Below are 121,896 nucleotides of genomic sequence, written 5' to 3' on the forward strand. Positions count from 1 at the left end.
TGACCTCCTTCCGCAGTTGTTGTACCTGTTCTTTGCATAATGCCACCTACCAAGGCTTTTCACATGCTGCTCAGATACTGTTGGGATAGGGTCATGAACTTGGTGTCACTGAGCTCTCCCTTGACAATAGAGATGCTACATGATTTTTAGGTTTTATCTTCATTCAAGCCCATTCTTCTAGTATATGGCACAGTGGTGGTCAGAGTAGTAATGTCATCCATATAGGCTCTGAGGGGAGGGAGGCGCAAGTCTGAGTTAAGCAGCACCCAACTCCCATCTTAAGGAGGCATTTCTCAAGTCAAGTCAAAATGTATTTCTATAACACATTTAGAACAACAGAGTTGTGCTAAAGTACAGTACAACACAGCACAGTATATAAAAAGCATAAGAGGAAAAATAAACACATTAAAATAGATTTAGCGCAAACTTAAACTGACATTAATCAAAAGGAAACAAATAAGATTTGAGAACAGATTTAAAACTGGCTAGTGAAGAAGCAATAATTTTTCTGCATAAAAATGTTTTGTGCCATATACATACTGCCCTGACTGTGAAAATAAATTATCTCATACATCATGTGTTAAAATGTAAATACTTAAATTACATTGAAACGTACACTGTTCAAAAGTTTTGAATCAAGATTATTATAATTTTTTAGATAAATGAATACCTTAATTCAGCAAATTGATTAAAAGTAAAAGTCGAGACATATAAAAAAAAAAAAAAAAAAAAAAGGTGTTCTTGTGATCCTTCGACACTGGAGAATCCTAAAGAAAAAAATCCACAAAAATATTAAGCATATTTTTAAATGTTTTCAGTATTGATAATAATAGGAAAAGTTTCTCCAGCACAAAATCAGCATATTAGAATGATTTCTGAAGGATCATGTGACAGTGAAGACTAGAGTAATGATGCTGAAAATTTTGCTTTGCCATGACAGGAATACATTGCTTTGGTTAGAAATAATATTTTTTTTTTTTCAAAAACGTTAAAATAAAAAAATCTTACCGTTTTCAAAGTTATGAACGGTAGTATATATATCTGTCCCATTATTGCTAATTTCGAAAGAGTAGTTTGACTATATTTTACCTACTTTAAAGTACTGGTATGTAGCTCAGGGAGATACAGTTTCAAAGTGCTGTAGTTTCCCAAACACTGTCTCTCTGCATGACACAGAACTCAACCCCTGTGGCACAACCGTCACAGAGGAATTTCACACACACATCAAATATCCATAACTCTCTCTGTGTGTGTGTGTGTGTGTGTGTGTGTGTGTGTGTGTGTGTGTGTGTGTGTGTGTGTGTGTGTGTGTGTGTGTGTGTGTGTGCCATAATTTTCACCAGTTTTCCCAGTCCTTTTATAAACTTTCAAGAAGAAATTCAGATGACTTGAGGTCTGGTTTCCTGACCTGACAGCACCTAAACCCTAGAGACAGAGAAAAAAAGAAATATAAACTCTATTTCTTTCAACCTTTCCATTTATGTACTGTCAGGTCCATATATATTTGGACACTGGTAAAATGTAAAATGTTAGCCGGCCAAAACATTCAAATTACAGTTATATATACACATTATGAGCTTTAATTTGAAGGTATTCTCATTACATTTGGAGGAAAGGTTAAGGAATTAAATCTCTTTAACATGTATCTGCCATCTTTTTTAGGGGACCGCAAGTAATTGGACAGTCAACTCAAAAGCCTTTTCATGGACAAATGTGGGCTGTTCCTTCGTTATTTCTACATCATTAAATCAGGTATAAGATCTGGATTTGATTCTTGTGTATAAAAATGGTTGTAATTCCTAAACATTTTATATTATATTTTAGTTCAACACCTTGAATTAAATCTTAAAGTGTTTTTTTTTTTTTTCAAATCCATTGTAGAGGTGAACTGTATAAAGACAAAAAGCACAAAATCTCATTCAGTGTCGGAATACTTCCAGATCTGACTGTATTTCTTCTTTCTATCCTGTACTGTGTCATTTCTGTTCCCTTTCAGTTGGTCACTCTTGACGTCACATCGGTGACCGACGAATTGGGAAATCAAATTCAAAGGCCAATCTACCTCGAGTGTAAACTGAACTAAGCTTCTGTTGCATGTCACCACTTGCCCACCACCTCCTCCTACAGAGTCAGAAGGTTCTAAGGTCACTTCATGCTATCCAGATCCTGGGCCTGCTCAACTATATGGCCAACGATCTGTCTCGAGCTACATTACCAGGAGACTTGCGACTCCATCCCTGTATGGTCCAGCAGACATTTCAGAGCCGCTCTCCAGAGACGTCTCACTGCCAGCTGTTCTACTCCCTGACTGAGGGAACACTCGGCACAGATGCACTAGCACACAGCTGGCCTCAGGTCCTGAACAAGTATGCATTTCCCCCAGTGAGCCATCTTGCACAGACTCTGTGCAAGGTCAGGGAGGATGAGGACCAGGTCTTGCTTGTGGTGCCACATTGGCCCACTTGGACCTGGTGCTCCCCATGACATTCCCTCCCTGGCAGATTCCTCTGAGGAAGGATCTACTGACTCAGAGACAGGGCACCCTGTGGCACCCACGTCCACATCTCTGTAAACTTCAAGTCTGGTCCCTGGACAGGACGTGGAGGTTCTTGGTGACCTACCCCAAGAGGTAGTGAACACCATCACTTCGGCTAGAGAACCGTCTATGAGACACGCTTATGCCTTGAAGTGGAATATCTTCGTTGAGGGGTGTTCTTCTTGCGAGATGCCCCGGAGATGCCCGATCAGGGTCGTACTTTCCTTTTTGCAGCAAGGGCCGGAGCAAAGGCTGTTTCCCACCACCCTCAAAGTCCAGGTTGCTGCAATTGCTCGTACCATGACCTAGAAGGGAAGTCGGTGGGTAAGCCCAAGGTTTGCACTACTTCCTTTCAGGGATCAGAGCTTTGCTCTGTCCCGTCCGAGCCCTGAGATGCTATGTAGACCGGACACAAACCTTTAGGACCTCAGACCAGCTCTTTGGCTGTTATGGAGGCTGGCAGAAGGGGGAAGGCCATCTCTAAGCAGAGGATTGCTCACAGGATTGTGGATGCCATCACCCTGGCTTATCAGGCACAGGGTGTGCCCTGACCTTTCAGATTGTGAGCTCACTCAACTAGAAGTGTTGCATCCTCCTGGGCACTGCCCTAGGGTGCCTCGCTGACAGATATTTGTAGAGCTGCAGGCTGGGCGACCCTTTACACGTTCACTAGATTTTATAGCCTTCGTGTGGAGCCGGTATACACCTGTGTTCTCACTTCAAAAGCGGCCCCAGTTAGTGTCGGCTTGCTAAAACCACTCCATAGAGTCCATCTCGTAGACCAGGGATAGGCAACTCCGGTCCTGGAGGGCCACTATCCTGCAGAATTTAGCTTTAACCCTCATAAAAACTCACTTGCCTGTATCTATCTAGTAATCCCGAAAACACTGATTGCCTTCAGGTGTGTTTAATTAGGGTTGGAGCTAAACTCTGCAGGACAGTGGCCCTCCAGGACCGAAGTTGCCTATCCCTGTAGTAGACCCTGTAGAGTTCCTCTGTCCCTCTCAACAGCCAGATGTGGCGGAGCATCTGGTCCCAGGTCTTCACTCACTGAATCCATAAGAACCGGTAGAAGGCTGGGATCCATATGAGAGATCTAAGTAGATCCCATATGTTTAAAGTCCACAGTATAACCTTGAAGTTTTTTTCCTAGAGCTATTTGCTCCTGAGACCTCCTTCAGTAAGGATGGAGCTTCAGCAACATCCCTGTTCCAAGTGGAATGGGTACGTTTTCCTAGTGTTATCCAACTCACTGAGTTGGAGGTGCTTCAACACGTCCCATCGCCACAGCTGTTGTACCACCACTGAGAGGCTGAGTCACCTGCTCGACTTCTCAGTGAAAACCTGGTATGTATTGCACCTGCTGTTTTCTTATACTCACGCTGTGATCAGCTGCAGCTAGATTGGCTAATTTAGTTTACACATGAAGTAGATTGGTCTATCATAGGGATATTCCAATTTGTGACATTTCCGTTCCCTCCTTCAGGGAATGAATGTTACCATACATAACCGAGACATTATTTCATCATATTTTATCATTTATATATACACATTCATGAAATGTATGCACAGTTTAATGTTAAAGTACATTTTAAGTCTTTCTTTTAATATTCCTTTGTAAAAAAACTTACAAGGAACATGTAAAGTACTTGATTATAATTTTACTTTTGTTGTGTTATTCACTATTACATTTTAAAATATTATATTTTATAATGTACTGTATGATAAAGAGGTCCCATATCAACAAGGAGACATGCTAAAGTTCAGCTGATTGAAATTGATATAAATGTAAAATAATTATTTTATTTCATTGCAATTAACATACAATTGTATTATATATATATAATTTTAATTTTTTTTTTTTTTTTTTTTACAATTAAGTTTTTGAAAACACTGCATCCAGTTTGCACTTATAGTCCAAGTCCAAGAAACTTAAAAATGGCATTATAACCTTTCCAACATCTTTTTTCTGCAGTTATGGTGTTTCCATTAATTGTGACATTATTTAGAAGTTTTGAATTGAGCAGCTGGATATAAAGCTTCCATGTACAGTATGCCCAGTTTAAACTCAACTCAACATTCCCTTTTTTTGAATGTTTTACAATTTGTGAATAGAAAAGTAATTGGGATTTACCCAGCATCTTCTCAATAGTCTCTTAATTTATTTTTAAACCAATTTAATTTACTAGCCAAACCAGGCACCCAGAGCTAAATAACAGTTGAGTCCACAGCCTTTTCTGAGACACAAGAGGCCAGTATGGTCTCTAGGGCACAACATACTTCAGTTGCAGCGATTAGACTTTACTTTTCAGTACTAGGCACTGGTCCATGACCTACCTGACACCATTCTTTGTTATAGCATCTCTATTCATCCTCCCAGTTTGAGTGGGATTAGCTCTAATGAAGGTCCTCTGCCATTGGCCCTGGTCAAAGCAGCAGCCTGTTGTCCTACAGCCTGCACACAACTTAAAAAAAAAAGTATAATGTCTCTTTGTCATGTTTAACTTTCATTATAGGTATAATTAATAAAAAGATACGTCAAAGGATGATTACTTGAAATGAGATTCAAGGGTAGGCCTATATTGAGCATACAGTTTATAAATATTCAATGAGCTAATTCAACAAACTCACAAACTATAATTGCAATGAAATTTTAGATTTTAAAAGGTAAACCCTTTACAAATAAAGGTCTCATTAGAGTTAATGAATTTACGAACATAGTGAACAATATGTTTTTACTGCATTTTCAACCTTAGATATTTAAAATGTTAATGTTAGTTCATAGTGCATTAACTAATGTCAACAGATACAACTTTTGATTTTAATAATCTATTAATAAATGTTCAACATATATTAACTAAAAATAATACAGTAAATGCTGTATAAGTACTGTTCATGTTCACTAATCTAGTAAACTAGTTTTAAAAAATGAAACCTTACCTTATAGTGTTACCCAATACAAAATTTCTTAATTTACTAATCCTTGTTTTACTAAACAATTTCCAATGACTTTCTTCTTAAAAACACAAACATTCTGAAGAATTCTGAAGCTTTTTTTCTTAAGCAGTAACAATGGGTTTAAGTCATAAACTAAACCCATTGTGTGTGTGTGTGTGTGTGTGTGTGTGTGTGTGTGTGTGTGTGTGTGTATATATATATATATATATATATATATATATATATACAATAAAACTTGAAATCTTCATTACTTGTCCACTGAAACTGCAAGGAAAAGAGTCACAATTTCACAATTTCTTCTTTTGCATTTCACAAAAGACAAAAGTCATACCGTTTTGGACTGAGATTGACTAAATGCAGACAGAATTCTTTATTTAGGGTGAATAAATACTTAAAATTAAAATCATTGTTTAAGTTGAACAATGTTGATTAAGATGTAATGTCTTAAAAGAATTGCTGCATCACTGCAGACAAAACTGCAAAAACTGTGGGGAAAACCAGTGAAATGTTATTGTTCCTCCCCTTGCCAGAATAAACCTCTTCATATGCTATCTAGTTTTATATTTATCTTAAGGGCAGCATATCTTGAATCAGGCTGGGTCTGAGTAGGAGGCATGTTCATTTTGTTCATTACTGCATCAGAATGGCTCTCCATGCCCTCCAGATACAAACACACAGACACTACTGAGGCTGACTCACTGTGTGCTGTGAGCCAATCTGATAAGAAGGCTTTCTTTGGGGGTTTTCTTCAATGTGGGTCCCACATACTCCTTACACATTGTGTCAAGACTCAGTGTGATTATTTTCATTTCAGAAATGTGATGCACAGACGGTGTGTCTACGGGTGTGTGCTTAACAATTAAGCGACTGTGTAAGTGAGAGAGTCTATTCAATAACAGAGCAGTCGTCAATTATCTACAGGGAAAACAGAGATAGTCTAGACAGATAAAGATGAATTCATACCACAAATCATAACACAACAGTTTTTATACACAAAAAAAATTATTATATGATGTATTACTGTACACAAATGTCATAATTTCAACACCATTTAGCATTACTTTGGAAGTTAACTATTGTTCTATGCTTGCACCTCTGCTCTTGCATTATACTTTCATGACTGCGTCTCAACAAACTTTAGCACACTTTTAAAAAGTGCACGTTTGTTCTGACATTCTTTTGTTGTGCTTTAAAGAAGTTTACTTATTTAAATGTGTTGACTAACATAAAGTACATGTAAATACTTAATTGTACTTATTGAAGAAGAAAAGTTTTGTTTATGTGTTATAAATTATATCTCAAAAGTCAGAATCTAGAGATAAAGATTTTTTTGGTTGTCCACGCCATAGTTTTGTCTCTCTTCATGTTTTTATTTTTTTCTTGCCCAAATTTTAAAAGCATATCCCGTGGAAGCAGAACAATGTGTGAGCACTGATGCTATCTGAGTAACAGAAGGATGCGGCTCTAGGCAGATGAAAGGCAGTATTGTGCATGTTGTCCACAGGTCTGCTGCAGTGAAAAGCAGCTCTCAGAGGCTGAGAAAGTGAGCAGGCACTCGAGGCTGCCAAAGCCACCATGTTTCCAGCACTGCAAGCTCTGCCTTTCAACACTCAAGTTTCTCATGGAGGTAAAGTTGAAAAAAAAGAAGAAGAAATTTCAAAACATCAAGGCCGTTAGGTCAAGTGCAGAAATCTATGAGAGCTGTAGACTACCTGTATTATGTTGATAAAACATCCTAAGAAAATTGTGTAGGCTGTGTAATAGATCTTGTACATGCATACATCCTCCTTAAAAAAACATCCAAAAAATTTAATTTCATTGAACTTGTTCTTTGAATTTGAGCTTTTTGCATGCAAATGCAAACATAGAGGCAGCTTTGTGCATCCCTCCCATGAGAGCATGTCCAAAAGGCCTTGACAATTTTCTAAGAGAATTCAGCCATCTAAAGCACTGAATAGAGTTTACTGAATGTCCAGCTTGACTCTGTGGACATCTGCTAAAGGATGAGGCGTGGACGACAGACAACGTCTCCCCTTACACATGTCAGACATTAACACTTGACCCTCAATCTGCTACAGATGGATCTGGTTTCACTCACTCTGGTGTTTGTGTGTGCAACACAACCTACTGTGAGTGTACAGAGGAATACAGGCCTCAGATAACTACTACCTGAGCAGATTAACTTACCCTCCATTCACTGTGACACCGGATAGTGTTCACACATACAAAGTATGTGGCTGCATGCAGTTTGCATGAAAATTATGCTATTGGTGTTAGAGCAATGCAAGGAGTGTAATATATGTGCCAACATTGATTACATCTTTAAAGTAGTTCTGCTCAATAAATAGTTTAAACATTTCAAAAATTTAGTTCTAGTTTAATCAAAGGTCACCTAATACAACAGATGAATTAAAAGGTTCAAATCATTTCAATTTTTTTTTTTTTTTTTGAAATACGTTTAATTAACTAGACAGGTGGAGCTGGGGGAGGTGGAGGGTCTCAGAGGAACTCTAAATAATAAACAAGGCTATTCAAATGTTGAGAAAGCAATATTTAGGCCGCAGAGGCCAATCATTTTAATATATCCTGTTGTCAGAAATCCTGATTCTTCAAAAAATAAATGTATCACTAGAGACACTGACAAATGTAGTAATATTAAAGCTTCTCTGTGGAGGGCTTTTATATTCAGTTAAACCAAGTCAATATAATCTGCACTGTAGGGTACACTTTAATTTTGTCTAATATGACTGGAAAGAGAGATTTGAGCATATGGACAACAGTCTTTTGATAAACTTTATTTATAGGGCCTTAGCCTGACTAAATATGAATATATAAGTGATAGTGCACTAGTGAAATACAAGGTCATTATCTGCTGCGAATATGGCATCTGAATTTAACAAACTTTTCCACTTCAAATCCCTATGAACTCCCTGACCTGACTGCATACAAAAAGTTTCTGCTTAATCCCAGCTATCATCTTTGCTGACCCAGTATGGCTATATTTATTAGTTTTATATCCTGGTTGCCTTTAGAACATCAGTGAAGAAAGAGATTCCCTCAGCGTGCGGGTGTTGGAAGAGAGATATGACCACTTTAGCTCGCAGGTTTGTAATTTAATCCCATGTTTTAAAAAGGTAACCCATTTAGCCATCATATTTCTGAGTGCTATTTCTCTGAAGCACTGCCAGAATTCCCATTCTTAGTCACTGTAGTATTTCGTATCCACAGAAGTACGCTTCAAGGTGACAATCATGGGCATTCCATCCAAAACAACCTGAAGGAAGTTATAAATTATTTACACAGTGTTATGAAAACCCACGAAACTCTGTGCTGCTGTAAGATGAACTAATTCAGAAACAATAAGAGCTCATACAGCAAATGGTTCAAATGAAATGATATATCAACAAGAACATGGTTAATAGTAATTTTGCATGGCTATACTTTCAGGAAAAGTGATACATTTGGCAACCTACCATTTATTCACGCTAATTTAAAAATGGCCTTTTGCATAATATAGCAATTTTATATTAGTAAAAAAATCTACTACTACTACTATTTATTATTACTATTATTATTATTATTATTAAATGAAATGGGATATGTGTATACATATATATATATATATATATATATATATATATATATATATATATATATATATATATATATATATATATATATATATATATATATATATATATATATATATATATATATATATATGATTGCTTATATAATTTGACATTTTAATCAAAACCTATGGGTCTTGTTATTGAGATTTAGTCCTTTTGACAACTTTCCCATGTGGCACGTAACCACAAGCTCTGCTCCTTAAACCAAGAGCTGAAATTATATGTCTCTAGAGAACTAAACAAATTACATAAAACCCACAGCTTTACACATGACATGCTGTAATCCTGCAGAGACAGGTACACATTAAATAAACATGATTCAGGGTTTACTACTGGTGTACTCGGTGACAGAGATAAGTACTGCTACAGTTTCACTCAGGTTTTCCAACACAGGAAACTAACAAGTTAATGAATGATGCATAACATTGCATTTGCAAAGGTAAACATTTAGTTTGTGGTCTGATCCCAAAACTGGAACCCAACATGAACATCTGCAGTAGAAAATGCAGATACAATCTAAGAGCGTTTGTGAGGGTGAAGACCACTAACTTTGTTAGAGGCCCATCCCTCAGGAAGTAAATAGATGCCTAATAGGAACTAAAAAGTACTTATGTTAGCGTTTGGTTCAATGAAGCATGACTGACATGCTTGGTTGTACAGCCTTTGTTCTAAATCAGTTTAAGGTGGCTCAGTGGCTTTCAGCCTGGGGGGCGACCAAATTAGCTGACTGAGACACATTAGCAGTCCACAGCATGCTTGTAAATCTCTTTTCAGAAGAGGCCATGTTTGAGATTTCATCAAATTAAGTGAAAGAAGAATCAAGTTAGAAAATGCAGCATCAATTATTAAACTAGTTTTAGTTACATTTTCTGAAATTAATTTTGAATGGTGCTCGTCTGTGCGCAATGCACCACTATGATGCTGAATTGGATGGTTGCTGCGGTATTTGCATAAGGCTAAGCAGTTGCTTTGGTGTTCTTGGTATTAGCCTGGGTGTTGCTAGGGTGTTTAAGGGGTGTTATTTACTGGTTCAAATAGTGATAGAATGGCCCCTGACTATGGCTCAGGTTGTACTTAGAAAAGAATAGCATTCATAGATAGATACTTCCTAACAAAAATATGTTCTAAGACATGTTTAGCTAACATTCCACTTAAATTATGAAAATGTTATTTCTGAATGTTCTCTGAGTAGCATCAATTTGGCTGCACAGGTAATCTCAACTTTTTTTATTGAGAATTTTATATAACCTAAAATGGGATTCTAAAAATGACGTTCATGGGAAAATGTTGAGAGAACCTTTCCAAAACAGTGAAAGTTCTAAGAATGTTCCCATGATTATGCACAAGATATGATCTATCATCATGTCCAGAGTAGGATTGGTCATGACAAGTGACACGCCAAAGTTTAATACTAAGAGTGAGGAGTGTTGCGGGATGAGAAATTACAGTGGGTATGGCGTCAGACCTGGGAGAGGCTTTTAAACAGATTAAATGTAAAACAAGCATCAATTGTGAAAAAAAAGTGGGGATGAAAGTGTACAGAAGAACAAGGTATCTGATGTCCTTGTAATTATAAGAAATAGTGAAGGCAAGGAGTGTCAAAGGGATTCAGGCCAAGCATAAGGGACAAGGTCCTGGCAGCCACAAAAGCTTCAGTCCGGGGTCCATGGGGTAGTGTCGTCTTTGTAGTGGTTGTGCTTCTCTCGGATGGTCAATTCCAGCCCAAAGGTGGATGCAGCACAGGATCATAGGTCTGGCAACTTGTGATTGTCTCCTCCTGGATCTACGAGGACATCAGCATTCATGAACGGGGGAAAGAGGCACATTCTGCATTTACCAGCAGGGGTGAGGCATTCTAACTCCCACAACAGGCCAGAACAGGGACAGAGAAACACGGTTTCAGTTTACAGCCTCAACAAAATCACAGGATAACTGAAAATATAAGATAATCACCCCCCCCCCCCCCCCATTGTGGTTCAGAGACCATTTCCAGTGATTCTCCATCCAGATCTTTACGGATATCCAGGCGGAAACATCCTACGAACTTTCACAAAATTAGTAACGTGACATTCAGCCAAGTATGGTGACCCATACTCAGAATTTGTGCTCTGCATTTAACCCATCCAAAGTGCACACACACAGGAGTGAACTCAAAGCAATGAGCAATGACAGAGACAGTGGGTGTGGCATCAGGTCTCAGAGAGGCTTTTAATTTAACATAAAAAACCCAATGTGAAGTTGCAAAAATAGGTTTGGGAGTAGCCTAATCATTTGGTCCTGTTAATCATCATTATGAGGCTATATAAGCATCAGTCATTGCGCTGTCCCAGCAACAGTTCTTCTGGCATTCCTCCACCTCCCCATCTCCTCCTCTATTTCTCCCTCTATGTAGTACTGCAATGTGGGTGCTGACCTCGGAGCTCAAATCCGAGCCTTGGGTTCAAGCCTCCATTGAAAACAGCAAGCAAAATACATTTTCCATTAACCATCAAGACTGGATGGGCAGGCGAACTAGTGACATGTCCAAATAAGGTAAATTAAGTGTTTATGGGAATAAAAGTGTCCAAATAAACATGGTACCTCTGGTGTCCTAGATGTGACAGGAAATCATGAAGGCAGCGAGACACTTGCTTCCCTCTTCAGACCAGGGTGCAAGGGATGGAGGCTTCTTTGTAGCAGCTCTGCTTCCCTGGAACTGCTGCCTTTGAAAGGCACACTGATGGTGATGACATGTGCTTCCTGCACTGGGCTATAGGTCCAGTGACATAGGGTAGGGTAATAGGGTAATCCTAAGACATAGGGTAATCCTTCCCTGCTCCCCTCTTGGACCTACAAAGATACCACCATGCATGCATAAGGGAAAAGAGACCAGTCTCTCAAGGAGAGGCATGCTCAGGATTTAATGGTGACTGTGACAAGGTTTTATTCACTTCAGGTGTGCCTCATCACACCCCTCCCTCACACATGCTCCCATTAGGAGCCTGGCAAAGGGGCAATCTAAGGAACAGGGTGGCCCTGATAATACAGGCACGGGTTCACAGGAGTTGTTCTAACCCTAAGTACAGAATGAGAAATATAGCAACAGTGATGCTTGCCTTAGCAAACACCACCAATGAGGGTGCTGTGGGCCAGAGTAAAATTTAATGAGATGATAAAGCACAGCCACATAAATTAATCTCAAGGAGATGAGTGTTGATGAATAAGAAATTTCTCATTTCACTTCAGCTTCATCATGAGATTCTCATTTCTTGACAAGACAGAACTTGTCGTTTAGCTCAGCATCAGTGGAGAGACTGCATACTGCACAATGGGAGTGGAACCTAATTTGCAAACATTCTTATCTCTGCCTCACTGACCAGGAAAATAAAAGTCTGGCATTTTCATTTGAGCAGCATACCATCTCAACAATTATAGTCATCCATTATGATTTGTTTATCTAATGTGCTTAGAGATCTCACCGAATGGAACCAGGTATGCAGCAGGCTCACATTTAGTGAGTTTGTGTGCATGTGTGTGTTTGTAACCCACCCTGTGTAGTGACCACAGCTGGCTCTCACTCTCCTCTTCCGCTCCACTTCCTCCACTTCATCCATACAATACGGCCCACCTCAAATACCCTCCCGCACACACACACACACACACACACACACACACACACACACACACACACACACACACACACTCCTACCACAGCTGCCCTGCAGAGAGAAGGCCACAAGGCACAATGAATGACAGCTTGACCTGCTGTCTCCTCTGCATGCTCTCCTTGAAGCACCTTTACAGCCTGACCCATGAAATTTCATTTGAATGCTTCTCTCCCCCTCACGGCTCAGCATTAATAACAATCCAAATGGAAGAAGGCTGGGTAACTGTGCGAGAGTGTTTGCATATGACAATTTTACTAATAACAGAAGTAAAAGATTCATCAATTCATTAGTGCCTGCATATCAGTGTTTCCCGAACTGCTATTCACCACCACTGCTGTGGTGACACCTAAAGAAATTATCTTACTCATGTTTTTCAGATGTGATAAGAAAAAAAAAGAGCTGAAGTCTAAATTGAATGTGAAGGTAAGGAAATAAATTATCTTTGCTGGCACAGACAGCATGACCACTGTGTCTGATTTGCAAACTAATGGCTCTTTGCAAGCCTTTATGTTCTTTAAATGAAACTCATGAGTCAACAGACTGAATCAGTCAAGCAAATCCCGCACTGAATGAATCATTGAATCTCTCTGGCTGCTTGCTGAATTAACACCTGACTCATTTGAACATGAAGTGAAAGTGTTGTCATTTCGGTTATGTCTTCTTCAGAATGTATTTTGTCTCATTGTTCATATAAGAATGTGCAGTTGTAAGAAACACAATGTTTTAAGATTAATCAATGCAAGGTGAAATTAAAAGAAAATATAAACCCAAAAATGAATCACTCAAATATTAAAATATTTTTGTATTTCCTTAATAGTAATATTTCATTAATTCATTCATATTTCATATAATCTAACTGAATATGAATTTTGTGGGAAAAACACTAAGCTGTCGGTAAGGGCGGTAACCTTAAAAAAGATACTATGATGTGTACTAATATGTACCTTTAAAATACTAAAAGGCACTGTTTAGAGGTAAGTAAGGTACAACAATGTACATCCTAAAAAAATACTGTCCTAATGACAGTTTTAGTGAATAGTTTGTAACTTCTTTTCTCAGAGTGCATGTAAGTATTGCTCAATGTGTCAAACTTTGCAAACTTTTTAGCTGGCACAAACACTATATGCAATTATGTAAACTGTAATCAAGTAATTAAAGTGAACTTTGAAAATAAAACGTACTTTAAACATGGGAAACTGAACATTGAGCATTTACACCATTCTCCAGGCAAAAAAAAAAAAAAAGAGTGAAAAAAATTTCACCGAAAATGAAAATTCTACCATCCTTTACTCATGTCATTCCAAACCTGTATGATTTTCTTTCTCATAAAAAAGAGAAACAGTATTTCGAGAAATACCTTAGAAGCCAAAACTGTCTGGTTACCAGCATTCGTCAAAAAAACATTTGTATTCTGCAGAAGAAAGAAAGCCATACAAGTATGGAATTACACGAGGATAGAATTCTCACTTTATGGTGAACTATCCCTACACATTTTATTCAAACCATTTCTGTCTCTCACTATATTCATATTTACATAATAGCCATACTTCCGCAGCACAGACAATTACCTTTGAAAAACAGCTGAGGTGAACACTTCGGTTATGTCACCAAGCAAATTTACTACAATCTAATCGTATTGCATAAAGGTGAAGCACAAAGGCCTCCAACATCACAGAGTGAATGCATGTGCCCTCAGGCTTATGTTTCAGGGAGAAAACCACAGGCACTTGAAGCTGTGGGAACACACAACTGGTTGAACGGTGTGTGCTCAAGTGCATGCTGGCGCACAGGTGTTTGTACACAACTCATCACACGTCTCTACCCTCACGCACCATGGGACAGATCAACAATATGTTTCGCAATTGTCCTCAACAAATACAAAGGTACCTAGCCAGATGAGGCCTGTGTGCCAGTTCCTCTGCGACATGAGGGCTTGATGGTTTTATCTTTAACTGCACTTGCTTGATTGGTTGAGATGGATGGATACATCTAATTCAACATTAATACGTATTTTTGTGAAACCCTTTTTGGAAACCCTTGTGAAAAAAAAAAAAGGAAGTACACCATAGCATGCTTTTAAAAAGAGGAGGTTTGGAAGTAATATACTTTAAAAGATTATGCATAAGTGCAAAATAAGACACTTAAATGCATGTTATTTACAATTCAAGGAAAATGTATTATAATTTGAATTTACAGTAAATGCATTTATACAAAATGATTTTTTTTTCCATCTTTATATATAATTTCTGTTGTTATTGACATTATTGATTTAAAATGCACTTTAAAGTAGTTTATCTGACTCTGACCCTGCCTAAAACTGAACCCTGTGGGTCCTGCCTGTTTCTGGGGTCTTTCGTGTCCTGGGATGCCTGAGATGTGAGCACGTGAGAGGAGGTTATCTGGGTGTGTTATGTAAATGTCCTGCTTTCACAATGTCTGGCGCTCTTTGAAAACCTGTGTAAAATATGTAGCTCACCTCCCCGACTGTGCGCTGCCTGCTTCTCCTCTGGGACGGAGGATTGCGTAATGATTTATGCCACAAGCAACTCGCCTCCCCAGTTCACACAACACTCACAATTATTTAACAACGCACGTTTCTTTTCTTTACATTTTAGTCTGAACAATATTTCAAGTTTTGTAATTATACAAGCAGCGAAACATCTGTTTTTCTGCAACACAGATGTGTTTCTAAAAAAAAGAGTTAGATTTACATGATGTGTCAGGTGCAGATGTAATTGTTTTATAACAACTAATCCTCCTATTAAAATCCACCCTAAGCTCATAAACACAGATCTGACATTTCTCACTAAACACAAACAACTAATGAGCAGTATTTTCTTTCTACAACTGCTGGGAAAGTTGTGATTTATAGTGGAATGTTGCCATTTGTGTTGTATGCATATATGTTGTTAACACTCACAAATCAATAATAATAACAAAAAGTAGGACCGTTATTATTATGACAATTAAGCCCATTTCTCTCAACATTAGAGTAAAAACAATTATAAGTGTTATTTAAATCAGCATATAATAAAAACTCCATTAAAACTGCATTAAAACAGCATTATACTATATATTGTATTATAGTATTGTTCATGAATTGCTCAGTGTTTTGTGAGTTGATGTGTTTCAAAATCAATAAATGAAGCATTCTTTAGTATTTCAGTTTATAAGACAACACTGTGCTATGACAGATTCTCATGTTACACAAATTTTACATTTGTACATTTCTAAATACATGGATTCTCTATTTAAAGAAAAATTATAATAATAGTTTTTCCACATACATAATTATACTGCACCTTTCTTGAGCTCAAGCAATGCCATAATGCAACTTAAAGCTGAAGTGTGTTTCTTTTATGTTAAAACACTTTCTCTTTTAAGGAAGTATATAATACAGAAATTAATATTCCTAATCATATCAAAAAGACTATTGTTTGGCTTGCCACCATTTATCCAGAAGTGCATAATTTAATATCAATTCTGCCATCAGCAGAGTCGTAAACAGCATGTGACAAAGCACTCTGTAGCTCCATGAAAATATCAGAACAGTGCAGACAGGGAAATTTTATTTTATGTTTATTTCATGCTTTTGCACTGCCAAAACATCTATTAAAATATCATTAAATATTTGCAACACTGAAATCAGTGTGAAAACCTTTCGATTATTTAAAAGAATTCTGTTTGGTGATGCACAGAAATCACACACCAGCTTTAAATAGCTCATCGTAATGCATAAACCATACTGTAATGTAAAACCGATTTGCAAAGCACTTCATAATGTTGGAAATGATGCCAACCCCCTAGATTTAGATCCTGAATATTTTTCTCAAAAGAACATTGCTGTGATCACAAATACATGTATGAAGTTAACACTGATTATTGGAAGCTTATTTCTGCAACAGAACAAAATATTAAAAGGATGACAGTGAGTTTTTATCTCACAATTTTTACTTTTTCTCACAATCTCTGCAATTCTGACTTTGTCTTCAGAATTTTTTTTTTTTCAGAATAAAGTTTACATCAAGAAATTCAGATTTTTTTTAATATATGATTTTGAATTTGAGAAATGTTGGCATTTGACTCTTCTGAGAATTCTTATAACTTAGTTTTTTTTTTCAGCTTCCATACATTTTTATTTTTTTTTATTCAGTGGCAGAAAAAAGCTACCATATATTCTTATAGACATCTACATGAAAAAAAAAAAAAACTAAGACTCAGAACGGTTGGTACGTGCATAGTTATGTTCTTAATGTGTTTTGATCATGTCATTTCATTTTGATTTGCAGTAAAGGTCTTTTTTTTTTTTTACTTTGCAAGCACTCATGTTTGCCTCCGCTTTACGTTTGTTTACTGTATGCAAATGTTAAATGTGTTAAATTAAGACATGCATTGTTCATTTGAACTATCCAGCAAGGGATAATATGAAAGTAGGTTGTTGTTGCTGTTTGGTGTTTTTTTTACACCAAAGATTCGCAGATGGGTGTGATATCTGAGTCTTGACTGTGCATTGAGCTGAGTCCTGTATCTGAGTCGTCATCATTCACGTCACATGCTTTTGAAAGCCCTCTTGCCTGCTCCACCCACACACTGTCCCCCTGGAGCGGCATCAATCTGTCTGTTTCTATTGTGTTTTCCTCTTTCAGCTCCTCCTCAAAATCCAAAGAGTTGACTTTCTCCATTAAATCCTTCAGTTCTTTCTCTTTCGCCCCCCATATCTCCTGGGTCAAGTCCAAATCATTCCTTATGGCCTCCAAATCGGTGTTTAGCCGCAGACCGATGTACAAACTGGCGTCAAGCTGGGTTCTGATCCTCTCTTCTTCCAGAAGCAAGTCGTTGTCAGAAGACACATCCCCCGCTGAAGGTCCATCGTCTTTTTCTCGAGTTGTGACTCTTATAGACGTCTCTCCAGAAGTGGTTTCAGACTCTTTATTCGCGAGTTCCTCGTGTCTTCTTTTCATCCACCTCTGGTTGAGTTCCTCTTGAATCTCAGTCGTAATGCTCTCCATGAGGGCCTCGTGGTTCGCCAGCTCTTCCTCCAGTTTGATGACCTCCTCGCGTCTCTGAGCATATTCCTCAAACTGGGCGAGAGCTGCCTCTGGGCTCGTTTTTTCCCCCTCGCTAACTTTATCTGGGTTGGTGTCCACTAAATACGTATCCTGGACGTAGTTGATCCCATGCATCTTCATTCTATCAAAATGCACTTTGGCCTCATACCTTTCAATGTCCCTGTCCAGCTCTTTTATCCTCTCAATCTGCTGGCGGATGGTGTGATCTTGAGAAACGACCAGGTGCACAAGGGTCTCCATCTTCTCCGTGGATGAGGAGTCTTTAGACGCAGCCTGCGCCCGCTTCTTGTTGATTTTATCCAACTTTCTGAACGCTTTCCTGACTATCCGTCTCTGTTTGTCCTGTGACAGAGCCATGGTCACTCTGGCGGTCCCCTTGTAGACGCACGGGCTCTCCTTGCTGAGAACGACGCGCGCCTCTGCGCTCCGAGGCCCGTTGCTGGGTAAAGACGCCTCGTTTTTCACCAACACGAACTGGACGTTTTCTTGTTCCTCTCCCCACGCGCTCCACAGTCGCAGTATTTTGGTTTTGTTCGGTAAAATCCGTTCAAATCCTCTCCATTTCTCCACGATGCAGTAGGACTGAGGAGAGCCCGAGAGGGACACGCGCTTCTCCAGGTTCTGCTCGTCCAGTAAGACCCGGATCACATCCGCGCAGCTCGTGCGCTTGGACAAACCCGACACGAGCTTCTCTTCGCGACAAACCCACACTGAAATTTTATTCTCCTCTGCCTCCATCTTTCAGACTGATCCCAGGAAGTCTATAAAAGTTTCTTGTTGCAGGGAATTATTCAGGTGACTTGACAAATATGATTTAAAAAAAAGGTCAAAATGTTATGGGTTAATCCTCAGTAATAAAGAAAAATCAGAATCGGCCCGTTTGGGAATTGAAGAGTTCGTCATTGTCCAGTGTTGGCAGGTTTGGTGTGTGTGCCTCGGTGTGTGTGAGTGTGTGAATGAGCGCTGACGGGACAGCGCTGCTGCTGTGAGAACGCTACACTCGTCACGTGACTCACAGCGCTTATGTGATACCTGTTGTGTGCACTTCTATTTAGAAATAATTATTGCATTTAATTTTCAAATAAAATCTATTTAAAGTGTTAAGTTTAAACAGAAAAACATTTTTAATGTTGTTTTGTTTGTCTGCTAAAGAAAGAAAGAAAGAAAGAATTTATATTTAAAATATTTAATAATGATAGTCATCATCATCCATCCAGGAAAAACAAGAAGGAGGACCTGGTAAGGTTTTGGTTGCCTACACACACACACAAAAAATATATATAATAATATAAAATAAAAAAAATAAAAAATTACGATGATAATGATAATTAAAGTCACTGAATTTATGATTCAGAAAATCATATTAATTTATTACATACATAAATGTTATTAAATGTTATTATCTTTTTGTGTGTGTGTAGGCAACCAAAACCTTACCAGGTCCTCCTTCTTGTTTTTCCTGGATGGATGGCCTTTAAGGGTTTAATTTAGTGCTGTCAAACGATTAAGCGCGATTAATCGCATCCGAAATAAAAGTTTTTGTTTACACAATATATGTGTGTGAGCCTTGTATATTTATTATGTATATGTAAAGACACACACATACAGTATATATTTAGAAAATATAATACATCAATTAAATTTTTTATATTTATAGGCTAATCATATATATTTTTTTATATATAAATAAATTTAAAATATAACACATTTTTCTTAAATAAATATATGCATGTGTATGTTTATATATGTGTATGTTATATATGTTATATATATATGTTTAATATATATCTATAGCCTACACAGTACACACACATATATTGTATTGTATTTATTTCTTTATTTATTATCTTTTTCAAATAAACAAATGCAATAAGCTTTTACACAAACTTTCTTATGACATATTTTGTTTGTTTGTTTATTTATAATGCTTAAAAAAAGTAAAAAAAAAAAAAAAAAAAAAAAAAAAGTAAATATACAGTTAAATCAATAATGACAAATCCTCTTCCTCTGGTTGAGCACACACACACACACATATATGTATATATATATGTATGTATGTATTTTGCCAAGTAAGACATGTTTCTGGATCAACATTATTGTCCAAAAATATAGACTATAGATATAGATCGCACCTATATATATATATATATATATATATATATATATATATATATATATATATATATATATATATGTATATGTATATGTATATGTATATGTATGTATGTATGTAGAAAGGAAAGGAAAACAAATTAATGAATAAAATAGAAGTAATTAGATAAATAAAAATACTTTATTATCCGGATATAATTCTAGATTTTTATATTTATGTTGCAATTACCACTATTGTCTTGAAATAAACCCCGTGGATGTAACATTTCACAAAAGAAAAACTTCTCAGGCTAACTATGATATTGTAGCGATGTGCTTTGTACAGTCAGACACCATTCAGTTATTTTGTCAGCAAAAGTGGAAAACCGGATGCTTACAGAGACTAAATCAGTAGTATTTGTTGCTCATATGATATCAGTATGTCAGCCCCCATGGGGCACCCCTCCATGTACAATAAATCATCTTTTATCAGGCAACTGATATGACTAGAATCATCTCACATGAGAGGATATGATTTAAAGCATGTTTTCAAAAGCACTATTCACCTTTAACCTGAGCGCATATTTAACCTGGTGTTTCCAAGACTATAGGAAAGTAGCCTCTCCCAACCCTGCCCTCTGAACAGAGTCCACTGCTTGACACACCTTGTGATGGACACAGTGTGACTGAAGGAACTTTTAATAATAGTGTTTGGTGTTGTTTTAGTTTTTAAAGACCAAATAAGGTAGATTTACTTCTTCAAGCTTAGGGTAGTTTAAAGTTGCTTCATGGGAGTATTGCATGTTATTAAGAAATTGTGCATCACAAATCAAACACTTATGCTTATCTGCACTAATTATTAATCTAGAGTTTATGTGCTATTTTATGGTAAAATACATTTTAATTGCATGGTTAAAACAGATCCGATTTAGGTTTCAATCAAGTCACTAAATATGCAAAGGAATATGCAATTATATAGTCCATCTCTCTCTATTAAAGTGATTATATTTTCTGTTTTGCTCTTTAACTTAATAAAAATAATAAAAATGTATTGAATAATAAAAAGCTTTAATTTAGAAATTCATGGTTCGCCACTTTTTTGAGAATAATCCTGCAGTGACCCCTGCTGTTCACCTTCATTAATGGAATATTCACAAATAATAGTGGAACAATACCGCCCCTAGTGTTCAGTACTAGTACTGTACGAGAGGTTAGAGCTTGCAAATAAACTATAAATAGAATAGTCCGCCTGTAAATTCAACAGTGGTGCCCACCCTGTTCCTGGAGATGTACAGTACCTACCTGCAGAGTTCAGTTCCAACCCTGCTTCAGCACACCTACCTGCCTGCAATTATCAAGTGCTCCTGAAAATCTTAAGCTGGTTAAAGCTTTAGCTGGTTACACAATGTTTGATCAGTGTTGGAGCTGAACTTTGAAGCAAGGTAGACCTCCCGGAACAGGGTTCGGCACTACTGCTCTACAGTGAATGGGTGCCGTCAAAATGAGAATTCAAAATCTAACAATAGAACAGTTTTGGTGCTTCTAAACTGTGCTTAACATGTGCAAATTTCTCATCAGTTTTGGATGAGACAATCTTTTCACTGAAGAACGCAATATTGTTGATAGAGGACTCATATTTAGTCATAAGCAACAGTTTGAAATGTAAAAATGTCTTAATGATGATTTTTTTTATTACAAACATGCAGCTTTTCACTTCATAAGACATTAATTGATGGACTGGAGTGGTGTGGATTACTTGTGGATTATTGTGATGTCTTTATCAGCTGTTTGAACTCTCATTCTGATGGCACCCATTCACTGCAGAGGATCCACTGGTGAGCCAGTGATGTAAAACATGTTATGTACGTTTTTTTTTCCAAATCTTTCCTAATGAAGAAATACTAATTTACATCTTTAATGGATGTAAGGAGAGAAAACAATTTTAAACTTGTGACGAAAGTATGCATTAAATGGTACAGTATGCTAGGTATTGCATACGTAATGTACAGTTCAGAATTAAACAGCTGTACTAGATAAAGTGGTAATTGTGTTACCTCCAATAAACTTGCACTAAAATGTGTGCCATAAATGCTTAATAATAAATAATAAAACAACAAAAAAAATTTATTTTCAAAGTCTTTTCCTATAAGTGTCTACAGATGGCGCTGGAGGCTTGAAGATTTGTATTATTTTTTTCCATCTTTTTGGTGCTCTCAAGAAGAAAGTCAGTCAGGGTCATACAAGTTTGAAATAAATGAACTTTCCTTTTCAATGAAGCATGAAGAAAACAATACATGACCAGACAAGCTGTTTTAATTACTTATTTTATTCAATATTGTATACATACAAAGTATCTAGAAAGCTACAAAATATCTACCACTTTATCAAGAAGGCATCAAAATGTTACGGAGCAAAGACAAGACCAAATGCGATAAAGAACACACACATAATAGTTTTTTTCTTTTCTCTCAGCCTTGCTCCAATGTTTTTTTTTTTTTTTTCATCATCAGGGATATTAAAAGATATCACACCTTTGTACCAAGAAAAGCCAGAATATATGATTTTATACAAAGCACCTTTTTACAAAAAAAAAAAAAAAATCTCTGCACACAAACCCAATATCTTTTTTATGATACTATCTGAACTAGAGAAAAGTTCACTTTAAAGCCAACATCTTAAATGGTAATGAACATATGAGGTACCAGTACCTACACATAGACAAAATACAAACATATATATATATATATAAAAACAAAAACAAAAAAACAACAGAAGCTAAACTGCTGACATACTGTATTCTGGATTCCGCTCAAATCCTTGCTTAGTGTCCGTTACTAACAAAACCATGTCTGTTTCATCATATTAACATTCATCATATTGAAGGCATTAGTTCTCAGATCCCTAGGGAAGTAAAGGGGACTGTTAAGGAGGAACTGATGTAGCAGATGCACCAGCAGCGCAGCAATAACAGCACCACCAACCAAACGGGCTCCGAATATACTGACATCGTCACAAAACCATCGCGCACATGTAGAACAATACGGGAAGATCTCCATATGAAACGTGAACACCAAACAATCAACATCGTCTGCCATTTGGATATGGCGCGTACTTAACTCCACAGTTCACTTGAAGCGCTACAACACACACAGCTGGAAATCTAACTTCATCTCTCACGCTTTGAGGGCTCGATCCACTTTAATGAACAGCATGAATAAATTACGCAGTGGAGATGATATGGTTTGGTGAAGCTTTGTCCGTGAAGGACTTAACGTGTGACTCTGCGGTTAATATCACCGACTACATTTAAGGTCTGAGGAGCAACACAACATGGCGTCACTTGATATAGTTTCTATTTTCAGAATAAGACATTGAAATGGCTTGATAAAAAGGAAAAGCAAACACCATTCAGCAATCAATCTCCACAGTGCTGTGAGGTTTTACGATTCGATTAGCCAATGCACTAGAAAAGTAGCTAAAGCTCTGTCGAATAAATCTCTCACAGAATGGAACCGAAGTTCATAGAAAAAAAAAAATATTTATATGACAGCTTGCCACATCCACCAAATAAATCAAATGCTGATAGAAGTTTGTTTTTAATATTACATAACTATTTCAGAACATATCCACTCACTAGCCCATGTTGATTTTTCTATAAAATTCTTATGAAGGCAATGTGGTGAATATTTGACCTACATCCACTTTTTGTTCTTCTTTTTTGGTTTTTGATCATTTTAAGAACGCAAAAAAACATCAGTCTTTTCTAAGCTGGAAAAACCGTAACCAAAGGCACTTTCATGCTACAGTGCAGGAAATAAAGAGGAGCTCGATGCGTCTCCTTCAACTTTTTGGTCTTTTCGGATAAGAAAGGCAAGATCTGTATGTGTAAATATGTCTTCCGTCTCAGAGTGAAAGGTCAACCGAATGGCCAGTGCTCTTTTATAAAGATGACTCGTGGGATCTTAAGGTGCGGTCACATTTGCGAAACTGTGGCAAAATTTAGTGGGCTAAAAGTCCACTGGTTATTATCAACAATATAGCTATGTGTAAGCACAGCTCACACAGAGGTCACTTTCAAACCAAGCATCTCTCAGCTGGTCAGTGCCACCAACTCACTTTAAACAACTTAAAAATGAGTAAAAGTTCTGCCTTTATGCAAAACTCCCAATCACACAAATTCCTATTGGAATGACTGGTTTCATCTGCACTGATTTCTCCACCTAGCATCAGTAAATATGACCACACCTTTAGCGTTAGGTTATTTTTTTCCCGAAAAACGACTGCGCTCATCCACGCTCGCTTCATACACTAAGGCACTGTGCTTGTATATTGTTACACTTTGGAAGGTTAGTACTGTATAATTCCTACAACGTGACAATAACAAGCAAGTCTTCCAGCTTAGAAAAGAAGTCACAGCTTTAGTGGCATCTTTTGGAGTTCACACAACCGTTATTAAGGCTTGCAGTCGTAGAAATCGATTAGGCCACAGAGACGAGGGCTGTGTGGGGAGGTCAAAGGCAGCAAGGAACTCTGGGACAGATTTTTACAGAGGATGAAGGAGTGCTCTGTGACGTACAGGTGTACAGCACATTCAGGGATGGGCTTCGTGAAAAGTGGGTCTTTCCAAGCGGCAAACACACGCTAAGTCTTGTCCGACAAGTGGATCCAAATGCTTGGGTCAATCTGATAGATAATCCATCAAGCCCTGGTAGTTAATGCAGTGCTTCTTGTTTCTAGATTTATCTTTTACACAAGCAGGAGGAGTTTAGCTGTACAGTCAACAGTAAGGGGTCGATTCTCTGCGTTTTCTTATTGCAGGCGATGACACATGACAACAGACACAGGTTGGTATAAACTTCTCGTATCACAGTGCAGTAATTCCTCAACGAAAAAGAAAAAAGTAGTGTACAAAGTAATTCTTTTCAAGGGCTGGGCTTTAGAATTCCCTGAATTCTCGGAATGTTCAGAATGCAGGAACGCTTTGTTTTCCGATGGCCACAAAAATCTTTTTAAAAACACCTACAGTAGCTTTCATTTTAATAAATCTATGTTACAGAATGAAATTTCTCAAATACTTTTTCTTTCTGAAAAATACCTACGCATGTGAGAATGTATATACATCTGTACACCTACATCATACTCACACACAAATCTGTTGGCTGGACCACAAAACAAGTCATAAGTGTCAATTTTATATTAAACTGAAAAGAGTTATACATAATCTGATATCTGAATAGATAAGGTTTCCATTGATGTATGGTTTGACTGGATAGAACAGGAGATACAGCTATTTGAAAATGTGAAAAAATTTGTGAGAAAATTGCCTTTAAAATTGTCCAAATAAAGTTCTTAGCAATGCATATTACTAATAAAAATTAAGTTTTGATATATTTACAGTAGGAAATTTACAAAATATCTTCTTGGAAAATGATCTTTACTTAACATCCTAATGATTTTTGGCATAAAAGAAAAATCTATAATTTTGACCGATACACTGTATTGTTGGGTATTGCTACAAATATACCTGTGCTACTTATGACCAGATTTGTGCTCCAGGGTCACATTTATGGCGGCACCCATTCGCCCATTTACTTTCAGATGTTTACACTTTCGAGTTAAAAAAATCAGAATGAGGTCGTTTTCAGATAGATTCTAACTCAACCTAACCTTTAAGTTGAATGATACTGTCACTTTATATGTGTAGTCTATGAATTAATGTTAATTCGGGATTCTTTGACATTCTTTCCCGTATTAAAACATAATACAACTGTACCATGATTCACAGCTGCAGTTAAATGTCAAGCACATATTAATAACGAAGAAAAAAAATATATATATATATTTATATAATAATTATACGCATCACCCAAATGTGATGTGAGTGAGTGCTGAGCTAGAGGCACTGCCACTGTACTGAGGTCCAGAGTCTGTGTGAAAGAGCTGCTTCATTCCTTCACTAGTCTGTAGATGTGATGCTGGGCTCCATGCTCACTGTTTGACACTTCAAACACACAGGCCATGCACAGCAGGGTCTCCTGTGTGTCTCTGTTTGTTACCACCTGAAACACACACACAGACAGAGAGAGAGATCATATCCAGGATCCAGGTCATATTTTCACTAAACGTTTAGAAAAATTAAGTCTACAATCCCTCAATTACTATATAATGCAAAAAAACATCATAACATCATAGTGATACCACACTACAGCTCAACAGATTTATTTATTTTTGTGTTTATTTATAATCTTACAAAATATCTTTTGTAACATTAGTTTTATATATATATATATATATATATATATATATATATATATATATATATATATATATATATATAAAATAATTAAATCGTTACTGTACTGTAATACTGTACTTAACTGTAAAAAAAGAAAGAAGAAAAAACGTATATAACCATGGTTACGTATATAACCATGGTTACCCGAAGGGAACAAGACGCTGCATCCAAAAACGTTATGGTAAAGCCCTTCAAGCGTTACCAGCTCTGAATAATATGTGAAATCAGTCTCATGAATGGACGTGACGTCATAGGTGGAACGAGCGTCAGCTTCTAGGAATGAAGCGAACTCTGGCAGGGATGCTGGAAGTATGGCCTTGAGACGCAGCTTCTCGTTCCCTTCGGGGAACCATGGTTACATACGTAACCTGGGACGTTCCCCTTCTGGAACTCGAGCTGCGTCAGAAAACGCTATGGGAATGAGAATGTCCACGCCGCCAGACTTGCAAGTCCCTGCCTAGCGTGTATACAAGGAGCACAGCTAAGGCAAGAGAAAGAAGAGCCGTGAGTGGCTCGCAGATCTAAACCATAAAATCTGATGAAAATATAAGGGACGTGGACCATCCAGCTGCATTGCAGATGTCCTGTATAGACACACCTGACAAGAAGGCCTTGGAGGCTGCCATACTTCAGTTCGAGTGAGCCTTGACTCCCAATGGTGAGGGAAGATCAGAGGACTCAAGGTTTTAGGATGGCGTCCTGATCAACCACTTAGCGTAAGCTTCTTCTACCTCTTCTTAGCCTCAGTGCACTGCAGAGTAAACATGTAACCAGAGGGTGTCTGCCCACTGAATGGCCACCAAGAGGGGCGCGGTAAGCTGTAAAGGCCGCCACGTAGACCCTCAGGGTGGAGTGGGTCAACCCTGCAGAGAGAAGGGACTGCAGTAACTCCAGAACTGTCCCAACTGGGCAAATAACCGGGTCGAGTTGGCAGTATTCGCACCAAGAGGTGAAAGGTTTCCACTTCAAGGCATACAGTTTCCTCATTGAGGGAGTTCTGGATTGGAGGATGATCTCAGCAACCTCGGTTGAGAGACCAGAAGCTACGAGATGCTGCCCCCACAAGGGGCCACTCCCATAACTTCCATAGCTCCAGGCGGGGATGGAATATCGTGTCCTCCACCTGTGAGAGGAGACCCCTCCTGATGGTAATCTCCCATGGAGCACCTTTGAGGAGAGAAATCAGATCTAAGAAATGTACTTGGCCCGCCCAGAACATGGCTACTAATAGAAGACAGACCCCATCCCGGTGTACTCTCAGCAGAACTCCTGGGAGCAGAGCGATCAGGGGAAAAGTGCACAGACAAAGCCTCGACCAAGTCTGCACCATGGGATCCAGCCCCAGTGGAGCCGAATGAGTCGGACAAAATCAAAGGGGACAGTTCGATGTCATCTGAGTCGCAAAACAGATCCACCTGACTAAATATTATCCATATCTGCTTCACAAACCTTGGGCCTCGGCCCCTGCCTCTCAACAGGATGTTTGCTCCCATATTTAGATGCCCAGGAATGTAAACTGCTCTCAGCAAGAGGAGTTTGCCCTGGGACCACACAAAGATATGGTACGCTAGTTTGTACAAACTGCGTGAGCACAGACCCCTTGGTGGTTGATATAAGAGACCACCAATGTGTTGTCGGTGCACACCAACACATTGTGACCACTTAGGGCTGGGAGAAAGTAGTGCTCGAAGCACGGCCAGCATCTTCAGGCAGTTGATATGCTATACCAGATGGCGGACACTCCACAGACTGTGGGTAGGGTGGCCACTCATAACCGCACCAGAGCCAGTGAGGGACGCATCCGTCGCTAGCATTATGTGTTGACAAGGAGCTTCACGCACCGGGCCTGAGAACAAAGATCTCCTCCACATGTCTAAGGCACTTAGGACTTCCGCGTGACCTTGAGCATGCAAACTGGGTTTCCCCTCAGGGAGAACCTCTTGGTCTTGAGCCACCACTGTAGGGGTCTCATGTACAGCAGGCCAAGAGGTATCATGTTGGACGCAGCTGCCATCAGACCCAGCAGTCTTGAACTGTTTGACAGTGAGTGACTGGCCTTCTCTTACTCTCATGACTGCGGTGAGGATTGACTCGATCCGAACAGGAGACATCTGTGGCTGCACCGTGGTCGAATTCCACACCATGCTCAGATAAGTGGTTCTCTGTACTGGAGAAAGCACACCTTTCTTGGCATTAAGTCTTATCCCCAGGTCTTGCGTGTGTGCGAGAACGACATCTCGATGCCAAACCGCCGTCCAGTCTGATTGAACTAATATCAACCAATCATCGGACTATGTGCTTAAATCGTGAAAGTGTGGGGTGAGAGTGCAAGGCCAAAGGAAGAACCGGTATTAGTAGGCTTTTGCCCCCAGAAGCCAACTTCAGGAACTTCCTATGATGGTGAAGGATGGAGTATGCATCTTTCAAGATCGATCGTGACAGCAGTACTCAGACTTGATTGTCTGCTTTTAGTGCGAGCGTGGTGAACTTCAGTCCCTTGACTGAGCGGTTCAAAATACGCAGATCTAAAATAGGACACAACCTTTTATCCTTCCTCGGAAGGGTGAAGTACTGGCTGTATGACCTGGACACCGCTACGTGAGGAGGGACCACCTCGATGGCCTCTGTCCTCAGAGGGTGTCTACTTCTGTTCCATTACCAGAGCCAGATCAGGGCCCACCAGGGTGGAAGAAGCCCCGTTGAATTGAGGCAGAGGAGAACCAAACGGGATTCTGTGGCCTCTCACTACAGTGTGCAGGACCCACTGAGACATTTTTGGCAGTAATTTTCACGCTGCTAAATTGAATCAAATGCAGGTAAACAACCAGATGAGTAAACACGGTCTGGCTTGTGATACAAATCATATCGAAGTGATAAAGGCTAACTTCTCATTGTCAGATAAATACTGAATTTAATTCCTCAGAATTACGCAGGTAAACAACCAGATGAGCATACACGGTCTGGCATGGTAAGATTCAGATCAAGAATGAATAAATGATATATGTAATTTCTCATGGTCAGATAAATGCCTCATTTTATTCCTCATTATTAAATGGAGCCAAACAACCAAACGAGTAAACATGGTCTGGTGTGGTAAAATTCACATCAAAACTGAAAATTATATAGTGCACGCCTTGCCTCGGCAGCACGCGATTCGCTTAGTCACACAATATAAACAATATCAATCTCCTCTGAGTTCACAGTCAGAGGCGTGGAATCCGAGCCTCGAAAAAAGGCTCTAGAGATTGCGAGTGGAGATAGGAAGAACCATCTCCAACCCGTCCGCCAGATCTCATGCAATCCCCGCGAACTTAGTCGCCGTCATGCCTCAGCAACAGCAGGACCGTAATCGCAAAATTACAAGCATGGGCACTCTCATAGAGGCGAAAAGCACAATAAGCCCCCTTATTTTTCCTTGGGGGCCGACTGCAGAGTACCGGAGCGGGCTTTCAAAACCCCAAGAGTGGGTGCGAAAGTGAAACCCGCGAGCACAGCCACCGCTCCGCCTAGGCAAAAGCGGGACCGCCACCGCAAGAAACGCTAGTGAAGGCTCCCTACTCAAAGAGAGCCTTCTGAGAAAGAAACATAGCAGTTACAAACCTCACATACACCTCACATGCTTTTATAGCTCCCTGGGCGCTACGTCACCCACCTATGACGTCACGCCCATTCATGAGACTGATTCCACATATTTTTCAGAGCTGGTCACGCTGAAGGGCGTTCCCATAGCGTTTTCGGACGCAGCTCGAGTTCCTGAAGGGGTACCTACTGATATATATAGCTGCATTTGATTCTGATCCTATATATGTATAATAACAGCAATAACAATCTAATGAAAATCACCAAAAATACAATAAATGAATACATTCATGCATAAATCAATCAATAAATAAAATCCTCTTAAAATGAATATTTAAAAATCTTCAAATAATGAAACTTTAAACTTTCATGTAAGGAAATGTGCTTAAATGTGCTTATGGGACAATGCAAACAATATTTCTGATTGATTCTAAAATAGTTAAAGGGAAGAATTAAATGGGCATTCAGATTTGTTCTTTTGATTTTGGACCCACCACCCTTGAACAACATATACTGTACACAAGTATTCACTATAAACACACCAATCTATAATAACAACTAAAACCTCCACAGGAGGTGAGAGTTGCAGCCCAGGAGAGCAGGTTTAAAGATTCACAGCACCAGGATGTGAGGGATCTGAAGTGCATTAGTAAGACCCTAACTATAGGAGAGAAAAGGGCTCTAATCCTGGTGTGTATGAAGGTTAGAGAAAGGGGTTCCTCCCCCTTTGCAGGAGATTATCAGGCTTTGCACAGCGCCACAGGAATGCCAGGAATGCTGGGTCATCTCAGCTCAGAGGCCACAGGCTCCGCCCTGCACTGAAAGCTCTCACTGATTGGTTTAATCATCACTGACTCACCAATAAGATGGTGAAGTTCTCCAGGACGCTGTTCATCATGTATTTCTCAGGAAGGTGTTTGAGTTTGTGGATGAAGTTGATCATGTATTCACACATCGGAGATCGACTTATCCGGTAAACAAAGCGTCCGTTCTCAAAGCGAGCATACTCTGTCTGAAACGACAGATGAGAGAGAGAGAGAGATGAGAGAACGCACAACAGAAATCCTCATTACATATACACTACCAGAAAATGTTAATTTAAGTTTGTTTTTAGCGTTTTTAAAAGAAATCTCTCATGTTCATTTGACTGTAACAGCACAATTATGAAATATTATTACAATTTTAAATAACTGTTTTCATTTGAAATATCTTTTAAAATGTAATTTATTCCCCTGATAACAACGCAGAATTTTCAGCATCATTACTCCAGTCTTCAGAAATCATTCTAATATGCTGATTTGCCGCTCAATTATTTATAATGGTATATTCTTACTTTTGAAAACAGCTTTTTAAAATTTCAGACTAACTGCTAAGAACTCCATTAAGTGTCCTGAGTAATAAAAGAGCAATTACATTTTCCTCTGGGAAACCCATATTAGAGGAAGAACATTTATTGCTCCTTTTAGACAACACAACGGTACTTAAAAACAAAAGCTTGGAATCTACCTCCACTTTCTCCACGACCTGTTTGCCAAACGAGCAAACCTTCGTGGAGCAGGTGATGGTCATGTTCTCCGGGCTCTCGTACTGACTGCTCACTCCATAGAAGGCCCCAGCTTCGTCCTGAATGTTGCAGTTCAAGTCAGCCTAGGAAGCAATGAAACTGTAGCTTTAATTCTCAATTTAATAAAGTGAAAGTTATGTGACATTCAGCCAAGTATGGTGACCCATACTCAGAATTTGTGCTCTGCATTTAACCCATCCGAAGTGCACCCACACAGAGCAGTGAACACACACACACACACACTGTGAACACACACCCAGAGCAGTGGGCAGCCATTTATGCTGCGGCGCCCAGGGAGCAGTTGGGGGTTCGATGCTTTGCTCAAGGGCACCTAAGTCGTGGTATTGAAGGTGGAGAGAGAACTGTACATGCACTCCCCCCACCCACAATTCCTGCCGACCCGAGACTCGAACTCACAACCTTTCAATTGCCAGTCCGACTCTCTAACCATTAGGCCACGACTTCCCCCAAAGCTACACTGTCAAATACTTCTATTACAGAGAAATCTACACAAGCAAAAACGGATAGATCTATCACCATATTACATTAAATACAAAACTGACATCTAGTGGAGACTATAAGCACAGGTAAAATAACCTATATGGAGGATTTTGAAGCCTTAGGCCAAATCCCAATTCTACCCCTTAGCCCTTCCCCTTTCCACTACCCCTCTGTTTCACGCGTTCACGTTAAGGGGTAGGGGTGTCCCGATTCTCTTTTGGTTAGAAGGTAGAGGTAAGGGAAAGGACCAGATAGCCCTCCAAACAAAGTTTTTTCATGACCACACTTCAAAAGAAGGGGTATGAATTATCTCAGCGTAAACCAACTTCAGCGGCAACATGGCTGCCCAAGTGAACAAAAAGACAATTAATCATTAGTTTTAGGTTACATTCAGTCGTGAGTGCATATTTACGGTCACTCAAAGAAATGTTTGCAAGAAATTGCTAAAGTTTGCTAAATGTCATATCATTACAAACTGTAAGATAGTGCCACAACATATATTCATATTTGATCAGAGCGGTAACCACCATACACATTGAGGAGGGCTAGTACCCCCAATAATTATTAATCGCTAAACCCTTTTCTAAAATATTGCCAATTCGAGAGAGAGAGAGAGAGAGAGAGAGAGAGAGAGAGATGAACGTTGCATGTATGAGCATCTGTGCGTTTCTCTTTTTAGAGTGAATTTACATTAAAAACAGCAATTTTATCCTCTAGTTGCTGGAAATATAATGTAGTCAATATTTAGTCGTGGGGCAACATTGACCAGTTTCTTTGCTCCTTTAGTGTGAGCTGTGCGATATTTGATGTGCGTGCATGTGTGCGTGTTTCAGTAAGCAGTGCGTTAATATAGAATAGTAATTAAAGGCTGTAATGCACACCAGCTAGGCAACGTATGATGATGTGTGACGGTATAGTAGTGGTGTCCCCAAATTTCTATGGGAATATTTTCACCCCTAACCCTAATAACTGTTTCAAGGGACAAGGGGAAGGGGAAGGCAGAGGGGTATGGGTAGGGGTATAAAATAGAATTGGGATTTGGCCTTATATTTCAGTTTGTTCCTCACATAGACACGAAACTTGTATGAAACTTTTAAAATGCATTTATAGTGCTTTTTTGTCATCCAACCACATTATGAAAAGACCACTATGGACCTTCTGCAGTATATTGGTGTTGCATGAAAGTAAAAAGTCAGTCTTTTAGCTAAAACTAAGCTACCAACCGTGGCTATCTCTACATTTTAGTCTATTCAGGTATTAAAGAAAAAGGCTGTGTCTAAGGTTAGAGAGAATAGATTAAATAACTTTGAGTAAAAAGGCACTCAAAAAAAAAAAAACTCTGAAAAAGAGTGGAAAAAAGAACAGCTCGCTCTCCGCTCTTTCAGTAAGCTAACACGATTTTCATTACAGAGAGAGCTCAAATATTCATTTCTGGCATACTCTCTTTTCATTAAGACAAGCCTGTTACATTTTCACATCATATTCAAGAGAGGCATTATTGTGCAGATCCAGAGTTTCATTTGAAATTCAGATCCCTGTGTCACTTCAAACGGAATTCGAGCAGCCTCGCTCCGACCACGACGAGGCCCACTTTGTTGGTTGCCGCTAGTTAGCATTTCACAAAATGCATGCAATGTTTGAATAGCTATTAGAGGAACATCCAGGTCATCCAATTGTTTCACGATATTAAACTGAATAAGTGCGAGCTTTGATCACAGACACTTCAGCTATGCCGTGCCAAACATAGCCGTTTGGACACGTAAACAGAGACAGCTGTCTTTAAAACTAAAGTGGCCCAGTGTCTTTAGGGAAATGCACAATTATCCATGCATGTAATCACTCTGTGGATAAATATTTGCGTTAAATAGGCAGTTGTATGCGTGGTAAACATGATCTGTGGTAGTTTCGCTCTCATTAGTGTAGAAACCTGGCCCACAGGCTGGGCATACATTACACAGCACACAGCATGTGTGTTTATTTTTAAGCCTAAACAAAAAAAAAATACTATGTTCTTCTTGGAGCAATTGTGTGTTTCTTAAATGTCTTATTTTGTGGATAATTGTCCCGCACATGTTGTGAATCGCTAAACAAATGCTCATTCTTTGCAGAGATTCACTCACCCAAAACTTTATGAGAAAGAATGAATTCTGAGGACCCTTGCCAAACAGTTCCTTCAGCCCTCCCTTCTTCTCAGGAAATTTGTCGTAAATCTGACGAATGTCCACTGACTCAAGCAAGGCATCATTGTAAGAGTGATTTGTCTGACCGATGTGCACGAAAAGATGCTTGTTATACTGCACAGAAAACAAAGATGAAACAAGTTAGAAACAGGAAAACTTGTCAAAATGACTGAATGTTCATGATTGTTTAGTTTTTAACTAGTACTATATTTAACTAGTATCTATTTACAACTGTTAATTAATACATTTCATGATATACCACATATATCAATACTATATTTGGTGAGTTAAGCTCCCTAAATAGAGAAAAATCACATTTGTACATTTTATTATTTTGGGAGACTAACAAATGACTGAATAAACATGACAAAAGGTTAATGTTCATTTATTGAAAAAATAAATAAATAAATAATAATAATAATAATCTTGCTTAAAGGAAAACGCCACAATTTTTCCATATTCTACTATGTTTTTCCCTCAACTTAAATGAGTTGACATGTCCCTCCCCCATTTCAGTGGGTGCATAGTGAAATATGTAAAAACGGTGGCGTTTAATGCTAATGTATGCATGATATTGTTCATTGTTATTTAAAGCTTTTTGATAATATAAAAAATAATGTTATGTGCCCAGACATTTTAAAAATGTATTAGAATATGTAGAAATTAACATGTCACAGGAATGCTCATTGGTAATTCATGATATTTAAGTTAACAAGTTGAATTTTATTGTAAAAATTATAACAATTCGATTTCTTAAGGCATAATTCTGAGATTTACAAATGTGCCATAGAATATAAAAAAAAAAACATATTTGCAATGGTACTTTAATATAGTATAGAAACAATACTTTTTATGTAAGCTTGATGACATCTAAATTATGTTACAAATTAAAAATAAAATAAAATAAAAACTGGACACTGTATTTTGACAGTGCTCAAAGTCAACATAAAATTTTATTCACAACTAATTTTCACTGTATTACAGTTTGGGTTGCAAAAAGGTGGACAATTTCCAGTAAATTTCGGAAATATTCCAGGGATTTTGAGGAAATTTACAAGGAATTTTCCACCCCTTTGCATCCCTAATTACAGTATGAGAATTTTTCTGAAGTAAACATTGATCTGAGATATTCCAAGAGGCAAAAATGTAGGGCGGTATTTTTCCCCATTGGAAAGAGATTGAATTGTGAGAAGTACATGTTGCATACTAGAATGTGCGTTTTCAGTCAGTCGTGGAGGAATTCTTTCTAAAAACACTCCACTTTGAGAAGGCTTTTTGACTAGTAGGCTAAAGGTCACTGATGAATCGTGTGTAATTAGACCAGGAGTGTGTATTAGGAATAACAAATTTTACATTTCATTTAGACTTATAGTAACATAAAGAAGCAACTCACAGAATCTGGATCTCTCTGGTGCTCCAGAAAAGCGGAGAACTCCACCAGTCTGAGTTTAGATGTGCCGACAGATCGTCCCTGCCAGGCGGGCACTGTGGGCGCCGGCGCTGTCGGCGGATCATAACCTACACACACTGAATATTAGCTCTTCTAAACAAACAGAATGCTACATCTGAATGGGAATTGATAAAAACACAAAAACATTGCAAGCGGGGACCGACATACTTGAGATTGTAGTTGTGACTGCTGGCTGGATGGGGTATGCTTGCTGAGCAAATGGCTTGATGCTAAAACATAGACAAAGGAGAATTAAGAACAGGAAAACGAGCAGCCATAAGTTTAACTGCACTACATACTGAACAGATTAAGAGGCTCCACAGCAAAGAAGAAACAAAGCTGCACCAAGTATTCAAACTTGGATTCAACCCATCCCTGTTTCTGGGAAAGGCTTCCTCTATCTCTGATCACTCTGAGGAAAAGAAAGAAATCTGGAAGGGTCGGGGAAAATACAGACATCAAGAAGAGGAGAACGACAATAAAGCAGACAAAACAGAGACAGGTGGAATAAAGAAGGAAATGCCAGTGCTTGCAATTGCAAGGCAGAAAAAAACACACAAGAACGTTTTGGGCTATATATTTAGTTCTCTAACAATGTAATGCAGATTCAGATCACAGTCATGACACTCAAGCTTTACCTCCTCCTGTTCTCACATTCTCTTCATTTCATTGGATATTGCAAGTTTTTTGCTGAATGACTGCGTGCACGCCTGACAACTGGCTCACTACATTTCAAATAAGCTAACTAATTTACAAAGCCACTTTCACACTGCCATTCCGGCAAATACAGGGGTAAAGTGTTCCTGTAATTATTCCCTGGTCGCTAGATTTGGCACTTTCACACTGCCAGTGATGACCCGGTATATGTGCGTACTTTCACACACAACCCTTGAAGATCCCGTAACGACACGTGACATCAGCGCGTGACGTGTAATGTACGAGTCGACAACGCTTGGCACGTTATACTTTAACTGAAGCAAGCAAACGATCTCGGCGTCAGCGCGGAAAGTGAGGAACTAACTGATCTCTGCTTCATTACAGTTTGCACATATGTTTTCGTCGCGAACGTTGATCTTCCTTCAAAACAGCCGGTAAAAGAGTCGCTTCGATACAGAATTAGATCTGGCTTTTGTTCACACAGTGCTCGTTCCGGATCGATTACCGCAATGTTACTAGGTCCCTGACCCGGGTTCAATTCGGTAATCAATTCCGGGACGTGGTTGCTTTCACACAGAAGGCGACCAGGCAATGTTATGGGAATATTGCGGGTCCGACGTGCAGTATGAAAGGGGCTCAAGTGTGCATACTAGACAGCACTGGCAGCATGCATACATTATAAATTGGCCATAATTTAGGGCTATGTTATATTAAAATGTAAATAAAATATTACACTCATTAAAGGGTTAGTTCACCCAAATATTAAAATTATGTCATTAATGACTCCCCCTCATGTCGTTCCAAACCCGTAAGACCTCCGTTTATCTTTGGAACACAGTTTAAGATATTTCAGATTTAGTCCGAGAGCTCTCAGTCCCTCCATTGAAAATGCGTGCATTGTCTACTGTCCATGTCCAGAAAGGTAATAAGGTGTTTTTCTTACCTTTCTGGACATGGACAGTATACTGTACATACATTTTCAATGGAGGGACTGAGAGCTCTCGGACTAAATCTAAAATATCTTAAACTGTGTTCCAAAGATTAACGGAGGTCTTACGAGTTTGGAACGACATGAGGGTGTCATTAATGACATAATTTTTTATATTTAGGTGAACTAACCCTTTAATACTATTAAATTAGACAACACACCAAAACATGAAATTATGAGCATTGAATTTAGAGTCTAACCACCCCATTATGGTAAGAATAAGCAGTAAATTAACTGCAGAAGAAGAAGGTAAAGAATAAGATGATGAAGACAGTGGAGAAGATGTAGAAGGATGTGTAGAAGGTGAAGATCATAGTGGTGAAGAACAAAAGGAAGGAGGTGCAGAAGAAGGTAGTGAAGAAGAGGCAGAAGAAGAAGGTGTTGGAAAAGAGGGTGAATACAATGATGAAGGTGCAGAAGAAGAGGAAGAAGAATGTCTGATGTGCCTTGCAAGCACTGTACCAAGAGGACAAGCTTTAGCGGGTCAATGGGAGCAGAACTTCTAGTAGAGATACTCACTCTTGTGAGGATCCAGGCTGGCCCGTGGATATCATGCCCTGCCAAAACTAGAGAATTAGAGAAATAAATAGACAACCAAACACAGCCTATCCACAGGCACACACACGTCTGTGCACTCTTGATACATCAGTTATCACGTTCATTGAAAAATGAGATGGACTATGTTGGATACAGTCTAGTTATCTTGAGTGTGGCATTAGTGAGCTTATCTGATGAAGGCAGGTGATGTGGGCACGGCTCTGAGGGTGTGTAATGGGATTGGAGCTGACGGTGGCGGCCTGTTGGCCAGCCATGTGGCAGAAATAAGTGTACTGATAGGTGGGTGCCAGAGGGCGGTCTTACCCCTGCTGCTCCGGGGAAGGCAGGACGTGGGATGCCCGGAAGACCCAGCTTGTTGTGGATGGCAGTGGCAGAGACGATCTGGGCTGAGGACATGGAGGCCATACTCTGAAGAGCTTTGTCCTTCACGCTCTGATCCTTCAATAGCATTTAGAAAAGAAATTAGGATCCAGAAAGGGGGCAGACATAGTGAGCTAGAAGTTAAATGGTTTCTTTTAACAACACGGTTCAGGATACACATTTGTACCATGGTTTTATCTCAGTGCCAGAAGTCTGACACCACTAGTGTAAATGCTTCTTAAACTGTTCTCTAATTTATAACAAAAGTTCATTTATTTGACCAAAAATACACTACCATTTAAAATTTTGGGGCAAGATACAGTACATACAAAATAAATAAATAAGCATGAAGCAAGCAGGCAAACCAATAAATAAATAAAACTTTTATTCAGCAAGGACACATTATTTTGATCTAAAGTGCTAGTAAATACTTTAACAATGATATATTGGATTTCTGTTTCTGATAAAATGCTTTTCATTTTAACATTTTATTCATAAAAAAGTTTCACAATTTTCCCAAAAATATTAAGTATTAAAAATGGTTTTCAAAATGTATATTAATAAGAACCATTATCTGTTTTTTTTTATTGAATCTTTACTAACTGAGACTCAATAACAACTTATAGTAATTGAGCAGAAAATCAGCATGTAAGAATTACTTATGGATAATAATGTGACACTGAAGACCGGAGTAATAATGACTGGTAAAAATTCAGCTTTGTCATCACAGGGAAAATTACATTTGAAAATATATTTAAATATAAAAATAAATAAAAACACATTTAAACAATATTCCAAACTTCTGAATGGTAGTGAAAGTGCAAATTATCTGCTCATCAGCTTAAAAAAAAAGTATAAATAAAACAATCTCTCTTAAAAATCAAAGCTGAGATAAAAAATTAAATGTTAGATTTATTTTTTAATGCAAAAATAGAACATTTATGGACATCAATACAATAATTTACAGTATGATAACAGACGTAAACTCCATAATAGGCTTTCCTGCAATAATGACACTGATACAGAGGATTAAATTAATAACCATCACAAACATGGTTAAAAATAGAAAAATCCTATATTACTAAACTGAAACTGTATACAGAACCATGGTACAGACCGAACCGTGAGATAATCGAAACCATCACCCCTCTGCAGTGCACACAAAACACAGGACAATGAAGCAGCTCACACCCTCACACACAAAGATCCACAGACAGAAAACATGTTAAAAGATTCTTCAGAGCTATAAAGCCGCTGATCTTAAGAGGAATGTGCTAGCATTAAAGACGAAAAGTCTGACAGGAGTGAAAGCCTTTAGCACAGAGCACGGGAGATGATAATGATTAATATCAAGCGCAGAGCTGAAAGAGAACGAAATCCAATGAGATGTGACATTGATGTTACAAATTATCCAGCTCCTCAGCTGCATTATGTCTGTCAGGAACAAGGGTTAAGTAATACTAACTTTCCTCTCCTACAGTGTGTAATGTTCTCATTCTAAAAGCTCCTATCAAGGTCATTAAACCGAGCCGAAACAGTAGAGATGAACGCATCAAAGAAAAGGGCCTGAAAGACATGATTTCTCCTTTACACAACCTCCTTGTTGTTTTCACAAGAAGGCTAAAGACGTTTTCTCAATATAAACTTTATATAACACAAGGAATGTCTGGTCATTGATGGATTTCTAAAACTGGTAATTTAATTAATCGTGCTAAAATGTGTAAGCCTGAATGCTACAAAGACGAACATTCCCCATGCAGACTGTATAGCGTGCATGACTGCAACAGGATGGAAGTCCTGCCTCTAAACATGTGAAACAGCCAGTGAATAGAGCACAACTTCATTGAAAAGACAGTGAAAAGCGGGCACGGGTTGAGGCTAAACATGCTGGTAGCAGCGGCTCACATATGGCTTAGAGGGAGGCAGAGAGGATCAGAGATCAAGCAGGTGTTTATCAGCTGCTATACTGTGATGGCGACACATCGATGCACGGTTAAGAGCACTGAGAACTCGTACTTACCATGCTTGTCACCTAAACGCAAACAAACAAGGTTGTATTGTCAATGTTCAATTTGCACTTTTTGGCAAGTTTAATTCAAACAATCTACATGAATGCTGAGAGGTTTGTGGCAATCCACACATTTAGATCTGATTTACAGATTTATTCCTGCTGAAAATACCAGAATATGTTGTGTTTTGGATGCTGGTGTCAGAACCAAACTAACTTTTAACTAGTTGTCGTCACATATGGTGCTTTTCCACTGGGTGGTACGACTCGGCTCTTTGCATTTCTACTGCAGTTTTGTATCGCTTTAGAGTGGGTGAGATTATTCACATTTCATTATAGTTGCGCTATTGACTACTGTAAAAAAAAAAAACACTCAGCATCACCCCATCAAGCTCTCGCTAGATCTGCTCCTCTGCTATCAGCTGAGAAACATCGGTACTTCCTCAACAAGACAACAAAACAGCCACTTTTTGGTTGTTAAAAAAAGCTTGTTCAAAAAAAGATGTATTCGATCCTTCGCTGGCTGTATTGATTTAAAGGTGCTGTATGTAAGTTTTTGACTCTACTAAAGCATAAAATTACCATTATATGTTTGCAGATATTTAAGAAACGTTCTTAGTTAACATACTTTCTCTGAAAAACAATGCTACAGGTCAGTAATTCTCCTTTGAAAATGTGCATTTCGGACAAGGATGTCAATCTCTGTTTTGGTTTGTGAAACCCGCCCGATGCTAGTTTACCCAATTGTATTTTGGCATCCCAGGTTGCAAAACGGAACGGAAAGCACAGCGTATATCATTTCATTCATCGTCAAGTGCACTCATTCCTGTTGGTGTTGTCAATCTGAAAATCTGCATGTGCATCAAGTCCGAGGGAGAGGAGACAGATGAAAAAAGCCCTCTCCAACATTTTGAATTTGGAATGCAATACCTAATTAATCCACTCGTTGTCAATCATTGTTCAACACCTTTAAATCCAGCAGTTCTGTTGTGTTTGTGTCACAAGTTCAGTGACGCAGTAATTGACGATTCTCTCCGGCCAATCAGTGATCAGAAGAGTTAACGTGTCACGTTTTGGCACCAAAAAAAGTTCCAGTTACCAGGTACTGTAACCAGTGGAAAACACCCCTAAAGTGAACCATACCAAGCCATACCGTGCCGTACCATGCAGTGGAAAAACACCAATAGATTCCTCCAGAAAGACCATGCTGGAAAATCCTCACCAGCTTACACAGTGTTCACTCCAGCTGTGTGTGACAAGTCACGACATGCCAAAACTACACTGCGTCTGCACTTGATTTGGTGTTACACAATTCAGTTGATGGATGGCACATTTCTAATTTTGACAAAGTGCACACATAAAACAGTCATTTTATTGTCCAATTTGATCTTAAATATTTTTTTTTTTTACAAATATCATGAATTGATGGCTATTAAACATCAATTATACGTTTAAATAAAAACTGTTTGGCTTTTCGGCTTGTGACCACTGTTATACAATGTTGTAACATTATGTATTTTTTTCAACATTAATTGATTTTCTTTCATCTGAGTAAGTAAAAAGAAAAACAGAATGAAACTGCTTTAAGTTTTATTTTATACAAATTTATCAATCTGGGGTGTGTCTCTCAAATGCATCAGAAGCCAACTATGGTCTCATCTTTTATCATTACAAACGCAGCTCCCAACAAACAGTTTGTAACTACAATACAGCTCTCAACTTTGAGTTTTGAAGCATAGCTTCCTGTTTGTATGATGTCAATTTACACAGACAATTCTCCTGTAGTACATTCTGTACATTTTATTCAATTGATTCAATTTTAATTATATATACACATTTTAATTTATATATTTTTTGCATGTCAACAATCAGCACTGTTTATGTGAATGAATTAATATGGGAACCCCAGGGTATTGACATAAGAGGGACCCTGCAATAAATCAAACATCAAAAAAAGCAAAACTACAGGGATTAATATTGAAGTATCTTCAGATGCCATGTTCGTTACAGAAGCATCTTGGAGAAATGACATTAAGAAGAAAGCTGATGACTTAATGAACCACATGTATACAAGAATAAATAATACTCCATTTACATACTGCTCTGTACTGTAATGTTTACTCAGAGGTGAATGAGATGAAACATGATGTTGCATTCAATAGTCCACCTACGCCGTATTTCATCATGCCACTGGTTTGCATCTGGTCTGTGTTTTGGAGGAGGCGTGGCTTTGGAGAGTGATTATGCAGGGAGAGTAGGATCTTATGCGTTCAAAGATAGCTTGCTATTGCTAGCCTCTCGGAAATCAGTTAATTGGTGTGTTTTGTCATCGTAAAGAAAAAGTGTCTCTGATTGGTCCATGGTTTGGTCATGTGTAATTACCAGCTGGTGAACAGGGTGCTGAGCAGTGCAGAACTAGTACTAACCAGCATAAGCTAGAATTGAAATATTGGTCCATGCTGGTATTTTCAGCAGTGATATAACACAGTGACTGAAATGTCAAGTTAGATAACACCACTTTCAAGGACTTACTGAATATTACTTATTTTGATTTTGATCAAATTGTGAATTCAGTATTTTTTCATTTTATAAATATTCTTTTAGTCATATCCTCCCTGTGATATGATAAGCCCTCTGAAGTCACACCGCACATGCTAATAGTAAAACCAAGATTAAGGGCTCAGTGTGAGTGCTGGTCAAGCAGATGAACTGCAGAAAGCATCTTTAGGGAAGATTTATAGCTGATAATATGGCAGTTTGAGATCACTGTGGCTAGGGTTTCATTACAGACCAGCTCAAAGAGTGGCACCATAATGACAGTCATTTCAGTCAACATGTCTCAGATAAGAGCACACTGGGCAGGTTTACTATAATGCTACGCTGCAAATGGCAGGAGGGAGCTCAAATTCTTCCCCGCTCCTGATTTCTAATTTGCTTTAGATGAGAGTAGACAGAGACCCATACAAAAGCTGGCTGTTTTTACTCAGGCAGCCGCCAGTGTCCCTGAAAGACCAGCCATTCATGGCGGAAATGCACACAGATGCTCCACTAGGCACACACACACACACACTCTTACAAGCATGCACACAAATGGGGGAATCATTAATCTATCTGAGTAAACTGGGAACTGTGGAAAAGTGTGCTGGTCAAAAGGAGTTAGTCATCACCTCACAAAAAGAAAGAAAAAGAAACAGAAGTCAGACCAACCTCAAGGTCCTTTCAGTAAACACAGACATTAGGAAACGACCTTTGCAGATGTATCTTAAATGACAGGTCAATTTATTATCAGATTATCCCTTCCACAAAAGCCCCCTTTTTTTGTAAGCCGCAGCCTTTGTGGATGAGATGCATTTGATGTAAGGTGATTATATGCAGCACACTTTGCTGTTTATATGACTGAATCACAAAGGGGGGGACGATTGGACATAGTGGGAGATTATGGGGGGGGGGGTGATTTCAGTAGTTTCATTAATGCGGCATGAGAAAAGCGTTTGACGGCCAGTGGGTTATAGAAAAAAAGCCAAGAGAAAGAGCCAGGAGAGAGGGGATGCCACAAAAAGCATCTGAGTGACGGCCCTAATGGGCCTCTTTGGTCCAGACTTCTTGTGCAGAGCGTTTGGGAAGAACAGATGACCTCATTAAACTCCAGGAGAGATAAAGGCAAAGCAGCGCTGGTTTTACTCTAGACTGTGTTTTTCCTGCAGTCATGTGGCCGCTCTTGTTGTTTAAGCAGTGACCAGAATCCCGCTGAACTCTGACCTCCAGCTCTCAGCCACTCTCACCAGCTGAAGCGTACTGCCAGCAAGAGACAACACTACACACACGACACAAACATGCAAACACGACACACAGACAGACATTCATGTGACCAGCAAAGTGCATTGTGCTTCTGAGGCTTTGTTTCGTCATATAATGGTGTCAAATTTTTATATCACACATCTTAAAGGACTTTTTTTTCATGGTCTCATGATGCATTTGCAGAGGCAACTAGAAGCTATTTGAAGGCTGATTTAACCAAAAGGAGTGTAAACACTGTGTATATCACTATCAAAATATATTCCATTTGTAGAGCATCCTAACAGAGCAAGTCTGAGTCAACCAACAGCTTTAGTTTGAGTGAGGGGATATTTGTTTGCCTGACCAATGGACCAATAATTAATCCTTTTACAGTTATTTTATTGCATGCATCTCTTAGTCAGATCTCACAATTAATTTGGTGAAGATAACACCATAGAAATCACACTTTCACCTTTCATATGAAACTTAGAAATCATAGTTATAATATATAGTATAGTTATAAATTAAAGACATATGGATTTATCCTTGAGCAGTAAACTTAATATCTGCACTGTTTAGAAATAAAAAAACTGTATAAATAAGTTTTTATTTAGTCCACAATACATTCTGATTTATTTATTCTATTGAATCCACATACATTCTGATATATATGTGTGTAGATTTAATCCATTTAGTCATTAATTATCTTACTGTATATTTCTGCAGCCAACAAAGATGGAACCTACAGATTTAGTTTGTGAACTTTTAAAAATGCCGTCCCCAAAATTACAGGGATAGAAAACTGGGATTTATAAAACCTCCATTCCAAATCAGTGAGCAGCAAAATTGTGCTTCATTATTGAACAAACGTAATGCTTGACTTTGCTCTCCAGACCTATTGAATTTCACATCCATATTCATTTCCAAAGCATATGCTTCTTTTCAGGTTTGCGGCTATATTTAACCAGGAGCCGCCATGGGACCTATAGCGATAGACTCAGAGCACACACACTTAGCGGTCAACGAGAGACAGAGGCCAAAGCGGCCAGGAAAACAGACGTCCACTGACAAGCGTGAAAGTAGGATGCACTTCGGGGATGGAGTAGAGGCACTGAATTATGTATGTTAAACAGGCCGTTGCATGCGAGGGATCTAGGTTACAGGAATTAGAGCAACAAGGCATTCACAGGAAACAGGAAGTGAGACGCATGGCAACCACAAGCCCAAAAGCAGAAAAGCGCATACCTTTAGCTTGGAATGAAATTCGCGAGATTTCCTTCTGGCAAGAACCTGAATGTGACTAGACACCTGCGGGGTAGGGGAGGGGAGGAAAACAAAGGAACAGCCTGTAACCATGGCGATGAAAAGCCCCCCCTGCAGCTGGGCAGAGCCAGACGTACCTTGATGGCAGCTTGGATTTCTCGAACTTTCTTTCTTGCTAAGACCTGTATGTGACTAGACACCTCCGTTTTTCAAAACGAAACAAGAAAAGCAAAAAGAAAAAGCAATAAAGAATTACAGACATGTTACACAAGCAAAACATTCAAGGAGGGCCTCCGTAAAAAAAATGAAAGCGTGGCCAAGCCGACGGCCGCCCAGCGCACCGGCCCGCTCAACTCCTCACTTAAGTGAACTGATTAAGGAGAACGCAGGCTTCTTAAGCACATTAAGAGAGCGCAGATGTGATCTTCTGTGTGCTGAATGAGAATGGCCACGTCTAGTATTCTTCAGGGAGGAGTGCAAGAGCAGCTGCGCGGGCCCCGGGGCCCTTTAACCGCCGCTCTGCATATTCCTACAGGTTGGAGTTGTGTTTTTGAATTATGTACTAATGCTGCATTAATAGTGATGTGAGGTGGGAGGTTGTGTGATGTTGTAACGAGGCTCTACTCCAAGGGGTTGCGTGGAGAGCGTCCCTCGTCTTAATCAGACCAATCACACACAAGTGGCTGTTGAGCGGGCCTCGCGCTCGACGCCGTTCGTTAATGAGGTCTCGACTCTCCAGCCTGACAAAGTCACATTTACACATATCTCAGCAGCACAAGTGGTCCTATGACCTTTCCGAATTAAGTACAATAATCACTTCAATGGTTCAGGCTCAGCCAAATGAAATTACAATGGGATTTTTGTGATGTTTGGGTCAATTTCTGGACGTTTTGCTGTGCTGTGAGTTTGAGAGGTGTCGATCTTTTATATTAGTGTCCATCTAGGTTTATGTCAGTTAGGAAATCGTTTTACGTAAAGGCATGATCTTGGTTAAATACAATTTAAGCTCTGTGGCATGCTGCCGATTACAAAAGCTAATCATTAAAAACCAGGCCTTAGTTTATATATTACATTTTTTTTTCAAGTTTTTACTACACTTTTAAATTGGAAGTTCAAATCAAAATAAAAAAACACACAAAGTTCAATTATGTTATTTAACATGTTTAAATAGCGTGATCATTTAGATATTGTGCTACTAAATCACTTCGAGTAACACACAGTGATTTACTCTAAACCTCTTTCTTGTTTGTTTGAGAGATCAGAGAGTGGCCTGAATACTATATAACATTCATATATAATATTCATATAATTTAAAACAAAAGGATGTCTAGTATCATGTTTCCTGTCTGCTGTAGTAAATCTATCTGATAAGAGCTTTGAGACGGAGCCGTCTGAGCACAGCCCACTGAAGTGTTACAGCTGCAGCAGCACATACAGGTCACCATAACAAATTACATTACAGTCAAGTGGAAAAAAACTGAATCATGGATTTAAACAGACATTTCGGTTCTGAACAGGTCATCTGTGTAAAAACACATCTATTTGAATTGTTTTTTAATAGTAAGCCTTTTAAAATAGTGATGCTTTGTGTTTGCTAATTTGTGAGTGAGTGTCTTTGCCATAACAGTTGAGCGACGTGTTCTCATACAGCTGAACAAAACATCTGCTGGCTGAGCCTAGCGTCCAGGGTTCGTCTTTCCTACAATTGCATTAGCGTTCTTGCACCCAGCCTGAACATGCTGCAAAGCTCCATGCTCCTGCATGAGTGGCTATAAATGTGTGTGTGTGTGTGTGTGTGTGTGTGTGTATGTGTGTGTGCAACAACCTATGTGTGTATGAGCAGGGGTGGGCAATATACCAGTAAACAACAAACCACTAAAATTCATCAAGAGAATTGGTATTACAATCACCTCAATCACTCCGCAGTAAAAGATGGAAGGTTAAGGTTGTCTCAAATGCTCCACTTGCTAAAATAATGCTTGTTTCCCACCGCAAGCCAAAGCAGTACATATTTTTCATAGCATGCTGAACTTTTATCTATTTCCAACACAGGTTTTTCTGTTTAGGTGTTCTATTTTAGAACAAAATACTGGAGCACACTATTCTTTCATTGTTTGAAAACACATCAGTCAGGCTTTACGGGGCACACACACTTTCTATTCATCTGACTGAATGCAGACATTTTTTGCAGTTTATGGTCACATTTTGGGTTTCGGTTCAAGTTGTCAATTTTATAATATTTTTCATAATATATGTTTATATATTAACTATAATACTTAATGCTTAATGTATTAATAAGTTAGTTATTTAATGTTTATATATTTGTAAATTATAAGCGTATTTGTACTTACCAACAAGCGAAGCCTAATTTTATCTTTGAAATTCAAAAAAGTGATTATGAGCAGATGATGGATTTTAAACATTGCAATTTTGATCACTGAACATTAAAAAAAAAGAACAATAATCTAAATCTAACTCTTATCTCTTTTCTGTGAAAAAAATAAACATTATGTACAGAACATCATCTTAAATTATTATTTTAAGAACACTGTAATAGACATTTTACTTTTTATTGCCCACCCCTAACTGCGAGTATCTTTTTATTTCTGCTGTTCATTGTGTAAGCGGTATGTTTTTAATCCTGCAAAAGCACAGATAGCAGGTGCATTCAACAGTACTGGCCTTCCCATTCAGTGGCATGCATGCAAGAACACAGATTCTCTTACCTGTTTCCGTGTCCTTGTCTTCCCAGTTCTGAGTTTAATGTATCTGGCAATCAGCTCATTCCGACCTACAGAAAGACAATAGATGAGACGCGTTAATGTAAGAACTTTGGAAATGTAATACTTTAAATTGAATTAACCTAATCAAAGCAGGAATACACGGCCTTGAGTTTGTATGCATGAGCCAAAATTTCAATTGTGTCAGCAACATGTAGCAATCTTAACCCTAGCGAATGAACAAACACGCCTAATTTAAATGAAAACTTGGCCGTGCGTGCTATTACCATGAAAATAGCCCAACAACTCTACGGCCTTTCAATTTAATCTAATTTAATCCCAATTTCTTCAAAGCCTCGTGCTATGAAAAGAAGCAGATCCAGACATTCATATGGTTACAGCACGTAATGGCAGAGGAAACATATTCATTTAACACACTACGGTTCTCACTAAATAATAATTAAAGCATGGTTTTGTAGTGATCCCCAATTAATGGCAGCTCTACACATTCTTGCGCCCTCGGCACTGCTCTAATTACTGATGCTAGGCACAATGACCCCTGCTTAGCCTTTTCATATGTTAATAACATACCGCCACCCCAAAACTATTACACAAATTATAGGTAAAGAGCCACTCTAATTATGTGTCCAGCTGTAGCCAACGGTTGCCATAGAGCCCTTGTTTTTTTTTTTTTTTTTTTTCAGAACTGTGTAATAAAACTAGCTTTTTAAACAGGCAACCGCAGAATTGATGAAGTTACAATTTACCACGTGTCCACCGATTTTACTTTGGAACTACAATGAAGTGTATTTTCTTCAAAATATAATTAGCATAAAGTAAAAAGAATATTGAATAGAAACACGAGACAGAAACACATGTTGCTTTGGGTATATATATTAAAAATCCTGAGAGACTGATTAAGTTGGTCAAAGGAGTATAATTGTATTAGAAACACCCATACAGCAGCATTAACCAGTTTTCTGTAAATAAATTCCAAAGTAATTCAATACAAACTAGTCTTAAACATTTTGTAATTGACAAATGTTTTGAAACATTATGATTGTTAAACGTTTTTATGTGCTCAAAATACAGTAAAACACTGTAAACATTTCTATTGCCATATATTTTTAAAATGTGATTTATCTCTGTGATGCAGTTTCATTTTCAGAATCCTTAATCCAGTCTTCACTGTCACATGATCCTTCAGAAATTATTCTAATATGCTGACTTGCGGCTCAATAAACATTTATTATTATTATTATTATTATTATTATTATTATTATAAATGATTAAAACAGTTGCTGCTTCGTATTTATGCAGTAACCATGATATGCCAGTATTCAAATGTTTGAGGTGTGTGTGGCAAATATGCGTTCAATTGATTAAAAGTGCACAGTAAAACATCTATAATGCTACACAATATTCTATTTAAAACAAATGATGTTCTTTTGAACTTTCTATTTCTCAAACAATCCTGAAAAATGTTTCCAAAATTGTAAGCACCAAAAATGTTATTCTATTTCAAAATATTACTGATTTTGGAGTATTTTCGAAAAAAATAAAAGCAAGCTTTGTGAGCATAGGAGACCTTATTAAAAACGTTTAAAAATCAAACATTTTAAAAGTACTGTATATTTAAAATAAATAGATAAATCATTTCTTAATCAATGTGGAAACGTGTCATCACAGTCTGTAAAAAGTGTCCATAAGAAATGACCTGAACTTTTAAACAGCCATATAAACACCAGTGCTTATCATGGAACTAACTACCAAGCCATTGGTCTTAAAAAAATAAAAAAATTATAATAATTTCACACATTATAAGTAAAGGTAGATTTGTTGATAAAAGAAAAAAAGCAGCAGATGTGTTCTGGCTGTGGAGTGACTGGTCGTGGCGGTGGCTGGGCTGAGGTCTGTTGTTTGTCAAATGGGCACATACTGAGATAGCAAAGCCGCATCATCCACCTGCTGTGTGCTGGGCTCGCTGTGTTCAGGTGGGCTGGGTAATCTCCTGAGCTTCTGCTATTAGGCAAACCTGTCGTGTGAAAGGGAATCTCTTTCTCACTCACCTTCTCTCTCTTACAATCCTTTCTGTCAGTAAAATCCGCATGAGTTTTAAAACAAAGGGGAATCAAGGAATTACACCTGCTGTTATCAGTTTTACTTTGCACATCCCATCGAACTCAATTCAATAAACAAATTATGCAAATGAGGTAATTATGCAAACACGCCCACAAAATCAGTCCTAAACACAATTTGTATGCCGCTATTTCCAATATTTCAGGGTCGGTGCTGGATAGTAGATGTAGCAGACCGAAACAATCTGCCATACTTTACTGAAACTCTACAGCATCACCACACATGAATAATCTGGATAAAATTTATTACAATTACTTGATCAAATTCTGCTGCCTTGATCAACAGAAAAATTCACTTGAATCTTTTTAAAATCAAATTCTAAGCAGACAAATTTATTAGAGATGTGAATAATGTGTAAACAAAGTATATGACCTACTACTTTTGGCAAGATTCTGAAGTGCACACTAAATAGACACTTTAGTGTCCCATCAGGATGATGCTGCTAGGACAAATTACAATGACAATATGATGGATGCAGTTCTTCTATATTTCATTCATATTCTACACATATGGAATATACTTTTTAATGGCTGAAATAATTACTCAGTCATTTCAGCCCTGCAACCTTATTAAGATCTAAAACTTGTTTGTGTTTAGAAAAGAGATGCTTAAAACTTAGGTCATGAGCAATGGCAAAGTGGCCCAAAAGTTGGGCACTGGATCCTTTGAAGAAATTCTGGAAATACCCACAAACAATGTACACATGTGGCAATACTGAGATGTCTATATGAAACAATACAAAATGCCTCTTCGAAGACCCTGTCCTAACAAGTGTTTAGCGCTCCCCAACACAGCCTGAGGCCAATGAGCGTGCAATTCCCCACATGCGTGCTTGATGCATGTGTGGGCTGAATGGAGGGGCAGCTCTCTTTCCTCACGTAAGCCATTCTGTTAAGGCCATAACAACGGAGGAAGATCATGTGACCTCCAGGACAAATAAATAGCATCTGGGGATTTTCAGTTCCAGCCCACCTCCCCAGCATGCCAACACTGTAATCTCTCCCAGATGAAGCCAGGGCCTCGCCACTTTCAATAATTCACACACTGTGTACACATAACATGACAATAAGGGCATTCATGCAGACGCCTGATTCCTAGATCAAAGCTCACAAACGGCCAGCTGTAAGCATGCTTACTGCTGAATAATTCATTCTTTTCACCGCCTTGAAAAAAACCCTGCTCAGCGGGACTTGGCCAGCATGCTTTCTTTCCCGTGTTTGCCGTGCAAAACAACGCTGGCAGAGAGAAAGAGAGTCAAAAAAAGAGAGTAAGGATACACTGGAGGTCCAGAAACCCTAGCTGCCCCCCATGACAATAATAAGAGAAAATACTTTTTAAAGTAATATGTGTTCCAGTTTTTATTTTAAAAGAGTGTGAACAGGTGCCGTGTATGAAGCTGGATGGTGAAGCCCTAATTCTGTTACAACACATAAAAATTCATATACAGATGTTAAAATAAAGTATTAATATTTCTGGTTATTGAAACTCATATTCAGTAGGACTGCATAAATTTGTCAAAAAATCTAATTGTGATTGTTTTGTCATATATTACATTAATGAGTCAAGTCAATAAGAATATTTTATGAATAATAATAAAAATAAAGTAAAAAAGGGAATATGGCATTTTCGCTTTGTGTGAACGGGTTTATAGGAATGCAACAATTCAATTTAAAGTCTCATTTGTGATGGGTATTTATGGTGAACACATTCATTCTGCATTATGGTATACATGAATACGGCAGAGCAGTGGGTGGGAATCTGGGAGGATGTGAACTCTTGCAAGAGCTCTCCAGTTGTCAGTCAAAACAGCAGGGAAAGGATTAGGTATTTATGGCCCGACTAAAAAGCAGAATACCAGGGCAAAGAAGAAATCTGTCCTCTCGAGTAGGAAAAGACTTCCCTTAATTTCAAAGACACCGGGATCCATATCAATAGCTCCTAAAACAGCAGAAGCCACTCAGTGGGGCCTGCTGGCACTCCTCTTTCTAGGATTGTCCCCCAGCTGACTTTTCAGTCAATTAGGAATGCATCTCCACCCTTTGCACCAACTCCCTCAGAGGAAAGAGGAGCGGACTCCCTCCCTGCTCCCTACTGAGAGCTGTCAGCACTCCCACCTCAATTTAGACACTAACTCGTCCTCCCCTGCTCAGACTTCACAGATATGCACGGACAGACTCTGGCCCTTGAAGACTTCCCTGAATAGGGTGTGCCTTTGATAATTTTGCTGCCTGGAGCCAAAGTGTGACTGTATCTGGACGCTGGTTAAGCTGAAGAACAATTAACAGTCCCGGAATAAGAGTTCACCCTCTCATTACATCCATCCATCCCTTGGCTTCTGCATCCCCTCCTTGAACTGAGGAGGTTTACACAGCTGCTGCATTGGCCGCTATTCCCCCCATGACCCCCTGCTGCGGCCCACTTTACCACACATTCACTCTCACCTCACAATGCTGCATCACACTTCTTTAATTTGGATGAAGATTCATTACCTCAACTGGGCAGCTCTCGAATGGCTCGGCACAGCAAGCATTTTCTCTGTGTTTTACGGCTGTTTCTCAGAGTTGCCAAAACACCCAAGCAGGATTGGACTTTCAAATTACTAATCACCATTAATGTGTCAAGACTCAGTATTTTTTCTCAGCTTGCAATGACACCTTTCCAGTTGAAATGTTCATAAATTGTTATGAAAAAGAAAACTATATCAAATGTGCTTCATTGTATGCTCTGTGCAATTACCTCTCTACTGTTGCTTTAGAGGATCAATGTTGGCACTTTATATACAGCTCTGTTTAGCAAATCAGTTGGGCCAAGCTGATCTAGTTGATCTGGTTGATCAAGCTGATCGGTCCAGCTGGTTAGGACCAAGTTAGAACACCGAAATTCAGTTTCCATGTCCCAAAAAATCAGCTTGACCACTTTAAGCAGGTAAGAGCCCATTTATAGCCATTATCTCATTAACAACAAAAAACAGCTGCTATGTCCGGCAGCTCTCATCTCCTCTCTTCACAGTTTAACTGGGATGAACCCATCATCATCAGCCCTTACATCATCTTCTGAACCCTACAGAAGGCTCAAACTGTTCTAGATTATTGATTAACTGGATTATCATTGGTAGAGTAGTTTTCAACATGGTAGACCACCCTGGTCAAGCTGTTTAAGGCTCGTAGACCACCCTGGAACCATAATAAATCAGCTGCTATGTTACAAAAACCAGCTTGACTGCCTTATACCAATATGACCCAGTTTCTTTAACAGGTTAAAGCAACACACAGCAGCTCCTTTCTCCTCCTCTTCACAATTTAAATGGGATGAAACCATTAACAGCAGTCCTTGCATTATCGTCCTCTCAAACCTAGAACAGATTCAGTGTGATCAACTGAAAATCTTGATCAAGCTGGTTAGAGATGGTAGAACACCTCTGAGTACCATCATCTCCAGTTCTTCCATTAGCATCCTCTCAGTCCTACAACAATTTAAATCTGGACTACCATTTGGTGGACCTGTTTTTAACCTGGTAGATCATCTTGATCAAGCTGGTTAGAGCTGGAAAAGCAACTAACCATTATTTCAAGTCCCAACATAAGTAAGTGTTCTGATTTTTACAGGTCTATATAGCATGCATAATCACCAGTCCTTCCATTAGCACCCTACCAGTCCAACAGCAATTTGAATCTGGTCAAGATCGTTGATTAACAGGACTATTATTTGGCAGACCTGTTTTCGACCTGCTAGATCATCTTGATCAAGCTGGTTAGAGTTTGTATAGAACACCTTAGAGCAGCAACTAACCAGCATTTCAAGTCCCAAACAATGACCACCTTAAGATGGTATGAGCTGTTCTTTTCTAGCAACATGTGGCAGTAACCTCCTCCTTACAGGTCTAACTGGGATGAAACCATCAACACCAGCCCTTCCATTAGCATCCTCTCAGCCTCTCACAGATAGCACTCCACAGGAGCCAAAGAGCCTCTACAGCAGAAGTGTGTTATATCATTTAAAAAGACAGCATAAAATTGCCATTGATTCCACACCGAGGGGGTGAAGCAAATAAAGCCCCATCATCCTTCCTGCCAGCATGTCATAGCAAAGATGATTTAATCAAAGCAAAATCCTGCAGCTCGGCTCAGACCCCATGCCATAAACATTGTCCTCATTTATAGTTATAGCATATTAAAGCCTTTTAATGGCTTGGGTTATGTTCTTTGATTGCTAAAAACACATCCCTTTTTTTCTCAGAGCTTTTTAAAGGACTCATTTCCTGTTGTACCACATTTGTTTAACGCAGGCCTGACCGCACTCACATCTGGCCGATTGGACAACTATGATGTCAGTGGATGCTGGATCGCAGCCATACAGCCAGCAAGCAGTGAGAGATTTCTCACATAAAGGCATTAATCCTCAATATCATTTTTTTGTCTTATGAACAAATGACTTTCACGAGGCACTTCTTTTAATCAATTAGTCAAAAGAATGCAAACCGACTGAGCAATGTTATTTAGTCTATTGCTAGTTAAAATAAACAAAGACAAACTGTTAATGTTAAATGTTATAAATTGTGCATTAGCATATATGGTGTTTTGGGAGTACATTAAAAAAAGATTGCTCGTAATTTGGGGAAGTGTAATTACTGAGAAGTACTACTTCTACAGTCACTATGCACAATCACAAAAGCATGAATTCTTTGGGTTTGATATTCTCCCAGTGAGACCTGTGGAGACAGCAGCCCTTTCTCCCGTGTGCAGTACAAAACACAATGCCCCTGCTTCCCTGTCACATGTGATAGATGACTCGAGGGTCATCATTAGCATCACAATAGACTAAACCAACAATATGGAGGCATTCACTCCAAGGGTCCCTGGCTCGTTTGGGCTGGGGGAAGGGTAAGAGCGGGGCAAAGGGAGGCAGGCAGGAAGCCTTTTACTCCCAAGAACAACGGCATTCGAGGAACACTGCTTGCTAGGAGAGGAACCCACATAGATAGGAGACAAAGAATGAGATTTGTGCCTTGGAAGTTGAGCAGGTGACACAGAACTTGATTCAAGTGCACAAAATGAAGCACAGAAAAAGGTTCATGCTAAAGTTTCCCTGGCAAAATCTGAAAAGACAACAAATAACTTTCAAGTACATTCATATCTGAAAATAACTGAGCATGGAAACTACAACATTTTCTCATAACTATTCAGCTTCAAGCAACATCAGGTTAGCAAATGTGACCATATATTTGAACCTGAACGTGCATCAGCACAAAGGAGAACAATCTGACAAGAGAAAGTGCATAACCTTAATCTAGCTACTGAAATCTATTTAGAAAGACTGTTTATAAACATCTGACTCATGCAAACCAGCTGCCTATTTCAGGGGCTTATGTTTCCTCATTACAGGGCCCCTCGCTTTAGAGAGAAGATAAACATTTCCTATAATGAAGAACTTTTTACATCAATTGCACAAAAAGTCCTTTGTTAGTTCTTAAGATTATTAAAACGTTATTCACGCTAACAAAATGTTTCTTTTAAGTACTTTTCATTGAATGGCAACCCAAAAAGTGGTTTATCCCAGCACTTTTATGTCGACCAAATTTGTCACACACTTATATTCTGGTCTTTTTAGGGTCAAAACACTGGCCTCTCACTCACCCCTTGACTTGAACAAGAGTTCAAGACCATGCATTTTGCCTCGTGACCTAATGAGTGTGTGAGCACGTGTCTGGTGTTAGGCCATTCGGACGGGTCCTCTGTGCCATCTGCCACCTGCTGAGAAGACCTCACTCACACACACACACACACACGCACAATCACATACATTCATGCATCACCCACTTACCACACTCAGAAAGCCCCTTCATGGGAAAATGGAACAAGAAACAAGCTTTTCAAACCACATGTCATGTCCATTTATTAGTGATGTTTGCCAAGACAGGATTTGATATTATTATTACACAGATATGAACAAACCACTAACCAAAATTATTAAAATTTGGCTACAGCCTGACAGAAAATAAAAAGTAAAAAATGTTCTAGACTTAGACTGAAGGCGGGACTAACGTCAGAACCACCTAGCAACCACAGTAAATGAAACACTAAAAACCCAAGAATGCTTCATTTATTTATCTGCGTTCAGCTCTGTCTTGAGCAAAACTGAGTGCACAAGGCTTTCAGTGCATACTCCATTGACCATAAGCATGGATGGATTCATTTGGCATGTGTGCATCTAAAGAACCTCCTTTTAAATGCTCAGATCACTTGCACCAGTGTCTACGTGGAAACACAAATAAAGCTATATACAAATGGCACGTGTGGAAACTAGTGGAATGTGCTGCTGATGAATTGACAATGTGGACCATCCACAAACCAGAGCAGAAAGTGAAGAAGTGAAGCAGACTTTTGTCTATACACTGTCAGAAAAGGGCAAAAAAAAACTGGCACTAGGGCAGTACCCTTATAAACGGTACTGGTATGTGGCATTAAGGAACTGATATGCACTCTTTAAGGGTAACTGAGGTACAAAGGTTTATCTTTTGAACAGTAGATTTTTCCTGAGACTGTAGCAAAAACTGATAATGTTAGTATTGCATAAGCAATACTAACTGTGAAACTAACATAAAAAGCTATAGTGAGATTCATCAAAACATTTAAACAATGTTCATATAAGGAACTTTAGTCTGAAGCTTTTACAGCTGCTGACACCACATTTGATGTGTTTTTTCCTCTTTTAAACACCATTCCCATCATCACAAAGGTGCCTGTTAGTCAAGTGTTCAAGCTAAAAATCAGGCTGATTTTAGGGGTATCAGGTAAATGGAAGTCCTTGTTCTAATGTACGTCCTGTGCACATTTTCAAAGCTCAAAAACACATTTAGCTAATACAAAACTATTCATAAACTAATATTATATTAAATAAGCATACTACGAAATCCTTGGAATCCACTAGATAATAGTTTTTGAGAAGCCTTTAAGCCCATCTTGTAAGGAGGCATTCATTTTGTCATTAATGCACAACATCTCTCACCAGGACCCAGGTACACTGATGGTCTTCTTTAATCTTTCAGATACTCTATTAAATCTAATTTCACAGGCTTTCATTTATTCCGATCCACACTTCAGCCAAGGATTTCTGGCTTTGTCTCACAGCCTTCATATCTATATGCCTATACTTCATGAGCCTTTTCTCAATGCACATAAAAATCGTTAAAAGCATTTAACCTTAATGTACAAAAAGCAGCTTCTGTTTGAGCCAATTACTTATACTGTATGAAACTCATGGGTGATGGCGAATGAGGATGGATTAGTGCACTGTAACACACGACTGTATTCAATAGCCACACTTGTTTTTGTGGTCTGCAAGGAATGAAAAACAAGTCTGCGGGCCTGAAAACTTCTTCATGTTCCTAATTCAGCTATCACGTCTTACTGAAAATTCCCCCACTCCATCACTGTCACGTAGTGCTCTACTGGTCTGAAGTGAGTGGGATTCTGGTATGTAACCAGGATCTAAAAGCAGACGTTGGTAATAGACCATCACTTCCATCCAAAAGGACTGCCAGAGCCTAGACCACTGAGAAAAACTATAGCTAGGACAATTTATCAAGGGCCAACGTAAAATTGGTCTATTTAATCAAAAAAATACAATAAAAATCTCTGTGAGTACATGATCGAAAAATGTTTTTTTAGCATGGTTGTGATTAGCTTATTTAGACTATAAAGAATGTTTTCATTACAGCGATAGATATTTTGGCCAGTATGGCTAATTTTGACTATTTTAAGGTGTCAGTAACACTATTTTAGAAATCAATTCTTACAATTGACTGGCAGCTAATTTACATGAATTTTGCAAGCATAATGGTTGTTTATTAATACAGCAGCTGTAAAAAAAATAAATAAAAAAAAGTAAAAACTTGATAGCCCACTAGTTATTCATATGTCCAACATTTTACATTTACTCTCAAAAAGATTCACTAAAATTGAGTAATCTAATCCAACAACCAAGTTATTACAAAGAAACAATGATTCATTCACAAAACTGAACATCACTAGGTCAAAGACCACCAGAAATCGGTCAGTATGACTTAAGAATACAATTTGGTAATGCAGTATTTAACACTGACTAAGAGACGATCAGTCTTACCACAAGTACATCTACATGACAACCAATCAATTAATTCCTCATAATACTGTCTTTAAAAATAATAAATACCACTTTAAAAATCAATTGAAAGTGTATGAACACAAAATGGGTTCGATAGATAACTCCCGGTGACCTGTGGTCAGGGCTTTAGGTCACGAGGCAGAAATCCGCGGAAGGATTAACGGTGGGCATCCATTGTGGGAACAGACAAGCCACCGGCAGAAAGCTGTGGGTCGCAACCTCGAGGCTTCAATGAGACAGAGAGGATTACACTAGACGACCCCTCGTAAATCTTCACGGCGAGGCGGCAGGTGAGGAGGAAGAAAAGGCCTGGGCATCTTTTCTCTATCTAGACTTCTGTGTTTCTCAGCAGGCAGAAAAAACGCCCTCCCTCCCAGGGTCTGCTTGTGCTCCCATAGGACCAATTATTACAGCAAGTCCTCCACTGAATCACTCTATCAATTAGGAGGTGGTGAGCACAACATCACATGTATTACTGCTGAGGCAGGCCTGGCTGTGGGGGTTAAGAGAGAGAGAACGGCAGAGACGGATGGATGGACAGCGGACTGATATGCCGGAGTCGGTCGCCATCATCAGGGCTCCCCAGAGGTACGGACAACTCCACCTCCAGCCCCGCGGATGTGTGAACACACTGTCGGCTGGCACCTCCCAGCGAGCGCACGTTCAGAGCAAGAAAGAGGGTTAAATCAATATTTTCAATCTCTCAGGATCAATCCCACATCTGAACATGAAGAGAAACCTGTTAGCAGTCACCAATATGTGTAAATGAAAAGCCAAACTTCATGACCTTGATAGTTCTCGTCTTTAAGTTCCCAGCTCCATCTCCTGCAATGCAGCTCTCTAACAAGCCCAAACTCAGCTGAAATGTTTCGAGTTTCCAATGAACTGGGCTCCTGTACCACACCACCTTCGAGATTCATCCATCAGAATAAAAAGACATTAAATAAAGTTTCTGACCAAAAGAGTTAGTAAAGCACCTTAATATTTTATCTTTGCATTCTATATACATATACACAAATACATGTATATTTCATGATTTAATTTCACTTTTCAGTCACTTCAGGGCAGTAATACAATCCTACCATACGATAAATTATGCAAACTGTGAATCATAAAATTTTTCTGCATTTTCCAGAATGTGCCACACACAACAGAACACACTTCATGCATCCCACAATGCAAACCGCTCTTTCTTGACTGTAAACTTCCAATATGTCACAATCACAATTTTATTTTTTCTATAACAATGTCTTTCTTAACCCTTTATTAGATCAGAATGCTTAAAGTTAGGTCTTTAATCACCAAATTTGACCACAAATATCCATTTACATTTCTGAGATAATAACTGGATACCGATTAAGGAATAGAATCAGTCAATGTAATTCAAACGTGATAAAAGTACTATATTTTACTGTTTAACAGCATTTATCACTGTGTAAATTTCAAATACTATTTAAAAAAAAAAACAGAAAGCAGTATTCAGTCAGCAGCACAGTAGTTAGTGACCACAGTATGTCAACCAATGAATGCTGTTGTTTCTTTAAATGGAGCAGAATGTCCTGCTTCACTCATACAACAGCAGCCAATTGGAGAGATGAAATACGAGACCAGCCTCAGCTCTGGCAGATTCTGCTGGATTTGCTCTTTAGCAGTGAAGAAGACAGCTCACATGATCACCACAAATCTTAGCAGTCACGTCTAAAAAATGCAGTCAATTCTGTTGAGCCGGCACATTCATTCTTTATAGGACACTTAAAATACCTTAATTATTGGTATGACATTAAACTTGAAAAGTATGTGAAAAAGAAAATGTAAACTGACCTAAATTAAAAAATAAAATACTATACCACTGGATTTAAGTGATTTTTTGATATTCAAGACTTCCATTCTTCTTATTCTGATATCCTTGAGAATCACAAAGTCATTTTATTTCAGGCTAAAGATGAAATTGTTAAAATTGACCACAACATTTTACATGCCCTCATGCTCTCTGAACTTCAAAACAAGCTCTTTGCGCAATCAGAGAAGCTGTCAATAGTATCATGTCACATTGTGGTCAACAAATAGCAAACATGAAATGCCTTGGGCGATTTGCTTTCAGACTTGGCCAGCCAAGCATGGGATAGACCAGACAACCCAAAGCACTCTGGGTCACACTTCTTTCCACCTGGCAGGCCTGGAGAATGTCTGACCAGTGGGGACATGCAGCATGGGACCCCAGGGTCATTTAAACAACTCCGAGGGTCAACACTGGGGCAAGTCCTGGCAGAGAACACTAGAGATAAATGAAGGAATCTGAAACCTCCATTGAAAAACAGCCTGTGTCAATCCTGACAAAATTAAATTGGTTTTCTGACAGGTCCATATGTTTACAACGTCTAGGTCCAAAAGAACGCAAAATTCCTTTTCATTCATTGTTGGCACAAAACATCAGATGCTGACAAGCCCTAACAAGGCCATCGATACTAAGGTTTGTTAAGTGTGACACGACCAGAAGGCGTAAAATAAAGTCCACGTCCATCATTCTGAAAATGGCTTAATAGCTTGTGGTCTGACAGATTTCGGGGCAGCTTTTGTGTTTTCTGGATCAAACACATGCATATTTTTGTCAGTGCACTGCATAGCCCTTCTCGCTTATTTTGCAGTCAGACGGGCGGCAGTAATATGAATTTTAGGGCATACAATCAATGATAACTCAATATGCTTTCTTAGAAACCACTCCAAATATTTCAGTAAAAAAAAAAACATTAGGCACATAGAAAGAGGCACAGCTAGTTTACTGCTTTGAATTATCCATACATAAAATCAATGTTATTTAGGTTGCAGTGTTCAGCTGATTTTTACACAAAATAATACAGCGGTGAAAAAAGACTAATCATCATTATGCTGTAAGAAAAAGGTAGCAAGCCGTTTCATACTCCAGTCCGTTTACTACATGAGAACAACCCTGGCGGTATTTCTGACTCATTTTGGCAGAGTAAATCGTAATCGTGTCGTAATCAGAAATGTGTTTCTTGCAGGTGTAAAATCATTGTAGCGTGTCAAAGCTACAATTGCGCACAAACAAAAGCGAGGGATTATATTGGAGGTGTGTGTTAGACTAAAGTTCTCCAGACTCCATTCTGAGTGAATGCAGGAAGCAGGGGCCTGAGCGGATCCCAGAATTCCTCATTATCCTCACAGCGGGTAGCTAGGGTGCACCAGCGGTGCGAGTGCGAAGCGGGCCGCCGCTGAGGCAGGTCTGGGAACAGAGCTCTGGCAGCCCCACGGGGGAGGCCAGGCTCGCTCATTAGGCCTAAATGATCCACGGCAGCCCTGCAAACCAAGTGCCACTTAGTGCCCGTCGGAGACGCCAGTCCAGCCCTGATGAGATTGCTGAGCACACTGCATATCTGTAATAACACGGCGAACAAAAACCGACTCACAATGGCTGACGGTAACTCTGGCAAATGGGTCCAGCAAACGTCTGGGAGATAACGTGGCAGCGCACTCCCCACAAATGTCTTTCATCCTTTGGTCGGGGTTGAAATGACACAATATGATAAATGTTTTCCACCTTTAAAGCAAACAGATGCACTGTGGGAACCGCTCTGGTGACAAAAACCTGATATCAGCAAGTGCGTCTCCCACTAAAAGCAGCTTGTTGCTCCTGAGACAGATGGTCGTTTCACACGTAATAATTACAGCAGTCTTATGTATTCTCACGCTCCTGTCACATTGTGATATTTACACTGCTTATGGTAATAATCTGCCTGATTACACTAATAAATGTCACAAAAACTGAAATGCAATGCATTCTACTATTTCACAGCCAGCTATGTTGTCGTCTTTTCAAGCAAAAATATTCAAACATCCTTAAAGCAATAAGATAAATTTACTGAGCATGCATCTTACTTTTTTTTTTTTATCAACTTAGAAAACCAAGCAATACTACTGTTTTAGAAAATGATTTATTGCATTTAAGACACCGTTGGACTGACCCGAATCTTTAAGAAAAGCTTTAAGGATAGCACATCCCAAAATTTTGTCAACATTTCCTCATACTCATGCTGTTCCACAACCCAAAGGGTGACATTTTGAAGAATTGTTTTAACCAAACACTAACATTTCTCATAATATCTTCTTTTATGACACACAGAAGAAAGACATTTGTGTGAGTCAAAACAGACAGAATTTTCTTTACTGTTGTGGGGGTGGGGGGGGGGGGTGAACTATCCCTTTAAGATGGTGTACTCCAGGGTTAAGGCTAGATAATATACAGATTTGTCTACTGGGCATGCACAAATATCAATATAGTGTAATTGTTTTCACACTGTAATACAATATTTACTGTTTTTGCCTTATTGAAAGGGTAGGTTTAGGGTTGGGGTAGGTGTAGACGTTAATAAAACAGGTAGAAAATAGGTAATAGGTAGAGAATTTAATTTACTGTTAGCCTCTGGTTTTAGCTGTATCCCTTTTAGCCACAACCGCTCTTCAGTCCAATGAGATTTCAGTGTGGGTGGGGCTACCCAGTGCAGCGAGCAACCAAATGGGTAATTAGGACAAAAACTCATGAAACATGGAAAATATAAATGTGGTGCTTTATGCAATCAATAAATTTTTTTCAATGCCATTCTATTCTCCAAATATCTGTTGAAAACAAAGATTAAGTTTTGGAAAACGAAACTCAGAGTTTCTACATATTACACATTACAGTCAGAATCGTGCTGTGGCACATTATTTCTAACAATATGACTTAAGGCTCTGCTGCGTGCACAATAACACCCATTAAATGCAATTTCTGGGAACTGAATGTCCCATTGTGCGTTTCTTGCCATATTTCACATCTGGTCATGTGTTCATTTATATACTCCGGAGGGTATGTAATCACGCAGGGCGTGCTGAATGGAGGCTCGCAAAGCAGGTGAATTATGTAAGTGCTGCGTCTTCGCTTCTTTCTGCTGAAGGGGACCGCCACTTTCTTCCAGCCCTTTTCATGCTCCTCTCATCACAAAGCAGCTGTTGTGATGTTTTTCACCGCGGTCACAATTAACCTCTGAGGCTGGGCAGGGAGCCAGCCCCGGCACAACTCAGGGCGCTAGAGAGCCCATCAGGTAAACAGTATGATAAGCTTTGCTGCAAAAATTAGACATTGTTTTGAAGTGAGAGGCAGTTGCTATAGTGACTGTTGCTAATTAACTGCATTCAGCCAGGGGAACAAAGGGCTTAAGGGTACTCAGGACGGCGTCTTTCGCAGAGAACTATGCACAGTGAATATGTGCGATCCCGCGGGTCTCTATGCACCAAAATACCTGCGCCTCTGCTTCTCTTCTCCTCATCCAAGCCAGGAGACGCACGACGGTCATTTTATCAAAGGCTAAAGGCTGCTGGACAATAATTAGAGAACTGTGTGAATCTCGATTCCATCGGGTTCGAAGCTGCCCTAAAACAAAAATAATCATCAAATCCCCAGCCAATCAGGGTGCTTCATCAGCATCGAGGAGCTCTCGAAGGAGATCTCATCAGCTCCTGTGGCATTCTGGAGAGTGGCCTGCCAGCCAGTGCATTTCATTAAAGCGATGGTACTCAATGGAGAAGAAACACAGAAACACGAGTCACAATGTCGTAAGGTCCCTGGTCCGAATTGTGCTTCAGGAAAATGGTGACCTGACAGCGTTAAGAAAGGTTTACTAGATGATCATTAGATTTTTAAAAAGTTGCAGAAAAGACTAAAAGATCAATGGGTGGTCACTAATGAAAAAAAACTAAACATTTTAAGATTTGGCCAAATGACTAATTTAAGAAACATGGATTTACAGGAATAAACGTACAGTATTGTTCAAAATAATAGCAGTACAATGTGACTAACCAGAATAATCAAGGTCTTTAGTATATTTTTTATTGCTACGTGGCAAACAAGTTACCAGTAGGTTCAGTAGATTGTCAGAAAACAAACAAGACCCAGCATTCATGATATGCACGCTCTTAAGGCTGTGCAATTGGGCAATTAGTTGAAAGGGGTGTGTTCAAAAAAATAGCAGTGTCTACCTTTGACTGTACAAACTCAAAACTATTTTGTACAAACATTTTTTTTTCTGGGATTTAGCAATCCTGTGAATCACTAAACTAATATTTAGTTGTATGACCACAGTTTTTTAAAACTGCTTGACATCTGTGTGGCATGGAGTCAACCAACTTGTGGCACCTCTCAGCTGTTATTCCACTCCATGATTCTTTAACAACATTCCACAATTCAATCACATTTCTTGGTTTTGCTTCAGAAACAGCATTTTTGATATCACCCCACAAGTTCTCAATTGGATTAAGGTCTGGAGATTGGGCTGGCCACTCCATAACATTAATTTTGTTGGTTTGGAACCAAGACTTTGCCCGTTTACTAGTGTGTTTTGGGTCATTGTCTTGTTGAAACAACCATTTCAAGGGCATGTCCTCTTCAGCATAGGGCAACATGACCTCTTCAAGTATTTTAACATATGCAAACTGATCCATGATCCCTGGTATGCGATAAATAGGCCCAACACCATAGTAGGAGAAACATGCCCATATCATGATGCTTGCACCTCCATGCTTCACTGTCTTCACTGTGTACTGTGGCTTGAATTCAGAGTTTGGGGGTCGTCTCACAAACTGCCTGTGGCCCTTGGACCCAAAAAGAACAATTTTACTCTCATCAGTCCACAAAATGTTCCTCCATTTCTCTTTAGGCCAGTTGATGTGTTCTTTGGCAAATTGTAACCTCTTCTGCACATGCCTTTTTTTTAACAGAGGGACTTTGCGGGGGATTCTTGAAAATAGATTAGCTTCACACAGACGTCTTCTAACTGTCACAGTACTTACAGGTAACTCCAGACTGTCTTTGATCATCCTGGAGGTGATCATTGGCTGAGCCTTTGCCATTCTGGTTATTCTTCTATCCATTTTGATGGTTGTCTTCCGTTTTCTTCCACGTCTCTCTGGTTTTGCTCTCCATTTTAAGGCATTGGAGATCATTTTAGCTGAACAGCCTATCATTTTTTGCACCTCTTTATAGGTTTTCCCCTCTCTAATCAACTTTTTAATCAAAGTACGCTGTTCTTCTGAACAATGTCTTGAACGACCCATTTTCCTCAGCTTTCAAATGCATGTTCAACAAGTGTTGGCTTCATCCTTAAATAGGGGCCACCTGATTCACACCTGTTTCTTCACAAAATTGATGACCTCAGTGATTGAATGCCACACTGCTATTTTTTTGAACACTTCCCTTTCAACTAATTCAACTAATTGCCCAATTGCACAGCCTTAAGAGCGTGCATATCATGAATGCTGGGTCTCAATTGTTTTCTGAGAATCTACTGAACCTACTGGTAACTTGTTTGCCACGTAGCAATAAAAAAATATACGAAAAACCTTGATTATTCTGGTTAGTCACATTGTACTGCTATTATTTTGAACAAAACTGTATACATGCAACTCCCCTGAGAATGCTTAACTGTGCTAACTTTCTAACATTTGAAAACTGCTTGCCAGTTGCTTACTGTCGGGGATTTGTTGTGTCATGTCAATACAGTTTCACTGTTTATAATGGGTTCTATAGTATTTTTTCACTCTGTACCGCTTGCATCCCACATATTTTTTTTTTTTTTACAGTGCAGTCTTTAAACAAACTTAGGTAGCAAGGCTTCCTTTGGGTCAATTAACTAACATAACTAACTAATAACCAGCCCTAACATAAACCAGCCTGGATTGGCTTTAAGTTCAAATTTTGGGTTCAAAGGTATTTATAGAGGGGGGTCAAACTGACATCAACACAACTTATCCCTAACCCTAACCAAATGTGAAACAATAAAAGACAAATCTATTTAAAATGGTAAACTTTTAACAATTACTACTTCACACATTGCAAAAAAATAAATAAATAGATTTTAAAAAGTGTAATGTAAGTGTAGGTGTAATATAAATTTCATACATTCCACAACACATTGTGTGTCAACACTTTGCAGGGATGTTCAAGACCCTAAATGAGAAAAGTCACAAAACCTCAAGAGAAACTTCATCAAAAAGCAATGCATGTCAGACTAACAAACAATATAATTTATGGATTAAGTACCAGTTTCACAAAGGAATGTTGACAGAAAGGTCAGAAAATGATGTTAGTTTAATGCAGTTAGGCACTAATGTAAAATAACTTTAAAGTATTTATTAGTTTTATTAGGTGTTTGCAGAATGACAACAAATTAATTTCAGTTTATCAAATTCCTTGATTTCAAGGGTAAAGCCTATTATGCCTATTTTGTATAATGACCACAACAAACATGCACAACAACCCAAGAGTCAAAATAACCTGTAAAGAAAAATGGCCCATTAACCATATTCAATACACCAAAAATGCCAATCAAGTCTGTTTCTCTAATTTGTCCCGGAACCCCACTGACAAACACACCCTCTTGTTTTGACAGTTGTAATGGCCCTTGTTAAAGGTTGAGTGAGTGTGTGGGTCACAGTTCACGGTGTGATGGCTTTGGCACTAGGACCCAGTGACAGCTGCAGAGCTGAAAGACGAGACTATACAACAACTCTGTGCTCAAAGAGAAGACAACCCTCAATCTGCTGCTTTCAGTGTCCCGCCAAACTTTGTAAAAAGCAAAACACTGCCTTTCAGAGCTCTACTCTAGATACAATGCTCACCTAGATTAGAAAAAAAGTTTATAATGACAAAACATACACGTACCATATTTTCTGGAATATGAGTCATGTTTTTTCATCATCTGAAAAGTGCTGAGACATAATCCAAAGCAACGTATCTAATGCAAGCATTTAAATGATATGGCACCTGTACTTATGGAACCGGTATGCACAGAACCGGATCAGCACACAGATTTCGGTGCCTCTTAAATGCCTGAGCGATTGATTGAAATATTTGTCTTGGTTCTCAAAATTTACACAAGAAGCAAGGGCATCGCTAGGCTTTTTTAGCGGGGCTTGATAAAGTACACAAATTTGCGATCGCCTCAGAGTCGGTCCGCTTAAATGTCATATGAAAACGGCATCAGACCGGTCTCCTCCCCGTCTTTTAGCGCGCTCTTCAATCCGCAGACCGCGTTGGAGCAGTGCGAGCAGACTCAAAACAGTGGACACAAGGTGTGTGTTTTCGATAGATTGTTAGAATATCCATTTCTGTGCGGTTCTTTGTCATAAATACAGTTTACAAAAGGTCACGAGGTAGCAGTCGGTTTTTCATATACTGTAAAGTTTTTGCTCCGTTTCCGCTCATCACACTACAGCTGTTTCCTCCAGCGAAAATCGGTTATTTAGGCTTATTTAAAAATACTTAATTTAATTATACGTACTTTATGCATACTATAAGTCTTAGGCAGTCTGTTGTCAGAATGCATGTGCATTCAACAATCTCACTAGATTATTATTTAAATTTATGGCAAAATGAATGTTTAGAAATGTAAACTGGTATTTCCTACTGACACACAACAGCAAAAGATATAAATAAATGGCTTAAAACTCTTTTTCGGGGTGAAAATACTACTGTGCCTAAGACTGTACTTTACAAACGACATTGTAGTTACTTTGTAAAGAATGAGCATACAGTCATTCACAGAACTGATTAAAGACAGTGTCAGACAGCAATCATTTTAACTAAATATCAGAGTGATTGACAGAGATACAGTAGAAACATTATGTGTGGTTTTCTATTAAATAATTACCCAGATTATGAAATACATTTATTAGCCTTAGAGTTAGGGAAGCTTATGAAATGACAGCATCCAATGAGTGTGTGAAAGCTATGGATTTATTTTAAAAACTTTAAATGTTCTTTAATGTTATCTGTTTTAGTTTTTTTTTTTTTATTATTGTATTTATTTACTTATTTTTATAGAAGTATCGGTTCAGGCACCGTTTAGGCACCGGAAACATTTTAAAAGTATCGAAATGGCATCGGTATCGAATAACACCCAATCGATACACAACCCTATGCAACATATCTGTGTTTTTGATTTTGCCAACTGTCGATATATCGGATGACTACTACAAATTATAACAAACTATATACTCTTTCATGTTTTGTCTTAAAGGGATAGTTCACACAAAAATTTTAATCCTGTCACTAATTATTCACCCTCATGTCGATACAAACCTATAAGGCCTTAGTTCATCTTCAGAGTACAATTTTTTTTTTTTTTTTAATTATTAAATCCGAGAGCTTTCTGACCCTCCATTGACAGCAAATTAACTGAAATGTTTCCAGGCCGAGAAACAGAGTAAGGACATCTGTAAAATAGTACATATGATTTTATAAAGCTACGGGAATATATTCTCGAAAACAAAAATAATGACTTTATTCAATGATTCTCATAGCTTCGGAAAAAGCTTTGGATTTATTCGGGTTTCAAATGAATTAGTGTTCTGAATATGAATGAAGGTCTCATGGATTTGGAACGACATGAAGGTGAGTAATCAATGACAGAATTTGCATTTTTGAGTGAACTATCCCTTTAAACATATTTTGTATTACTTTGCAAGGAAATGGTGAAGGATGAAGGGAAGGCCTCCTATCCAGACTGTCTCTTTGGCTTAAGCAGAATTTTACATACTTTTCTAGAGCCAGTTCCTGTCTGCAGGAACCATTTGCTATTTTATGCTGAATTAGGACATCCGACTGCAGTCTTTCTCTCTATCCTCACCCTGATTGACACATACAGCCTCCTATTTGCTCTGTTATGAGCACAAGCCAAAATCTTCCAAATAAATCATGGGGTCTGCATTTCAGGAATAACGGAATCAATATGCTTTTATAGCAACAAGTCTAAACTTTGCTGGCAGTGATTTGTCCCATATCTGATTTGTCTACAGTATGCGATCATCTGCTTGTAATATGCATTGCATGTGTAACAATGTGGCTCATAACACTGTGCAGCTTTCTTGATGTCTCTGCCTGTGGTCTGGATGACTGAGAAACATTACTCCTGAAGATATGATGGACATCGCTGTTGAGTAAATATGTAACCGGACACCCTGAACAGCTGCCAAAGCTGACCTCTGGTCAATCTTTGCACTCTCAGACAGGTCAGCATCCCCGCACGTCCTGATTTTGCCAAGTTCGATGTGTTCCTAGGTCAACATATTTTGTTGACCCTGGAACAACATTTTACTCCAAAAATATATTCTTAACCATATCCCTACACCTAAACCTAACCTTAACCATGAGTAATCCCTAAAATCAGAGGAAATGATAGATGAATGACACTGATGTAAAAGCACCAAACACTGATTTTAAGCATAAACTTCACAAAATCTATAAACTGGTTCTTCAAATCTGATTGGTTCATCACAATGTTGTTCCAGGGTCAACAACGATGTTGTCCCAGGAACATGTCTCACTTGGTAAAATCAGGTTCTGCCAGCATCCCCAGCACTGCACACTAGCTCTCTACTGGTTATGCTGTCAGGAGAGTTTATCATTAAGACTTTCTGTTTGATCTATATTGGCTCACATATTACTAGTGGTCAACCGATATATCAATGAAATGATCTGACAATGGATTAAAAATAAATGTTTAAAATAAACATGCTTTAGATGACAAAGTATTTTCCACAAATAAGTAATTATTTAGTAAAACATTATTTAAAAGAAAGTAAACACTGTAACCAATAGGGCACTTAGAATTCTGGGAAGTTTGGGTACAGTAGGAATCATACTGCGCTCTGTGCGCTGCCACTCTAAATGCTGTCAAAATAAAAGTCCTGCCTCAAAAACATTGGCCAGGAAGAAAAACTTATTAGCCAATGCCGATATTTGAAATATGACAAATATCAGCCGATATATCGCTCTTGGCAATATATCGGTCGACCACTACATGTTACTTCTTCTGTACAAATAATATACAGTAAATGGTAATATAAAATTCAGGATGGTTTGTGCTACCTACTCCTGTTCTTAATCCGTTTTTTGTTTCTTCACCAAAAATACATGCATTTAAAACTGGAAATGTAAATGTTTGAAGTTTCATTAAGAGTTTCAAGCATAAACCTTGAAGAAATACATTTTAATCATATGGTTTATGCTAAAAGCAGTGACAAATCTGCTAATGGAAAAAAAACCTTTATATCCGATATATTTTAATTATTTAAATGATCAAATACGTGAATACTGTTTTTATACTCCTAAAAATATTAAGCAACAAAAACATGTTTTATCAATAAGCAGAAAAAAACTTCTTAAGAATTAAATCAGCATATTAGAATGATTCCTGAAGGGTAATACAGATTTGCCATCATCACAGAAATAAAATAAAATAAAAGCAGAAACCAGGCATTTTAAATTAGTCACAATATTTCACAATAACTGTTTTTACAGTAAGGGCCTTTGAGAGCAAAATAATTCAATGAAAATCTTAAAAGACAGAAAACTTTTTAATTTTGCAAACTATTTGTTGTGAACTCTGGCTTAAAGTTGTAGTTTCTGCATGAACTTATGAAGAAAACCACAAAATAAACCCTCTTTATATCAGTCTGAGCACTGCTGAATCTTGCACTTGGACTTGATAATTTAAAACTGGTCAGCCAAACCTATTTTCAGACTTTAACCCTGAACAGAGGGAGTGAATGAGAGCGAGTTTGAGAGCAGAGGCTGTGTAGGGTGTTTCGGTGACCGTGTGGCTGAAACACTTTTTGTAATGGCAAATGAGAGGCTTTGCTGCCACTCCTAAACTTTACATTTGATTTGGCCGGAGGGGTCACATGACAGCTGCAAACGAATGCCCTGAGGGCCTTCTGCTTTCACTTGACACTGACAAGCTGTGAGGGACTCCAACACCGCGGAAAGAAAATATTCCCTCTTTCCATGACATCATCCAGCCTGGAATGGAGGAAAGGGGAAGGACGGCAGGAGCAGGAGAGGAGGAGGAGGGGGTGGCACAGCTGGTGACAGCCGCAGTACCATCTGCTCCTGACTAATAGTTCATGCTGCTTTACTTACACTCCCACTACCCTGCTGCAGAGGCCCGCCAAGACTTCAGAGATGTCTGATTGACAATGGCTCTCATCTTCCCCACCACTTCACTCTCATGTGATTCCTCAGAGCCCTCCGTTTCACTTCTCACCTCCAGCGATCAGCTCTGGGACAATCCAAGAGCCCTGAACACCGAGGCTACATCGTAGGGGATTCGTGTTGTTACTTTGTTGTTTTACATTGACAACAGGTCTTTTAAACAGATGCAAAGTGGCAAGTTACCAGCAACAAGTTATAACTCTGTCCACGGTAAAAATGAAGTATTTCAACATACTTACCACGAAAACAGTGTTCACAATCCATTTTATTTTAATAATGAAATGTGACACTGGAAAAATCTAGTATCAAACTTTTTCAACCTGTAATGTATTGGTTCTTAAAAAGTGGTCAGGTGGATGAAGGAGGGAAAAATAATAATGTTTGGTGACATTTTACTACAATTTGAAGAAAAGATTACAAAGGAAACAATGCATGCATTAATTTATGGTGTTAAAATGTGACACTATTAAATATCTAAACTCTAATAGTATAAAGTCTATTTTATTCTAACAATATCCCAATCGTTAGTTCTGCAAAACACAGGCAGATTTTTTGAAAAAAATTACATAAAAATTACAATTGCTATTTAAAATTTGATTTTAAACAATTCGGATTTGCTATGCTTGTTTGTAGGGAACAATTTGGCCATACCTTTGTGATTATATCTATATGGTTAAATAATAATAATAATTACTTAACTGCAAAATAAAAAAAATAAATATAATAATAATAATAATAATAATAATAATAATAATAATAATAATTTTAGATTACTATAAAATTATAATACTAATATTTATTTTAAATTAAATGTATGCATTTAGCAGATGCTTTTATGCAAAGCGACTTACAGTGCATTCAGGCTATCAATTTTTACCTATCATGTGTTCCCGGGTAATCAAACCCCCAACCTTGCGCTTGATAGTGCAATGCTCTACAACTTGAGCTACAGGAACAGTGTATTTAAAATACTTTTTTTTTTTTTTTATGACCTGAACATGTATTACGAAACCGGGTCAATATTGATTTCCTGTTGATTTACCAAACAGGCATTGAGCAAGAATTTGGACCAACTAGATGTCACTATGTCTGGGGGCCTGCCCAGTGCAGCAAAAATTGGAAACCAAGTGATCCTAAGTGTCCAATTGTCATGATCAATGGTCGTTCTTAGGACAAAACCTCATATGAGCATTAAAGAGATTTAGCACTTTTATTATTTGCCATTTTATAATTTGTCAACTGAGCTAAACCAAAATTAACACCTTTCATTTTTCTCACTGCTGTCGAATGTGTTTCCAAAGAAACAGAAAAACAGATTTTGGCCATATCCTGTTTGGAAGAGCCACTGAATTCTTACCATACATCTTGCCCTCATCCGAGAGGATAATTTTGCGGCGTCCACAGGGCGGGTAGATGGCCAGTGCCTCCTGAAAGCTCTGCTCTATGTCAGGACTCCACACCCCCTCTGCATCGTTGTCAATGGGCTTGTCTGCTGAGTCGCTCATCCTCTCAATATCCTCGGCAGAGCTTTCACTGCCACTCCAGCTGCTGGGATCAATGGCGGCGGTTGGGACCTCCAAGCCGAAGCCTGGAGCAGACTAGGGTGAATCCTGAAAGTGACAAACAAAGACAGAGTTGTGGTTACACTCCAGAACAGATGTCTGTCACTGAGATATCAGGTGATGCAGTTGTTCGGTGGTAGGATCATTTTCAGTTCATGCCACTGGTTGAGCCAAAACATTTCCAACCATTCATAAAAATAGAGCTAAGTTTTAAAGAGGTTGCCCTCTTTGGTGAATTCAGTGAATGGCTTTTTCATAGTTGTCTCTGCACATTAAACTGGCATTAGAGAAAGTATTTTAACATTGTAAAAATTACACATTGCATAGTACTGTTAAATTGAATTTGCTTGCATTTCGTTAAAAAGATGGGAATACTGACATGAATATAGTGCAGTTTTTCATATGGAGAATTATGATTTTATGAATTTTGAAGACATGCTTCTTGTAACTGATATCCAATTGCCTGAGGAAATTAGGTTTCTGACTAGAAGGTTTAACCTTCAAACATATCCTTAAACCACCTGACATCTCAAAAAAATTGCATAGAAACCATAAAACTCCTCTGACGAAAGGAGAACAATATCAACCCCAGCTGCCTGGTCTCGAGTTGCGGTTGACAGCTGTTAATGCACAATTACCATTTTAGATCACAAACTGTACTATATAAGTTTTATTTTCAACCTGAAAGCATAAATCTAGGCTATGCCAACGGTTTCAAAGCACAATACAAAACTATGACATTCATCCACTGACGCTCTTTAATCAGCAGCGCTTAATCCGGAAGCACGTATACTTACTTGCCAGCAACCCGCCAAAATAAAAGTTTGAATATGATGAAAATGCTTTTGTTTATTTATTTAACAATACATTTACAATACTTAAAATTGGGAATACATAAAGCGATTCTTCCTAAAGAAGCAAACAAAGTAGTAGTAAATAGTAGCATTTTATTTTTACGTTTATTTACTATAAAATAAATGCATTTGTATTTAATACTAGGACTGCTTTTTATTTTTAATAATATTATCACACACTATTATTTAGTTTATTTACTATTTTTTTTTTCTTTTAAACTAAATAAGTAAAGTTTAATAATATTATAACTATTATTAATTAATTTTTTTATAGTTGCATTTAATGGGTCACACTATATGCAGTATACTCTCTTATGAGAACCAGGCTGAAAAAATTATGTGCACCCCTGTATATATCATATGAACCATTAAGCAGAGTTATTATAGTGATTGTAAACTAAAACCATTATAAAATTACTTGAAATAAAATGAACATGAACATAAATACAACAAAAAATTATTTTTATTTACTTAAAATAATTTTTCAACTAGCTGCCAAAGCAAAATTTCTCATTTTAAATCTAAAGTAACAAACTAAAATAAAAATAAAAAAATACATTATATAGACATATTTTAAAAAATTACAAAACTAAAATTAAAATGAAAACCGAAAAAAACTATTAAAGATACTAAATATCATGTTTTTTGTTTGTTTGTTTGTTATATAATGTTGACTTAAGAAGGCTTGAACCAGCAATTTTCCGGTTACCAGCAGAGTTTTGGCAACTAATCCAAATATCCCCATAAACTGGGGTCATAAACCATAAGAATGCAATTTCCTCCTGAATCTTTCTTTATTCTATACCCAGTTTCACAAAAACCAACAAGGATGTCCAACACACAACACCTCCGAGGACTTTCATTCTTAGAGACTTTCCCCATTACTCCGTGTGCCACCCCATCTCTTCCCCCACCCTCCCGACAGCTTCCTCTCTCCGTGCCTGCTTCCATTCAGCCAGCACAAGCTGTTGTGATGTGGGACTAGCAGCATATGTTTCTTCTAGAATGTCAGTTCACGAGGGGGAAGGGAGCAGGCTGTTGGAAAAAAAAGGGGGAAAAACGCTCTGGGAGAGTGGAGGGAGCTTTTACTGAATTCCGTGTTTGTGTGCTGAATGCTGACACTGCAGAACAGACTCACAGACTGATGAGAGAGGAAAAAAGCCTCCCCTTTCTGACCACTAAATGGTTTGGGCCTTCATGCTCTCCCCCCCTCCAACCTAACTGAATAATGAACTACACTGGTAATCACTTCCAGCGCTGCTGCAAACATAATGTGGTTGTTCAGTGCAGTACCTCATCCTGGAACCGCTTTCTCCCCCCACTGTCAGATATACAAACTGTTTAAAGATGGCCAGTTTAAGGGGAACGCTCAGAAGCTCAGTGTAGATAAACATGTTTACTTCAGCTATCCTTGCAGTGCTGGCTCCCATTTGCTAACAGAAAATCTTCTTGAAAAATGGCTGCCATTGGTCCCTCGGCCAAGCGTGGCCTAGTTGAGAGAGGGAGCTAAGGCCAATGTCTTAACACGTCCGTTTCACCTGATGGAGTTTGACTTCCCTATAGAAAAATACTAGCGACAAAAGGGTGTGGTTTCAAAGTGACATGAACTATACAACTTCAACAGTTAGATTTAGTTAAGCGTTAGCTAGACCATAGTAAGTTTTTACTCTGTAAAAAAAAAAAAAATATTAATAATAAAGTTGTAAAGAAGGAATGATTAACGGTTTGTTGATAAATCATGATTAAATTCCCCACGGTAAATATTAACGTTTCTTATTTGAAAGGGGTCATGACATGGGTTTTTTTATTTTATTATTATGGTCCCCTAGGTGCAATTATAGTATTACTATAGTTAAAAAAAAAAAAACTTTTAAAATGTAGTGAATTATGACATTTTCCCACCCTGTTTCTCATCCTTTGATTCAAACAGTCTGTTTTTGGGTTGTTTCCCCTTTAAGAGTTCAGTGTTAACACCCACTGTTATGATTGGCTAACGACATTTGATGGAACATTTGCTGAATGAGCGTAACTGTTTAGTAGCAGGTGATGCATTCGAAGCGATGGCTCTTGCAATGATAAAACCTTATATGTTTGAGCCGGAATCAGATGAGGAATCAGAGGAAAATGAACCATCACCACAACAACGAAGACTGGATCAGCCCGTGTCCACATGGAAAGTGAAACTATTTTGAATTAATAAAAAAATTGTAACCCGAGACACTTGAAAACGGATTATTGTTGCATAATTATTCTATAGCTTAATATGCTAACAGTTTAACATTATTTACCTAATTTCAATTAAATGAAAGGGTGTACTGCGGACAAAAATGCATGCACAGGTCATATTTGAAGATGCAGCATTGATAAGGCAACATTTTTAATCTTTTATTACATGTAGGCCTACTAAAGGCGACATATTTTCAAGATTCTCTTATACAAATGTGTTTATATTAGCCAGTGATTAAAAGTAATATTGTAAATACCCTTAAATGACAATTCTACATAAATAGGTGAGAACTGCTCTGTTTGTTAGAACGTTAGAAAATACAATGTAAAGTTTTATTCTATCAATTGTAATTGCAGTATTATAAAAATATGGACTATAAATACTTCTTTTTAGGCAATAAAGCTTTTAAGCTTCTTATAAATATAATTATGATGACACAGGTTAGGATTATATAAATAATACCTTTGCTACGACACTTTGCTACGACACTTGTGAGGCGCACGGCGCGACAACGATCCGAAATGAGCATAGTTGTCTTGTGCTGGAGGCGGTCATATGCAAATGGTTGGAACGTCACTTCGCACCGTGACATCACTTCTTACCATGGATCCAGAACGAGCTGTATTTAGAGCTTGATTAAATAAATGGCTCGTTTATAATGGGGAGGACGTCTTAAGCTATGAAACTTGCAGGACGTTTTAATGGTACAAAGACCTCTTATATTCCAAAAGATCAAGGCAAATTTGGTTTCTCATTTCATGACCCCTTTAATTATCATTAAAACACTATTCGATTACTGCAATTTAATTAACTCAGGATAAGTAAAAAGACTATAAAGCATAAATTAAAGTTTAAATAACAGTATCACGTGTGAATAGCACATTCGGAGTGAAAACATGAAATTTTAATTACCGCTATATATATAGGTAATTATACAAATGAATATGAATTAATTAATTATATGAATGTACCTCTTCAGAAAAGATTCAATGACATTTTAGTTTCATCTTTGTTCCATATAATAGCCCACATAATCACAAAAAATAGTGTTCTTAATTGCAGTTCTGCTTTATCCACGGAGGTTAAGGGAAAGCTTTAATTCTGCTGTTCCATAAGTGCCACCTAGTGTCAGAGAGTGGATTTACATTCAGCCTGTGTGCAGTTTTTGTCTGACCAAAATATTTTATAGTCCATGTGACATCAGTGCTTCAACCTTAATTTTCTGCAAGAATACTTTTTTTGTGTGCGAACAAATAAAAATAATGAATTTATTCAACAATTTATTTTCTTCTCGCAGATTCATTAAATAAAAGGTAAACCACTTGGACTACTTTAACAATGTTCTTCCTATGTTTTTACTATGTTTCTTGAATGTGGTAGTTACGGTGCTGTCTATGGAGGGTCAGAAAGCTCTCAAATTTCATCCAAAAAAATCGTAATTTGTGTAAGATGAATGAAGGTCTTGCGGGTTTGGAACGACATGAGGGTGAGTAATTAATGAGAGAATTTTCATTTTTGGGTGAACATGGTTCATAATTGTAGAAACTGCCATGGCAGCTTCAGCCTTTCTCGTCACTTTTTACAAGTATGAGCCAAGGAGTTAAGAATGACATGTAAAGAATTGTAAACGGTACAAGACTGACGGTACAAGATTCGATTTAATGACATGGCAGTAAACATGTATGCCAGGTATGCCTGAATAAAAGCACATACTGCACTTTTACGCAACACTAAGTAAGCAAACTGGGATTTGTGGAAACATGAGCACCTGTAACAATGCTACAAAGTCACATACTGCAGTCAAGCCTCACATATTCATTAGCAGCCAACATTACGGCAAATTGGTGACCTGTAGAAAATTGTTCTGCATAATATGCATTTAACACAACATTGGGGTGTAAATTCAAGATAATTTCAAAAACAGACGATCAAGATTTGAAGTAAAGCATTTTTTTATAATATTACAAACCCTACTGACAAATCACAGTCATTTGTCTGTTCTAAATGATATATCACATTTAGCAAATTACCATATTTTCAAAGATTATTTAAGCCTTCGTAGTAAAATGTGCAAGTAGCAATTAAAGTGTAATTTGCACAAGATGAATGCCAAGCTTAAACTACACAAGATGGATGTTCAGAATAATACTAGACCATGGCAATTTCTAACCACTCACTGCTCTGAGGTTTCTCATCAGACCAAATGGATCTACTCTGAATTTACATTTCCACTTACATTAATTGGAGGTTATTCTGCCTTGGATGGTAATGGAAAGTGTAGTACCTGGTTTTGGATAGGCAGACACTCTTTAGTGAAGAGAAACAGTTGACCTGATGCAGCGAATCACTGCCACTTGACTGGGTCATATGAATGGGTAAATGTTAGAGACCAGGCCATGGATTGTAGGCCGGTAACTTCTTAATGTTACATTTGCATTTACAAGTAAAAACAAGCAATGTTTGCTGTTGCAGATCAAATTTGAAATAAACATGCATTTACAAAAACCAGTGTTAAAGAAAAAAATCAATAGCCTAAAAACAGCCTAATCACACTACATGGCTGAAGTCCCTCGATGATCATTTAGCCTTCGATACATCAACGTAAATGATTCACCCTTTGCCACTATTTCATACAACATCTCTCATGGGAGACCCAGATCAATGCCGCCTAAAAGATAATGATAATTTCCGCCTAGTTCGAGAGCGCTGCTTTATTGGATTACTTCAACATGCACAATAAATGGGAGTATGATTAAAGTAGGATTTTATCTTTTAGCCTTTTCCCCTGCAATTGATAATGAAGCAGTCATTCAACAGATAGGACCAAGAAAATCCTTTGCAAGTCTTACAGTGATGTAAAAGGGGGAAAAATGTGCTTGCTATTTTGCAAAAGTGAACAACACAGGAAGACGACTCTGTCAGGTCACTGTCTTATTGTGTGCGCTCTCAGAAACAATTTCACAGCAAACTGTCAGTTCTTACATGTCTTGTCTAAATAGAGACAAGCATCAGTTAAATGTTTGCTGGGGCCATTTCTTTACTTCTAGGAGGGGGCATATTAAATTTACACCTAAGAGAAACAGACATAGCTTTCAAAAGAATTAAGAGCTATGAAAGTGATCTTTTGAAAGTAACCCTTTAATATTATCTAAACTAATGTTGTCACAATACAAAAATCTGAGTTGTTGACACCAATATCAAGTGAAATTTCATGATAGACACCAAAGTAGGGGTGTCGCAATATACCGGTATTGTAGATAACTGTGATATTCAACGCAACAATTATCGATACCGTATTAAATTAGTGTGTGATGATATACCGTTATTAGCGATAACCAGAATATTTAGAATGAACAGTTCTCTTAAATATGATAACACCACATGTAAATACTCCATCACCAGCTCCCAGGTGACAGTATTGTGCCTTAACGCTGATACCGCTCACACAAAAAGACGACACAGCACTCGCAGCTATTCATAGGAGAGCCGTGTTCATCAGAGTAAGTTGCCATTATTTTACTAGTCATATAATGGGAAACGTTATATTAATAGCCGTTTTCTGTGTTCATATATTGAAGTAAAGGATTAATAAGTACCGCGTTTTCTTTACTCATCTTATTTTTGTATTTGCAATCAGTACAACCTGTGCATAGTAACACTATTTCTTTGTTCAAATCTATTAATAGTTACATGATTAAAACTGATCTTGAAAAACTGAGCGACCACATTGCTAAATTAAACTTGTAAAATGTTAAGTTGGTCGCAGTGCCATGCACTTAACGCCGAATCTGCGGTCATTCTTCAGTAAGGTTCATTAGTTAACATTAGTAAATTTCATTAGTTAACATATATAAATAACAAATAATAATGAACAATATTTCCACAGCATTTATTGATCTTAGTTCATGTTAATTTCAGAATTTACTTATGTATTATTAAAATCACAAGATGTGTTTGTAAACATTAATGCACTGTGAACTAACATGAACAATGAATGACTCAATTTGTGTAATAAATGTATTGTTCATTGTTCATTCATGTTAGTAAATACATTAATGTTAACAAATGACATCTTATTGTAAAGGTGTTACCATTAATATTTATTCATCATACTGTTGAACTTCACAGTATTTTTCTGTCTTGTTATTTCATTGGAGTTTCAAAAAAGATGAAGAACAGAGTCTTGTTCCCTGCATTTATCAGTATCCTTATGTTCGTTGGGTGAAAAAGAAAAACTCCAAGTAAAAAATAATTTGACTGATATCTTTTCCCTCCAAGGTTTCTATAGATATCACAATATATCGAAATTGTGAATTCTTATGGCCACAATAACCGTGATATGGAAAATCTAATATCGTGACAACCCTAAACCAAAGCAAATATGATTGTGCCATTAAAGAAGCTCCTTCATTAAAAAAAAAAAAAAAGAGGTTTAAAAATTCAATTAAATGAAAACAATGTCATGTAGCCTTCAAGTATTTCACTTACATTTTTGGCATCGTTTTCACTTCATGGCATGCATAATTATTTGATTTACTAATTTAATACAGACTTAATGCTGTTGGAATTTGTAATTAAAATTAGTTGCAAAGGTGTTGTTTTTTCTGCGTTTTCGTTTGCATTAAGGATGTACCAATACTGATCCTGGAAATATTTCTGATGATTATTATTTGAACGCTTTGGCAAATAACTAATTAATATTGCACTATTTAAACCCTGTACTGTTTATTTAAAATATATATATATATATATATATATATATATATATATATATATATTCTACTCTACAAGTGAATTGAAATATATTACAATAAATAAATATTTATTTTAAAATGTGTATGATGTATTAATACCTCAGCAAGATGGCATTTTGACCAAAATGTTCATTTAATTCGCAAATGCAGCCATCACGGTGAGACCTACATATAAATATGTGACTGGTATTGTCACATTTTTAATACAGACTTGGAACTTTCACTTCCAAAATGCAAACATGTTGGTCTTACCTAATGAAACATCTTGAAGTATGTCTACAGAAAGGCAGATAAAGTGAGATTTCCTTAGGTGCAGCAGCTCACAGCCACACACAGCCAAAAAGCCTTGACAAATGCATTTTGGCAAGAGTGAAAAAGGATGTAGCTGGAAGCCTTTCCATTTTGACTCATTAAAAATTACACTATAATGGAGAAACAAGTGCTACTCTGTGCTCAAACAATGTGAGCACCTGCATGTCGCATGGAGCACACACTTCCACAATACCTACAGAAAAAAAAAAATCCTTTTGAATATCTTAAGCCAAATTCTGTTTCGGGCCTAACATTTATTCTCAGAACAAAAGTATATCACACACTAAAATATTCTAAATAATATTTCAAAATTATCTTATAAAAATATATAGTCTTTCATGTGAATGTCTACGTTTTGTATTCATCTTGCTGAAGTATGTAAAATCACTGTGAATAAACAACAGATCTAAAAAAAAAGATATTTTGATTATTAGTATGTTACCGGGAACTATATTATCGTATTGCCTTGAACTGTATCAGGCCTGGCCTGGCTGGGTTTATGGATATTTTAACACTGCTTCTTATAATCATCATATTGCCAGATTTTAGGAATCAACACAATAAATATAATTGTATTCCTTTGTTTCAGACTTGCATGAGATGAATAACCATGACTGTGATCATACAAGCCCACAGTATTGTACAGAATGGACTGTTATTTTTATTTTCCTATATGGCGGCTGCCAATCAAACTGTAATTCCCTGTATCAGCCCGAGGCACCACACCAAACACCGTTAACCTTCTGCACACATTAGAGACATCCACACTCATTCACTTCTATACCTCTCTATGCATGCATATGTGTGTGCATACTGTACATACAAGCTTTTGTGTTTGTGTGCTCAAGTGTGTCAGCACATTTGTGTTGCATTATGCGTGACAATACACCAACAGATCTGAGCCAGGATGTGCCTAAACATGCCTCCCTCACAACTCGAAGCCATTATATATTCTCTCCCATAACAACTCCACAGCTCGGGATACATATGGAAGAGAGGAAATGTATGAGAAGTGACACGGAGAGCTCTAGACATGTCTGTGGGGGCGTTTCATCATTGTCATTAAAGTGAACACATGCCTTCATTGTCCGATTATTCGGATTATTTAAGACCAGACAAAGAGAGTCACGTGTGAGAGAACAAGTTATTAGTCAAGCACTGTATAAATGTGTACCGTGAACTCCTTTGAATACACATATTTGATGCTTTTCTGCTGTGATATAATGAATATATTACATTATTGGCATAATTCTTATGCTAATTCATATACTGGTTCTCAAATAAGGTTTATAAATGTGCCCTTTAAGAGGTTACTCTTTTGTGGTGGAAATTTGCATTTCAATAACTTATTTGTGTTTGCACATCTCTTGCTGCAGTGGTGTATATGTGCTACAGTCATTTTAATCATTTCACAATGTATAATACTGAAAACACTCATTTGGATGTTCATTAACTTGTCGTTATTATATCAAACTCTTCTGAATAATAATAGTATACAAACAATCGTGTAAAGGATTATAAGTAGAGCCACGTGTATCTGGGTACTTTTTTCTATTTTCTGTGGAAGAAATTAAAATATGGTAAAATGCATTGAATGAAGGGGAGAGGACTAAGCATTATATGTTCATATAAACTATTTATGAACATGCAAGGGCAATGGACATTTACATTCTGTAAAATGGCCAGCTTTAGAATTCTATGGAAATCTGCAGAGCTTTCTATGTTAAATCTGTGGATAATGATTCCAAGAATACCTAAACAGAGAGAGTTTTTTCTTGTGGGATGCTTGGTGGGAATTGCAAGCCACTAATCACTATAAAGCTGCTTTGGAATAATACATATTCTGAATAGTGCTATACAAATATGTTAAATTAATTTTAATAAACAGGAATTTAATGAATTTTTGGTCTTAAAATATGTTTTGTTTTGTTTTTACTCCAAGAGGTTTCATTTAATTTCAGCATTAGTAAATGTTATTGCTTTTTTGCTTTTTAAGACTTTTGGGAATTCTAAGACATGTTTGAAGCAGTATTGTTTTTGTTAACGTAATCTTTTTTCTTAAATTGAAAAAGCAGAAAAAAATATATAAGTATAGCATGGGAAAATTACACTTAAAAAAACTTCAATTAATTAGAAATATTGAAGTATTAAAATTACTAAAACTAAAAATAAATTAAAACAAAATATATATTTTTTAGTGCTGAAAACATAAAATTTGAAACAAACACGAAAATAACAATACAAAACATTTATAAAGACTACTATAGAACATGGATAATACTAAAATAACTGGTGTGAACTCAAATTATATATTTTTTTTATTTTTAGAAATAAACTTTTAAAGGAAACATTTAAAATTGCTGATGTATCATAAGTATATATGTATATAATCTACTAAATTAAAATAAATTGCATTGCTAAAATAATTTGGTCTTGACACAATCTGAGGAGAAATATATATAGTTCATATTGAAATCTGACTTTTGATTGCTGATTAAAAATGGAAAAAAAATACATTTGTTACAAACAGCCAATTTCAACAATAAACCCAGAACCTGACCAATCATACATGGCTTCTAATTAGAACCGATTAGTCAAATAGTCATTCGGGCAACCCGAGGATTACTTTTGTAGTTTTGCGCATCACTTTTAGCTCGAACCTGAACTAGGCAAAATCAACAGTGCCGAACATTCATAGTTGCGAGATAAGTGGCTCTCCACTAACTTCAGCGTGATCAGCTTCCTACATCTCCGGCTCTGGTCACAAGCCTGTCAAAGCCAAAGTCTAGTGTGCACTGCCTGTTAGAACACTAATTATCACAGCTTCTAAGAGGCAGGAATGTCACCTGTAGAAACAGTTGCAGCCTTAACAAATAATTGCATGTTCCTTTCTGCCCGTCTCCAGCACCATGGAAATGGTCTTATTAGCGAGATAAAGGAGGAAGCAGGCAACAAGTGAATGCCATGGTGAGAGCGGCCCGTGGCTGTGACACGGCATGATGGGAGATGACACTTATCGACAGATTACATAAACCACTCAGGTTCTAGCTAAGCAGGAATTTGGCTCCCTAAATGAAGAGAACCAATTTCAGCCATCGCACAGGGCCGAGGTAATGAAATAGAAGATGAGAGGTCTGAAATGTAATTTTCCACGCGGACTCCTTTTGTGCCACTATCTCTGAAGGTGCAATAATGGTTCGCTGAACGACTTTCACTGACCCCATAATGACCCACGGTAGTTAAGGTCCCTGAATGAAGAACTATAATTACCATATAATTACTAAATACCTCATATTGTGTATTATTTGCTGAGGGGAATTATTTCAGTAATGTCTGAAGTATTTAAAAGTATGCTTGTTTGGAACAAGCTGCATCAAATTATGCATATTCATAGCAGCGAGACATAACTGAGATTCCACGCTCCGCATCCGTCCGCTAACAAATTCATTATCGCTGGAATGCTTAAAACGACTTTAGTACAACGCATGAACCTTGAGAGGCAATTTTACTAATTTTTAAGCCAAAATTGAAAGGGACCATTCAGATTTCATTAACATTGTTTGCATAATAACATATTTTCATAGAAACCAAAGTCTACAATGACTGAAACGAAATCAAAATGCTTCATCAAAATGCCTTGTCAGCCAATTATCAGTTTCCTCATCGCATATAACTTTCTAGTTCTTGCTATGTCCCTTTCTTTAAATATTTTAACTTTCATTTGATTTCAAAATGTTTTAGAATTAAATAAGTGTGTAAACATCGTTATGAATGCTTTTTGAGTTTTAAGTCTATGAACACTCCAAGAATCTCTGTTTGCAAGGAAAGAGAAAATCGATTGATCTGTTTTGTACTGGATCTTTCTGCTGGTTCCATGAATAAATCTAAAGTCCCAGAGCGCTGATCAATCAATGATTGAGTCTCTCACAACCAATCTCCTAAAGCAGACAGCAAAGGTCCAGTGGAGTAGACGGCCACCAGCGCTCTCCTGCTGGCAAGACCCAAGCGTTTATTTCATGCCTCTTTAAACTGATAGGGTTAGATGCGGTGAAACCGTCTGATAGCATCCAACTCAAACCTGAGGCCCGAAGCTTACCGCCCAATGCTGCAACCCTGGGCCGCTTTGGGATCAATTTCTGCTGGCCGGAGTGCTGGATTGATTTACAGGGCCTGTCAAAACAACTTTCTCCACCTGCCTCCAATGCGCCACAATCATGTGCAATGTTTGGCCCATCACACCCATGGCACACGAAAGGGCAGAGGCATTAGTCCCATTTCCTGCCTGAGGCTCAAAGTAATGTTTTGCACAAACATGAAAATTTTCATGACTCATTCCAAACCCGCATGATTTTCATTCTTCCGTTGTTTTGAAGAATGTTCATTCATGCTCTTTTCCATACAATGAAAGTGAAAGGGGACCCAATGAACGACTGAAAAAAAGAAGTCTCTACTTCTCATGCACTACATTCCCAAGTCTTCCGAAGCCTTATAATAGCTTTGTGTAAGGAACAAAAGAAAATGAAGGCTATAATGTCATTTGTGTGACAGAAATATGCACGTTACGAGAAAAATGCAATTTGACTTAAGATCAATGTAATAATCCAGAATAATCAACATAAATTTGATTGCACGGAAACAACCTGCATGAAAATTCCGCTCTTTGTGAAAACAATCAAAGATTGGATTCAAATGAATGCATTTCTTTAAATAACAATAAAGAATTCAATTATACTTCAATATTGTTGACCTTATCCATGCTTCTTAAGGATGCATTAGTTGACCTTATTAAAAAAGCATGTCTATTACATTATGCATCAAATTCCACATTCCCAACTTGCGTTAGACGTTAAACAAGTGTGGAAATAGTGCATATAAAACAAGTACTAAAAGCTGTGAATAAATCCTGAGACTTCCCAGCCAGAACGAGGACACAGGCCGAGCGACATGCGGTGAGGCATGAGGAATGAAATGGCAGTGATGAGCAGAGAGGCCATCTGCATTTCACAAGTCCCAGCATGTCAAAGACAGCGTCGGTTTGGACTGCACCTCCATCTGTCATAAATCACTTCTTCCCACCACAGCACTAATGGCGGAAAGGTCACATGGAATTTTCTGACACGCTGTTTGTTTGTCATCCATCGGCAAAGGGATGCGCCTGTGTTTATTGGTGCCTCATGAGCAGCAGCGACCAGATGAGACCCATCCACCGGGCTCTGCACTAACATGCTAGTAAAACCACCCAGCTGGTCAGGTTGGGCAAATGCTATTTAAAAATATTATTTTGAAAGGCTATTGGTTCAAAAAGCTTAATGACAATCAATCATGGACATGTTACAAAATGTTACAGTTTCTTACAACCTCTATTACAAGTTCAAAATTAAAAGAGTTTCCTTAAGTGACAGAACAAAACATTTGGTAATTGACTTACCCTCATGTTGTTACAAAACTGCATGAATTTCTTCTGTTGAACACAAGACAATATATTTTGCAGAAAGAAAAAAAATGTAAACGTGTTTATTCAAGCTAAAAATGTAATTTTTAGGTTAATAATTAGGTTGGAGACAGACCAGCAAAAATCATTTTTATGGGACCAGTCAAATAGAAAATAGATCCTTGAGGAAACATTTGCCACTTTCTCCAGTGTACTTACACCTATACTCAACTGTTTTTAGTTTAAAGTTTAAACTATAAACCACACAGTTGGAGTGTGTAGCTTGTTCACTAGTGGTGAGCCAATAACTGTTCTGCAAAAACCGATTCAGTCTGCCATTGTTCAGAAAACAGTGAGTCCCGTGCTACACTCATGCCATTGGCTCAAACAAACACAGTTATGTTTAGAAAGCACCAAAGGATCTTAACCGTAAGGTGTTTGTGTTCCACAAAAGAATGAATGTTGTGTGGAGTTTTCGTTTACCATTAAGAATGATTCACTTCACCTTTAAAATCAATGGATGGATAACATAGTAAATGTCTGCAGCCACTGCAGCCGTGTATATAAAACAAGCCGAGCCCCTGGAACTTAATATTTGCATAAGGCATTGGAGAGGTTAAGCAGTGTTTACAAAGCTGAAGGCCGCACTGTAGCAAGATTTCAAACTCATTGAACATGCCCACTTTGCATACTAATGTCCAGAGGTAGCTTAAAGTCTGTATCTTTTCCCTGTAAATCCAGGCCAGCTCCAGGGCAGAGGGAATCTGCCCGGGCCCCACCGCTCATGATAACAATACAGCAGGAATTAATGAAAGGCCTGCTAGGGATTTATTACGACGGAGGAGACCAGAATACGGTGCCAGAGATCCTGGACGCTCGACATTTGAATACAGACCACAAATTATAAACACTTTCAGTAAATGAAGTGACTGAGTGTCTTTGTTCCACAGGCGTACATCTTCCTATTGCTAGCAAGGAACAGGGCGCTCAAACCACTAGCGTGGCCAGCTCTGGGAAAGGAAGTTATTGAAGCCTGGATTTCCTGCTTTCAGCTGTGGCCAAGAACTTGGAGGTTTATGGCGGTTTCAGGAACTGACTCATCTAATGATTCATGGATCAAAGATTGCTTTTCACATGTGTCTGGTCACGGAAAAACTTGCTAGAATAAGAACGTACAACAGTCAAACAGTATGCTATAGATGGCTGAAGGGAAGGGTATTATTAAATATAAAGGACAAGTTCTTCAGAATAACATTTTTTTTTTTTTTTTTTAAAGAAGTTCAGACACCATTTGAATCAACATTAATTTCTTCCTCTGAACTGACTAAGCCCTCCATCTGGTTTGAATTACAAGAATATAACTTTGAAGTGTTGGAACTGGTCTCTCTAGCCTTTTCAGGTAAAACAACAAGCTAAAAATTCTCTTGAATTCACAGAAAATCTCTTCTATCAGGAATGTTTACTTGAAGAACACTCCAAAATCAGGCAAAAATTTAATTTCAAACTAACGTGGTCTCTGTGTTTTAAAAAGTGTGCATGTAAAAATAGCTCCAAAGCATATTAGCGCATCATAATCACTTCTGCAGCTGATAGGCCAAGTCAAAAATTTTTACATTTTTATAATATTACCAATGGGGTGCAAAACATTAACAGCACTAGCAGAAATGGTCGTCGGGACGAAGTGTGCTCTGAAGCTGGCAGTCATTTTATGGCAGTTGTCCTGAAGCACATTTACTTACATGACGTCAGTGGCTAAGAGCCAGCTTTTCATTTTGGTGGCAATTTACCTCAGCTTCTTTAAGGGCTTGTTGTTACAACTAAACAGCAGACCACACTCAGTTATTCCCTTGGAGAATCAATTTACCGTTGGTTGTGCTCAGACTCCAGGCTACCGGTTTCTGTTTCTAACACAAAATTAAAAGACCACAAATTTTTTCAAGAAGCGCATGAACATTTGATTTAACCTACGTTAGATTAGTAAACATTAAATACACATCACTCAATTTAAAATCAGAGGCAAAATCTGACATATGAAAAATGTGTCATAATGATTCCTATATTCTTCCTCCTGATTCAAATCCAACCTGAAAGTTTCAATGTAACGTGAAAGCAAAAAATTGGACCTTGTCCTAGATGATACACATTTGAAAGAAATATAAGGATTAGAAAAAAAGTAAGGATTTGTCTGCATATGCTACACTTAAAAATGTGACAAGAAACTAATTTCACTCAGAAATTGCTAGTACATTTTACAATTATTCATAAAGAAAAGTGCAAGTAGCACCTCGTTGTAAAATCTGACATTTTGAAGTAGAAAAGTTTTAGAAGCATTACATTTTAAATTAATTTTTTTTTTCAATTAATTTAATTTTAAACTACTGTTTACTTAATTTACATTTAAAATACAAAAAATTCCATCAAAAAAAGAAAAGAAAAAGAAAACATTAAAAAGCAGAGTGGCAGCCCTTTTCACAACTTAATTTAAACGCTAGTTTAAACAATGAATTAAGTGAATTAAGTGAGGAGCACTGAAGACAGCAATGCGCTGAAACGTTTGCTGGTGTCCATTCTGTTTTTAACTCACATGCACTTTGCACTTTTTTGCACAATGCAAATTGAAAAATAAATAATTTTTGTAGACTTTCAGTCTTGAGTGGATCAGTGTGCGGTTAGCCATTCCTCCTGTTCATTAAGTGAACAGTGAACAATACTTGATGGACGTTGATTTGTTTTAAAATGTCATTGTAGCAGCTGCGGTTTTGATGCTGCAGAAGAGGCCATCTTTGGTAAGTATGATGTTAATAACCGACTTTCAACCATTATGACACATTTCTTTCTTTTTTTTCTCCATCCAACGTATGGAATTCATTTTCTTCAAAACATTGCATTGTGTTACAAACAAAAACAGAGGCTCCATCCAAAGATCATAAATACATCTGTTGAGTTCATCAATCAGGAAAGAGTGACTAATACTGGGGTTTGTACAAAACGGCATCTGATCGGTTCAGCTCTTTATTTATAACAGCTGTTTCCATTACATGAAGAACGCTCTTGTGAGAAGAGCCATGAATATTGCTGCAAAATATAACTATCCTCGTATAATACGAAATGCAGTATTCCTTCTTAACCTTCGCCTGCTATTATGTCAATCATTAAAAGTAGGACCTTCCAAGTACCTCAAATTTTCCATGGCTTTGATGTTTTTTTTTTTTACCCCTCCCAGTGATAATCTTGATTCCTCTTCGACCACAAACAGATTCTAATAGGAAATGATGCCTATGAAGAGTAAAACACACAGGACGTGGCTGTTTGTGTTGGTCTGTCTCCCAGCAGAGTTTAGTAGTTCACATTACCCCGACCACAGAGCGCAGCAAAGTGAGTTAGCTGCTTCTAGAAGTGGCAAAGGCACTTTTGTGCGGTTCATTCGTATCTTTTGTAGCCTTGTTGAGGTAAACCCTATTTCATAGTGTATCGCCATTATAAACCTATTTGTTCCACGCTGCCCAACGAGTGAACATAAATCACACGCAGTCAGTAAAAACATCAACATGTGAGAGAACATACGCCTAGCGAGGCCAAACGCATTTCTTGTTTTTAATGTCCCAGGTGTTAATTCAAGAAAACCGCTCATTAGGACATTATTCAAAAGAACTCTTTAAATGATTCACTAGAATGATGCAATGTTTCCAGCAGGGGGTACAAAAGCAGATCAATGGCAGGTAGACCATTTTGGAAACCATATAGCAGATTTTGTTTGAACAGTTTATAGTAAAAAATACTGAAGATGCATATACTACATATTCCAACTCCATGTGATTTCCATCAGTCATTAGCTATGTTTCCATCCACCTATTTTAATGCGAATTTTGGATTATCGCATAAAATAACGCTGGATGGAAAGTGAAATGCCAAGACACGCATAAATTCTAAAAATATGAAGAAAAAAAATAAACATATTTGCACAGGTGAGTAGGATAAACTTTTAATCCAATAAGAACAAATTTGCATAAACTACGATAGAAACACATTTACCGAATAAATTCCACAATGCGAATTGAAAAATGAATGTGACTTTGCACTGAAATGGGAAAAATTGTCTAACGAGTGTGAACCGATCTCGTTACCAGCATCTATATTTTGTTTTGGTCATTCTGAAATGCCTGAGAAAAGTGTGCCATCAAAGTATTTCTGTATAATTACTGTCTTACATGACTGCGTTTCCAAACAGAAGGCATCTACCTCTAGGAGCAATGACCGAATTTATTGTTTTGCGTCTGCTCTCTCTGAAGAGCAAGTTATTTATTACATATGAAAATTATTATATTCAGTGACTTCTCCTAGTTTTCTTAGAGGTATGTTGTGCCAGTGTATCAGGAAGTGACGATTTTGTTCTCTTTTACTCATCGGATGGTTTATTCGCAAATGTTTTATACGATATTCCAGTTTTGCCCATATATTACATTTGCATCTTTGGATGCAAAGATAGCTACTCGTACACAAAATTTGTAAGCAAACATCCCACACGGGATCATAAAAAATACGAACTAAGGAAATGCTATTTAGCCAAGAATATTCTCCAACTTAAATTCGACTTTTTGATCTTTCAGCCTTTCAAAAGAAACTTCTTACACTTCGATGGCAGTCAACAGAAAGTTGGCGACTTAAATATGAAGCGATTTAAAATGCCATTGATAAGCTCAGGGAACACATATCTTATCTGAAGCATAGATGGGACATATGGTGCCACAGCCGCCTGTTGCTGGCATAACAATAGCCCGTCCTGGCCATGGTATTACCTTGGATTCCCTAAGCAGTAAACGCAAGAGTGTACGTTTACATTTGCATTTTTTCCCCTTACAGGTGCAGAAAGGGTCTAAACCAGATGTCTGCTTAAGCACAACACTGTTTGCCTTCTACAATTCAACAGCCTCACACACACTCCTCCCCGGCTCAGCAACAGGAAAAACAATAGGTTCTCTCTGTGCGCTCCCGTTCCCCCACAATCCTCCATTCCCAGAGGTAACCCAATCCACTATGTCTGAGCAATGCACCTATTCTCTTCTCATTTCACAACTGAAAGACTGCTTTCTTCCTGAGCCACGCCGGAGAGCACCACTGAAACAGAAAGTATTGAAATGAACGTTTTTTTCCCTCCTGATTCAAATTCATTATTTATGGTCAGTGACATGCGATTTTTCTTAACAGAGATTGTAGCTCTATTATAGAAAAGGGCCATGCGGTACTTTTGGGAGGAAAAACACAGCTTCAAACTGCCTCATTTGAAAAGGAAGCAGTAGGAAAATCAGCTTCAAAAGTTCTGGGCAATAAATAACTAGCCTATTTCCATTCTTTGTAATACATACTCGAAGCTCATTGTATATCTACACAAATAATGAAAGGTGCAGTTTGTGAAATGAAGATTGCCTGCATATATCGATCAATGTTGTGCAAAATTATTTGAGCCACATTTAAAGTTAATAGAGAATCTATTTCTCATTCAGAAATAATAATAATATATCATTAACACACTAACGGTAGATAACTTACAACAAAATCGCTCAGACAACACAACTCACTAAACTAAAAGTTAACTATTTGATCATGCATCAAAAAATATTTCTACTCCAATAGCATGGTTTATTTTTATATGCCATAATGAGTACTTTGATAAGGTTCCTCTGTTTTTCTAACCATCTGATCAAGAGTCAGATGTTTGACATCAAGTGATGGGTTCATTAAATACGCGACAATGTTTCATTCTCTCACTTGAAAATGTCAAGCAAGCGTGTATTCAACAGGTCTGTGTGTGAGCACAGAGCACTTATTGCTATGCCTATTTTACTGTAGATTCTGACAGAAGTCAATCTGTTTACTGTAGTACATGATAATGGCCCAGTTAGAGGACACAAACAACGCATTGTGTCACTCGGACCCTTCTTTATAAAAGGGCCAATGTGAAATATAAGACAATAATTAACTGCAAGAAAAGAGGTCTTTTCCCCAAAACACACAATAGAGGAACTTGTTCCCTGTTGAGAATTAAAGTCCAGAACAGTTCAAGGGACAGCACTGTTAAAGATTTTGCATTAGAAAGACAAGAAATACATAATAAAACAGCTACTGTTTTTTTCTTACCTTACACTGTAAACGTGAAAAGCTATTTCTACCTGCGCTGTATCAGTTTGTTTCCATCCATTAACAATCATTTTGTTCATGTCTACAAAGTATGTCAAAATTCATTAAAGATTACATTTAAATTGGTCAAAAAAAGACTATGGCATCACTGATTTACCTAGGGCTATAAAATGCGCTAAACTGTTTTTAGTTTCTACAGTTAAAACTGTAATAAATCATCAGGGTTCTAATTTAAAGAAGCTTTCTGGTGACTAATATTAAGTTACAGTCTTATTACAACAGTATAACAGCAAGCATCTATAATGGATGAATCATAATTAGCTTGATTATACAAAATTCATAAGATAAAAGTGAAACTCACAGCTCATCTAATTTTTTTTTTTTTTTTTTTTTTTTGAAGCTGGAGGTGTGAATGAGGAACAGAGGCATGTGCGATGTCATAATTAAATAAATCACAAAAGGACAGTGAAACGGTTAAAAACATTGTAGAAGAGTAATCTTAACGCTATTAGCTAAAAGACTGGATAGTTTTAGAGGAGTTGGTGAAGCTAGTCAGTGATGAGGTGCTAAGCTAAGCTACGCCGTCCCGCTGTTACTATCGTTACGTTCATAGTTCCGTTCCTTGTGATGAAACCGCGTTTGTAAACAAGTGGCTTTAAAATACACACGGTAACTGACAAACTGTGTTTTTAACCTGTGTTTGTCTTTTATAAAGTCCACATACGACACGCCGAAGCACGACGTTACTCCAGAGGAAACAGGGCGGGCAAATCCCAACAAAGGAAGGAAATGACAGAGGAACAGCAGCCAGATTCTCCCATGCAATCTTTCTGGAACAAGCTGATACATTAAAACTATGTCAACATCTGCTAGAATGGTGTCTGGCAGTTTGGGACAAATAAAAGGGATACTTCTATAATTGCACAACAACAAGAGAAGTAACGTGAAGTTTCTCCAGAGTAAACAAGTCTGGGAAGTTCAGTGCGATGTACGCAGGGTTGATGTTGTTGTTGTTGTTGTTTTTAAAATAAACGACACACATATTAAAGCTCACGGATGTGGTCTGTGTTTTCCGAGTCGTTCTGTGTGTGTTACAGTAAATAACCAAGCGGCCACTGTGATATAACTCAATAAAGATGCCACGAGTTTACGTTAAGTTGGTTAAATAAAGAGAAGAAAAGTCAAATGTGTACTTACGGATGAGATGTGAACCGAAGCTGGGGAATAAACGCCAAAGATACGCGAGCAACAAGTCTCTCTCCGCGCTATATTTGTGCTCCGCTCCGAAATGTGCGGCGTAGCCAACTATGGAGGAGAAAACAGCAACATTTGGATCCGTCATCTTGTCCAAAAAAATTCTTTTCATGCAATAATCAATGTCCAAAAAAAATGTTCCCTCAAAACGACGCGTATTGTTTCTGGGTGTAAATGTACAGGACTTACTGCAGAGCACGAGCGCGCGAGGTCAGCTTCTTTAGCAAAAAATGTGAAAAATGTCAAAGATTTTCGTGCTATGTCAGACTGAGTCACTGGACAAAGTGAAAGCACCCTGTTGCTGCTGCAGCGTCGAACTAAATCCCATTGAAAAAAAGATACTTTGAGTCCGACCCATCTTGTTACATGCCTATCAATAGTCATAATCGCTAAAAACAGTTTTGCATTGCTCGTCTGTTTTAACTTAATCCATAAAATCGTTTGCTCACAAGCCGTCAAAGGCTAATTACCTTAAAACTTACCTTAACGTCCGCTTTATTTATATCAACATTTAAGTTCGGCCCCTTTGTTTTGTTCTACTGTGGGTTTGTATAGTTGTTTGCGAACTGTGTAAAGTTATTCTTGTGTTTTGGGGCCGGCCGGGAATGTGAACGGGAATCTCCGCCGCACCGAGAGAGATGCGAAGAATGCTCGGAATGAGAGCAGGAATGAAATGAACGCGAGTTGCGTCGAGTTTGCAAGCAGGGCGGAGCCAGAGGGTGGCGTCATCCCGCAGCTTCTCCCACATCCATGGGGATGACCTCACAGGACACGTCCAAGCCGTCCTCCAATGGGAGACAGCGCTTTCTTCTAACCCACTTGTTTGCAGCCTATTGATTCGGATGGATGTGATAATAGTTCTTGCGAGGTTTTAATAGCTCGCTGTCTTTACTGTATATGCATTTATTTAGGTTAAATTAATATAAGAAAATAGTTCATCATTTTTAATTAATTAAAAACATATTTCTAAAAATGTATAATTATCGTAAAAATAACATTTATCACGGTACTTTTATTAGACGTGGCATGCTCATGGACACTGGTGCCATCTACTCTATATATAAAGCATTAGATTAAATTATGTAAACACCTGTGTATTATCAGCACAACATCACAAACTGTAATTAAGAGTGGCACTTGAAATTGCCAAACATTTTGCCAAATTTATGAAAACTAAGAACCCACCATGCACACCACAAATCCATCTTAATATCCTGAAATTACTTTTAGACACAAAAAAGTAGTCCAAATATATTCCCCACCTTTCTTAACAATAGCTATATGATGAATGCAAAAATATACATTACCGGTCAAAGGTTTGGAAGGATGATTGTTCTAGTGTATTAGGGGAAAAAAGGTTGCGTATATTTGCAACATTATTATGATTTATTTATACTAGAACAATAAAAACAGCATTATTGTGAAATATTACAATTTAAAATGTTTTATATTTGACTATATTACCTTAATATATTTTTATTTTATTCATTATTGTTAATGTATTCATATATATTAAGATACATATAAATATAAGCATATTCAAATTATTTATGATGTTATAGTTTATTTCTGTGATAGCTAAGCTGAATTTTCAGTAGTCATTCTTCAGTGTCACATGATGCTCGATTTTGTTCAATTGTCTTTGGTGCTAAATTATTAATAATGTTTCTTATTATTTTTCATCATCAATGTTAAAATCAGTTTTTGCTGCTTAATATTTAGGTGAAAACTGTGAGATTCAAAGCTCAAAAGAAAAGTGTCTATTTATTATTACTCTTTTGTATCCTTATAAATGTCTTAACTCTTACTTCTAATCAATTTAAAGCATCCTTTCTAAACTAATGTATACATTTCTTATTCTTCTTCTTTAAAATCTTATGTACCCCAGACTTTTGAATGGTAGTCTAATGCAGCTTCCATTAAAACATTTAGCAGCACTATTGTTGTCAACATTGATAATCATAAGAAATTTGTGTTGAGCACCAAATCAGCATTTAAGAATGATTTCAGAAAGACTGGAGTTAAACATATATTTTTGAATTACATTTTAAAATATATCAAAATAGATAATAGCTACTTTAATACTTTTAATAATATGTCACTTTTCCTGTATCTTTCTTTCTTTTTCAAAAACATATATATATACTGACCTGTAGTGTATTTTTGGGATTGAGGGACCAAAAGTAATAATTCACAATGAACTCTATATGCATTTACTGTTTATACTGTTCATGTGATTCACACCTTTTTAAGTGTCACTGTGGATGTTGTCAGCAGTGCATTAGATCAGTCTTTTCTTTGATCAAGTCAACACCATAAAAGTACAACATACATAAAATAGCCTCCTTGAAGCCCCTAAAGTTTAATTACTAGTGAATAATGAGTTTTGCTTAAGTGCAGCGCTTCCCTTTTCCCGCTGTATCTGCAATATCAGCACCACGTCTGCTTTCCAAGGCTGTCTTATCTTATCTGCCGCTTCTCATCCTTGCGAATGGTGTCTGTTCCTTCAATACCAAACTATTAAGCATCAAAAGAGAAGGCTTATCTATGCAAATCCAGCTAGCCCTGGAGGAGCCAGCCTTTCCCTTCAGCTAGGCGCAGAGCTCCAGCACCTGAGTGCAGTCACAGCAGTGATTCATTCACCGTCATGGGTCATCTGCCAGAAGGGTTTCACAAGCTCCTTGTTAAACATTAGCTCTGTGTATCCAGGAAGCCTCAGCGAAGGATCCCGGCATAATAGAGGACTGTAAATGGCTTCATAGCCTTACATCATAGCCTGTTTTCATTGCCTTATCTAAGAGCTGAGCTGCCCTAACAGATTGGATTGGTGGAAAGCAGCCTTCCATGTCTGTGAACCCAGGTGGAAATGTCATTCGCAAAAAAACAATGGCAAAACAAATGGCTACCGCTAACCACATAAGACATACTGGAGGTCTTTGAGGTGCTGTGCTTAGCTTCCTGTGGCTCAGTAGTACAGCATTGCATTAGCGGCGCAAAAGGTTGTGGGTTCAATTCCCAGGAAACACACAAACTGATAAAAAAATGCCTGTATATAGCCTGAATGCACTGTAAGTCGCTTTGGATAAAAGCATCTGCTAAATATGTAAATGTAAAGGCCGTGTTTGGCTCTTTGAGGAACAAGTACATCAGTCAATAATGCATTTACAGATCTTTGCCAACACAAAATCCAAGTAAATCAATGCCGCTGTTGGCTAAAGTAGGTTTAAATCATCTCGTCGTAGTGTAGAACTTGGATCTGCGGATGTCACAGACAATTTAAGAATCACACACGGCCTGTAAACCTATGGATGAGATTGCATTTCTCACGATGGCACTGTTGAGGTGCACACCGATAAAATGATAAAGTGGCTCATTTGAGAAACCAATAAGCACTCCAGCTTCATGCAGCATTCTGCACTCTGATTCAATCAATTTCATACAAGGTACAATTGAGCAATATTCTCGCAATCCCTACCAATGCCCGAGGCTAATCATTCAACCGCAGTTTGATGTATTACAAAAAATATGAGAACTTACGCAATTTGGAGGAGCCTTGGCCTAGTTAAGAAACTACGTTATGTATGTGATGACTCTATACACTGAGTTTGTAAATGCACACCTGGCATTTGTTATAAAAAGACACAATTATATAGTGGTTCAACCTATAAACGATTATCTAATACTGCCTTCTAATATTTAGGTAGTGGATCACACCGGCAGAGACCATGTGGAGCTTTGGACAAATCAGATTCTGGTTGATGTTTACCATAAAACACACTCCCAGGAGTCTACCTCCATGTGTCACACACACACACACACACCCACACACCCACGCAGGCCTCTCCATATGCTCAAACAGCCAGTGCACACAAGCAGAGCTCACCTGAATTAACACTGGGTGTGGCTAGAGAACAAAGCGCCTGATGCACAGCGGAAACCTGAGAGTGCCTGTGTCAGAGAGGAGCTGCTGGTAAAGCAGGAGTAAATAACATGCTAAACTCAGGAAATTCAATGCAGATTCTGCTTTTCATAAAAATGGATGTAGCTGGTCAAATAAAGCAGTTTAATCACTTCTCTGTTTAAAAGTGGATGCATTTTGGAAGAAGTACTTAAATTACTCTTTCTGAAGTAAACATGAACTGTGCTTTTCTGCACAAAACTCTGCACCATAATTCTAGGGTGTTCTGCGTGTCTTTTTAGCATGTTGATAAGCAGTTTCTATAAGGTGTTTGGGATAGTTGCTTAGTCTCTATACTCTGAAAAAAAAATACAAACTTATTACTCTAATTTGTTACAGCCAATGTTTTAGTTGTTTTCCAATTATATTAATGTTTTGATTAAAACTTAAATTATTGTTTAAAATTAATAAAACTTTTCCCAAAGAAACATACTGGTTAACACACTGTACATTTTCTTAAGCCATGATATATATTTTCTTCAGACATACACCAAAATGTTACTCAGCATGAGGCAGTATAACAGTTTTGTCATTTATCATTTAGTTTACTTACTAGACACACACCAAAAAAGACAACCTTGGAATGTTTTTTATGATGTCTTTTGAAAATATGCATTATATTTTCAGGTACATAGAAAAACAAAACAGATAGAGAAAAATCAATAAAACAGAATAAAATGGATTAAACCACACTTTTAAAATGCACTTTGAATACATAACATTGTCATCTCACTTTTGGCAGTGTAGGTTGAGTTTAGATGCACATTAATAATTTCAGTCTATATATTAGTTTTTAAAAATGTAATGCAGGTGCTCAAGTATGACTAAAATCCCACCAGTCCAGTTTTAGTTGGGTGTTGATATTTGTGAACTTGCTCTCAAACACTTCCCTTTGGCTTAATATATTTACTTGAAGTACATGTGATGACTGAGATTTTATATTTCACATATTCATGGTTTTACTATATCAGTAAAAGGTCACAACGTGGAATTACTTTTCTAATTAATTATAATTCATTCAACTAACATATATTATTATTATAATTGCTTTTATTGTTAAATAGTTTGTTCAATTTTTCAATTTCATGTTTAGTTTCCATCAACTCACAAACCCTAGTTAGGAAAAACTGATAGTTCACTGAAACATGAAAATTCTGTCATCATTTACAAACCCACATCATTACGAACCTGCTTCTAAGAATGCTTTGTGTTCTGCAGAAGAAAGAAATTCATACGGGTTTGGAACAACACAAGGGTGACTAAACAAACAAATTCCTATTTTAAGGTTAAAGGGTTCGTTCATATAATAAAGCAATCTTATTTACAAAGATACTCTTTAGTTAATTAGATACAATGTTCAGTTGCAGCGGCTTAAACGGACATTAACAAACGCGTGAAACAAGCTGTAGCTCCTTTGCTTGATTGAGCGTCTTTTCCATGTCCATTATCAGCGGTGTAATCTGATGTGGGCAGATAAAGCCCCAAAGGCCTCGTTTGTGTGTGTGTGTGTGTGTGTGTGTGTGTGTGTGTGCGCACTTTGAACACTGGAGTGTGTCAGCCTTTTTGCTCCAGGGGGCTAGAGGTGGAGCAAGGTGGTACAGCTCTGGTTTAGTTTACTCGGCTGTTGCCCTGTGACCTCACGTAATCAGGGGCCCCTGCGAGGCCAGGTGCAGAGCAGACCCGGCCCCAGAGCTCTACTCTGCCTATTCACAGCCTCTCTATACCAAGAGATAAGGGCTGCGTCAGCCAGAACCATTCACTGATAACAACACAGAGCTTCATTGCAATCAAAGCATGGAGCGACGGGGGGAAAGAGGTCCTGGTTAAATCAAAGCCACCACATAGGGCTTTTTCATCAGATTTTGCTGGGTGTCTTTAATGGTAATGACTTTGAAATTAAGCACCTTCAATTAAATGAAAACACAGCAGCAACTTAAAGAAGATGCCAGCGTGGAAAATTCATTTTAAACTGCGTCCAGCTGGGAAAGAATTGCACGCTGAATTAAAATGCGTTTTGATAGCATGCCTGCGTGGACAAAAGAGCTTCAGTATTACTCTGGACGCGTTCCAGTTGTGGTTCAAATTTGAGATTGAGTACTGTAGATATATGGAGTCGCCACCTTGTGGTCAGTGCTGGGGTCTCACAGGTCACACTGTAGGCCCTCCTCAAAAACATTTATAAAAGCATACATTTAAATCACTATATTGTAGAATAATAAACTAAAAATATAAAGGCAGAAGAAGCGAAAGTATCAGAGGGGGAATGTGTTTGGCACTGGTCAACAAATAAAAGAATTAATCAGAGGCACAGGAAGCTGTGTACGCATACCGTTGCTTTAAACAAAGAATTCATTACTGAGAAATGTTGATTAAATGCCTGATATTGTTGATGTTGCTTTTCATCGGATTCCTCTGTCGAACGCCAGAGTAATAATTGACATGCAAAATTGCTGGGGAAATAATGTTATCAAAATTTAATTAAAATCATTTTGATGACAAACAAAAGAAGCAAATGTCTTGATGCCTGACTGCTTATTGAAATATTGTGGTATGGGAATTTAGTGTTACATAGAATAACATAACCTATTCATAAAAAAAGTATAAAAAAAAGGGACATTCCATAGGCGTAATGTTTTTATACTGTAAAAAACTGTATTTATTATCGCCCTAAACCAACCCTACACTTAACCTATACACCTCACAGGAAACTTTTTTTCATATTTATTTTCTTACATTCCTTCGATGTAGTGATTTTTATACTGTACAAACTGTGTTTTATATCCTCTTACCCTAAACCTACCGCTCACACAAAACAACAGACATTTGTAGATTTTCAAAAAAATGTAATCCTGTATGGTTTATAAGCTTGTTTCCTCATGGGGACCATAACAATGCCCCCAAAAGATCATAATTGACTGCTATTACTATCCTTGTAACATAGGGAATACCATGTACACACATACACGTTCATGTGTGCAAGGTTTTCATTTATTATGTCAGTGACATGCAATTTAAGAAAAAAATAAATGACTTTAATTTACAATTGAAATAATATATATTTGAATACACTGAAACATATTTTAATATATATTGTAATATATATTGTAAGAAAGTGCAGTATTTTGATTTTGTTGTTATTTCTTTTATTAATTATTGGCTTTTCATTAACTCACAACTCCCAGTTTGGAAACAAAAGAAGCAAATATGTTGACACCTGACAGCTTATTTCAATTTTAGGGCATGGGAGTTCAGTGTTGCACAGAATAATATAATATAACATTTTCATAAACAAACAATCACTTTAAAAGAAACCCGAATTCTACATTTTCTAAACTAAATGTGAGCAATTCCTCCTAAATATTGTGCACTTGCTCTGAAACAGGGATTCCATCTGTTTTAGTTTTTTGTTAGATGAATTCATTTGGCCTAAACTATTTACTTGAAGTACTAGAGATGGATATGAAGTTAATATTTCAATAACAAATCATTTTTACACACACTCACACACAGGTTCATGGTTTTCCAATGTAAGTAATTTAAAAAGCTTTTATATTTATATATATGTATGTTTGTTTATGAATAGGTTATATCATTCTATGTAACACTGAATTGCCTAGCTTAATATTTCAATAAGCAGTCAGGCATAAAGATATTTGCTTCTTTTGTTTGTCACTGAAATGATTTTAATTAATTTTGATAACATTATTTCCCCAGCAATTTTGCATGTCAATTATTACTCTGGCGTTCGACAGAGGAATCCGATGAAAAGCGACATCAACAATATCAGGCATTTAATCAACATTTGAATTCTTTGCTTGAAGTAACGGCATGCGTACACAGCTTCCCGTCTCTCTGATTAATTCTTGTGTTTGTTGACCAGTGTTCAACACATTCCCCCAGTGATTTCACATACTTTCATTCCGTCTGCCTTTTAATGCTTATTATTCTCTAAAATAGCGAATGACTTTCTTTTCATTTGAAAATAATTCATTTCATTTTTTGCATTTTTAGAACTGATTAATTATTCGCTTTTCATAAACCCGTAAACCCAGGTTTGCAAAGAAATTCTTCACGTCACCTTACATCAATTTTACGGCATGGGAAGGTGTCGTTGTGTCACAAGCAACCCCTCTAGAGCTGTGTATGTGAATATGGGCAGTCCTCATGCAAAACTCACCGCCACAATATTTGGATATTTTTGGACAGTTGCCAAAGCTTTGCAATGTTGCTAGGGTTTTCCAGCTGGTTTTTAAGGTTGCTTACTGGTGCAAGTAAAAACACCTCATCAGCCAGCCCCTGAGTCCTCAACAAGTCCACCTTTTGCGGTATAAAACATGTCGATAACAGAGCATTTAGTAGTGCATATGCTCTGTGACAGCGGAATAAGAAATCCGTCTATGTTCTGTGAGGTTTTGAGATGTCACTGTGTTCTGGCTGAGAACCAGGAAGAGCACTAGTCTCCAGGCAACAGCTGTGGTTTTTGATGTCCAAATGTTTGTGGACTAAATGTCTCTTTAATTCAATTCTGTAATGCAGTGTTTGAAGATATGGATCAATGGCTACTGCCTTTGATGGTCCTCCTGGTACTCAGAGGCATGTCATTGTGACAATCCCACACTGCGGGGACGCAACAAATAAAGCTATGATCATGTTCTGCTGCTGATGTTGCTCCAAGAGAGAAAGGAGGGGGGTTTAATAGCCAATCCTTGCCAGAAAAGGATTAGCCACACATGTTATACGACAGACCAGCACGCTGAAAGGGGCACATCATATTGTTCTTTTGTGTCCTCCCTGTTTCTAAAAGCATGCTATTAGGTTAATGTAAGAGGAGCACAGTGAAATGTGGACGAGTGAGGTTTCTAATGACCGTCCATTCATCATTTTCACTTTACATTTATTTAAACATCGTCGCAAGTCTCTAGTAAGGCATAGATTTGGCGAGAAATGATTTAATTAAGCAACTTATTTCCATTTTATACTAGCAAAAACCCTGAACGGTGAGGCTCAACAAGACTTTTATAAACAAACAGGACCTGTCAAAGCTAGCTTGAATTGGAAATAGCTTCTGGCATAACTTATCCATTAAATATGATTAGAACCAGATGTGAGGGCTGATTAGATCAGTGACACAGGGCTACAAAAATGGCACAAAGTGGGTTTTAGCAACTATATTAACCACAGCAGGAGCAAAATGATCAAAATGTTTTCTTACCAGTATTTCATTTACATGTTTTTAAAGCAACATATTTTACATATTTAAGCAAAAAGGTAAAGAGGTTGTGCTATATTATGAATGTTTTCATATATGTGACTCTGGAGCACAAAACCAGTCTTAAGTCGCTGGGGTATATTTGTAGCAATAGCCAAAAATACATTGTATGGGTCAGAATTGTTGATTTTTATTTTATTCCAAAAATCATTAGGATATCAAGTAAAGATCATGTTCAATGAAGATATTTTGTACATTTCCTACTGTAAATATATAATTTTTGATTAGTAATAATCAATTGATAAGAATTCATTTGGACAGTTTTATAGGCAATTTTCTCAATATTTGATTTTTTTTTTGCAACCTCAGACTCCAGATTTTCAAATAGTTGTATCTCAGCCAAATATCGTCCTATCCTAATAAACATTAAATCAAAGGATTATTTATTCAGAAAGATTTATTGATTTTGCGGTCCAGGGTCACATACAGCTATGACTATATTCACAAACAGTTATTTCATAATAAAACCAAAATCACAAAAATATTTTATCAAAGTGGTCATATGATGATAAATATATTTTTTTTTTTTTGATGTTTTTACATAAAATGTCAGAAAGCTTTATGTGTCGTTAACATATGCTGTAACTCAAAACTGCCTCCCCAATTCAAAACAAGCTTTAAAACTGGTTAAAAAATACATAAAGCAAATATATTACATGAAATATATTACAGATTTACAGGAAAAAGCATGAGGTGAATCATTTTGTTTTCAACATTTGTAATGTTTATAATTCAATATGCGAATTAATCAAGTTCATACGAAAAAAAAAAGCTATTTATCTAAACCTTAGTCTCAACCTCACTCTCCAATCATCTGTTGCAAAGCCTAAATCTGATTGGCTGACTTCTATAGACCATTTCAATGCAGTGATGTCACTGACCCATGCACATTTCCTGCTGATCATCCAACTATGCCTTCAAAACGATAACAGGAGGCAAATCAGTCGTAACTATCATTAACATGGCTGTTATAACACGTTTTCATACAAATGTGGACCTTTCTTTATTTTAACGTTTCTGAGAACTGCAAGCTGGTATATAACTGCTATAGCGCTTTAGAGGTGCAAGTACAGTAAATGCTAAATTGAAAAACCTAAAACCTTTAAGCCATTTTAGAGTTTAGGCTGATTTGCATCAAGGAGGGTAACTGTAATGATGAAAAAAAAAAATATATATATAGTGCTAATATATATAGATATATATATATAAATCACTCTAATTCTATGTTAATCCAACCCGATCTCACGGCAATTCGTACATTTTTCACAAGGTGGCTTATTCGTACAAATCCGTATGACCACACTTGTACAAATTCATACGATTGTTGATTGTTGTATGAATTTGTACGAATGACCTACACCTAACCCTGCCCCTAAACCTAACCGTCACTGGGGTTTAGAGAAATGGTATAAAAACGTACAAGTGAGGTCGTACAAATTCGTACGAATAAGCCACCTCGTAAAATACGTATGAATTGGTCGTGAGATAGCGTTGGTTAATCCCACTTTAAAGAGCTTTTTTTAAAGGCCCACGTTTTTTGCAGTTGACATGTTTAGGTTTAGCATTTGTAGTTAATTGTTGTTTTCATTTTATTTTTTATGTTTATTGCCCTCATGTGAGGTCATTTCTTCATTGCGATCAATCATAGACAGTAAAAGAAAGCGATCAATGGACTACACCAGGATCACATGACTTCATCGTCACCACCAACTCTTTCAGTCTTTCCTCCAATACATCATGCCAACAGACCTTCTTCAGTCAAAGGTCTTGCTAAACTAGGCTACCTAAACCTTTACGTCATGATTTTAGCATAGCTGAATGCTGTATTAACCAATCAGCTTACATTTCATTAAAAAAAAGTTTCTGTCCTAACAACACAAGCCCCTTGCTAATATAATTCAACATGAAAAAAGCTTCAAAAGCACTCTCTGGTGGGAATAAATGCCAGAGGCCTTCTAATAATCCTCTAAAGACACTGCTTAGATGCTGGAATCAATTACTCATAATGACCGGGATCTTTAGTACAAATCAATAGAAGCTCAGATCAGATGCTCGGCCAGCAAGAGTCAAGCATTTAGCAGCTATTTCAGTGGCTCCTCTCCTCACCCGTTCGTATTTGTGAGTAAACAGCGGTTCTGGCTCGGTGAAGCTGAAACGGATGAAGGGAGGGATCAGAAGGAAACGCAGGGGAAGGTAATTGCAGTGGGCCGCTAATGGTGGGGACACCGCTAGTCAGGACACCTTCGCGCAGGACGCTCGATTGCACAGGTGTTCTTCTCTGTTATTTCTGCTCTCAAAGGCACTTCTCTGATGAAGACACACTCGCCATGTAATCCCCTGCCTCTAGTGATAATGGGGCGGCAGAAAATGCGTCAGAACAAAGGTTTATCGAAAAGCAATTGTTGCAGAGTCTCCTAAACACATGCTTCGTATTTAACACCAGCACTTAACACCAGCCAAAGTATATGATAGGAGTACAAAAACACTTCATATGCCAGACGTGCTGCAATGCAGGTCAGTACTTTAGAAGGGAGAAGAAAAAATAATAAGACTACCAAACAAACAGCATACAATGTTTTAGGACTGCTCAGACACTTCTGTGCTTCTCAGTATGACATTTTCTGTGAAATAAAAAAAAAAAACTGCTTTCTGGACTACATTGTGTCACAAAAACTAGTACGATAACTTTAAACAGATACCAACCCTTGAAGTAAATTTAGTTTTGGCAAAATAGTTATTAATACAGATTTTGTGCATGTTAAAATTCGCTGTGCTGATCAACAGAGAGCTGCTTGCTTTGAAACTGACTACAGAGTGAGCCAGGATTTACATGAGATACACTATTGAGAATGGACCTTTTCAGAAATATTGCTATAGAAATATTGTCACCTTTAAACTGAATTTTTATACAGTAGTTGAATATTCACCAAAACCTTGAAAGGAGTGAAATGTGTCTAAATAAACAGAATGAGCTTCGAACATACATTTATGAAACCTGAGCAAATTCAGCTAAATGAATTAAAGCCATAAAACCATTCTTGTATAATCATAGAATTCCGATTAATATGAATGTATTGATGAATGATAGTCACAGAAATGTGTTCAGCTTATGATTTATGAATGAGGCCCTATGCCACAATCACCTTGTCAAATGTGGCTATATTTATAACTTATATAATTATTACATACAACTTTTAGGAATGGCTTTATGAAGGAAAACTATATCCAGAACATGTCAAGGAAATTAAAAACTGATTACAAACACTGTAAGCGGTGATTGACAAGTTGTTTTGCTTTGTGTGAGTGTGATATTCCTATTTTCGGGATGGTTTTCCATTTATGGTACACAGGAAAAAGGGGTGATTTCACAGGGAGTTCATTTTCTAGTCATGTTGTCCTAAACCTCAATGGTGAAAAACTATTTTGGCGACCTCCAAATTAAAACATTCAAGAAAATCTCTTTTAATCGACATGCACATGTTACTAAAAAGCCATCTTCTGCTTTGATAGACTATAATTCTCCAGCAGCCTGATTGTTGTCAATCCACTTTAAGAATGATAGGACAGCATTACATTTTTTATTAGATGAAAATTTCTGCTATCATCAAAATACATAAATGTATGCATTTGGTAGACGAATCCAAAGAATCCAAGTGACTTACATTGCATTTTGGGCAGACAATTTATCAGTTCATGCATTCCCTGTGACGCTTGGCATTGCTAGTTCATTGAAAAAACTGTTAAAAAGTGACAAAGTGATTTGGAAATTTACATGAATACTCATGTCGCAATACATTGATTTCACAATATATTCCACATATTTGTCTATTTTCCATAACCATGTTTATCATAAAATCATTATATATATTTTTAAATCATCTTGCAGACTTAATAAATATTTATACTCCATTTCAAACATGAAAGATATAAAAATAAAAAAAATAAAAAATTATATATATATATATACACACACACAGCGGCTACAAAAAGTATTGAACACATCACAATTTTTCTCAGTAAATATATTTCTAAAGGTGCTGTTGACTTGAAATTTTCACCAGATGTCTGTAACAACCAAATTAATCCATACATATAAAGTAAAACAAAACAAATAAGTTCAGAAATTAATTATAAAATGGAATGAGACAGAGAGAAAGTATTGAACAGATGAAGAAAGGGAGAAACAAAAAGGCATGGAAAGTGAAGACACCAGCTGAAATCTATCAGTAATTAGAAAGCAGTCCTGCCCCTCGTCAGTGGAAATTAATATTAGCTGGTTCAGTCCCAAACTCTACAGAACCAGGATGATGAAGATGAAACAAGGGTGGACATTTGAGCAAGACAATGATCCCAAACACAGCCAAGAAACTCTCGACTGGTTTCAGAGAAAGAAAATAAAGCCGATCACCTGACTTGAATCCAACAGAGAATAAGATCAGAGTTCACAGAAGAGACCCACAGGATCTTCAAGATTTGAAGACTGTGTGGAAGATTGGGTCACAATCACACCTGAGCGGCACATGCCACTAGTTTCTCCAAACAGGAGACGTCTTGAAGCTCTCATTACCAACAAACAAGGGCTTTTGTAGGAAGTATCAATACATTTCAGTATTTCAATACTTTTTCCCTGTGTCATTCCATTTTATTACACATAACTTAATTTCTGAACTTATTTGTTTTGTTTTGTTTTATTTGTATGTAAGGATTAATTTGGTTGTTACCAACATCTGCTGAAAATATCATGTTAACAGTAATTTCAGAAACGCATTAACTTGGGAAAATGTTCAATGCTTATTTTACCGCTGTGTGTATATATATATATATATATATATATATATATATATATATATATATATATATATATATAGCAAGATAATACTGATAAGATTGTCTTTGTATTGAGCATTTTGGTAGTTTGATTAAATCAAGACATTTGTGTCACTCCACATTCCTGTATTTGGTGAAGAGGTTGTAGAGGACCCTCAGTGTGGACTTGAGGTCACAGATGACAATGTCTGAGGAGACAAACAAAAGATATGATCATGACCGTGGTCTGTAATGAGGCGACTGTACAGACAGTTCATTTCCATATGAAACATTCCCCATCTTCCTTCTCTCAGCATACCTGGCATCTCATACAACTGCTTATGTCCAGTGCTGCTTCTAAAACACATTAACAACTTGATTTCCACTTTCTTTGAAGAAAAAATGTGCACTGTCACCCTATTGGAGCAAATGTTTTAATATTCCAATAGTTCCCATTAAATACTTTTATAAAGTTGAAAGTGTCCTGCAGCGTGACAGGGAGACCAGTTCTCACTACTAAGTAACAATTAACTATGACTTTTGCCTCACTGAACTCCTAATAACTGATATTATTTAGTTAGTAAGGATGTAAAATATGATCATGCAGAATAATGCATTCATTAATAAGTGCTGTATAAGTACTAATAAACAGTCAATACTAATATGCATGCTAATAAGCAACTAGTTAATAGTGAGATTTTTTTTTTTATCCTGAATCTAAAACTAGTTAAACAGCACTGCTGTGCAACCAGTTTTTCTTTATTTTAGACATTAACAGCAAACATATTTTGGTACCGATGTATTTTGCATTATGCCTCATTTAGTGAGAACCGCCCATGAGGCTTATTCTCAGTTAGATCATGTGCGCCAAATTATCCAGATGTTGTATAGGCCCTGAGATTTGACTTGTGAGAGAAACTCTGCTGCAGCAGCAAATTAAATGCAATTGTAAATGCAGCATGCATTCGGGACATTCGCCAAGCCTTTTGGGTAAAGCAACTACAGCACAACTCAAGTCCATTCACATTCATTTAGATTCAACAGCAACAGGACAGGAGGCAATGAAGAGATCAATTACACTGATACACATGGCAAATCCTCTTAACTACAATAAACTACTGCAATCAGGCAACATGCCATGTTCCTTAGAAATCAAGCACTGTGAAACCTGCTACACAAAACACAAGCACACCTGATCTCCAGTCTTATTAGAGCAAGGAAGTTTACCTTCTGGCCTGGGCTTTGGCTTCTCCATTTTGCCATCTTGCATCAGCTCAAAGGAAAATGAAACATTGTGCACCTAAAGCATACAATGCAAAACACTGATGAGAAATTAACAACAATTTTAATACAAATAGTGGTGCTAAAATGTTGTTTATATAATGTATAATAAATCAGTCCATGAACCCCCCAGGAATGTGTGAAGGTCCATGGACAGATAAAAAAAAAAATATATATATATATATAGGAGATTCTTTACAAAATGTTTACATTAATTTTGTATTAAAGTCAGTATAAAATAAAATAAAAAAGTATGCATACTACTTACTGTGAACAATTAATCCACTTTACAAACCTTTTCTGATTTTTGTCCTCCAAAAAGTCAATTTCACCAAAAGTTTCAGAAAGTTCAATTAAAGACATTGTAAAAGTAATACATATGAATTGAGTTTTCTGTAGAGACATTACTGCTTTGTTTGATAAACTATTATTCACATATAAATATTAATGATCAATACACATACATAGAAAACATAAAATATGTGACCCTGGACCACAAAAAGTGTACATTTTTATGCTTTCCATTGATGTAAGGATTATTAGGATCAGACAATATTTGGCTGAGATACAACTAATTGAAAATCCCCTTTGAAATTTTCCAAATGAATTCTTGACAATGCATATTACCAATCAAAAATTAAGTACAAAATAAGATACAAAATATCTTCATGGAACATGATCTTTACTTAATATCCTAATGATTTCTGGCATAAAAGAAAAATCGATAATTTTGACAATGTATTGTTGTATATCAATGTATTTTTGGCTATTGCTACAAATATTCCCTAGTGACTTAAGACTGGTTTTGTGCTCCAGGGTCACATTTGGCAAATTAAAGAGCAAATGTGTTTGAGGTTGGTTTGTGCTTGAGGATGTCACACAAGCAAGTCTGAACATACATCTGACAAATTTTAATAAAAGCATCTTTTAAATTAGTGTTTGGAAAGTGAATGACTAATTTTTAAGTCTCACTGTTCACATCCATTTAATAATCGATGAATACAATTCTAGATTTTTAGTTTTTTTTTTTTTCATTTAATTCCTATTTCCTGTGAAAGGTTATTATGTTTAAATTATTAACCACACTCTCACAATAATTTACAGTACCTTATGATCAAAGTTTTCAGGGATGAGGAAGAAGCTACAGAGGGGCACAAAGTATCCTTCTAGGAGTCCCATCAGTAAGACCAGGTACACACCATCAGCAAACTACAGGAGATCACAAACACTAACATCTGGGTTTTTGAACATCTCTCCTTACCGATATTCAACTCAACTCCAGTCATGGTCATGTTACCTGAGTTTCCAGCTCGGACACCTCCAGGTTCAATTTGTTTAAGTGCTTGTTCACAAATGTAATAAGAGTCTGATAAAAAGACCAAGAGATCAGAGTCAGATCGTCAAAGCTCTCTGTTTGTAAAGCCTCTTAATAAATCGAGTGAAATGTGCACTTGCCTTTTTCACCACATTCAGTTTATCTGGTGCATGGTCAAAAAGGGTATCAAAGGCATCTCGCTCTGTGAAATAAAACATCATTTCTCAAATGCAAGACCTTAAGCACTAGAGAAGGTACAACATATTTTTATCACTTTAAAAAGCATGCTAAGATGTACAGTGGCTGCAAAACAGATCTGAACACTAAAGCTAAAATGTGGACACTAAAATACAAAAATGTCAAAATTATGATTTATATTAAACCAAGTGGCACCAACAAAACAAATGCAGATGTTAAACCTTTTTTCAGATTAACTGCAATTATTTTAACAAACTGGTCTGAAGGTGACTTGTATGAATGTATGAAGTCAGTTCTTAACTAAAAACACAATCCACTTAAGTTTGACAACCATGAAATCTATAAAACCATAATGGTTGTCTTTGTGTTGATAAGTATATCCATTGGTTTATTTAACCAATATTTCTGATCCAGAGCCATAATTTTACAAAATAACCGTTTTCTAATTTTGCTGCTCTGCATACATATTTTTCCTCTCCACGTTTATTTTGATATCTTTTCTTCGTAATAATTAAATAGCTATATATTTAATTTTACTTACACATTTAATTAATAAATTAAATAACAATATGAATATATGGTTATTATATCATTATTATTAAAATATGTTGATTATATAATATAATAATATATGATACTATATTAAATGATTCTGCTATTGTACAATTGCTTATGGAGATCAATAGATAGATAGATAGATAGATAGATAGATAGATAGATAGATAGATAGATAGATAGATAGATAGATAGATAGATAGATAGATAGATAGATAGATAGATAGATAGATAGATAGATAGATAGATAGATAGATAGATAGATAGATAGATAGATAGATAGATAGATAGATAGATAGATAGATAATGTATTGGCATTAGTGCAGCTTAATTGTAAAAATGTTTTTCAGGCCGCTGTAACTGAATTTAAGATGTGCAAATGATATATAATACATACCATATATTCCAGACAATGCCCTATGGGGAAGGAAACAAGCATTATTATTTCAATATCAATTTGGGAAACAAAAGAGTTCAACGATGTATTTATGTCTGAATGAAAGGGTTTTACAAACAGTCTAAATGGCAAAATAATAACCAAATTCAGAGGGACATATCAAGAGTGCCAGGATGAAAGGCAAACAAAAAGATTAGGGGGGCAGGGAATGCTCCGGTCCCAAGAGCGGGCCGATCAAACAGAGCTGGGTTCCAGGATATTGGCCTAGTGGACGTCTGCCCAGCAGCGGCTCGTCTCCACACAGTCAGTTCTGCCCCGGCAGAGGCATGTCTCAGCAGCTGCTGCCCGAGTCCACATCAGAAGCCAAGGAGCTGCTCTCGGCCTTATCTCCCAAGCTGATTCGAGCCCGCTGGACCGCTGTTAATCAGTAGCAGGAGTGGAGAGCTGGAAGAGCAACAGCTTCGGTGCTCAACCTCTAGAACCACTGCAAAGCTGCTCAGAAGCAGAAGGATCCAGCTCATGACCAACACACACACACACACACACACCCTGTACACCACTGCTCCATGACTGGTACGTCACTGCATGCTCCATCCACTGGATCCCTGGTTACTTTATACTTCAACACATAGACCAAACACACAGTATACTATAATATTAAACAATACACTATCTGCTTTATATGTGCACTCTGTCATGCTTATTGTTCAGAATCATACATTTCATTCAAAAGGGTCTGTTTTTGTTTTGCAAAAGGTATTAGCATTATAAATGCATTTTTGGCATAGATTGACATTAGTGAAAAAGAATGTTAAATTTAGCATGCTTTTAAAAAGAGGAAATAATAAATTATTGTTATGTGGGAAAAAATATACTTTAAAAGATTATTCTTGAGTGCAATCTGAATGTAACATTTTTGAACACCTAATTGCATGTTATTTACATTTAAATGGTTGGTTGCATTAAGTTGACCTTAGGAGGGTATTTCAAAATAAAGATGTAATTGAATATCTGTAATGATAAATTGAATTTATAATTTTGTACATATATATTACAATGTTAAATTCTAATAACATCTCATATCAAATAAGACACTATAGCTCAAATTAATAATGATTTTGCTAGTACTTTACATAGCTTTATGCTAATCAGCACATCACAATAATTGTACTTCTTTAAAGTGCAACAAAATATTAAAACATAATGATTCAAAATTAATTTTAAAGTAAAATATTTGATTTGACATTATTACAATACGCTCTTTTCAAAAGTGCACTTATGGGTATTAAGAAACGTTATCTTTAAAGTGTGCACTCTTTAAGTACTGTACATTTAAGTGACCTTTTCATTAATATCCTATTATCTTCAAATATATATCTATTATTATATATACAAGGTTTGAAATACACTAAAGGGTTCTGCATCATAAATTAATAATTAAGAGCCTTTTTTTAACAGAATTTATTCATCTTGGTTAATATAAATGTAATGTTTATTAATAATTTACATTTTGGTCATTGTTAGTTCACAATAGTGCATCAACTAATGCTGTATATTGTGTTAATGTATGCAATCCTATTGTAAATCTATCTAAGTCTATTCCTTTCTTTGCAATACTGTAAGCAATTATAAAAAAACATACCCTATGTTGCCTGTTATTTCCTCCTGAATCTGCCGAGACTGAAGTATTCCCTCACGTTTCTGTTGGGATGGAGAAAAATGTGCTAAATAATGTGAGGTGGGCAAGAAACAGTTAATAATCTAAAGTTAATAATCTAAAGTCTAAAGTTTCTGCATTTGTTACTATTATACACAATCAAAATGATATCATTGTAAATGTAAAATTGTTCTTATGTTAATTGCCACATTAAAAACAAATTACATTAGAATGGATTTATGACCAAAGTTTTACAATTAAAGCACACTGTAACAAAACCGTTGAATGAAACAATAATGTAACTGAGAAGCATAAGGCAAATGAATAAGCTATAAATTATGAACAAAAATAAAAGCACCTGAACCACTACAACTTGAATGGACACATGGTCTGGGAGTCTGATAGGGGCCCGGAAATGCTGAGAAAGAGCCACCAGCAGGTGCAGAATGGCCACAATGTTCTTAGCATGAACAGCTGAGAAATACACAAAGGAATAAACAGCAGGAGCAAAAAATGAAGTGCCTTCTGAATGTATACCAATGTTACATATTCTACGTATAATGAAAAGAAAGATCAGCAGCGAAACATGCTAAATATTATTTCCATCAGTGGTTTTCATCTGGTGGATCGCAACCCAGTTATTATTGGCAGCAATGAAAAGTATTTATAAAACAGTAAATACAGTGTTTAAAATATATCATGCGTATGAAAAAACAGGCAGAAGCTACATACTGTCAACATTCCATTTAATGTTCCGGGAGGAAACTTTGAGAGTGTCATTGATCTTTTCCAGAACCGTCTGGAGCTTCTGTTTCTGAGCGATCTCACACTGCGTCACCTCAGCCACATTCAGCTTCTCTCCCTCCAGGTTCTCTGGGAATACAGACACCATTTAAAATAGCCTACTGGGTCTTACTGGAACAACAATATAGGCTCTTTTCCAGAGCGGATTCCTCACCAAAGAGTTTTTGAAGAATCTGCCCATCATAGAGGTCCTCGGCTAGATCCTTAACAATGATTCTCTCTCCCACCAACACGTCATTGATCCAGTCAATGAGCACCTGTCATTAAAGACCAGAGGAGAGGAGATGCTTGAGAGCTCTGGAGAATGACTAATTGAAAATGTATGAACAAATCAATTGTACTGCAAATCTACACTTTTTAGTTACAAGTTGGCCACCATTGCTTCCTTTAGTTGCTCTATTATTTGATTAGATAGATACGTTCAAATATTGTTTCCTGTTATTCCAAGTATTATATACAATTAAAAATATTGCAATGACAAACTTGTATTATATTTCAGAGTTGGAAGATGAAGCTCCGAGTGAACCTCTTAACAAAATACCAAAACTAGTGAAGAAGATCGAAGAAGGAGTTTGTATTAGAGTCATGTTGGAGCTGATTTACCTTCAACAGCTCTTGGAGTTTGGGATCATTCCTTGAGTTGGGATCAACCATGGTACGGATTTCATTCTCATCTTTTGAGAGAGAAATAGGAAATACAGCAGCTTTTAGTATGACTAGGGTTGCATTTTGAAGACTGTTAACTTTCCATGGGAATTAATGGGAATATAAGGGAATTAATGGGAATAAACAAGAAATGTGCAAAATTACTGGAACTGGGGACTTAAATGTAGTTGAGAAAAAAATCTGATATTTCAGTTTTTCTGTTTTTTTATAAATGTGCAAAAATGTCAACAATTCTGTGTTTTTCTGTCAATATGGGGTGATGTGTGTACATTAATGAGGAAAAAAACGAACTTAAATGATTTAAGCAAATGGTTGCAATATAACAAAGAGTGAAAAATGTAAGGGGGTCTGAATACTTTCCATACCCACTGTGTGTGTGTCTATATATATATATATATAAGTATGTATGTTTGTATATAATAGTTTTATAAATTTCCCCACATTTCCGATGAATTCCCATAAATTCTCCTAAATTTGGAATATTTCCAAAATTCCCCAGTCTAAGTTCCCAAGGAAAGTTTACCAAAAATGTCATTTAACCAGAAATGTTCTGCCTCCTTGCAACCCTAAGTATGACAGAGTATATATATCATATATCATCAAATTCATCAGTTGAGTCATTTTACCAAGCATGGTGTCTTCAGGGTCCAGCTCAAAGGGACTAGGGGTAAGCGGCAGGTTAATCGCATTCATTCCCTCCTCCTGGAGCTCAGACACTATAAAAGAAGAAATGCATCACTATATCAGTCCTACTCAGTCAGACAGACAGACAGACAGACAGACAGACAGCAAACAGATTCAGAAAAGTAATTATTTACCATTAAGTTACAATTTATATTAAATGCATTTAGCTCTGTTGTTCTTCAACCAAGTGCATCATGATTTTCTGGAATAGGCGGAATAGATCTGCTATATTGCTGCTGCTGTGAGCATGTAAAAAATACTGCTGCTGCAAAAATATAAGCGATTTGAAATAATCCCATATAATCAGCTGTGCAATGCAATTAATGATGTGTTTATATCAAAGTGAGTTATCAGCCTGGGCCATCTAGAGTTTCATGACAGAACTTTGTATTTGTAATTGCATATTTAACATAATGAAATAATTTAGTATATTTCCTTTAAACTAAAGTCAAATAAAAACCTACATCACATGAATTTACATGTGCTTTAGTATATTAGTCAACACAAAAATAAGTGTATCAAAATAAGAGCGCTTTTTTAAAGCATGACAAAAGATTATTAAAACGCAATGCTGCTTTAAAGTAAAACTGTTGATTTAACATTAAAAGCGAGTGATTACACACTTTTTTCATTGTATGTATGCTGAGAAACATTTGAAAATGTATTCTCTTTAAGTAGACTTAAGTGACCTCTTATTCAATCAATATATTTTCAAGATTTAAAGAACACTATAAACGCACATTCAATACAATTAGGTGCACTTCTTTTTTTTCAAGGGATTGTTATTCACTTTATTGACATGAATATGTTGTCTGTTGGAGATATGTCATTAGTTGGTTTTCTACTGCTGTAGTGGACATTGGACATGCAACTCTTAACCTTGTTAACAGATTAGTGATAGTTACTGTTTATAGATTAAGCCTCTAAATCTTGCTGTTGCATTGAATCTCTCATTTAATTGACCCTGTCTGCTATCCTGTGAATCAGTACATGTGGTGTCTCAACCAGCCCTCATGCAGATGATCTTCTAAACACCCTCTCTGTCTCCATCTGCCCAGTGGCCCCATCAATACTGGCCAATCAGTAAAGCAATGCTGCAGCACATCTCTGTGAGAGGCAGTCCAGAAGAAGAATCGGTACAGATCCCTAGAGATATCGACATCCTGTTTTTAATCAACACTGAATCCTGCCGTAGCTGCTTCTAACATGCTTTAAACACGGTCAGTTGAGGGCAAGGGAAGCAACTTCCTGGCCTCTGAATAAACTTGTAGGTTTAGAACACATGCGTGCCAGCTGATTTACAGCTTGTGAATTAACTTTTAACGTTTTCATTTCTCTTGGGGTGCCAGTTTGTATTTCTTGTTGTGGCATGGGGTTCTTTCTCTCTTCTTTTAGGCAGTGAATGTACAAACCCACAAATAACTAACTATATATCTTGTCACATGGGACAAAAAAAAACTAAGCCGAACAGTTTCATCCCTTCTACACTAGCCTATATGAGTGACAAAAGATCAGCAGTGACATTCAGAATAGAGGATAAGACCAGATCTTACCCCACTAAGAAACAGATTTTAAGAATGAAATATGCAATTCAAAAAGTTATGTTTAGATTGTCATTTTAAAATAAATAAATGAATTGAAATGAAAGTCTGTTTGTTTGTTTACACAGGAAAAAATCTTAACCCTCATGTTGTGTCCTGATTATGTTGACCCAGACAGTATATTCAATTTCCCGAAGATGTTAAAGTTACTATATTGGACTAAAACTTACTTTGCTTATACAGGGTTTAACAGCTCCACTTCCAAAATAATAATAATTAAAAAAAAAAAACCTTGCCAAATGAACATTGCCACAGATTAACCACACACACACACACACACACACACACACACACATATTAGAGCAGATAAATTAAGTCTGATCAGTCATTTCCAGCCTGTGGTTATTTAAATAAATCTAATTTGAGATATACAAGCAAATTTAAACATTTTTATTAGGTAAAGGATTTTTAGCACAGCACAGGGTTAAATCTTGAAATATTTGAATTCTATTAATGATAAAGAATAACTGAATCCAATGAAACTCTGAAATATCACTTCAAATCAATTTAAATTATGTTGTTATTGTGTAATGTTTCTCACAGTATACATAGGGTAAAATAGAAAATATAGGGAATAATATTTTCTTATTATTTACCCAACCTTTCACAATGAGTATTTGACAGCCACTTCTCTTCCTTATATGGTCACAGGAGAGACACTCACATAGTTGAGTCTACTGTAGATCAACAACAGTGCAACTGTACTTACACTTTACATTGTTATAAAAATACAAAAGAAAGAAAGAATTTTTTTTCTGAGATTAAAAGCACTTTTCAAGATACCATAGCATAATTTACAGTAATTACTATACATAATTTTAATTTTTATGTAGCTACGTATTTAACGAGACTGCATTTCTGTATCACGTAGCCTACTACACTTTAAAAATAAAACGAGACATAAATATACAGTGCAAGTGTTCAGAACTATACTGTAGCCTAATCTGAAAGATAGATGACTAAACTTCAACGATCTTAAACGAGCAGAGAGATTTGTTTGACATGCAGAGAATAAAAATAAGACTAGTATCAGAGGGAGATCGACTATCCATGGACTGAAGCTGAATTCACACCTTCTTTTGCCTTTTTCCTTCTTACTAAAGTTCCTCCAAGTTTTCCAAGAAAAGTCTCATCTTTTTTCCTGGAGGAAGGCGACTTCGGAGTCGGAGGTTTCGGCGAGGACGGTGATTTCTGCGGCGAAGAAGCCATTTGTTGAGCTAAACAATAAACGCGCCTCTTATCTAGACGTGCAGAGCAAATAACTGATTTAAAGTTGTGGAGACTTCTTGAATTCCATCAAACGGAAGTGGAATTCCAAACATTCGAGTAATGACTCTTGCTTCCCTTCTGCACGAGCGCTGCTTCCCAGACTAGTCCCGCCCTGACTGACTGAACGCTACTTTCGCTTTATTGTCTTTTCTTATCAGAAGCTGTTTTCTTTATAATCTCCATTACATGGCGTAAATGTTATAGTCACAGCAGTTATTTATTTATTTATTTATTTTTATCACTAGCAGAAAATATAAAATGGCAACATGGATTAGATGTTGCACACAAAAAAAAAAAAATATATATATATATATATATATAAAATATAGTATATAGTTTATCAGTCAAATTATCTAATCAGTAAAATGCTTTTAACTACAAAAACTGACATTGTTTAGCTGGAAATTACATAATTTTGGTGAAAAATCTTAATTATTAGCAGTGAATTCCATGCATTCCATGTGATGTTGGGGTTTTTAGTTTACCACTTTAAAGCACTCCATCCCGTTTTATAAAATTGCAATAAATTAATACCACAGTATTAACAATTCAAAAGAAGTTTAAGGTGAAAGCCGCATGTAAATGGTCAATTCTTCACTGAAAAATGGTAAGTTTAATATCCATCATAGTCATCCTGTTAATTTTCTCACGGATTGAATAATAAAGTCAAAGACTCACCAGATCATATTTATGTGTATACTTATAGATATTTTATGGATATTTTAAAATGTTTAATACATTTTTCTCAACTATTGACTTATTTTGTTTCTTTCTGTGACATTTGACCATAACAGGAAAAAAATAGCAATGTCTCAAGTCTATGCATTGAAAAAAAAAAGATGCATAAACAAGAAAAACATTAGTGACTATACAGAAAATAAACATCTTAGGTGTTTGGGTTGTTGTTAATGCAAATGCAACTAATGCAACTTAGGTTGTCTATTTCTTTAACTTGAGCACTACTATTGCAAAGATTACTCTTCTTTACAAGTAACCAACACAGCAAGCTGAAAAGAAACACACACAAAAAAAATGAGAATTGAAAATTGAAAATGTAGGACCTTCAGCAAGATTTTTAAGAAAGATGCCAAAGCTGTTTTCAGCAACTGTGAACTGTACTGCTTCCTCAAGACACCTAATAATTAATTTACACTGATTTACCACCAGGCATGTTAATTTATTTACCATCTTATTGAAGTGCTATACTTGTTGCTGTTACTTTGTATTAGAGTATTTGTTTCTTTATAACCATGGTTCTATATCACCTTTAAGGAAGCAATCATTATGCTTTTTACTCATCATTTAGCCATGACTTACTACTTACGCCTCTAAAACTCATTTAGTACAATGAGAAGCTTGGCCTGACAAAGACCCCATTCAGTTCGTAAGCCTATGCTCCTTCCCTCTGATACAATTATCTCCACAAAGCCATGTAAACAAGCAGCACAATGAACACAGCCTTGCCCTGGGCTGTCGTTAGAGCAGATTTTCCATGCAGTCATGCACTAAAATCTTATGCACGGTCCTTCTGGAGACTGGGAGGAGCCTATGTATAACTCTTTCACTGCAATACAAGACCACCGCTCTGCCTTGACACACAGCCCTCAGTCTTTCTTCCTAGCTTTTATCACAGAGCTATTCATTTGAACAGATAAAGGCTGATATGAATGCACAATAAAAGAATTTGTAGAGTTTGTGTTATGTTTCCCAAGGATTTCTGGGATGAGCAAATATTGGTGTTCTTATTCAGTCTTTCAGTGCTAAGATAAACTGTGGTGCTGTTTTAAGGACTAGCAGAGGATAAAAAAAGTTTATCATATTAAATGATGATTGTGCTGTTTTTTTTTCAAGTCATTATGTTCAATGCAATTTCCAGATCATTTTATTTTTGAATGTTAATAGCTGTGTTATTACTATTCAAATGAAAACATGACATCTCCCAGGTTCAATCTTTAGCTGTAATGTACTATACAAGAGAGGACAAAAGCAAGGAAACAACCAGGACTATTGACCTCTGGAACAGCTTCTAGTTTACGCTACACAACAAGCCCCCCTCGCTATTTTCAATTCGCCGAATGACAGCGTGGGGTCAGACTGTGAGCTCTTGACACCTTCACTGTGAGGTCAATACTTCTCTCTTCCACATGCCATTTTCTGCCACAGCGAAGTGCCTGAAAGAAGCCTTCTGAACACTTCCATATCATGCAGTACATACTCCATATGTTATGACTCACACTTCTCTCTGAGGATGTGATGAAGATATTGTTGCACAAACAGACTCGTGGAAGATGCCATAACTATACACCTGGACAAACACAACACAGATGTCAGGATGCTGTTTATAACCCATCGTTCTCATTTAACACAAATTCCATCCAAGCAGGTCTTAAAGCTGCAGTAGGTAACTTTTGTAAAAATATATTTTTTACATATTTGTTAAACCTGTCATTATGTCCGGACAGTAGAATATGAGACAGATAATCTGTGAAAAAATCAAGCTCCTCTGGCTCCTCCCAGTGGTGCTATTGCCATTTGCAGAAACTCCATCGCTCCCGGTAAAAAATAACCAATCAGAGCTGCGGTCCATAACTTTGTTTGTGTTCAAAATGTAGAAAAATGTATATAATAAGCGAGTACACCATGAATCCATTTTCCAAACCGTGTTTTTAGCTTGTCCTGAATCACTAGGGTGCACCTATAATAAGTGTTTATATTCAGACTATTTTAGATTGCTTCGGGGATACCGCGGCGGAGTAACCCAGTACCTTTGTGATTCTTCATAGACATAAACAGAGAGAAGTAGCTCCGGCTACGATGTTCTTCCGCAAAACGCAAGCAGTTCTGTTTATTAACCGCTAGAGCGTCAAAAGTTATCCTCCAACTGGAGTTGTGAAATGCAGAAATAAATGGAGAGATGATACAGAAAACAAATGACTGACTGACTAATTGTTTATTACTGTAATCATTCCTTTAAACCAAATTGCAAGAAACATTTTTGATGCACATAAAAATGCACATACAGAGTCCATCAAATATGGTAGACATATGGTTAAATGAACAATGCAATTTTACACAACACATTTCAGCTTCTACAAGATCAATTGAGGTTTGTTATTGTGCGTTAAGAAAGATTGTTGAGTTTCCATTTACCATATTTGATGTGCTTCATGTAAACTGGAAACAAATTGGTATTCTAAAATAGTAACATCGTATTAACTAGTTTCATTCAAGTCTTTGAATTATCAAGAAAAAGTCAATTTCATGGGTAGAAATGGGTCTTTACAGAAACAATTGCAAGTTTCCATTTTTTACATCATAAAAATGTAGTTGATCAATATGTAAAAGCCTAAAGTATATTTGTTCCTCATGTAAAACACTTTTGTCTCTTCAGAACATTTGGATTGAACTGCTCGTGGTTCATATGGATTCATTTCATTCGTTTTAAAGAGGAACAAAGTCTGAAATGAAGTCTCGTGAAAAGCCATAAAAGAGTTAAAAAAAACGTAACATTACTTAACAAAGAAATGTATATTTATACTATATATGAAGAGTTCAGATGCAAAAGCCTCTAAATGCCATCTGAAGTTTTCATCTAAAATTAGGATTTTTATCAGGCTCCTATATTTATATATAGTAATATTAATAATATCTTAATAGTATATTATTATTATTTACATATAACAAAATAGTAGGCGCACATACAATATTTATATTTAAAGAGTGTATTTAGAATATTAATAATAATTGATTT

The 121,896-nt window shown here is 37.3% G+C and overlaps 3 protein-coding genes and 1 long non-coding RNA gene across 9 annotated transcripts; all 4 read right to left on the reverse strand.

Annotated features, from left to right (window-relative positions):
- Positions 1–11,308: 11,308 nt before the first annotated feature.
- Positions 11,309–12,074, reverse strand: LOC113105326 (uncharacterized). Its single transcript, XR_003292351.1, has 2 exons — positions 11,707–12,074; positions 11,309–11,572 (listed from the first exon to the last, which is right to left on the reverse strand). It is a non-coding gene; the product is annotated as an uncharacterized LOC113105326 (long non-coding RNA).
- A 3,852-nt stretch (positions 12,075–15,926) lies between these two features.
- On the reverse strand, positions 15,927–18,812 carry rassf10b (Ras association domain family member 10b). The gene has a single exon (XM_026268424.1). It carries the CDS (start codon positions 18,578–18,580, stop codon positions 17,234–17,236), a length of 1,347 nt encoding a protein of 448 aa, XP_026124209.1. The 5' UTR covers positions 18,581–18,812; the 3' UTR covers positions 15,927–17,233.
- Positions 18,813–25,356: 6,544 nt separating this feature from the next.
- Positions 25,357–94,365, reverse strand: tead1b (TEA domain family member 1b). 6 transcript variants are annotated; one of them, XM_026268425.1, is made up of 15 exons: positions 94,168–94,365; positions 93,629–93,736; positions 72,514–72,766; positions 47,840–47,904; positions 45,251–45,313; positions 45,096–45,158; positions 40,086–40,097; positions 38,009–38,143; positions 37,667–37,713; positions 35,671–35,732; positions 35,446–35,570; positions 33,993–34,166; positions 31,314–31,454; positions 30,667–30,819; positions 25,357–25,992 (listed from the first exon to the last, which is right to left on the reverse strand). In XM_026268425.1, exons 3-15 carry the CDS (start codon positions 72,659–72,661, stop codon positions 25,879–25,881), a joined length of 1,302 nt encoding a protein of 433 aa, XP_026124210.1. In that variant the 5' UTR covers positions 72,662–72,766; positions 93,629–93,736; positions 94,168–94,365; the 3' UTR covers positions 25,357–25,878. The 6 variants fall into 6 exon arrangements, with proteins under 6 accessions (XP_026124210.1, XP_026124215.1, XP_026124212.1 ...); XM_026268427.1 differs by lacking the exon at positions 45,251–45,313 and having other exon boundaries at positions 25,358–25,992; XM_026268428.1 differs by lacking the exon at positions 45,096–45,158 and having other exon boundaries at positions 25,358–25,992.
- Positions 94,366–106,054: 11,689 nt separating this feature from the next.
- Positions 106,055–118,253, reverse strand: parvab (parvin, alpha b). The gene is made up of 13 exons (XM_026268431.1): positions 117,950–118,253; positions 115,218–115,307; positions 114,529–114,599; positions 114,080–114,182; positions 113,854–113,994; positions 113,480–113,595; positions 113,107–113,165; positions 111,465–111,484; positions 110,455–110,516; positions 110,297–110,365; positions 110,107–110,208; positions 108,946–109,018; positions 106,055–107,927 (listed from the first exon to the last, which is right to left on the reverse strand). The coding sequence occupies exons 1-13, from the start codon at positions 118,083–118,085 to the stop codon at positions 107,851–107,853; spliced, it is 1,119 nt and encodes a 372-aa protein (XP_026124216.1). The 5' UTR covers positions 118,086–118,253; the 3' UTR covers positions 106,055–107,850.
- Positions 118,254–121,896: the final 3,643 nt, after the last annotated feature.

Source organism: Carassius auratus, chromosome 7, assembly GCF_003368295.1.
Source record: "Carassius auratus strain Wakin chromosome 7, ASM336829v1, whole genome shotgun sequence".
NCBI classification, from domain to species: Eukaryota; Metazoa; Chordata; class Actinopteri; order Cypriniformes; family Cyprinidae; genus Carassius; species Carassius auratus.

Coding starts and splice junctions, on each gene's coding strand:
- tead1b (XM_026268425.1), bottom strand. CDS start 72,661: ATGAGCGACTCAGCAGACAAGCCCATTGACAACGATGCAGAGGGGGTG. Junction 45,314..47,839: donor AGACAAGGACACGGAAACAG/GTAAGAGAATCT, acceptor TGAAAAACGGAG/GTGTCTAGTCACATACAGGT. Junction 45,159..45,250: donor AAATCCAAGCTGCCATCAAG/GTACGTCTGGCT, acceptor CCTACCCCGCAG/GTGTCTAGTCACATTCAGGT.
- rassf10b (XM_026268424.1), bottom strand. CDS start 18,580: ATGGAGGCAGAGGAGAATAAAATTTCAGTGTGGGTTTGTCGCGAAGAG.
- parvab (XM_026268431.1), bottom strand. CDS start 118,085: ATGGCTTCTTCGCCGCAGAAATCACCGTCCTCGCCGAAACCTCCGACT. Junction 114,183..114,528: donor AACTCCAAGAGCTGTTGAAG/GTAAATCAGCTC, acceptor CTTTAATGACAG/GTGCTCATTGACTGGATCAA. Junction 107,928..108,945: donor GCCAAAGCCCAGGCCAGAAG/GTAAACTTCCTT, acceptor TTGTCTCCTCAG/ACATTGTCATCTGTGACCTC.